The sequence below is a fragment of the Patagioenas fasciata genome, chromosome Z (genome assembly GCF_037038585.1).
Source record: "Patagioenas fasciata isolate bPatFas1 chromosome Z, bPatFas1.hap1, whole genome shotgun sequence".
Lineage (NCBI taxonomy): Eukaryota > Metazoa > Chordata > Aves > Columbiformes > Columbidae > Patagioenas > Patagioenas fasciata.
This window is the reverse complement of record NC_092560.1, coordinates 67,506,982-67,651,160: the sequence shown is the minus strand read 5'-3', so window position 1 is coordinate 67,651,160 and position 144,179 is coordinate 67,506,982. Positions and strand designations below refer to the sequence as shown.

Sequence of the window (144,179 nt, the reverse complement as noted above, 5' to 3'; positions counted from 1 at the left end):
TTAAGAAAGTGGGAAAATAATTTCCTCCTGAGAAATTGTACACAACTTAACTTGTAAATCCCCTCTGAGTCACTTCCCTCATGAGCAGATTTCTTTTACCATTTTTTGATGTCAGATAAAATCTAAATTATATTTACATGTGTCCTAGGCTTCTGCTATGCAAAGGATTTCCAACATATTGAAGCAAAGCCTGATAACTGCTTAGGACTAAGCAGTATTTAGTGTCTCAAGAATAGTAATCATACATTACTCTGCAGTAAAGCCATTATATAATGACCATCTGTGGAAGAAAAATTCCCATGAACCTAGTGACAAAGAGACGACCCATTTTAGCTGCATATCACTTCCACATGAAGCAGAAGAGCATGGCTATATTGCCCAAAACTGCCTCTTCAGGAGGGCTGGTGAGGAGAAGCTTGTGGATGGATACTGGTCTGTTTGAAAAATGTTTAGTATGGAAAGGCTGCGTCATTATAACTATCTGGATCTGTTTAGATTTACGTCTGTGGTCACTGAGGGATAGCAGAAGCATATAGTGTCATGTGCAATTAGAGACTCCATCCCTCTCCATAAGGGAGGAGACAGAACAGCTTCCATTAAACTGTTTTATCCCAAGCAAAGAACTGTACACAACTGATCAATAAAATGTGAAGTAAAATATATCTTTTATTCAAATTAATAAAAACTCAAACTGAAGTATAAGCACAAAGGGTCAGACTGTGATGTCCTTGTGGGCAGAGTACATCACTAGCTGTGGTTTGGTGGAAGCAAATAGCAAACGCAAGGGGGCTAAGGTGTCAGCCAGTGTCAGAGAAGCACCACAATCAGACAAAAACAAGAGAAAAAGAAAGAGAGAGAGAATGACAAGTGAAGAGGAGAAGTCTGCTCTAGTACTGCCAAGGTTGTGTGGATCTGGGTGGGTTTTCCTCTGCAGACATGTGTGAGAAATGTTTCCTGGTATTCAGTGCCTTGGTAAACTGATCCCACTCTCTCAACAGATTTTCACAAAGATGTCACATGTCAGATGAACCCATCTGAAGTTATACGACATGTTGCTATGTATGTTTGTTGTATGCACGCCTGTTATATGCAGCTAGAAGGCATATTCTAAAAACTGTATAACAAACGTTATTTACTTCACAGTGACCAAAATAACCTCTGGAAACACAGCAGAGATCCTTTAGGACTCCCAATGATCTGGGAAAGCTGATAAAATGTAAGAAATTTCTTCCTGCCCTTGTAGCACATAGAGAAAGGATGCAACTTCTCAGGACTGAAGTGGCTCTGCAACTTCTTTGCTACTGTCTGGGTTCTATGAGCAGGTCGATTCACCTCCGACTTGTGCCTCTTGTAAGACAGCCATTGGTGATGATGTAAGGAGCTGAGCTGTGAGGTGTTCTTTGAGTTGGATCTACTTGCAGGTGATCACAAGATTTTGCTTTGTTTGTTTAGGGGTGGTATTTTTTTGGTTTGCAATTTCCCTTTTTTGGCTTGTAGGTAGGATTTACAGCTTGTTTTGCTTTTATGGAAGAGCAATTATTCATTTCCTATCTGCATGAAAACTTTCATCTGCTCATTTGTGGCTGCTTTCCTCTTCAGGATTGCAGTTTCAGATTCAAGAGGCCCTAGAAATAATTGTTAAAATTGTCAATTGCTGATCAGCAGTTAAAAGACACAGGACACTAGGGTGAGATGCAAGCTGCAGTGCTGATGGGAGAAAACAGCTGAATAAACAATGCCAATGGTTCTGTACTTGCTGCTATGTGAGCCAGATACACACACGGGGGCAGGGAGGACTGCCTGGTGCATCACTCCCTGGATGTGTATCTTCCCATGGACAAGGCCTTAGAGTGAGTATTTGCAGGACTCGACAAGCCTTCATCTGTTTGAGGACTTATTCTCTTTAACCAAGATAAGATAATAAGGCAGGCCCTCAGTATATAGACAATAAATGATGCTAATCCCCCTCCCCGTGCTTATTTTACCTCGAACTGAATGCCTTCGTTTTGCATGTCAAAGACAGACACGCTCCTTTCCTGCCCAGCGCCATGTGCACTGCCAGCGACTGTCCTGAAGCTGACTGATTCACTGGGAAGTCTTCTGAAACTGAGTCTCACAAGCTTTCTCCTTTACCACAAAGCATAAACTCTGATTTATCTTCATGACCACACACAACTGCAAATATAATTACCTGTGACAGAAATAAACTCTTGCCACCCAGCTCCATATTTCCAGATCTGCTGCTGAAAGGTGGGGTTCAAAGTTCAGTGTATCCTTCTTGGTTACAGCATACACAACCCAAAAGAACTGCCCATTTTCACCCTTTCCTGAGACAAAGTCCCCAGGCAAAAAGAACCAACAAGAGGCCTAAAAAGATCAACCTGGGACATGTAGTTGAAGTTGAGTTTGTCTCTAATAGCTCCAGAAGCATGCCCCACTCTTGTAAGACTATGGAAAACATTTATGGAAACAAAGAGTTCGGGGTGATAGACTTGAGGACTTGGCAAACATGGGTGATTAGTGGTAAGGTACTAGCAGTTGTACAGAATGAATCTTCACATTCATGCAATGCAGCTCCTTGTTATGCTGCTTACAATACACTTTGCAAGACTTGCATCTGCAGTTACTCTCTACGCGAGCAGGAATTCTCTTGTTTCCATGGATGAGGAAACTGCATCACAGAGGGGTCAAATAACTCTGCCTCAGTCACGCAAAGTCAGATACAAACTGCAGGAACATCTGATTCATCTTCTGGCTCGAACAATCAGATGGTAGTTCCTTGGGATGAAGAAAACAGGCACTTTTTCGCGATAGCAGATTGAAATTGCTCTACCACGGGGAAGATTGTAAGGACATTGTTCCTGGTGTTTGTAACTATTAAGAACACCATTTGAAGAGGTTAATAAGATGTGAACCACCATTATGAAATGATTTTTCCAGTCTATGTTCCTCTTGGTGCTGGCATTATCATTGTGATCCTCTGTGCCTTTCTGACACCATGCCGTTTTTCTCCTCTTTTTTACTCTAAGGACTTCTCTCATAGGCTCTGTAGGTAGATTTACTGTTTCAGATAAAAGCTGTTCATGAGGGGTCTTAGAGAACAAACGAAGTGGTCAAATCTTCCTCCCTATATATGTGTTTCCAGAACCTGCCGTAAGTCAGATCAATAGTGTGCCAACTCCTGACAAATACCAAAATTTGACTAACCAAGTTCTTTCATAAACTTTGAGAAGGGCTGCACAGAATATGAAACACATAATCATCTTTCTTTCCCTAAGTTCTAAATTTGAGTCAGATTTAAAACAAAGAATGTTTGGAGAAGTAAAGAAAACAATCCCAAATCCATGACCTAAATGAGAAAATAAAGAGAAATTAGTAGAGAAACAGGAAGTTTTTAATAATGCAAGGATACAGTTCTTCAAGTAGAAACAGGTTTAGTAAATTTTAGAATATTTAAGCTTGGAAATCTGCTATAGGAAATATTTCAGATAGTTCATTCAATCAAAAAAAATAATTACCAGAGATGTGTGTCTGATGGAAAGCTGGAATGATTCAAAATCCTGAAGGGGAAGGATTCATAGTAGGCTCTTCATTATTTTCTGGGCCAATGCTTCCTACAATCTCCTGGATCCAACTTTTTTCTAATTTCATTGCCAGCTGCCATGTAAGCATTAGGGGTAAGCATGCTGGGTCAAAGTGGCTAAGGAGGTGACAGAGGCAGTTTGGCCTTCAGGGAGATATTGGCATATGGGACAGTACCAGGGAACCGGAGCACTTTCTGGAGAGAGAGAGAGGAGATGGGGAATACTTCAGGGACATGGGTGTTTTCCTTGGACGAGCTGGGCAGAACTAGGCTAATGTCTTTGTATCTGGGTCATGATAGATACCTGCCTGATTTTCACAGCAAAGAAAGGTAGCTTTGGGCTCTGTAAGCGGGCCATTTGCCTTTTATTTAGTCTTTGAGGTTTCTCTTTCTTTCCCATTCTTGCTTATCTTCCTCTTTTCTGTTATTTCTGAGAAAGAGAGGGTTTCAGGTCTTTGAAATTCATAGGATCTCCCTAGGCCTCCTAGAGAAAAAAATTAGGACAGTTATCTTGTACTCGGTGGGAGCAGATCATGGACCCACACTACAATCTGGGGAGCTGCAAGCAGCTCTTTCTGGTTCTATGCAAAAAACTGTGCCTGATCGCTCCCTGGGTACTGTGCAAATCTGTCTACACACTTATCTATTCAGATCAAAAGCAGGCAAGGAACGAGAAGATGACAAAAGCATCACTGTCTCCCCTCCTTCCACCATAAAGAGGTGATGTTCATTTCCAGGGTGTATAAGCTCCCCAGAGGTTAGATCCACCGTGCAGAAGAGGCCATAATAAGAGCCATCACAGCTGATCTGGCTGTGAGAGGCTGTAGTCTGAGGATCCACTGGCACGTGAATTAACAGCAACGTCTTTTCAGTTTCTGGGGCACACTCTCCTCTTCATGTTTTGCTTTCATTTCTCGTTGAGTGTGCTAAGGAGGAAAATACTTGGACATGACTTGATTGCAAATAATGCCTTTTATTCACACGTGTACATGTGAGCCCCGGTGATTTCTGTGGTCTAAAAGAAAAAGACTTAGCCAAGGTCCCAAGCTAGTAAAAAGAATGCAATACTGTATCTTTGTACTATGGGAATAATTGGTGGAAAATAACTCCAAGAAAATAAAACATTTCTGATGGAAGGGTTTTCTTCCCTCTTACTACTTCTGCTTACTACTAGGTTCTTCCATGGAAAGTCTGGGGACTATAAGGGAAAAGATTTTTAAGGAAGCACAAAATAAATAATTTATCTGTCAAATGTCATTTGTCTTGTAATCACTGTATTCAGGAGCCTCTTCTTCTAGCTCAAATTTTCTGCTAGCTTCAGTTATTTTGCAGGATGAAGTCATCTACATTAGGCATACACAAAATGATTAAGTCATCTACGTTTCCCTGAACCTTTTGCTTCGCCACACTGTGGCACATCCACTGCATAGTGAGACAGCGAAGAAGTGGAATGAAAGTCTCTTGTAGGCTGCCCTAGGATTGTTTCTGTTTGCCTGCTTCCAGATGCTGGGTGTTAAATGCATTTGGGGTTGCCATTAGAAGCGAAGCACTCAGCGCTCACAGCTCTTCTGCTCAATCTAATGCTCAGCTAATGCCCAGTCTTTAGCTCAGGCAAAACAGCCTGGAGGAACCAGACACCCTGCTGAATAGTAATCTATTGGATGCTGCAGGAGCAAACTCCTTTGATGTAGAGGCACACCATGAGGTTGTTTGCTCTTATACAGGGTTTGTTACTGAGGTATTTTTTGTTCAATTTCATCTTTGCTCAGAGTTCACTCCCTTCCCATTATTTTGGTGCTAATCAGAACTAATCTCTTTCAAAAGTTTCTTCTCCAGCCACACAAAGAATTTCTGAACTAAGATGGGTATCAAATCTCCTGAGAAAACACAGATATTTTCTAGACTATATGTAGATGCTAATCTGTAAGTGTTACCAAACATGTTGCAACATCTTGAATTAGTCTCAGGGGCTTGCCTGGTGGTCAAAAGATTGAAAAGAAAATATTTATCTGTTTACTTCATAATCCCGTTACTCAGAAGTGCTTTGGAGCCAAGCATAATATGTAGGATCAGTCAGATCCAAAAAGTGTTCCCAGTACATGACAAGCTCTGGTTTAGGAGAACCAGCGAGACACTCCTCATGGCAGTGTTGACAGTCTCTGTCAGTAATAGTGCTCATAGGTATTTTCCGTCAGCTATGGCTGGAATGGGTTTGACTTACATGTGGTGACTCTGATTTCTCTCAGCACTTCCCTGATGCCTGGCTCTGTTAATGTGCTGAAATCTGGAAGAAGGGGAAACATATCCTCTCATGTGCTTTTGGTATGGTTGCTCCCACATGGAAAGTGCTTCTGCAGTGCCAGGGATGCCTGACACATGTCTGGAAGTCCCTGACATTGTGCAAACCTGATTTCTGGAGAGACTGGGAAGCACTGAGGGCTGACAAGTGGATGTAGAGATTGGGACAGTCTGGGGTGTGGGAAGGAATTTAGCTGCTGCAAAGGCAGAACTGAGACATCTCCCTGCTGCTGACACATCCATTTGGGGATGTGGGGAACATTTGGAGGATGTCTGAATCTAATGATGTTTTCCATGCCTTCTGTTTTATTTTCCTTTTTCATGTTTAAACCTGTTTTTTTGTCGTTTTTTTTTTTTTTTCTTCTGCAGGAATGATTTTGGGACAGCTTGTACTCCAGTGATAGCAGTTCTTGTTGGTACTTAGCTGTAATTCCTTATCAGCTTTTAGGTGCTCCAGGGTGGAGACAACATTCCAGCAGGGTACACTTCAGCTGTGAAGCAATGAAGGGGTTTATGGTAGGCTGGAGATGGAAGAAGAGGCTAACAGAGAGAAAAGAGCTGTAACTCTGTTGAGTTTCAAGGTACGAAGGGAATAGTGCTGTATCATAAAATGAATTCACAGCCCTTTATTTATTGTCCCTGTAGTATAAAATGTCCTAAAAGTCTCTGAGTTTCTCTTCTTATTGGAAAGTATATAAGAAGAGCAAATGATTAAAGGAGCCCTCGTGCACTAAATAAATGAAATACACAAACACACATGCACACAAAAAAGAAAAAAATCTAACCTGCTAGAATTGTTTTGTGATAAACCGAATTAATTCTTTAATGTGACGCACTGATGCGTGAGGTTCTTAGCTTACCTGCTTTGAGGAGATTTTATGCTGTCTGCCCCAATATTATGAATACTAAACTTTCCTTGACACCCAAAGAAAGACTGGATACTTACTTGTTCAAGCAGTTAGAGAACAACAAGCTTTTGGGTTGGGCTGTATACTTAAGGTGCTTCGGTCTTCTCATTCTTAGGCTGAAAAGGGTCATACATAGACCCTGAGAGTACAATGAAGTTCAATGAAGAAACGAAGGGCAGGGACGCATACACACATCATTTGGATCTTACTTAGCTTTGAGAGTATTCAAACGGAAATGCTAAACGAGCACACTGATTGTAGTTCCCTCAAAAACACAGACTTTAATGCAACTTTCACAAAAAAAGCGGCCTTCACAGTAATGCCCCTTGTCCTGCTATTCCTGTGCTTTTGGAGCAGAGGCTGTAGTCAGCTGTGGTAATGGAATAATTCATAGCTCATCTCTATTCGGCCTGATCAAGACTTTAGCATATATACTGAAGTCTCCAAAACACAAGTCCTTCCTTCAATTTGGCCCACGTATAGTCCTTTCCCACATCATCAGAAAGATAAGTTTGGTTCTGCTTTAGGAGACTTGCCTTTGGGTTGTTCATCCTGTGTCCTCTCTCCCTGCAACAGCACTGTGCTTCCAGCAATGCAGGTGAGTTACAGGTTGTATATCTTAGTGACCCAATGCAACCAGTGCCAAATACCTTCCTCACTTACCAGTATTTTCCAATAAGGTTATGCTGCTGTTGCCTTGTGAACAATAAAAGTTTGTTTGATATCATAAATTTCAGACAGACATCATTTAAAACGAAGTAATTGAAATGTAATAATTCCACCATAAATTTCCACTCAGAAACAGTGGTGTCCTTAGGAGACTTATGGACCCTAATTAGGATACTTGATAGCAAAGAAGAAAACCCAGACAACCTCTCTGATAGCAAAGAGGGTGACTGATCTCAGCATTCAGTGGAAAGGTGGAGTGTTATCAGGCTGAGCAATTCAAAGGTGAAATCTGATCGGAGATCGGAGATCAGAGAATTGCCCTGCTATTACAACGCCTCACTACTTTCAAGAGAAGGAACAGTTTGACCAGCAGTTTCCAAGAAAAAATAAATTCACAGGAAAATCTTGTCTCTGCAGGACTATAGGTGGCTCAGAAGACAGGTGGGGTTTAGTATGCACTGGGGAGATGGAAAGATGGCTCTTTGGCACTGGTTTCGACAGAGAAGTCTGAGCAGTGCTGTGTGGAGGAACATAGTAGTACAGGTAAAAGAGCTAGTGAAGAAGTGGTCTGCAGGCTGGTTTAGGCATGGTGTTCAGAAGAGCAACTCTAAATTAATATGCAGGCAGGAGAGGCAGTATCTGGAAGGAAATCTCAGGTTCAGGAGGAGCACAGAAAGCGCTGGAGGAAGAGGTGGCAAACACATGTCTCCCTCAGCGCTGGCACCGCAAGCAGTGAGCAAACGGGGAGAAGCTCTGCAACAAGCTCCAGATAAGAGACCACCTTCGGCTCTGTCGCTGGCCTGTGTGTGTGACGACAGCCAGATCATTTTACCTTTCCTGCACTTTTTTCTCCTTCCCACTATGGAATTATCTCTTGCTCCAAGTTTGCATGGTTCTAGCACAGGAGGGACTCAGGTTTTCTGGGGCCTTCAGGCACCATGGCAACAAAATATCACCTAATGATAACAGAAATAATAGCAAGGAGGCCAGGTCTAAGTACAGGCCTGGAAACTGAAGGTAATAACAAAGAGGGAAGACACACAATGTCTATAACATTTACTAGGAAGGAGGAGTCTTCATCAGCTTTGAAATCTTTGGGTTTCCTTTCCTTTGTCCATCCCTTTCCCTGTTGTCATTTGTCTTGTACTGTGCCTTCATTTTTGTAGCTATTGGTTGACATCCAGCAGCTAAAATCTACGTGTGTCATTCCCGACCATAGCTTGCATATTGCTACAAATGGCCTCTCCGCTCTGTTTCCATGGAAATGGAAGCTAGCAGCATGGCAATAAAATGGGAGAAAATCATCAAAAGAGAGCAGTCTAATACTTTTATCTTACCTCTGCTTAGTAGTAGCAATAAGGCAAATACTGTCTATCTAGAGCAGTTTCAAGTAGTGGATCTCAAAATGCTTTCCAAACACAACTGTAGTTATCCTCAAAACATCCTCAAGGAAAATAGTGCTCCCACTTCATACTGGAAAGATATACTTTTTAGATTTGAAGCTCCATTGCCAGGTATGTAGAGTCTTTGTTTCAGGCTGGGCCTTTTAGGCACTGCATAGCCATGTCACATGGCATGTGACATGAGACCACCATGCTGGTGTGTTCAGGAGTAGACCCCAGGGCTGCCTATTATGTCACTTTCACCCAAGAACAGTCTTCTTCTAGGGGCAAAAGCAAGGAAAATGGCATTTCCTGACTTTCTGGGATTACAGACCCAAATTAAATACCACCAAAGATAACAAAAAGTGTCTAGCATTAATTCTCACTTCCATTCTCAGAAAAAATGAGGTCAGGGAATAGCAAAGCCTTTCAAGCACCTTGAAAACAATTGCCTCTATCATATGTCTGACCCTCTCACTCCCATTTCCATGGAAACAGAGTAGAAAAAAAATTGGAGTAGAATGGGACAGGGGACAGTTACAAAAGTGTATGTAATAGTTCTCACTAATAGACTCCACTTTCAGGTTGGGTGCATTTTAAGCAGGGAAATTTAAAATCTGACAGATGCCTGATGGTGGATCTCTCACCACTATGAATCTTCACCAACTAGTCAGATGTCTTCTCTCCTAGCGTTCATACCATGATGAACTATATTGCATTGCTTGATACTTCTCTTCAGCCTGGTTGTCAGTTGCACCCAGCTTTGCCTTGTGGCCCTATGGAAGAAATGTACTAGAACAGGTACATATGAACACCACAGTCTTAAAACAGGTCTCAGACACATTGAAAATAAGTCTCTTTGTCTATTTGTTTATCCATCCACCCTTGCATCACCTGTGCACTTCTGTCCACTGGGCCAAGCATGCAACACTGATTTCGTATGCCAGATGCCATATGGTTCTCTTTGTTTTCTGGGGTGATACAAGCACTGCAAAGAATGATACTATTGATTCTGAACAGTACTACCACTTAATAGGAATACAACAATGTTTTTTCCTGTAGGTATTTGTTTTATTTGTCTTAAATGAAAACTTATATGTGCATCAACAAATCTATGGGAGGCAGTAAGCTTGAGCTCCTCCTATGACACAAAATTGGAAGGAGCTGCTGACACTCTCGAGGGCAGAGAGGCCCTGCAGAGGGATCTGGACAAATTGGAGAGCTGGGCAATCACCAACCTGGAGAGTAGCTCTGTGGAGAGGGATCTGGGTGTTTTGGTTGACAGCAAGTTGACCATGAGCCAACAGTGTGTCCTGGCAGCCAAGAGGGCAACTGTGTCCTGGGTGCATCCAGCACAGCATTGCCAGCCGGGCAGGGAGGTGATTGTCCTGCTCTGCTCTGCACTGGTGCGGCCTCACCTGGAGCACTGTGTGCAGGTCTGGGTGCCACAGGATGAAAAGGATACAAAGCCACTGGAGAGTGTCCAGAAGAGGGCTATGAAGTTGGTGATGAGTTTGCAGGGGAAGCCGTATGAGGAGCGGCTAAAGTCACTGGATTTGTTCAGCCTGGAGAAGAGGAGACTGAGAGGAGGCTACAGCTTCCTCACAAGGAGAGGAAAAAGGGCAGGTGGATAGATGATGGTAAAACGGTGGATCTGGTCTCTCTTGATTTCAGTAAGGCACTTGACACAGTCTCCTACAGCATCCTCACATCTAAACTGAGGAAGTGTGGTCTGGATGATCGGGTAGTGAGGTGGACTGTGAACTGGCTGAAGGAAAGAAGCCAGAGAGTTGTGGTCAATGGGGCAGAGTCTAGTTGGAGGCCTGTATCTACTGGAGTGCCTCAAGCATCAGTACTGAGACGAGTAGTATTCAATATATTCATCAGTGACTTGGATGAGGGAATAGAGTGCACTGTCAGGAATTTTGCTGATGACACCAAGCTGGGAGGAGTGGCTGACACGCCAGAAGGCTGTGCTGCCATCCAGAGACCTGGACAGGCTGGAAAGTTGGGCAGGGAAAAATTTAATGAATTGTAACAAGGGGAAGTATAGAGTCTTGCATCTGGGCAGGAACAACCCCAGGTTCCAGTATGAGTTGGGGAACGACCTGTTAGAGAGCAGTGTAGGGGACAGGGACCTGAGGGTCCTGGTGCACAGCAGGGTGACCATGAGCCAGCACTGTGCCCTTGTGGCCAGGAAGGCCAATGGCATCCTGGAGTGTATTAGAAGCGGGGTGGTTAGTAGGTCCAGAGAGGTTCTCCTTCCCCTCTACTCTGCCCTGGTGAGAACACACCTGGAATATTGTGTCCAGGTCTGGGCCCCTCAGTTCAAGAAGGACAGGGAACCACTTGAGAGAGTCCAGCACAGGGTAACGAAGATGATGAAGGGAGTGGAGCATCTCCCTTATGAGGAAAGGCTGAGAGAGCTGGGTCTCTCTAGCCTGGAGAAGAGGAGACTGAAGGGTGACCTCGTTAATGCTAAACAAATACATAACAGGTGAGTGTCATGACAACCAATGATAGGACAAGGGGCAATGGGTACAAACTGGAACACAGGAGGTTCCACTTAAATATGAGAAGAAAATTCTTCTCAGTGAGGGTGACAGACACTGGAACAGGCTGCCCAGGGGGGTTGTGGAGTCTCCTTCTCTGCAGACATTCAAAACCCTCCTGGACACATTCCTGTGTAACCTCATCTGGGTGTTCCTGCTCTGGCAGGGGGATTGGACTGGATGATCTTTTGAGGTCCCTTCCAATCTCTAACATTCTGTGATTCTGTGAACTTCTCCTTTCTTTGGCAGAGTGACGAGACAAAATGGCGGTGATGGGTTCACACACATTTGTTTATTTTGTATTACTGACAGAAGTGATGACAGAAAATTCTAGAGCATTCTCTAACATACAGCTGGAATACTTCAAATGGATGAAACTGACATTTGGAAAAAAGTAAGGAAAAGGTTTCCAGAGATTTTTGCTGTCATCCTAGCATGGAAGTCATTCTACATGTGCATGAGGAGACACTTCTGCATGGATTGACTGTTGCAGAAGTTTGTCTGGGCTCAGAAGTTTGCCTGTGGGCATAATTTTACAGGATAAATCAGTCAGAAAACTTCTGGTGACATCCTCCTAAATGAAGTGTATCCTCCAGGAAGCCATCTGGTCTTATAGAGAAGGAAGAGAGAGACACAGACTGTCAGGACTTTACCCAGTAAAACAGAGCTTGCTCTCAGGAAAGACTCTGAGAAAGAAGCCTGTGTGGCCTTAAACAAACATTTTATAAGATGCTGTAATTCTTCATTACAGCTGCTTCAGAGATACTTCAAACTCTCTTCTGCCCTCACTATGGACCATTCAGTCAGCAAACAGGGAAAAAAAATGCTCTGAGACCAGTGGCAGCCACATACTGAAGGACATTAGAAAAGGAGATGAGATTTCAACATGGAAAGAGGAGTTGCTGAGGACAAAGGATGAGGAGAGGCTCTTGGGGAAAAAGGAGCAATTTAAAAAAGTCCTGCTGACAGGAGGAGGAGGGATAGAGGTCATAGAGTATAATCAGTCTTGGAACAATTGGCAAATGCAAATAAAGAGTAAATGAGGGAGAATTCGGGTCTGCTTGTGGATATTCTGGAAGCAGACAAGCTAACTTAATTGGATAAGTTTTAAATGTGAATTCTTTATTCCACCTGGATGATTAGCAAGTCTCTATATTCTTGTAACCCATTTTGGATTTCTTCAGAGGTTTCTCAGGTAAATGCAGAACTGGTTACTTAGGTAAAGCATTTTGATAAAGGAACAAGGTAAACTAGTTAACTTGCTTACAATGGCTTCCTGCCCAAGGGCACTTGTCACAGATTAAATTACACAAAGAAATAATTCAGATGTGACTCGGAAACAACGCATGACTCGCACTGAACTTTTACTAGAAACCTTGTTAATTGTTTACATGTGCAATTAAAACATCTGTGCTTCATTTTGGCGTGAATAGAGACGGTTCAGTTCTTCTTGAACTTCATTTGGAAAAGTCGGAGTTTAGACCAGGTAAAGCAGATGTACCTTTATCCATAGAGTTAAGATGTTTTGGCAAAGTTGATCTGAACTGTAGAGAGCTTTTGAATGGTGGTGTCTTTCTGCTTCAGCAAAGGAAAGCAGGAATTGTGTTACACACTGGTTAATGTATATTATTTATCTTAAGATACAGAAAAAAAGAAAGTGCAGCATTAAAATTCAGCTTCTCTTTGAACTGTTTGGGAAAGCACTTTTCAGCAAAGTGAGATCACAGCAAGCCTGACAGACTTTTTTACATGTAAGCCAAGGCACCCAGAGCAGTTTGCTTCCTCTTAGAGAGGGAGAACAAAGCTCTGCTCTTGGTCTCATTGCCATGATCATCTGCTCTGGGCCTGCTAGACCTCTCTGTACTTCTGTGAGGACACAACTCACCCAGAAACACCTCTTAACATCTGGATTGTCCTTCAGGATCTCTGCATGTCCTTGCAACCTGTGTAGGTCATATTAGTCCTCTCTCCATCACCACAGCTCTGCTGCAGATGTGTTTCCTTTGTTCCTGTAGCCCACAGAGAATGGCTCTTTCACTATGTAGGTCCCATCATCAACAGTGACAGGATTTTCAGTTTGCTTATCAGAATATTTTGGATTTGGTACCAAAGATTATTTGCATATGAGAGATGAGGATAGGTGACTAATGACAGCCCCTTGCTTCCTAGCCTCCCCACTCCTTGTTCTGTGCTCAGCTTCCTGTTAAATCTTTATTTCATAGACAAGCAGTTCTTTCCAGGTCACTTGTCCCTTAGCTGCCTTAGGAGAAAGATGCAGGGTTCCAGACAATGCAGGGAGGAAGGCTGATGTCCACCCTTAGGAGTTCGCTTCCGCCTTCGTCTTACTTAATGTACAGACGCGATGCTTACCTTCAGATCAGTAACTGCTTGCTGTTTTAGGGTAATGTGAACTTCTTTGCTGTGCACAGCTCGGAGCCAGTCGTTCAGGCAAGGGGTGTCTTACAGTGGGTCCTGTGCCTCAGAGTGAGTCTGCTCTTGGCCCACCAGGTCACCCTGCATTCACGCCTTATGCATGGCTTTGGGAGCTAAGGACAAGTTCCTTTCTTTAGAGGATTCTCAAATCTCAGCACTGATTCTCAAACCGACAGCCACAACCTTCTTGCTTTGTCTTTCCTGCCTGTGAGGTTGGGAATGTAACCTTGGAAATGCACTTCAGTTTTTCAAATATTACCTTTTACTTCCAAACATTCTTCAGGAATCTTATCAGCAATGCTGAATAGCTTTTGCATTAAGCTGAATTTCCAAAATAGCTATTTAGTTGGGTTGTGACTCAAAAGGTCTGGCATCTGTTCAATGCTCTGCTACCGAGTTCATCTGCAGCCATAAGCAGATCCCTTCTTCTAGCTGTAATGCAGAGGGGTCAATGAACAGTGAAGTGGGGGGATTTAACCAGCTGATGTTTTGCTTGTTCAGATGCAGAAATTATCATGGCCCCATAACATGTTAAAAATGAAGACAGTGGGTGAAAAACACCAGTATGGTCTGTATTGCTTCAACATAGCATCCGAGAACAGAGAAAAGGAATAACCAAGCTTCTAGGAAGTTCAAGCCAGTCCTGCAGCTACCCAGAAACTCTGGAAATGTTTTAACATTTATCAGGTCAGAACATTTATCAGGCTAATCTTTGCGTTTATACAAAAAACCCAAGCACGTGTATGTATTTATATGTACATAGCTGTACAGTTATATACTTGTAATTATAAATATAGGTTACATTTGCATAGCTAGTTTAAAGTTATACAATTTTTATATATAACTCTACACATACTTAACTAGAAAATCACACACATGTACATCCATATGTATTTTTTATGGTTTAAAGAAAGAGTGAAGATCACTCTCAGTATAACAAAGGTCTCTCCTGAAAAAAACACAAACACAAAATCAGCTGAAGTCTATCTCTCTGCCCTTCTTAAATGTGGTGGAAACCAACCAATCTAGTCAAAAGATACTGGAGAGACAGCAGATCAATAACATCGTCTTTGTTACCTTAGAAAACCAGTCCAAAAATCAAGCTTAGCACTTGGTAATATTTCTAGTCCTCACACTCTACCACTTGAATAAGCAGAAATAATTGTTTTCAAAAGTCTTCACAGAAAAACTGTTTCATCAATTGGTTTATCTTTTTATACTCCAATTTCACTGGATTATTTTCTGTGTCTTTCAGACTTGCCTCCCATTTTCTGCCCCTTTCCTTTTTCCTGTTGAAAACAACTTATAAAAGACCAGGTGTGGAAAGCCTGGCGACAAAGGACACAGCTTTAAATGAACAACTCCTCAGTGGTCCTTCAGCCACTACACACAAAGGCCCCTGGTCCTTTCCTTCCATTGCCCCAAAGGTACACCAAAGAGTACTACAGAGCTTGGACACACAGAGAGACATCAAGAGAGATTTGGAAACCATGAAGAAAGTGAGAAAAGGGCAAAACCACCAACTACTTACATGATCCACTGTTTAGTTTTGATGCAGTGTTTATTCCTTCTCATTAACTGCAGTAACAGAATGATTTGGCATTATCATCTACATGAGGTATGAAGCTTGCTTGTTCTGAAGAACGGGAACACATTGCTTGTCACAGAGGAAGCTTCTCCAAAGGCATTAGAGTTGTTCACTCAGCTCTCCAACCCAGACTGCTAGCAAATCCTGTCCAAGTATTTTTAGCAGTGGTTACAGGGATGAGAGCATTTTCTGGGAACATTCTCACTAAAGGGAGTTCCAGTGGTGTTAGTTCTCCACTCTGTAGAAGATTTTATGGGCAGGACTCCCAGATGTGGCCAAAGATGCAGGACTGAGCTCCCACACACTGACTGCTTGTCACCTTCAGGTACTCCTGAGGTTTATCCTGCCAGGCACTCCAGACTGACTCCAGTGATATTACAGAAAATTGAAGGGATTCAGCACCATGTATGTAGGGTTTGGCCCAAATAAAGTTTTCATTGTCATTAGGTGGAGCATTTAATTTTCAGTGCTTTCAGGGCATGAAAGATGCCCTCAAAACAGACTCTTACAGATGATACAACAGCTATTAGACTAACCAAGATGGCTGAAAAACATTATGCTCAGAAGAACTTTATTATTTCAAATAGCCTCTTGAAAGTTTACCTATTCATCAAACCGTATTCTTTCTCCAAATCCATTAGTTTTGTATAACATTTTTGGGGTCATCAGGGGTTGAGAGTACTTATGGCCATTTTTGACAGGCTCCCAGTTCTTGTGGCATCTGAACTGAGGGAACTACTGCAAAGGGTTACTGTAAGTCCCACCCAGACATGAATTCCCCTCCTTTCCTCTCTCTATTCCGCTTCTGTGACCTCCATTATCAAACACAGTTTAATCTCGCAGGGTTTCTTGCTCAGCAGCCAAATTTCCAGGAACAAAAGCCTTTGCAGTCTCCTAACGTGATCGTTTACTAAACCTCGTATGCTGGCAGTTCTTATATTCTGAGAGTCTGCTTACATGCTGTACAGACACTGGCTTTTGGTCACACCTATATCCCATTGTAGCAGCTTTTTGCTCCTTGCCCTGCCTGCTTCTCTGCTCTCCTATTCCTCCACTAGCCTGTCTCAGCTCCAGTGGACACTGCCTAATGACACAAAACAAAGCAGTTACAAATATTTACATAAGAGTACAATCTACTGTGGAACAGCATAGCCACTGGAAAGCCCAAGAACTTTACTTATTATTCCTGTATAATTTTTCTTTAGTTCTTTCCACTTTTAAATTGCTTTTGAAAGCTTATAGGGACCAAGATGACTTTTTCCTTCTGGTTTTGCATCTTGTTGATCATGGTCGACTGTGCAAGAATAACATAACAAGTTAAAACAAGATGGCAATAGTTTGGGAGGTAGTAGGTCACAAGGAAGTTAAACTGTGCCAGCCTGGAATCGCCAACATGGTTTTTGAAGTTTACTGGTAGTCTCTTATCCAAGTCATCAATTGATCAGAGCTAACAAAATAAATGAATTATCAGATTTTGTGCACCTTGTAGTTCTTCAGTAGATGTCCTCTCAACTGCAGAAAAGAAACCTTTGCCTGAAGCTATTCAGTTGTATAAATAACCTATTAACCCATCAGCATGCAAGGCAAAACATCCACGTGGCACCTCATTTTTGAGCATATGCTTTTCTCCCATTCTTCTTGGCTGTACTGTTACAAGGGAAAAAGAAGAAAATTATATTTTTGCATCTCTTCCATGCAATGCTGTGAATTACTTTGTTACTTTCCTGTTTCTCCTTTGTACAAGAAAACAGCTCCTCTGATTCTAGCCAAACTATTCTATGATTCTGATTGAGAGCATACACGAAGTTAGGAAAAACCCCATTGATCTCCAGATTCAGTTTCTGTGGGGGAAAATTAACCACAATCTCTCTTTTTTTATTTTTTTTTTAAATTCTGTGTGCTATTACATGAATTTAGGTCCACAATGTTCCATGAAATCAATGGTATCAGATTATATTGATAGAGAATGGGAAAGGGGAATTAGGCATGGTTTAACTTAGTAAAATACCTTGAAGGGTCTCAGTCACTGAGTAGAATAACACTCAATAGCCTCAGTGTGTTGTTGAAGGTTATTTTTTTGCAGCGCAACCTTAGCCTAAATATGCCCTCCCTGTTACTATAATCTGTATTGGTTGCCCACAGACTCTTCAAAGAAGCTGAAACACTGTTCTCTCCTGAATTTCACATTTATTAAAAGATTTCATATTCTCCTGTGTAATGTTTGCATCACAACACAAATCATCAGCTTGCTTTGACCCTGACACCATTTTATAGCCTTAATAATAATAAATCTATGTCCTGAAATAGTTTCTGCAGATTACAGCAATCAATCAAAATTCAGGGAGCCTTAAACCATTAATGTCATCGGCAATGATCCAGCACCCTGGGAATCCATCTAAATCACCAATTATTACTGAAAATGCTCCTTAAGAGCCTTAAGATAAAGGTAGTGTTTGGGAGCATAAATTGCAGTTCTATTTTTATCAGTCATTGAGGGATGATTTTTGTAGTGATTTTTTTGTATCTGTTTTGAAGAAGACAAAGCCAGAACAATTCTTTCTTTTGCCTCATGCAGCTGTTTTGGTTATTGTAATAGAAAAATAGAAGCTAATACATAGCAGATTGCTTTACTAGAGTGAAATGAAAGTATTTGTTACATAAAGGAGTCTCCGTGTCTTTTTTGAAGGAAAAAGGAAGAGGTGCTATCACAAGTCCTTAGTGCACTTTGCGTTGAAACAATTCTAGTTCAAAGCAGTGTTTCTAAGAGAAGCTGTGCCCACTTTATTAGACTACAGGTATCTATAGGTTTAGTATTTTCACACTCTGGAGTTTTGTGATGTGGATAAATAATGTGAGAGTTCAGGACAAAGCAATTCCTTCACTGAGAGATACATCTACAACTCTTTGTCTCGGGATTCTTGGTAGCCATCCATTTACAGAGTACCTGAAAGCCTATCAGGTAAAATCGATGGCAATAGTGAAATACTGCAGAACTCCTTTTTTTTTTTTTTTTTTGTGAAAAGCTATGTTTACTTTCTGGTTTGTGTGTAAATTTTTGAAAAATGACCTCTTTTGCCTGTTTTAATTGCATTTGCATGTGATCTTTTAATTTTTTTGCTTAGCTGGTTGGGTTGAAGTATGCTAGAGAAACGTAAGGGCCATATGCTTTGGGTTAGTGTCTCTTGAAAGTATCCATACTATGTCCTGCTGATTATCCTGCCTAATGTGCCCTGACAGCTTGTTCCCACTGAGCTGAGCACTCACAACGCATCTCGAACACATCAACACAGGCTCTGTGATCAGCATTGTCCTGGGAACAGCCATGGTGTTAAAAAGATCAGAGCTCCATCGTGGTGCGAATGAATCCAAGATGCCGCCGAAGACTAGGTCTGGCCCCAGAGATTTGCTAGAAGGCAGCCGATCCCCCAGCAGCCAAACCTAATGGACAGTGCTGAGGCAGTCCAGCAGTCCCCATCTTCAACAATTAGTATCTAAGCAGAGATCCAGACAGCTATAAAACATGCCAGCAAACTCAAAATAAGAGGAAAAATGTTTAAGTCATGTTGCTACAGATAGGAATGTAAATCAGCTAATCAGACTGTTCCTGTCACAAAGCCTGTCTGAAAAGGGAACAACCTTTTTTTTTTTTTTTTTTTCTTTTCCAGAGGCCTGAATTATCCACAGGTACAGCTACTGTTCTGTTGCTCATTTCCTGTTTTTTCCCCAAAGCAGACTAACCATATACTGCATGGATGATTTTGAATTCTCATACCTAAAAAAGAAAAGTATACGGACAAAGACTTGTCTCAGAAAGCATATTGTGTGATACTCACTGTAAAGCAGCTTAAATTTTGATCTAATTCAAAGGAAATATATCTACAGACAGGTTTTCAGCCTCCCATTTCACACTGAGAAGAGGAATACAAAAGAGAATAATTTTCTGGTTCCCTATTTGTGAGAAGCACTCTAGTCTCACTTGGTGGTTTTCTGTTTTTGCAGCTGCTATATTTCCCTGATAGGAGATTAGCTGTTGTTCTGCACTTGAAATATGACATTGGCATTGTTGTCTGATAGTGGTTCAAACCAAGCCTCAGGAGTCTAGGGAAAAAGATTTCCACAGCTGACTCATTCCTGGTGAGAAATCTCTAAACTTTGCTCCCATCACCACAGAGGTCTGTAAAATCCCGGTCCCACCAGAAGCATGCCAAGTTCCTTTACTTGAAGCTGGATTATAGCCTGTGGAGTCTATGCAGTAGAGAGAGACAGGTGTAAGGGGAAAACAAACAGGTATTGTTCTTTCTCATCTGTTCTGTGAGTTAATGGAAGAATAATCTCTGAAAGTCATAAGCCAGGGAACATGCAGCTAAATCACCTCCTCTTGTTCTTCCCTTAACCTTGTATTTCCTAAAATGTTACACTTGACCTTCTACGTCTTTTTAATTTGATAGCAGTATCTTTCAAAAACAGACAGGCAATTGTGACCTCGACAATGTCAAATAATTCTATCTACCCTTAGATGCCAGTCCTCATTTAACTGATTTGCATTTGGTACTGCAGTTCTCCCTGAGCTAGGTGGCTGTTAATGGGGCCTGCTGCTGTGGTTGGTGATGCAATGAGCTATAAATGCAACCTTTTATTTTAGCTTTTACTATTCAAGTAAAACCAGTTACTGTAAAAGCTGTTTGGGAAAATGAGTGACAAAGCCCATCAATTGAATAATGTAGCCCATTCTGCGTCTGAAACTTTGCCACAGAAATTGCAGTTAAAGACTGAGGATGGGGATTAAAAAAGCCCCAAGGCCAAAATTTGAAGTTGGATGACTACTACTCTAATGAAACAGAAGAACAAGGAATGAAGTTTTTATTAGACTATTTCTGAGGAAATTTTCCCAAATGTACTGAACAAAGCACTTGACAGAAGAGGAAAAGCACATGAGAGGGATCCATATAATTCTTGGGGCTCATGAAATTCCCCAGTGTCATGATTTTGAGGCTCATCTTGGCTTACTCTCCTGGCTGCTACCCACTTGGTAGGTACGACAAGTTCAGATTTCTCTGGGTTCTTCCTTTTTTGCACCTCTGTGTGTCACATCTACCAGGCTGCCTGGAATTGCTTCAGGCTCTGCTCTACAGCTCTAGCAAACAGTGGTGACACCAGTGTAAAGTGGTATTATGGTGCGGGAATGAGCCGTAGCAGAACACACAATGATGAAACCCATGAACCTAGGCAGTAGCAGAGCTCAGGATGAGCCAGATAATGACCCAGTCCTCAGTTGAGGATAAAACCAGCTTTTTGAGTTGCATCTTATCTCCAGCAGAACAAGCAAAGGTTAATGAAATACCTATATTCTACGAACAGGTTTGGAAAGATTTAAATCTCTGGAAGCTCTTAGGAAGAACATTGGGACTTCGAACAGCGAACTCTTGACATAGTATCCTTGCTCTCAAAGGAGTGTTATCTTATCTGAGAGAAGTGCTAATTTGCACAGAGTTATATTTCTATGCAATTTAAACAGGAAGAGAGTATTTCAGAACTGGGTTGTCTGGTGTGTGTGGACTCCCTGTGTTTATGAACATTCAACCTTTTGCTTAACTTTTGACCTTCCAGTTTTGACTGTCTGGTTCTGAAAATCTGAGGATTTTGATCTGTAGACTCTCATCTTTAACCTAAACTGCAAACTGGGACATTGATGTCAGCACAGCACAGCAGGATAACCTGCATGCACAGTATGTTACATGGCATAGACAGTCCTTCCAGCAGCTAACTTTATCACAGAGATTTCTAAGTTTCTCTTGGTTCTTTTAAGGAGACACCCAGATTCTATTGTGTTGCACTCTGGTGAAAGTACCTAAAGGAGGTTTGTCCTAACAGTGACAGTGCATGTAGTACAGTACACAAATTAGATCATAAGGTTACAAATCTGCATCTGATTTTTACAAATACTTACATGTATTCAATAGAGAATTCATTGCACTTAGTTATCCATTTGCATAAAACGTCTCTAAGAGCCAAACTTTAATTATTGAATGTATTTTGTCCTGTTCTACATTCTCTTGGATTTATACTAACAAGAAGAAATCAGTGAAAAGCTCACAATAGCCTGACCTTCCTGGAGATTAATGAAGCCTGATTAGTATAGAGAGACCTGGCTTAAAAGTATATATGTCTTGCTGAGTAAATCAAACGTGACCTGACTTTGGATTAGTTTAATCTTAGCAGATTTCAGTCTCCTAATCTCCAAGTTCCACACTCAGAAGGTTCAAAATCATTCTGGTGGTCCAAGCTGCTCTAGGGTCCCCTTTCTGCTGGTCCCAGCACTATTAAGAAGCTATTTCATAAGACATCCCTTCTCTCCAAGTGCACACCACAGCTGTGTGTCTAGTGAGGGTTAAGGAGCTCCTCAGTAACATCAAGTACAGGGACCAGGCCTTTCAGATCTGCTACAGCTGCAAGATAAAGCAATCCAACCCACAAACCGTCTGTTGAAGGAAAACATTGGAAAGCAGGTGAAAAGGTAAACATAGTCATACAAAAATGTACACAGAAAAATTCTTCAAAATTTCTGGAGGCTTTTCTGCTCCTAATCTGAAAATCTAAATCTCTTTGTCAGTGAGCTGATTCTCCCAATATCAATCAATATTCAATCCTGAGTATTTCCTCACTGGATGAGGGCCAAAGAAAAAAAGCAGTAGGTGAAGGCAGGCTGGTGACTTGGGAGAGAGCCGTACTTACGGTGTTGGCTTTATTGGGAGGATAACTGAAAGACCTAATGCTTACTGCCTGTTCTGCTGAATGTCTGAGATGGGCATTTAACAATCTCCAAACTGAGGAAGTGGTGGTTATCCCTGGATTTTCAGGAGATTAGGCATGCTATCTGGTGTCTGCTGCTCCATAGATCAAGGGGCAGTGGAAATTAAGTGCAGTAATGAACAGCAGGATTACAGATTTTTTTCCATAACTAAATAAATAATTGAAAAATTGTTAAAAGTATCTCTTAGTCTTCAATTTCTGTGTAGACATGCTCTCCTTCTCATGGAGTTGAGGCAGAGACTGGATAGAAGAAGAGAAAGCAGAGAGTACAAAACAGTGTTGTCTGCACAGTTCTAGAGTAGTGGTCCATAGTTAGAAAATATTTTAAGCATTTAAACTTGGTGGTGTGATGAGGATCATATACCCAAGGCCGAATGAGGGCTACAGAACAGATTGGCCATAATAGAGAAGCAACTTTCATCATGCCTGTTCTTACCCACATTGCTCTAGACAAAGTGGAAAACAACCTCAAGGAGTTACAGCTCTGAAGTGTCTAATACAATTTCTTAGTCACAGAATTTGAAATGTGAAGTTTTTTCACCTTCGCAATAACTTGTGAACTGGAAGCACTGTCTTTATTATTGATTATGAATTCTGAGTCCAAGCGAGGGAGCAGAGAGCTGACAACTCTACAGTGAAGAGTTTCTGAAAACTAGCTGTGGTTTTGAGTCATTAATTGTACAACAAACCTGTGCTTGGCCTGACATTATGCACAGCTATTAGCAGAGACATAACAGAGAAATATATCTGATTTAGTGTTTCCTGTTTCAGTGCTTGCCAAATGTTGTGTAATTCCCAGTGGTGATGAACATTTTTTAATCCCAAGAAGTCAGAGGAACAGTAGGTGCTCAGCACCTCCTCCTGTGAGGACTGAGCCAACAGGCTCATTGCAAATCATGTCCCAGAACAGTGCAGTCAGGGAAGTGCATACCTGCTGGTGGACGGAGTTTGAAAGTCTGTAATCCCCAATCAACATCAGCCCAGACAGGCTCAGATGCAGTCTTGGGATAGTGCAGCAGTTTGGCTTTGTGTAACAGAGAGGTGGACTTGGCTGGACAAGGCCTGCCTAATTGAAGTCCTGTCCATCCATGGTAGTCCTACGCATGTCAGCTACAAATCAGTAGTTTTCCTTGCTTCCCTGCACTGTAGCACTATAAAGTCTGTTGTGCTTCACTGGCTGTGTAAGGATATGGTTGAGTTTGGGACTAGAAACCCCACTGGGGAGAGTGAAGAGCAAGCAGCTTCTGCACCACATCTATACCACAGCTATGACAACATTCACAACCATTCAAGATTGTGCCTGATCATTTTGCTGGGCAGAAAAAGTAATCCTCAGGATAAGGTTATCCTTTTATTCTGAACTCTGTTCCTGCTTCAGAGATCCTGTTTCAGTAGGCTAAAAAGTGTCATTTTTCACTCCTGTTAGCTCAAGCAATGCAACTGATGCAGCTCGAAAATTATGTTAGGCTGCAGACTGCTGTGCTCAAAAACTTGTCAGCTGCTGATATTTGGTCTGGGGTACAGTCTAGGCTGCAATGCATAGAGTACTACACTTTCAAACTTTGCTTTATGGTTAACATAATATAAAAATAATTAATATAATATAAATATAATTAATATAATATAAAGGAAACCGTATAATTGGACTCCAAAGAGGCACATCCATCACAGAATGTGTGCAGACAGACACAGATAGCTTCATTATCTAACTTCTCTAGCAGGTTTCCAGTGGCATTCACAGTACTGAAATGAAAGCCCATGCAAAAGCTACTGGATATTAGAGAGACAGTAACATTTTTGCAGATTGCAGCTATGTACTGCATTGAGCTTTTCAATCACCTTAAGTTATCTTAGTCACACCTTTTCAACTCATAAAGAAGGATCAAAGACACATGATCAAGGATATCTTTTCTGACTTGGGGTGAATGAGACTTAGCCTACTGAATAGTCAGGCTAAATCAGTGTAATAGTTCTGGTTTACTTGAGTAAGTTTGTACAGGAAATACATTCTCCCATTGTTCCTAATGCACATGGCAGCTTGATGTGAGTGAATCCATACAAGGGTTTGCTTCCTGGCTTCTGATTTCAAAGTCAGAATGAGAACCAAGCCTCAGCTTTTCCAAGCACTTAGATTCAGTTCAAGAAAGAGATGAGGGTATTGTGGATCCCTATCAATTCAGACTCAGGGTGTCTAAATTCACAGGTGAACCAGTGTTTTGTTACTGCTGCAAGCCCATCCCAAGCATACAGCATGATATCAATTTTCTGCCTCCCAAAGTCTTCCGGCAGATGATAATGTTTGCTTGTGTTGTTGCTTCATTTCTGTTTGAGGTAAAGAGCAATCATAGAACATCATTAAAACTAATAAAAATATTATTCCACACTGGAATAACACCCAATGTCTGTAGGGCAGTTCCTAAACCATGGCACGCCAAGCACGCTCTCCCATGAGACAGACTCTTCTGCACCAGCCCTTTGGGGTCTGTTACCTCTGACCATCTCCAAAAACTTGCGCTCTCATGACTTCCTCCTCCGCACAGCCTCCACCATTGGAAAATCTTCTTGAATGCTTTCTTTGAAAATCCAAACAAAAAAAAAAATATCCAGAGCACTCTTCCAGTCTTTCCTATTACTCATAGCTTTAAAATACCTAAGCAGTTTATTTTAAGCCACTCCTTCATCTGATTCCATGTCTCTAATCAAATTATTCTGCTGTTAGCTGTTCTCTCAGTAATCATCAGAAAATTGTTTCTCAGTTAAGCTGATTTGCAACAAAGTCTCCTTCACAAGCTCAGTTCTGAGGCCAGAGCTCTGGGTCTCTCCACCCTGACCCTGAACTTTGAAAGTCTTGAATGTTTCCTCTTGGGGTTGTTTTGGGTGGATGTAGACGAGACAAGGTGATGCCAGACTGCTGAGCAGCTCCGCACGCAGAGCCTGCTTCAGGTGACCTCACAGTCCAATTGCAAGAGTCCTTGGCTTCCTTCTGTACTCCACAAATCACTGAGACGGTATCAACTGAGCCAAGGCAACCCACCAGCTGGGATGCAGGGTTTTTTTGCCATATCAGTGGCAGGCAACAGCTTCCTTCTTTCACAAAAGTAAATGAAATAGAAATAAAATTATGGTTGGTTGGTGGGAGAAAACCCAAGAGGAAGGGAGACCAGTCTTCTGTTCACTAAAATGGCTAATTGCTAATGAGCTTCTGCTTCTGAGACAGTTTAAGAATAAAAAAAGCATATTTTTTTTTTTTTTCATGATATAGTGGAGCACTTTTACCATGATGCTAATAGGTACTTGGAAGAAGATTTTTTTCAAGTGAGATCTCTTGTTGGTGCTATTAAAGTAGATGAATAGTGTCTATTAGGGTATATAAATGATTAAATGGATGCTGGAGTAGGATTTTGAACCTTGTTCTCCTACATCCCCCGGTGGGAGATACAGCCACTGGGCCATCTTACCCCTTCTAACTACCTGTGCTTGCTCTGGGCCTGTGACTGATTAATTATTTCTATAGAGAAGAATAACACCCACAAAAGAGACTGGTATTGATGGAGTCTGGTAGGGATATTGGTTTGTTGAACTCAGTGCATGGTTACAGTACCACAAAACTCTTCCAGAAGTGCAGTGTCCTTGTTTATTTCTCCCAGACACCAGTTGACACTTGCAGATTAGAGAGCCTGTGAAAATTGCTTCTTTTACCTTTCAGAGGTTTTTATTTTGTGTGTGTGTGTGCGCCTAATTTTTCACTTTTAATTTTGTATGGATTGAGTGTTCTCTCACGTCTTTCTTTCCCACCTCAAAGAATATCATGGCAGAAAGCTAAGAGATAAGGCTTTGCTGAAACAGAAAAAGATGAAATGTGATGAATTGTAATGACAAGCTTGTACTGGGTAATTTAGTGCACACTCAAATGAATTTCTGTTTGCCTAATACACTATATTAGTCAGTGTAGTAGTCAGATGGCTGCAATAGAACACAAAATAAAAGGAAAATAATCTGAGGAGACAAGAATCCAGCCATATTCCCAGGGAGGGATTAATACCTTTTCAATACACAGATATTTTAGGTGAATCGTATCCACTTCCCCCCAGAGCCATCTAGATCGAGGAGGCAAGCTGATGAGAGTCATCAGCCTGTCCTATTCTTTGATTCCTCAGTTTTACTCAGTTTATCAGACCCATGTTATATAGTCTCTCCCATGACAGAGCTTCATGTAGTGACTTGAATTAATTCCACATGTTTCTTCATGTACCACTGAATAGGATGCACTGGGATGTTTGCCTTGAAAATTATTCAGAATTATATAGTTTCGTACAAGTGTGACTCTCCATCTAAAAAGCTAGGAATTAATTTGTCACTGTCTTCATCTGTGAGAGATTTTTTTGGTTTATTTTTTGTATTTGCAGTGTCTGGAAATAGAAGGACATTCAATTTTATTAGTACTTGTTCAAGTAATGGAGAATGACAAAATAGGCAAATGGCAGGAGGGAATTCAAATTTAGAAATTCACCCAATGGAAATGCAATGACTGACATAATAGAGAGGTGAATGGGCTGAATCTGGCCTGATCCTAGGGTTTTTGTTTTCCCTCCTTCCCCTCCATGATGAAACTTCCCCTTATGGCTAAACACTGGGTAATAATGAAAAAAAAAATTCCCAACTTATGCTTTTTGGGGAGAGTTTTCCAGAATGAAAGGAGGAGGAAGCCCTATTTGAATAACTGGAAATTAGAAGAACTAAATGATCAAGAAAATGTTTCTAACAAAGTAAATGTTACTTTCATGCAATCTGAGCTCTGAATATATCGGCAGGCAATTACCCAGTCTATTACAGGCCACTGCATATTGGATGGCAGCTACCGAGCTCTTGGATTCAACATGTTTGTCTAGAGCAGTACCTTAATTCTTCTTCCCATTTCTGTTAATGGGAGGAACAGCAGCTGGGAGAACATTTGCTGTGGGCAGAGTGTAGATTGCATTAAGGATCAAACATTGAAGGAGAACATTTCAACAGGGATGCAGAACCCATTTAGATTTCAGCTGTGAACATGTTCAATCTTGTTTAAAACTGAGCCCCTTAGAATGCCTCTGCAAAAGCTGGGAAATACTAGAAATTAAGCTTGCATTTACATTTGAAGCAAATGGTCATAAGAATGCAGTAAGAATATCCCCTTATTTGTTTATGTTGGTGTAATATTGGTGTAATATTAGTACATGAAGCTGTGGTACTGCACAGCAGAGAGTGTGAAAGTGAGTCTCACGTCCTGTTGTGGACATGGAATTCTGACAGACTTTTCCAAAACTTTTAATAGATCAGTCATGAGCTCCTGGAGACTTAAAAAAAAGTTACATTAATGAAACACAAGTTTGAATCAAAATTCTGGAAAAATAAGGCAACACAGAACAACAGCCCACCTTTTTGAAGGTAGAAGTTTAAATAACTATGTGGAGCTGAACATTGCAGCTGGAGTTACAATGAGCCTGACCACAAAATACTTAACAAGTTTGGAATCCAGGTCTGAATTACCTCGATAAATGTTTTTCCAGATACTTGATTAGCCTCCATGTAGTAGCTTCCTTGGTTTATCATTGCTTCATTTCTACCTGCAGTATAAGGATTCTACTGCCCAAGAGTTGTGGCAGCCTTTTTTGTGTACTAGTCCTGATGGATTTGACTGCCATGAATTTGTCTAATCTTTGTTCGATATTCACAGTTTCCCAAGCCAAAGAATTTAATAGTTCACCTATTTATTATTTGTATTAATTTGTTTTAAATCAGCTACCTGTTAAGTTTGTCTGAAGCCCTTGGACCTTATGTTCTGAGGAGCAGTAACTAAATCTTCTCTCTTTCAGAAGTGGTTGTAGCTATCACACCTCCTCACCAGCATCTTTTCCAAAATAAGGCACCCTACCTTAGCCAGATCTCCTCTCAGTGAAGCTTCTTCACACTTTCAGCAATCTTTTTTGTCCTACCTGGTACTTTTGCTAGTTTTTTATCTGCTTTTTCAGACGAAGGCTAAGATTTCTACTATCTTTGAAGCAGCTGAGTTGCTCACCTATTTATGAACTGATCTTTTTTGGATTGGGTACTGTATAAGGGCTTTCTCACAGATTCAGGTTTGATAAGGCAATAGGCTGAGGTGTGATTTTCCACTGCCAAGCCGAGAAAAAAAAAAGGTAGGTATGGGATTTGTGACTGATTGTGCTTATCTGGTGCTGCACCAGTGACAATTACTGACTGACTTGTCCCACGTGTCTGTCTGCACACACAAACACCCCTGAGACACTTTATACATTGCACTTTTAGAAGAGGAAATGTACACCTCCCTTTGCTCTTACCACTAACGAAAAAACCACTTCCTCCTCGCCCCCGCCCACACCTCTGCCCCACACCCTGCTATCTGCACAGAGAAACAAAGACAGAAAAGGTTGAATCTTCCTGGTCCAGGTGACCACCACAAGAGCACCTTTTCACCAGTCATTGTGAATTTGCCCTCATATCAACTGTTTGTCCCATCCTGAAAGTCACAGCTGATGACCAGGTGAGCCAAGCATCTGATCAGATGGCCAATTTGCCCGCTCTTCCTACCCAAAGCTTCTTCCTTAGGCAGGAATGTGAACATGCAGAAGAACATTTTAAAAAGACATTCCTTCTGTGGGAATGTTTGAACAAAGTTTGTGGTTCAGATTCAACAGAAAAAGAGCCCAAGAAACTCAGGCATCTGTAAGAATAGTTAAGCTCTCTACCTGGGAAATACAAGTTCTGTTTTCCATTGCAAATATCGTTCAGGTACACCAGGTCCATGCAGTCACGCACACAAGGGGAATACATTTCTCTGATGCTAATACAAAAGCACTCAATGGGAGCTTGTGGCAGCAAAATTAAATGAGACTGTCAATTTACACTTTTTCACTTACCGATGAAGTACCACTGAAGATAAATGATTGAAAAAGTTGTCAAATTAATTGTCTAGTGGATATGATCACCATTTTGCTGTTTGAACAGCGTTTGAGCAGGTGTTCCTCCAATACCCTCCAAAAGGGATTATTTGAGCGAAGTTTTAGTATGACTCTTCTTCTGCTGAACCTTCTTTAATGAATACCTTGGGTGTAATCCTATCACCCACTCAGGACATTTGCACTTCGATGCTGCTCCACGCAAATGAGAGGAGAAAATATCTTTTGCCAGACCATGCATGTCTTAAAGGCCAGGAAGCCTGACCAGTGATTTCTGTTCAGTCACGTCTTAAAATGTTGCTAAGGAAAGCAGGAACTATTTTAAAATACTTTGGCTTAGCAAGTAGGCAGGGCTACTGATTTTAACTTAACAGTAAAAATAGTAACTGAAATGGCAGCCAAATCTATCTATAGGGAATGAAGGTAATTCTGGGGAGATTCTTGTGCTGGGATTACATGGAGTCAATGAACGTAAGAGATTTTTGGCACACACAGCGCTGTCATGTATATTTGTCCATTTCTAGTTCACAGAAATTTGTTCTGGGATTGGAGTAGTGTGGAGAGAAGTGGTTGAAATGAAGACCCGAGGGTCTTTTCTGACTTGGAACTTCCAATCGGTTAACAGTTAAGTTACCCCGTAGTACATTTTTAAAGCCTTAAAAGCTTCTAACACGTTCATTGGCCTTTTTATAACTGCTGTGTTCAAATGTTCATGTTTCTGATCCAAAAGACCAGGCAATATTGAGTTTTTCAGTAAAAACGGAGAAACCAAAACTGAGGATCTAAAATATCTTTGATTTCTGTGTGGATAAAGTACAGTTATGAAACCACCAGTCCAGTTTTGTTTCTGTGTCACACTCAGATCTGGCTGGGTTTGGTTTCCTGTTCTGTTTTTAAGTTCTATACATTCAAAGCAGAAGGTTTGTGATTTCTGCAACTGCATGAGATCGTTTCTCATGGTGGAAAAACCTCCCAGACTTTTATCCTTTAGAATGCAATGCCAGACTCACATCACAGACCAATTAGGCCTTGAAATGTGTTGATCTAAAAGCAGTTCTGGTCTAGATGTCACTTCTTGAGCTGTAATATTCAGTAAAAAGCCAAGAAATCAAACTGCTAAGAGAAAGACACCACCATCTTTATAGCTGTACAGTTACCTGTCTCAGAGTTTACAAGAAGCTGGAGGCTTCATCTTGTACACGTGTAGGAACCATTGATGCAGGGGTGTGAATTCGGTCTTCCCTTGGCCGCGGTGAGTGCCGTAATGACTCAACACTGTGATGGGTTTTCTTTATCCCAGGTATTATTTTTATTTATATGGACTGAAACCACCAGTGGGTTGAAGCTAACTCTTTAGTCTGGTGGGAAAACCATTCACTTGGGATGCATTTTCTCCAACTTCAGCCACTGCTTACCTGAGACTCACCTAGCTCTCACATCTACTAAGTGACTACTAGCACGGTCAGTGTTGGCTAATGGGCTATCTTTTAATTTTGATCATTGAAAAAGTTCTTCTGAATCCGTAACCCTTGTGAGGGTTTCATATCAAACAAGTTAAGTTTTTTTCAGTGAGGATTGTCCTTGCAGAAGTATTCTGGATCAACTCTAGTATGTGCATGATGAACTTTATATTCCTAGTCTCTCTCAAGGTCCGTGACTAGATTGATTTCTAAGAAAGGATGGAGAATGATGACATCTTGTTGCTGAGTGGGCCATTTATCTGTACACAGGAACGTAGCCTGGGATCACCAAATGCATCAGCACTAACAAATACATCAGCAACTTTAAATTGATAAAGATGCTGGGCTGGAAAATTTTTCCCTTTATGATCTGCACAGCAAAATGCAATAGTTAAGTAAATCCAAGGTTTTAGAAGACTATGTGAATAGAAAAGCTAGTCATTAACAATCTTGTCATATTTCTCTGCCTTGAACCTTCCCCTGGCATTTAAAGAGATCTCTCAGGAAACTGATCCACTGAAAATGGGTAGGTCGGGAAAATATTGGAAGAAAAGCTTTCTTCCAGGTCTTATGCTCCCTCTGTCTCTGTGGGAGTCAGTTCTCAAAGCTTCAGAGCCAGATTTGCTTCAAAATGTGCAGAGGTGAAAGTGTAAAGAGACTGATACCCACAGATAAACATTATTTTTCTCATGGGGAGCTTACAGTCAGCTATTTCAGCTTCGAGACTGTACAGAGTAGAGCTGACACTAAAAAAATAAAAAGGAATCAGAAGAAACCAGCTGCCTAACTTGTGCTGATGCTTTTTATGAGCTAAAAAGCTTTGAAGATGACAGCTCAAAGAAGACACAGGGCATGGACATGCATAAGTCAAGGCCTACACGTGTTACCAGATACGGGAGCACTTTCTTGGAGTTTCTGAGATCAGACCTGTTCCTCAGGCGCACCCTGATTTCATACCAGGACATGAGCTAGCCACCACCTTCCCTTGCAGCCCCATGGCCACATAAAACCACCCTGGTGTGTGTGTGGGAGCAGCTTCCGCCCGCTTCAGCTGTTTGCCCTGTCAGTGGCTAGAATATTAAGATTTGAGGGCAATCAAAAGACCACAGGCTTTGTTTTTTGGACTGGAGACTAAGCCAGCAAATCTGATCTGGAGATCTCAGATAGGTATAACAAGTATGGGATGCGGTGACGGAGCTGTAGTAGATTCACTTTCCAAGCTGCAGACCACGTTTTCTGGAAAACTGCAGCAGTCTACTTCACTCATATAGTGCGGTTACTTTACCGAGGCATTGACGTCAATTTCTCAGGCTTCTCAAGACATTTTTCACTGAATTTATACCATTTTCAATGAACAAATTAATTTTGAAAATGGCTGGAGTGTGGCATTTCCAAATTAGCGCTATTCATTGGCACAACCTGGCTAAGAAGCTGAATACATTCCAAATTAGTCAGCTTGTCTTCAGACCTGAGTCCACGTTATTGGTTGTATCCAGCTAAGAAATGTCCAGGTGTGCCTGCAGGTATTGTAGTCACAGCGTCTGCAGCACGGACATGCTGAGAGAGTGTGTGCATTTACATTGCTATAGACGTTCTGAAAATAAGGGAGGGGGGGAACCTGTTCATTTAACTGCCACAGCTAGCAATATTCGCCAGTAAAAGGCATTTTCTTGAACCATCTTAATAGAGGATGTGGTCTTCTGCATGTGATGATACCAAAAGAGAGATTCTGTCACACACAGCTGGCCAGAAGAGAGAGTGGCTTGTGCTAAGGGAATACAACTTGGGTCCAGCCTCTGGCCGCACCCCGTTGGAAGCCCATGTGGCCCAGACAGATAAGAGACATTTTCTCCACTGGAGAACTGTGGACACGTCCTTGCCCATCTGTGCCTACCAAGATTAGAACGGGAAATGGACATACCATGACAAGATTTCAGTTTTAGTAACACTGTTATTGGTAACGAAGATCAAGACATTTTGAAACATCAACATCATTTAATTACATGTGTTTGTACATGAGTTGGTTGTTTTTTTTTTTTTTTAATCAGTTTGTCCACTTGTCTCACCCTGAAATACTCACAGCCCTGAAAGAGAGTAGTTGCACACATTTATTCGCCTGCTAGGTCAGTCTGTCTTCACCTAGGAGCACTGTTATTTTGTCTGGAAAACTCAAGTGCCTACTGTTAAAGAGGTGCAATGCCATGAACCCATGGTGAGGATCTTATTCACATATCCTGGGGACTCCTGGTGCTTATGAACTGTTTGACAGTCCATGGCTTTCTTGTTTACATTGCATGTTATCAGCAGAGCAACAGCTGTCTGTGTAACAGCTTCTCCTCTTTCATCTCAAGTCTCCCGAAGCTTCTCTGCAAAATTTTGTTCCTGCCTTAGACCCGTCACTGCATCTGCTCTAGCCACGGTGCTACGCAAGGCCAGGTCTCCCATTTCACTGGACAGAGAAGCTCCCCAGATCCTGCTCAGCACAGCATTCTCCATTGAAAGGTCTGGTTTACCTAGGGTAGGTAGGCATATACTCCTGCACTTAAAAAATATCACAGGGCCTGCCACCTCCTTGGATTTTCTATGTAGTAGATGCATGGGGAACTTCAGACAGCTCTGCTACCCTGAGGCAGAGCTCAGCATGACTGGGAGGTATTTTGACTGAAGTCCTTCCCGTCTTAGTTTTATTGTCACAATATGCTGCCCTGTGTTCTTGGCTATGGATCAACTGGAAGGAAAATCAAGCTCCCTAAGTTTCCCTGGTTAAGAGGGGAAACACAGGTGTGGTGACTAACAAACTGATCTCACTGGGAAAAACCAGCAGCACCTTCTTCATCCATGTCTTTTCATCTGACCACATGTCTGAGACCAAATTGTTGGTGTGGCATGGCAAGAGACCAAATTGTTCCCCAAAAGACAGGTCTGTGAGACAGGTCGTCGGAAGGCACCAATAATCCAGACCTGAGGCAGGGTTTTGCCCTGGAGCAGACAGAGATTTTGGTGGTACCCTGGCATTACTGCTTATCTGCACTCCTCTGTGTGGCACCCAGCATTGCAGCTCCAAGCAGAACACGGCCCAGCACCTTTTTGAATCTGTCTGCCACCTCCACAATTATTACAGAAAACCCAACATCTATAAACCGACTGAACTTCCTGCCACAAATTAACTGTCCCTTACCATTATGCCTAAGAGCAGGAGATATTGCAGCTGGTTCTGGAAAGTTTAAAGCTGGACTATCTATCAGCAAGGAAGATATTGAGTTTGTCTAGCCTCAGCCACCTTAAAGCTGCACATCTAGTGTGAGCCATTTTCCTGTGCTCCCCCTCCAGCTGATGGAGGGACTCCAGAGCGTGATTCACTGCATCCTAAGAATAGTGCTCGAGGTAGGTGGGGTGAATCACACTGGGGAATTGCCTGGCTTCGATGACAAGCCTTTTGTTTAGGTGCTTAAAATTAGATGAGATGAATCCCACTTCAAAACATGCAGCCTCACTGTCTTCCTGAAACAGAGAAGAGCTGCACGTCGCATGTGCCTGCAAACAGCCGTTGTTTTTAAGTGTCAGTCTTTACCCAGCAGAATAATAATTCTGCATGGGTTTCACAGGGAAGGTGGAAAGTGCGTGCGGCCCCAGCAGGGTGTGATCTGCATCCTTGCCTAGAGGATGCAGTGAGAGGTGTGAGGCTGTTCCCTTTGTATGGGCTGAGGGCACACAAAAGAGCATCAGTACAAAGCGCTGCCACGGGTACTGGACAGGCAGGTGCCATGTACCACGCTGTCACACAACCCAGACTTGCAGTTCCCTGAAGAAAGGTCACCAAATGTTGACTTTTGGTATGTCTGCTTCACCTAACACCCCGTGGACAAATCTGTTGAAGTAGTTGGGTGGTTGCAGCATTAAAAAACAAGGATCCAGCAGCCTTCACAGAATGTTTGTTCAACACCAAGCACAACATTTGTAGAAAAATAAACCATGCAGGACATAAGTGTTTATAGAGGAAGAAATGCTCTTAAGTATGAATTCATTATCTTTCTTCTCAGGTTACAGTCTTCTAGCACGTGAGGAATACCTGGCACATGACAGTGAAATAATCATCTGAATTAACTATATTCATGTCTAGTTTTGTCAACAGCATTTGTGCAAAGACCTGACGGCAGGTTTCAGATCCTTTTGTGTGCTACCTGCTAAATTTTTCTCCTGTCAATATTTGCACGTTTAAATCAGTAGCCTAAACTCCTTCTTTTTTAGTATGCAAACGGTAATTTCTTCGTAAGGGCAGTGCAACGAGAGATGTCCTTGCAATGCCAGTCTGCCAGGAAACGTGGCCTGGCACAGCCATAGATAAAAACCTGATTTTTCAAAGAATTATCAGGACGTTTCTGCTTGTCTGATTGCCTTTCAGAGGTTAAAGTGCCGGTCCTTGCAAAGATTATCCAAAATTTGCACAGTGCCTGATCAACTGATACCTGTTTGCCCAGAAGGTCCCAATGGAGTTTCTATTTTTGGCAGTCTATTTATTTGAGGACATAGGTCCTCAGACGGATTTTAAATAAAAGAACCGTGTCCTCAGCAGTGCTCCCACAGTTCATGTTTTCTGTTATTCCAGAGGTGACAGGGAAGGCCTAGCGCCTTTTGTACAGCCCACGTCTGACGGGAAGCGTGTCTGACTCCGCACCCCCACAAGCCATCTTGCAAGGAAATATAAACTCCTTAATTTTACCCTTCTTTCCAGCCAGGGGCCCTGTCAGGAAAGTTTGCCATTTCGTCAGTTTCCACCCTCTAAACCAGGACCCCTGTGGGGTGTCAGGCCCCTGGGGTAAGTGTTGGGTGTATCCTAAACACAAGAATCCCCAAAGGGTCCCTCTGTGAACAAGAGGGCTGCTGCCCATGGTGTAAGGGAGGGTGGCAGCGAAATCTGATAGGCTGCAGATTTCTGCAGTTCGTGGTCAGCCGGTCATAACTTCTCCCAATAGCTGATGATGGACAATGCATTACTCGTGACCTGGCTGACCTTATTTTCAGATGTTGAGCTCTATGGCAGCAGCAGAGTTTGTGTTGCTTAACACTGGCTCAGGGGGCAGGAACGAGATAAACTCAGTGTCTGTTTTAGAAGAACCAGTTTCCTTAGAAAAATAGCAGCAGGTACATTCACCAGAGACCTAGCCTCACTTTCTACTAAGCGGGCTAAAAGCGTAATAGCCTTTAATCTGTGCTTCTTATAACATCTAAGGGGCAGTGAAAATGGTGTGAATATTTATAATTATTCCAAGCCTGTCCTGAGTACCTCAGTCAAGAGTTATTATGTGACTGAGCAAAATGTGGGCAGATTTTGCAATGGGAACGTTTAACAGAATGTGAATAGGAAAGTGTGTCTGCTTCCAGAGCGGCTGTCTGACTTCCCCAGAGGACCTCGCCTGGGGCAAGATATGGATAGGCCTGAAGAAGTCAGATACCACACACCAAGGGGAAGGAACCAGTGCTTCGAATTGCTCTTACCTCAGTCTGACCCAACCCCGCTTCCTCCCTCTTCTTGATTCTCTCATGGTTTTTCAGAATCAGATGCACCCATGAAACTGGTAAACGAGTTCTAGCTACAAAGGCGGACAGGCTGGCTTCATGGAAATCAGTGACAAAATTCCCACTGACTTCAGAACCAGAACTTCACCTGCAGTGTGAAAGGCATATCACAGATCATGAATACTGTACTGCTTTTGCAAGCGTATGAGATGACCAGAACTGTCATTTTGGCTATGTTTGACATGAGACTGTTTTGGAGCTACTCAACTACTCCATCCAGTTCAATAGACAGAATGGCTGTGAGTCTGCTGAAATTATTTGGTCCCTAGTTCCCTCTAATAATACGAGCACCTGGGTCTTGTTTCAAAGTAGGCCACATACAGACAGAAAGAGCCAGTCAAGAATTCTGGCAGACAGACATCTCAGTCCTTACTGAAGCCTCAACAACCAAAATGCAGTTTCAAAACAACCTTTATTCTGCTTGAAGACTTATTACAATTTTTAAAGCAACTTAAAAACAAGACACAGCTCCATCAACTCTATAGCTTGAACAAAATTTCAAGGAGGCATGATTCCATTGTTGCCTTGTAAAGGCAATCTACAAACCACTTTACCCTCCACCTCCTCAAAGACCATTTTTAAACAAACTAATCTTAATGTTTTAAAGACATTTAACAGAACAGAGCTTTATTTTTAAAAACAAGAATAAAAAAAATAGCAGCATCTTGGGCAGCTAATGCAGTCTCATTAGGACAAGTGCAATGTAACATTACCAACTCCCACAGTCCAGTTTAGTCTTCAACTGCAGTAAATACAACATAATTCTATGTAAAATGTTGCATTCTGTAACCTTGTCCCACGGGAGGCATTGTGCTTTGAGCTGCCCATTTCTAAAAGTGACCCTGGAAAAAAATAATATCAGGATTCACTTTCCCAACTTAATACCATGCATAGCAAAAGCACTGTGTGAAAATCAGCAGAAGTTATCCCCATTAGAAGCATCTGAATGTTTTTCCAAGCATTATTATTTCATTGCCAATTACAAGACAAAGCCATTTCTTCACTACAGAACAGTTGACATCAAATAGAAAATCTGAAGATTTGGTTTTAGATTGCTTGACAAGATTTCTTAGATAACTGAACCATACAGACAAGTTTTTTTTAGTTTTTTTTTTTTTTTAAAAAAAAAAAGAAAGAAAATATCCAACAACACAGAAACTCAGTTTTCTAACTGTATTTGGAAACATGCTGCACCCACAAAGGTCTAGTGTGCACGTGTATGTGTTTTTAAACAAAGTTAATGATACTGCTTACTGAATTAAGCAAAATGATCATATTGGGAGAAAACGCAGCTATACTGGGATCTATTCATACATAAACACACAAGTGTCCACACATATGCACAGATACACATCCCCAAACCTGAAAATTTAAATTTCAGCTTAAGGAAATCAGAAACTCCTAATTTTGCTTGTGGGTTCTGTGTTATGTCTCATGCCTTTCAAGGGCCTTGCGAAAGTGCTGCTGCAGTGCAGCATAACCCAGGGATTTAAAATACAAGAAAAATTTCACAAAAGCAAAGAACATAACAGAACAAATCCCACCCTTCAGTCATTTTAGATGGAAAAACTACGTATTGAAAGAAATACAGAAAAGCACTGTGTTTCTTCAGTTATATCCATGTGCTTTTTTTCTATGTATATGAGCCTGCTCGAGATCAAATCAAAACTGGAGTGAACAATATGGTACATTAAGGACAAACAACTCTGCAGTGAATAGGGCCTTGTCCTAGGGCTCTGTGCATTAAGGAGGGAGGGAAATGCAGGGGCCACACAATATGTAAGTACCAAAGAACACCCACTGGAGCCAATTTGAGGGCGTAAGTGACCCTTGCAAATTGCACACACCCTGTGCAGGCAGAATGTCCCCTCAGGAAGCCCTAAGCACTCATCCTCACAACATAGCGCTTACTCCTCATCGTTGCTTGTGCAAGAAAAGCAAGTGCCAAATTTGCACACACACTACTTCTTTTTCTCTGCTACAACTACAGACGAAGACAAGATGTACAACACGACAGGGACAAATGATGTCCCATACTGGGCTGGGCATGCCAAGAACAAGGCCCACTGACAGAGCAGAGCTCTTCTTAACACGAGGAAAATTAGATCCATATCCAAACTATGATAAAATTTCTTAACAAATGCTATGTGTAACAACAATTCAGATTACATATATTTTGCTTATAGAAAAAAAAATACAATTTTACTCTTAAAATATTTAACATTTAAAAATGAATATATGTCCAAAGAATATCTTGGATTGCTACAAGTGTTAAATTGTTGTATACTGAACTGATTTGTAACTTCAAGCCTGGTAATGTAACTGGCAAGCTAGGGTAATTGTTGGTGCTTTTCATAGCAAAGGCCAGCTATTAGTAAACCAAATTTACATGGTCCTACAGGCCTGAAAAACAGTGTGGAATGAGGAAGGGAAAGCAATGATGACTAAACTTCTATTCAGAGAAAATATTCAGAATAATTTTGTAAGTGGTGACTATCCCAAAATATTAATGTTGGTTGAATCCTGTTTCCTGATATAAATTCTAGTAAGAAAATACATCTACAGGAAATCACAGACAACCCATCAAATATACGAGCACAAAATCAAAATAAAATCAAAAGCCTTACAGCCGCAGAAATGAATGAATAATGTAAAAATTAAAAGATAATATAAAAACTATGGGAGATTGGCAAATTTATTATTATTTCCAATAGCTTAGTAAGCACTGCATACTTTGAATTAAAACACGTGTGGCTCTACAACAGAGCTATTATGATAGAACTCCATGGGTCTTACTCTTTTGATTGTGTCTGCAACACTCTTTAATACTAAAGGGTCTTGCCTTTGCATGTTGGGTAAGAATTAATTCATATTAATTCACTTAAGTCAAAACTTTTCCAAGATTTCTCTGAACTTCATGACTTTATCATTTTGCAACGTGTGAATTTCCTCAGTGGTCAGGACAATAAATAACCATTGCAAATCACCCACAGTGAATTGTCCCAGAATTACTAATAAGTTTGCTCTAGTGGGATCCATGTATCTGTTTCCTTTAACAAAACAGAGCTCCGTAAGACTCTGGTGCCTGAAATTACTGAAGTGTTCACTTTGATATTGCCTCAGCCTACAAACTTACGAAAATAAATCCAAAACGTTAAATATGATAAACTACTCATTTTCAAAACAGACATTTTCCAGCCTTAATTAACTCTATGTTGTATCCAAACATTCTCAGTAAAGGTGACAGGTTTTTTTTTTCACAATACTAATACAGAAAACAGACTTAGGCAACAGATTAGAGAAACTTCCTTCATATGAAATGAAAATACCTTTACATGCTCACAAGAATTCTGCCACAGTAGGTCAAGAAGAAATTTATTTACTATGAAGAATGGAGTCATTCTGAAATCCAAACTATCTATATCCCCATAGACAAATTTGTTTTGAAATAACTATCAGAGAAAGATACACAAGTTTTTGTCTTCCAGATACAAAGACAATCATGACAGAAGTTCAAAATGCTTCACGAAGCAAACGTAGCGTGGTACCGTATTCTAAAGATATTCTAAAGATATCTCTGAAACAATATTGTTGGACTCAGTGATATTTTGTAATGTTCATACATTTCTTATTGAATAAAGCAGCTTTGAAGCTTATCAGGCACTGCCCAACAAAATATTTAGTCAAAAAAAATTACGAACTTTTAAAACTTCGAGCTAGTAGCTCGATACTCTATACAAAGAAAACTGTAAAATCTTTCATAGTTTTAATTCTGAAGCCAACTCTTGCGGGCTTCCTGTACAATAAAAAAAAAACAACAAACAAAAAACAACAACAACAAAACAACCAACAACCAAACAACAAAATGAATAACAAAGAATAATCGTCAGGAAAAATATTTTCGGGCAAAAAAAGAAAGAAATAATAAAGAAGACAAGGAAATATGAAAGAAAAACAAGCTTAACCTGTAGATATGCTTGAGAGAAGACTACGGCCTAAAGAAAATTCAGCATTGCATAGCACAGTCTAAGAGTTCAGCTTTCAGCAAACAGAAAAGGGAAAAGAGAAGCAGTTTGGTATTGGTAATTTCCATCAATGATAGTTAAGTCATCCAATACTATGTACATTATTATATACTGTATGCCATTGAAAGTCCTGTTTTCTTCAGTCTTAAATATATTCTCAAAACAGGATTTTTAAACGTCTAAACAAAACATTTCCTGGCACTTTGCTATCACAATTACTCTGACCAACATACTGTCACTGAAGTCCTTTTAAAGTGTCCCTTAGAAATGAAAGTGCCATTCTGCTACATATCATTCACCAGAAACCAAAAAATCCACAATGCTGTGTGTCTGGATCCACTGAGTGCAGCAACACCAAATCCAAGCCAGGTTGTGACCACAAAATTCCAATAACCAAATGACAAAGACCTCTTACACCTTGTGTCCGGAGAATCCAAAGTTCTAGCTGGTAAAGCTTCAAAAGTGGTCGTAAACAAGCACCATGGTTAAAGGCCTCTATGTCCCTGCAGGGAGATCAGGTTAGGATTTCTCTCTCTTGTGTTTTTCTTTTCTTAAAGAAAAAAAGCACTTCAGATTAGAAACATGTTCACAGCTTCATACTATGATCTCTCCCACTGCAGTTGTGAAGGAAAACTCTAGTCCCATCTGAAGACAGATAGCTTTGATACTGCAGCTCAAATTCTTGAGTAAGGCTGAAAGGAGCCTTCTCTCTCCAGAGGCCTCAATGTTGTCAAATCTTTTCTTTAGAAAAAAAACAAACAGCCCAGAGTATTAAGATCTTCATCGCCTCTGCTGTGCATATACTGGGTAGGCTAGTGTGACATTGAGAGAGTCATTGTGCTGCACGAGTGATGTGTGTTGATAATGTAGCACCAGTTCTTTGAGTGAGTTGTACAAGTTATATGGCTCTGCAAATCCATACCCAGTGGGTGTTTTGTTTATCACACAGTGCTTTACTTCTCCGTCCACCCTAAAGAGGAAGAAAAAAAATGCAACCATTTTTTAGTTGTTCAGTACAGTAAAGTTAAGCTAGAAAATACAGTATTGGCAATAAATCTTAAGATGCTAGTCACTACATAGAATTCACCCTTCTGTGGTGGGATAATGCTAAAAGCCTAGGTTTAACCCAAATTCCCAGAAGTTGTGTTAGCTTAGGGAGGCAGTAAATAGGCAGGACTTAGCAGTTGCACATAAAGGAGTGGATCCATGCTTTGGTTTCCCTTCTGCGTAAGGCTCATCTGTGGGAATCGTACAGGTTTGAACTGTGCAGGAAACAGAGCAGCGATAAGGATGGCCTCAGGACTTGCTGGTCTGCTTCTAAGCACAAAGTTCCAATGGGATCCACACATATCCAAGTGTCTTATCTGCCCAGCTCAAGGTAGGTGCCTCGAATGTCGTTTACATCATTCACTAATAATGGTACGTACACAACAGAGCAGGCATAGCAGCCTTGTTTGCTGCTCTCCCGAACAAGGAATGTCCCATCTCGCTTTCCCCGCAACAGATTTTCAGCTTGGCTTCTATTGATATTTCCCACATTCCATGTTCTCTCATCATGATGGGGCAAGTCCTCATCATCTTCTACCATCGAGTATTGGCTGTTGAGACAGGACAAAATGTGTGTTTGTGAAACAAACAGCAGAGCAAAATCCATGAATTTCGTAGTCCTGATTTCATATTACTTGGGAAAAAAGTAAGTCAGTAGTTAGTAGGATGTGTCCCTGGTAAAACTAGGGCTGTCAACCATGTAATATTGCATCGTTTAAACCTCCTAATAAAAACGTAAGTTCTGGTTCTTGTTTCTTTTAAAAACACTCAGGTAAACCTGAAAAAGGATATAAAAGGATACTGCATTATCTTTCAGAATCTGCTGCAAAGTACTTGAGTACTTCTACCATTGCTCACTGTTTTGGTAAATAGCAAACCCAACAAAATCAATATCTTCTGAGTCAGCTTCATTTCCAAAGATCAGAACCCTTGGTCAGCAGTGAAAAATCATGCAATGTATCAAGTACAGCTGCTGCTTGGGAAAGCTATGAGCTGTTGTATAGGTAGACAGATTATTTATAGGGCAGATGGGTTTGTGGAAAGGGTGGAATAGTAGAGCATTCTCTCTCCTTATGAGCACAGTATCATAACAACCTAAAACATAGGGCCTTCTCTACCAAAACAGCCACCGCCTGATTCAGTTATATAGAACCCTCTGAGATAAAGCCCACCATGAAAGAAGATGTTTCTGGTTCAGCTATGTGGACACCACTTTGATATTCTGCAGTTCCAGAGCCCTCCACCCCACCCAGTAGCCTGTACTGGCGGGCACTGCCTCTCCTGCTCAGCTTGCAGGCAGTTTGTGTTTGGCTAATGTATTTATTCTCTCTGTAACAACTTTTTAATTAGTTTTCCCTGGTATAAGAAAATATCATTTCCCACTCATCCACAGTTCTGCCTTTCTGAAGGCTCTCAAAGTAGTCTACAAAAATTAGCACTCTCACATGGATTTCGATTTTTCAGAAAGAAGAAGGGTTCTTTTGTTTCAGACAATACCTCTCTAGGTCCCTTACACCATCATGCTTCATCTTGTATGATATTCAAATGCATTCAGCAATGGCTCTATTTTCAACTAGCACCTAGAGAAAGTGATTCCTGTTTTTCCTGCTGCTCTTTATATTGATTTTTTCCACATTACAACCATTTTTTTCTAAAGTCATATTCTGAAAGTCTAATGTTTCAGCAGAAACCTGAGCACTTATCAGACTCACTGGCATGGAGAGCCACAGAGTGAGAGAAAAGAAAGATTTTCTTTAAACAGTTTCACTTATTACTTTGATGCTACATTAAAACTACAGCCTGGCATTATTCTTTGTCTGATGTTTAAGTGATGGGAGTATCACTGGAGACAGGTGCCTATGTATTCTCTATGATACCACCTTTGAGCTGTGCGTTAAAACATGGATGCCATTTTTACCCCCTGCTTCTACCAGTGCAGCCACAGCAGAGGTGCACAATTCGCAGCACAACAGTAGGAGACTCAGTAAACCAAGTGAAATTAAAATAGATGTGGACAAGGCTAGAATGTAAATCCACAAAACGGTTATTGTCAGTCTGCTGCTTTTGCTATATGTTCAGCCAGACAGTGCAAAAGGCATGCAAAGGAAACTACACAGGCAGAAAATGTTGATATAAATATCGCTCAGACAACTTTGTTTCTCTATTTGTCCATTCTTCACTGTTACTACACTTTTGGTATTATTTTGTGGCTTGCTTTTGTTTTAATTTGGTCTACATTCACACCATCCAGGTGCTTTTCATTTTTTTTTCCTAGGAATGAAGTGGAATGTATACATTAACCAAGCCCCTGTCAGAAACAATAGTAAGCTGAATTACAGAAATGACAGAATACTATCCTGCCACTTCCCACAAAAATTAACCACACCACAAAACCAGAGAAGGACCACTCTTCAGCATATACAATTTTATCATTTCCAATAATAGCAAAGTGATACACTGATGTGGGTACCACCACACTAGATAGCACCATAATACCAATGCTTGAAATTTGGAAAAATCCTGCCCATGCCTAAAAGACCTTCTGAACACTTTATCTATCTATATGGCATCTCTATCAGATATTAACACCTTACGATCTTCATTTTGCTGGTAAGAATAGAGATGCCGGTTAAATTCCAGCGCTTTGCTAGAGTAACTTGATTTTGCACTTCCCTGAATAATGCTGAGCAGAAGGTGAGACAGAGTCCTTTCTAATACTTGCATGATGTAGGCTGCCACGTGTTAACAGTGCACATTGTTACAAAGAGCTAGGCTTGAGATTTCCTCTGTGTGGTACAGGAATTAAATATCCTTTATCTCACTTTTGCGTAAGACGATTTGAAATACCCGATATATTTAAATCTTTTAATACTCACTCTTCTGTATTTTCATTTCCAAGCCACTCATTTAGCTTCTTTTGTCGAACACCTTTTTGAGTCAGCCACCTGGACAATAATTGCAAATAAAATGAATTGTTAGTCACAGAAGTTGAATACCAATTAAAAAAAAAACCCAAACAAACTCATATAAAAAATTGTTAATTCATAATGATACTCACATCAAGTACTGGTCTCTTGTCTTCCTCAGCTGTATGAGGTCTGGCTTAATGCTGTTCATACGCTTGTCTATCTCTCTGTATTCAGCTGCTTGCTTCTTCAAATCTTCTTCTAATCTACGCCTGCTGTCCACAATTTCACTTATTCGGGACTTCAGTTTTTCATAGTTGTGCATAATTCTGAATGGAATAACACAGTAGGTTACGCTCTGTTGATGTCTTATTCATCATTTTATAATCTGCTATTTACTGGTGTAGACACTTAAGACAACAGATTATTTTTCTAGATGCATTTTGCCAGTTCATATCTACCCCATTTAAGGCTTGCTTTGCTTACAACAGAACAACTTTAAACTTGCATCATGCTTTAGTTTTAGGCAGATCTATACTTGGCATAGTTTCTTTCTTCAAAATCATACAATTTGAAACATAAATACAAATACTGACCTTTGTATTTCTTTTTCATTTCCTTCTCGTTTGAATTTTTCAATGTATTCCTTACTATATCTTTCTTGTGTCTGGCACTGCTCTTCAAATATTTTTATTGTTTCATTAAATGCTTCAATAGCTGTTCTTTTCATTTGAATTTCCTGAAAACAAAATAATTGTTATTACAGTTGTTATCAGACAGAGGGGATGATTTATTGCCTTGTGTCACAAAACCACTTCAGTATATTTTAACAGAACTCTGCAATATCCCTTTACCAGAACACATTCTGTTTGCAGAGCCTTACAACAGAGAACAGACTGGTGCTAAAGGCTGCTGTGATGAGGCTTTCCATGATGAGGTTTTCCAAGAAAGATAAACTGCTAGACAAAAAGCTACCTACAATCTTTCTTTTGTATAAATAAGTTCTACTTATGATTATTAGAGCCTTATGGCAATGCCCTTCGGCCATCGTAACAACTAATGTCCTTAGAGGCACATCTGTCTTTCTGAAATAGAAGTGTAAGATATTGGCCGGGACAGATCTCGAGTGGTCAGTCATCTATCTGGTCCATCCTCCTGCCCCTATATTGCTAGTCAACAGGTAAGTGTTTTAAGTTATTAGTTCAAGTTGCCTGCATGTTTCCACCTGTCTTCGATTATTTTTAGGCATATTTATTGCACATTTTAAGAGGCAGTTTTTATTTTAAGTCCGTAAAACACCACTAATTTGCTGGCACTTCAAGACTTGGCTACTAATTAATTCCTGCACTGTATCTACACACGTCAACTCTCTACCCTGCACGTATTAAATCAGACCCTTCAAAAACTAGTAAGAAAATACAACACTTCCCTGCAAACACATTTTGAAAACTGCAACTCAGACTGATGAGGTCTGTGTGCAGAAGTGTTGGTAAATCAAGGTATTTCTGTGTTTGCTTTGGAAGCAGGTCAGACTTGGGCACAGGGTGGGTTTGGTTACAGGTGATGACTGCTCAAACATGAGTAAGGGATTCTACCATCCTGAATAAGCACATCAGATATGTTTCCTCTTTTGGGCAATGGTGGTGGTGGAGGAAGGGAAGGGGAGGAGGATGAAGATGGCAACATGAATTTACAATAATATTCTTCTAAATCTACAGAAGCCTCCCCCTCTCTGGTTTCAAATCTAGCTCACCTGAGATGTTCTTGTGTAGTCTTCATAAAGCCTGTCATACTCTCGGCTTTTTTCTTGGAACTGGGTATTATATTCATGTAATTTCTTTCCCACTGCTTCAATACTATCCTCTTTTACAACTTGATCCTGGAATGATGAGCAGAAGGAAAGATATTCCGTGAAGAAGCAACTACATTGCACAGATTCTCAGCATAAAACTGCTTAAAAATGCCTAGATTATTACATGGTAAATGTGACAGTTCTTTCACCAATATGGAGAGATAATACACTATATGCATAATATGCAAATGAGATATTAATGACAAAAAGCAAATTTTGCAAACCGTTCAGCTTTATATTGAAAATGTTCTATTTCATAAATAATAAGTGGTATGTCTATTAATGTAAGTTTATTTCTTAATAATGTATCTGCAGTATTTAAAGTTTTAATTATTTATATGCAAACTGTGGAGCTGTTGTTAAACAAAAACATCCATTTTTATACCCACTTTGTTTTTTCAAATATTAACAGAGTTGAAATTCTTCATGATACATGACTCCCCAGTCAGCAGAAATTTCTCTGTATTTAAGTGAAACACAAAGAATATAGACCAAATTACCTGCTGGTACTTAGATACTGGATACAGCAATTTTACATCCAATTTAGGATTATACTGGGCTAGAGATTCATTCCGGTAGTGGTTTATTAGCTCGACCACAGAGTTGAAAGTTAATGGGTCAGAAAAGCCATATTTTCCATCACGATGAAATATTTTGATTAATTTGTTATTTCCTCCTTTCCTGAAAATAAAGTTTGTTGAAAAGTTAGGCATACCTCAAGTACTATTTCCTAAAGAACACTGTACTTTAAATGCAGTATTGCATTTACTGTCAAGTATTACGAGACCTAGCACAACTAATCTCACCTTAATGTAAGTGTGTAATCCCCATGCATTTTGGTTGAAGCATCTCGTACCAAAAATGTACCATCAGCAGTGTCTCGAAGCTTCTCATTTACTTCTTCTCTAAAATGAAAGCAAAAGTAACCAATCATTTCAGCTAATTCTCACTCATTTATTCTCTCACTGTGCTCTAAATTCTTCCATTTTCAAGTAAGGTTTTTTTTATAAGCCTTCTTGATGTCTATATTAATAAGTTATTTAATAGCTTATTTAACATTGCTGGAGAACAACTGTGAAATAAAAATGGTATACCTTATGTCCTCTCACTGTTGGACAAAATTATATTAATGCAAAGGTCTTTCTGCTTGTTCATACAAGCCTGCACAATTGGAGCAGCCAGTGCTTGTCTACTGTACCTATATATAGTACAGTTAAAAATGTTGCTAATATATGGCACTTGTCTGGCTTGTTAACTATTGTGCCAACAGTTGAGGTTCTGGATGAAAGATAAGAAGAAAATACTTATTTCTTGGTATTGTCCTTTCATGATAGCATTTCCTATAGCTGTCTTAAAGCAACAGAACAATAATTTCACGTACTATGTTTTAACTGACTGCCAGTAACTTTTTAGTCACGTTTGGAATAAAACCAACTGCAATATGTTTGTGGTGGAAAATATCCTAAAAATGGCTCTTAGAACCATAATTTTTCTATACTTAAGCATAATACGTGTACACAGAACAGCACAGCAAGAACACAAAGCCAGACATTAGAAATAGATGTTTTGAGTTGATTTACCTTGAGATATCTCCCCAGTACCATTCAGCATCTTGTAATGACATGTTGTTATTCATGCCGTTGTTAGTTACAGTATTAGGTTTCGGTGGCTTAGGAGGCAGTGCTGCAGATGAAAGGGAAAAAAAAAAGTTGATTGTAACTCAATGAAAACCTGACCATATATTCCTTGAAATTACACATTACTACACGAATAAGGAAAAAAAAAGAGAATAGTTACAAAATAGAGTTTTTCATCACTAACAGTCTTAAAAGACATTGAAGGAATCAAGATATTTTACTGAAAACAATGTAATTCAACAAGATGTACTGTTTCAAAAAAGTATGTTACTTTTGCAATAATATATTTTAAGCAAAATATAAGACCATGCTCATCTCCTCCCTCTCTGAAGAAAGGATTTCAGGAAAAAAAAATAAAAATTGAAGTTTTGCTTTTACCTTCTTTCACTATCTTTAGGTGAATATAAATAATAAAACATGTAATTTTTTTTCCTCCTGTGTAACGATCTTAGAGGAATGTTGCTGCTTCCTCACCTAGAAGCTGAGTAATAAAAGCTGCAAATCCACAGCAATAGACTATATTTTAAGAAGAAGAAAAATTGGGTTTTTGTGATCCTCAGCATTCTGTGTGATGATTTGCCAAAAGAACACTTTAAGAAACCCATCTGTGACCCAAATATGCCTTGTGTTAATCTTAGTATTCTACAGAATAAATTGTGTTCCAAATGCCAGGACTGATTAAAAACCACATCCCCCTTTTCTCAATGTCAAAGCTGCATATGTACACCAGTGGGTGCCGGAGAAGATACTGCAGCACTCCTGACTTAGTAGCAAGGGGGACTACATTGGAATCAGGATTAAAAATCAACCCAGCTCTTTTAGCTCTCCAGTAAGTACATCATTCCTCATGAACATCCCTGTCCTGTATATTATGTCTGGCTAGAAAAGATGTTTAAAGTTGCAATGGATATCAAGATAGCATAATATTTTTAGATTGTATGAAAAAATGATGCAATATCAGGTATTCAGTTAGTTTGCTAGATTTTAAAATCTGCTTTTCCTTACACAATCCAAAACAATTATATGTAATCACTGCTTCGGGCAATAAAAGTGTTACTACAGCATCTCCCTTTAGTCACAGTGTGGAACAGAGACAGCAAAAATAACAACAAAAGAAATACAAAAAATTTCATGATATAACATCAGAAATAGAACTACATCTGACAGAATAAAATCAAAACAGAACCAGGTCAATTCAGTGAAAATTCGATTAAGTAAGCAGACAGGTATTTCTACAAGTTATGATTCTAATTACTATAATCATGCACTAAATCACAATTGAATTCTAATTTATGAAAAAAAGGAAAAAGAAAACTATTTGTATCAATGACAAAGTAAAGAAATGATACATATCCACTAAGAATTTTTCAGCAGCTATTGTAAAGACCAAAATGAATTAAGTCTTCCATAATAAGACTGCAGTTTTACCTGGTGGATCCATTTCTATGTAAAACATCAAGTCTGTGCCACAATTTATATCTGTCTTAGGATATTCTATATCCAGTTCTTCCATATTCCAAACAGTATTGTACATTTGTATGAGTTTCACTGAGTAAGCTCAGATACAAGAAAAGAGTCAGGCTCTCTTTGTAATGGTGTCTTGGAATTCATTTTAAAACCTATAAGGGGCTGCACTGTAACCTATTACATCATAATCCTCAGCCAATCATGTCAAAATAATGTCACCAGACCACTCCTGTTTCATCATTTTGTTCTACATTAATCTTAAAAAAAAAAAAAAAAAATCAGTTTCGGAAAGCATCTGCATTTAGCAGAACTGCAATATAAAGCTGGTACTGCAAACAAAAGGGGGGAGCGGGCTGCGCTCACCCACCTGCCCGGCTGGTTCTCCTGACCGAGCAGCGTGGTACAGTCCAGCCTGGCAGGATGACAAAAGGCTGATGTGCTGCAGCACGTAGCTCCTGCACACAGGCGCACACAACACACAGGGCAGCTCCCTCTGGAACGAGGTCGGTCGCATCTCAGTTGCACGCTCCTGTGCGGGTGCCTCAAGTTTACCATGCAAAAAGCTTCAAAAGGCTTCTGGACCTACTGTACAGACTAAAGATGCAAAAGGGAAAAGAGCAAGACTCTGTGTGCGTTTATTTATGTCTGTGTGTGTATCCTTTACGCACCCACATTACACATGCATACATACATGTCTCCACATAAAGAAATATGGATTATGTTTTTAAACTGTACAGATTCATATTGTTTTAATGGACACACAGGTCTGACACACTTGACTTTATTATACAAATGGTGCTTAATGCAGAGATGTCTTCCCCCCAAAAAAATAATTTTGTGATAATCTAGGTCAATTGGAACTGTATTTTAAATCATATAAAATAAAATAAAATAAAATAAAATAAAATAAAATAAAATAAAATAAAATAAAATAAAATAAAATAAAATAAATTACATTCAGCAGACTTGCCCAAACAATGGGAGAAAGTTAAAGCTGAACATCTTGAAATGTGATTTCGCTGAACATAAAAGGCCAGTCTGTCAGGATACAATGAGATTTAATCTGCCTTTTCACTACCCTGTTCTCATTGAGATATTTATCAAGTTAACTGTTTTTAAAAGCAACGGACCCTTGCCAGTGTCTCCTTCCTCACTTTATGTCATCAGTATCCTTCTACCATTTAGAAATATTCCTTCTTAACTCCCCCCCATTTCTCACTGTAACTCTCTCAGACCTCTTAGAAGAAACATGGACAGAACAGACAATTAATTCCAGAGTAGAATGCTCTGTAAAGCAATGTGAATGCTTTATGTTCGCTATAATCTATGGAGGCAGAAAACCAGATACCAAAACTAACCACAACAAAGAGTAGCTGTAGCAACTATCTGTGCCTACATCATAAGAAATCCTGGTGTGGCTGAAATGTGCTCTATCTCACAAATACTCATTAAAAAAAATTAATACCATTTATATCCTTCCCAAGTATTTCACACATATCTACCCCTGCTCTGTGCCCCTCAGCAGCTTACCCCTTTTAGAAAAGCATTAACATACAAGAACATGTCTGAAGTACTAACAGCTACCAAAAAAAAAAAGCATGCTAGTTTGCTTTATACATTAACAAGCTTAAATTCAATCTGAAGTAGACTCTCCCCTCCCTGTTTAGGTAAACATACTCCAAAGATTCCTTCCATTTCCAAAATGAAATAGGATACTTAAAATCATCCCAGACACAAGTCCAAACACTGAACTTGGTGGTTTAGCCCACCTGCTACCCAAACAGTTGAGTTGCCAAGGTAATTATTTAAATTAGGTTATAAAGATTTCCTATAAAGACTACATTGCTGCATTGAAGTCTCACGTGGGATCAGTAAGATCTTTTTATTCAATTGAATAAGGGCTGTCAGGAAAAATTACTTCTCCAGGGTTTCACTGGTGGCCAAATTCTGGACTGCACACACGTGTATAATCAGGATAGCGCTCAGCTCAGACTAGCCTAGCTTGCAGGCAAGAAAAGACAGACGGCAGATGGGCGATTCCTCATTCCCAATATGACCCAGAGAGGTGCTGAGGCACCCGACTTTCACTGACGACCATTGAAAGCTCTACCTGGTAATCAGTTACAGTAATGTACTTCCACAAGGTGAGAAGAAAACACACAGAAATTCAAAATCACTTACTTTGTAAATTATGCATCGCAGATACTCGCCCTTGTAATACAGCCTGAAAATACAATCCAAGAACTTGGAAAAAAAAATGGTTTCCTCTTATAGAAATTTTGCTTAAAAAAAATCCCCCAAAAACTCCTCTTACTAGGAAGTTTCTCTGAAGCAATGAAGAAAAAAAAATTCTGAAAAAGAGATTGCTCTGCTTTCCAACCAATGTTTCATAAAAATCCCTAAAAAAAGCTGTAACATACAGTGAGAAAATCTAAGCCTTCTCTCTCTTCATAACTGCTTAAAGCTCTGTGCTGTGCAGGAGGTATCCACTTACTCTGGTTCATCATTAAAATGTGAACCTGACTTTAGTACAGTTAAAAAAAAAAAAAAAGAAACCACCACCCTCAGTAGCTTGCACGTCTCTCTCAGATAAAGATCTCAGTTTCATGATTAACTTGAGCAGGTTCAAATATTTGCTGAGCCAAGGATTTCAGGTGGGGGAGGGGGAGCCAGATTCAAAGTAAAAGTTGTCATCAGCTAGCAAGTGGCCAATGCAGGGCTAACTTTCTCATTTTAGCTAAGTAAATGAGAAGACCATTGTAAGGGGCCTTAAAATAGTCTCTGTCACTGGCTGCTGAGTGCAGTATAAAGTTGAGAAAACTCCATGAACAGCCAAATACAGAAAGTGGCGAACTAACTTACTGCAGAAAAAAACAGCATCAAAATCCTTGAGAAGAGATGCATCTCTCAGAGCAGCCCTGTGCAAGCAAACAGTCTGCTTGCAAACACAGCATCACCTCCTACACACTCACGCTGGATCACAAATACAGGTGCTGCCTGAGGACCCTCAGCATGATGCTACGAGGCATTTTATCCATTTCCTATAAACTGAAAATAGCAGGAAATAATACTTGACCATATCCATGGTATTTTCCAGCACATCAGGATTGTTCGCCTCTTGGGCAGGCAGGCAGGAAAGGGGACTGTACAGAGAGGGAGCAGCTTAGGTCAAATATATTTTCCTTAGTGTTTGGTGGAGATCTGACTTGCTAAAGCAACAGAGCAGCAACTGAAGAGCCTGCTCCCCTGCTTTGCCTACAGAGGTTAACTTCTTTGCCAGCTTAGTTCTACAAGGAAATAAATTCAAAGTGAAAGGAGAAGCAGACCACAAGATTAAATTCAGAGAAAAATGAGAAGGGGCTTAATATTTTCCTCCCACTTGTTGGAAACAGCAAGAACTTCTAGTAGCTGTGTTCCTTGAGATCAGCTTGTGCTCCTTATGGCAGTCAAATGGCACTGAAAAGTTTTCAGAAACCAAACACTCTACCTACCAAAATCCTCCTATGCTACAAAATACCAAGCTCACATGTACCTCACAAAAAAAACCATGTATCTGCCGCACATTTTTGATGTTTTACAGTTGATTGATTAGCTTTATCTATAACAGCCCCTCGCTTTTCTAGTTTTAGCTTTTGCCTACATGAACAATTGCCAGTTTTATATTTAATTTAAAGCAGCACAGACATAAAGGTACAGCCTAATTCAAACAGCGACAGCAACCTGCATTTCTGAACTAATCCAGCTTCTGACGGTAACTGATACGCCCCCTTATTTATTCATAAAATTACAGAAGGGGTTGATAACAATTCTATAGGGGCACCATACAGAAACATATTCACAAAGGAGAAAAGACAACCCAAACCTAGTTCGCTGAATTGTTTATAGTTTTAAAAAAGCACAGGTAGCCACACAGAGATAAAAGATAAGGCTTTGTTTCTAAGTTTTGTTTGTTTGTTTGTTGTTTTTGTTTTTGGATTCCAGTGTCTTGTGCAAAAATGAGTTCCTAATCATCCTGCAGAGGGGAATCAAGCATCTTGTCCAAAAGCAATACTGGAATACACACACATCTGCATTTTCACATAATTGCCCTATCTTGACTTTTTAAATTTAAAATAAAATTTAAAAACCTTGAGTCATGACCATTGAATTTATAGATTTGTATTTCCAGAAAGTCAGCAGCCTACTATTTTCAGCAGTCATGCTCAAAGTGTTCTTCTACCTATACAGCATTTTTTTCCTAAAAATTTATGTACGAAGCAGGAAGAGAACTGATCAGGTCTGACAGGCTCACGTCTGTGTTACAGATACTTACATACACACACACACACACATTAATCTTTAAAAAGTCTAATAAGGTCATACATATTGTTCCAGTTTTGCCAAATACTTTAAATCAGGTATTGGGAAACAAAGCATACGCTGCTGGCAAAACCTAAAACAGGAACACAGCATTTCTAGGTATGGTGATTAACAAACATTCTGCTCTCCGTTAAACTGGGCAGAAAGCCTGATTTTTATTACCTTAGAAGGGGAGCCCTCTGCCGGGTGAGGCACGGATGCGCAAGGCCGTCTCCCCGGACGGACCGCAGGACGGACCGCAGGACGGACCGCAGGACGGACCGCAGGACGGACCGCACCGTCTCCCGGGACCGACTGCCCTCTGCTCTCTCCAAACAGGGCTCGGCATTGCCGACAGTCCAGCCCAGGCCGTGATACGATGCAGAAAAGTCCTGACAAGGGGCAGCGTTCCTACATCTGTTAGTGTCCCCAAGACATGACTGACCGGGCAGCGGGGCGAGCCTGAGCACCGCAGCAGTGCAGGGGAGCTCTGCGTCTGACCCCAAGGGGAACAGAATCAGCCCAGACACTCCCCTGATCTGGCAGTTATGCTACCATGTTCGCTAACATTTTGCGCAGCTAAAAGCAAAAGGTCTGCATCTTGGCAATACTGTCAGAACTGTCACACCATCCCAGTCACATGTAAGGCAGTTCTCATTACCTCAGTCATTCTTACCTATGGCCTTGTGAGGCGTAAAACCTACCTCTTCATGCATAAAACTGCAATATTTTACAGGTTGAGCCATTATTTTCAGTGTTATTTACAGGAATAAACAGCCTAGAGAAGCAGCTCGGCCTGAGTTAGAGCAGAGGCCCTTGGGGGCTTCAGTCAGCCCCGCAGGACAGCAGCTCCATATCGCTGCTCTGCCCACCTCACCGCACCCTGCCGGCACATACCCCCTTCCCCTTCGCCTTCCTGGGGTAGGACACACCTTAATTTCACACACCCAAAGCCACTGCATGATCCTTATCACCTCCCTGTCTCCACGAGTTCCGCTTGAAAATCCTTTCCCAGCTCTCCCATTGCCCATTGTCCTGTGCACAACCTGCATCCCAGTCGCCATATCCAAACTCACTGTGCTGCCCCCAGCACACAACGGGCCCCACGGATGCCTCTGGGACCTGCATCCAGGGCAGGCCTCCACCAGACAGGAAAGCCAGGTGCCTTCACTATCCCCAAGAATTAACTGAAAAAAATCCAGTCTTCTATACCTACAAACATAGCCTGTTTTTTGCATATTTACCTCTAAATGCACACACACCTTCACAACTCTGTATGATGTGTGAGACATATACAGCACTGCTAGCTATAATCTGTTACAACTAAGATTTTTTTGTCAGACTGCTTTGAATAGCATATTTAGAGACATGCTTTTGTTTCTCACTGTAAAATCAGCATTACTCTTCAAATTACAGCCTGTGTGACTGATCATCAGGTTAGGTGTTAAAGTGTTAAATCACCTAGTTTACTCACTAACATCACCTTTTGGCTCTCCTGCTGATAAAGAATGACATGGGAATCATAAAACGGATCTGATTACCACTTCTTCAAAACACCAACCGCTTCTCCAATCTTACTTCTGCAACATTACTTTGTCTTCACCTACTACACACAGAGGCACAACAGGTATTTTAACTTCAATACTTTAAATTTTGTGGAGGGCTAAGCACTACTCTAATTCACAAACTAAAATGCAGTTTTCTGTTGAATACTGTGACAGAGAGAAAAAAAAAATAATAAAATCAGTCCACATTGCCTAGGACTAACTCCCGGTTTTGTATTATGGTGCACAATGCATCACTCTAGCTACAAGATGTCCAATTAAAGATACCTAATTTAAGATACTAATTTTAAGGCATGTTAAGATATAAGGTCCAATTCCATACTTTCTATTGCTTCGAGTCAAGAAGGATCATTAGTGGGTGATGTGATAAGAAAAAACTTCACGGTTGTGCAAAGATCTCCTCCCTATTCACATCAGTTATCTCCAATACCACATGCAATGTATCTGTGTACTGTGTAAGAAACCACTAAAATATTATGCACAGCTTTGTTTTAGGCATAATGTTTTCACCCAGGCTTAAGAATAACTAAAAGAAAAAAGAAAGGAGGAAGCTATCACTGCAGCCTGTGAAGAAGAAACCTGGCAGCATTGAATTCCCCATTATGGCTTAGTTGTCATGACATTATTTTCAACAAGTAAGATTCCTTCTGTTTAAAACCTCTTAATTTCTGCACTTTTAAAATTTTATTATAGATTGTCATTCTCAGAACAATTATATGACAAATAAGTTATCTTTTGTAAGAATCTTCCTTTTATTACAATGTCTCTAAAAAATTTTTATGGAAACTCAAGGCACTACAAGCAATAATGCTGAAGATGATAATTCTGAAAAATACATCTTAGAGACTTCTATGAGAACTATAAAAACAGAGCACTTCAGATTATCAGGTCAGTGAATGATTTTGGTGTGGAAAACAGACTTGCGTCCTAATCTTTTAAACTTACATAACATTATTCAAGCACTTCCCAGGCCTAAGAGCAGAGGCTAGCTAACCATTGACTACGAAGCTTGACAATTTTTATTTGAAGTTTTTTTCAGCATATTAATAGATGTACAAATGTTCAACTAAAAAACATTTCACTGCCCAGGATGGACATCAAAGTGCACAGGGAAGGAATTCTATTTTTGTAACAATAAACTATTGCATTACAAAACATTAATTAACACAGAAGCCATATTGAAAACCAGCAGATCTCAGATCACAATTATCAATGTAGTGTCAAACCCTATAAATCTCATGGATCCAGCAACATTTCTTCAAGCACCCTAATGACAGTCTCAAGATGACTACACTTGTCCTCATTAGTAGTTTTAGCATCAACACCTTTCACTTTTAGACTTTCCTCATATGAAGCAACTCAGGATGATACGCAATCAAGTGATCTCCTAAGCGCAACTTAAGAAACTATCACTTTGAAACTTAAGAAACTCTCACTGTTGACCCTACTTTTGTGACTATCCAATTAGTGCCTCGAGCCATATAAATTTACATACTCTAAAGCATTTGAAAGCATATAATTTTTTAAAAAATGCTACTAGCAAACTCTTTAGAATATTAGAGGATTCAATAAGACATTTTGCTTTTTAAGGCTTATAACAGGTGGCAAAGGAAAGACTCCCCTCCCTGGTTGTTATGAAGCATTAGTAAGAGAAATACGCAGTGGTTTTGGAGATGCCTGCTTAATTATTTTGACAAAATTGAACAAAACCAAATAGGTATAAATCAGCTGAAAACAGAAGTACACTAAATGTTAGGGAAAGTTTCCTAAGTAATAAAGCCTGCAAGGTTGAAAAAGCATTCCAGTCACGGCAACAGGAACAAAAAAACCTTAGCTATTGTAAATTAATCCTCATTAGTTGAAGCGGATTATACAAAGTGTCCACCTGAAATACGAGAAAGAGTGCTTTTCTGCTGCTGCTTTTCTACTTCTGTGTTCTAGCTCTTCAAACCTTAAGGAGCCCTACAAATCCTACTGCCATGAGCTCTACTTTGTACTCTGAATAAAGAGGTGGAAGAGCTGCAGCCTGCCCAGTGTTATGTTCACCACTGCCCCATCCTTTGTTCAGATATTCTCTATTTATAAGCTGTAATCTGAATTACTTTAAACTAACATCTAAAGTCCTCCTGCATTAATAATTTCTTTTGCACATATCATTAGCAACTCTGCCTTGCACCTTTCAAATACCTGATTTTAAAACCGAGGACTTTTGTATAAACCGGAGTTGGGTTTTATTGTTTGTTAACCAAATTAGATGCTAACTCACAGAATCAGAAGCGTAATCTAATTTTCTTGAATGGGGTTTTAATATTTTCTGCATTGTTCACTAATATTGATAAATAAAAATTTTGAGTCTCTGGAGTAAAAAAACCCATATGTGTAAATAAAGGGGGAAATGTTAATTTCTTCCAACAATCTCTATGGGGTCTTGCAGTTCTAACAAGATTTGCCAGGGAGTAGAGTGAGAGTCAAATAAAATCTTCCAGAATTCACCACACCACCATTGTATATACATTCTATTGGTTTACAGGTCATAAAAATGCCCAAATTCCTATTCGCTGTTTACTGAAAAAGAAAAGAAAGTCCTAAAGTTGCATAACTGCGGGTACTAAAATGATTTTAATGAAGAAGACAATTTCTTACAAAACAAATGTTGCACACCACTATAGAACACATGAACAACTTATATTTAGTTCTGTAGTTACGCACTTTTGCATTGAGTTTGATTAAAAAAGAAAACCAACAAGCATTTGCTGTCCTTAAGTTGAATTTTTAAATTGAAAAGAAAAAATGGTATATAACTTTTAAAATCAAAAGTAGTTTTTACCTGGTACAGGCTGTCTCTCATTCCACTCACTTGTGATTAAAACCTCTAGGATTTTTATGTGCTGTTCAGTATTATCAGAACTGCAAGAGATGGATCAGACAGTAAGAACTAGGAAAAATGCAGAAGTTTATGTTAGAATTAGTAAAAAAAAAAAAAGTAAAAACATACAACAATGCCCTCATCATTAGAAGATCAGAAAATTAATTCATTAAACTTACTTTTGTATATAATTAACTCATAGTTACAGTACAAAATATAATAAAGATGACCCACGTACCTTGCTATCTGGAATTTGAAAAGCAGAGGGCTGAAAATTTCAGCCAGAGACCTTGTGTTCAGGAGATTTTTGCTGGAGGCTTGACAAACTCTGAGGAAATGTTTGAGCAAATACTGGAGTGTGAGCCAATACTGGGGAGGTATATTTGGAGATCTGATGAGTTTCTTCAGCAACTGAGCATATTCCTCTGAGCTCTGCACTTCTGCAAGCAAACAGATAAAAGGCTCTTGATATCAGCAAAGAAATATTGAACAAGTAAAATATAACTCCTTTGGAAGCATCAATTTTACAGAAAAAAAAAAAAATCTGTCCTGCATTAGTGCCGTAAGACTTCTTCCTTCTTTTGCAAAAAGTAAAATGCTCAGGGAAGAGTAAAGAACAAGTATTTAAAAGTCAAGTGGAAACAGATATGCATTTTGGTAAAAACCACAATATGTTCAGAGTGTGCTGGTAGAAGTCTGTCTTGTGTTTAGAGTCACATATGATTGGGTAATTCTGAGATGCACTAGATAAGTCTCACAGGTGCTGTTCTAACTTTGAAGGTTACCAGCAACAATATCCTGTCCTGAGATATATAACAGAATACTTGGCCCACATGCTGAAAGCCCATAAGCTATATTTGTTTGAAATTACCACTGTAGATGATGAATCTTACATGCATGTACTTCTCACTTCATAATCTGCAACTTCCAACGTACTGCAGAACACCATGACCTCTACTACATTTACTTTGTCAGCACTGATAAAAAGTTAAAAATTAGCTTTCTCCATACAGATAAGTCCTTGATTTTTCTCCCCAGTTTTTCTGTAGTTATTCTACTTACTAAAATGAGAACTGTGTTATCCTTTGTATTTTCCATTATGTTTACCTAAATAGATAGGTAAATAACGCAGGTCTAGATCTGAATTGAAACAGCTGTCATCAAAAGTGGTAAAGGTGTATTTGTTTTCTGAGATGCTGCCAAGTTGTGCAGAACCTTCCCTGTTCTGTGGGTGACAGCTGGATCACTGGATATTCAGAATGCTAATAAAAACTTTTTTGCTTGACATTTGAAATAATGTGATAGTTATACCTTGAGCTACAGAAATCATGTCACTGTAAACAGCTGCTGGAATGATGGGATTTGGCAGGTCCAGGAGATACCTCTTGAGAGCATCTGATAAAGTGTGCACATCAAATGTCTCTAAATCCAATGAAGAGGCATCTAAAGGGAAAGAGCAACATACTTGTTAGGCATCAGAAACTGGAAAAATATAAAGGCTCATGATTTAAGGGCTTTCTATCAATTCAAAACTGCTAACTTAGATCTGGTTTAAAGAGAACAACTCTTTAAGAAAGACTGTAAGACACCACGAAGTATCTCTGAGATGAAGACCACATAGTGCTCAACACCATGCCCAGGCCTTTGGCACCTGATGAACTAAACGGCTTCCACAGGTGTGTGTGGCCTTCTGTGATACACAGTGCAGGGCTGAACTCAGAATAACAGCAGTTATGTGCTGCATATTGGCAACGTTACAGAACATCAGAATATTTTTAACAGGTCTCTCTTTTACCTGTAAGTATTTTGTGTGAGAAATAAGTACTAATCAAGGGTTTGGGAAAATGCAGGTTCTCTACTTGTAGCTACTTCTATTATGACTGGAAGTTTCATTAGCAACTTCGGGTTCCAAGCCTGTAAATATTTAAGTGAGTAAATTGAAACAAATACACACGTGCAGAACCAGGTGCTTGGTGTTTTCTACAGCTGTTAGAATTTATCCTGTAAAACCTGACATCCTTCCAGGATAGTTATGACTTGGTCTAGTGTTTGGGAATGTCACATCAAAGGCTACTTGTTACCCTTGAAGCAAGGAGTATCAGCAGCAAAAATAAAAATAGGAAAATACAGAAAGGCCTACTTAGTGCAAGCAAGATTAGGATTCATCTTAAAATTTGAAGCTCTGGCTCAGTGAAGTCCTAAATATTTACAAAGGTGCATAGAACTTAGAGGTACAAGAATTTAAGAGGTATTAATGCTGACCAACCTTCTAGGCTAGCCAAGACCCCTGTAAAATAACTCCTAAACCTAGTAGGCCAGTTTCAACCAAATTCATCTGGGAGGCAGTGGAATCAGATTTGTGGTATGTCTACACCTACTGTGAAAAAAGGCCGTCAAGAGCTGGTAGTGAGAAACTTACTGCTCCTCTGCCTCCCTTCTCTTTTCCCCAAAGGAAAGCTTGCAGTATGAGCTCAATTCTTATTAGACACCAAAGAATTTACCTGGTGAAAAAGACACTGTGAACGGCTCAGAAGATAAAAAAACTTATAGTGTGGATACGAATTCTCCAAGAGCAATTATGTGTCAAAGAATCCAACCACAAATCCATAAGAAAGTTTTCATTAGTTTTGCTGCTCACAGCATGGTTTTTTATTTCATAAGCCAAGTCAAATCCTGGTTCTTTCAGTGTTGAGCCATTCTCTGAAGTATATCCCAAATTATTGTAATGAATACATGAGTAACAAACTTGCAGTACTCTGCCACATTTTGGGTGTAATGTCATAAACAGACATGAACTCTTCCATCTGCTGAGCTGGCCAGATGCAACTCATCTCTGATTTTGGAGCGAGATAGCACTGTGTTGAAGCTAGCAGGCAGTTAAGCTATTAATGAGAGCATTTTAACCATAAGCAGAACAGCACACTAATGCACTTCACAACAACTTTGAGACCAAAGCCAACTTTGCTTTCTGAATTAGCACTCTGCTAATTCAAAGAGAGTAGGTGGAGCAGATGAGATCTGTCTGCATCCATGTATGTGGACACCCACTACACCGGCTCTGTCCTGGAAGATTCTGATCCTATCACAAAGAGAACTCAGAAAGATATACTGAAGGGTAAAGTGCTGTTTTCTTTTGTCAAACCTAATTACATTTTAAATAAAAATACCAGTAAACCACAGTTTCTTGATCTGAGGAGACAGATGAAATTTAGAAGTTTAGAGACTTAAAAAGGGATTCAGATAAATTAAGAGATACATTCACATTGTTGCCATAGAAAATCTGGATTTATCTAGACTGAAAAATATCATTACAATACTAAAATTACAGCTTAGGCGGCTAGCACCACATGCATATCTCCTCTTCCTGTTTGCTGCACTCATATACTACTTCACTGCCACCATAATCAGAAGACAGGATGCCCTTTTGATTTGAAGGAACAGACAACTCACGGTATCATCTCTTGTTCATTTTGTTAATATTTCCAATTACTAAAACTAAAGAGAGATAATTCACAGTTTGAGTTTGCCTCCTTTGTCCCTTTGGCAACATGGCATGTAACCAGTTTCATTTTCTAGCCCTTGTATTTTTGTGCTCTTTTATGCAAGTGGGAGTTCACACCCTACACTGCACAGCTTGCGATGCTGTGGCCAAGCACTCTTCCTACAACAGCTCCTGATCAATCATACTGCAACTGAGTGTTGCCATGGCAGTATATTCTGTCCTGAAGCAGAAATGAAGAGTATCTAGAAGAGACAGAAATATATTTCAGCAAATGTGAACGGGTATGTGGTGTTACTGGTGTAGTTGCATTTTACTGTCCAAAACCTGAGAACCCAGCCTGCTGGAGCAACATTAATTCAGTTATCTTTCCCTTCCAGCATCATCTCTGTAGCAAGCAGTGATTGTGCAGGTATTGCTTCTTGTCCTACTGGACCAAAAAAATGCACACACAGAACTGTATGTAAACAAATGACCATTGGTTTACAAAATAATATGCTGCAGCCTTACAGGAATAGTGTCTCTATCCTGCTTCTGAACAGAACACCTTGTTTTTCTCTGTACAGCTAGACTGTCAGTCTTTGAACAAGCAAGTGACCAAGAAATTATTAAAATGATTACTCTTGGGAAAAAACACGCAGTGAAGCCATGAAAAGAAGAGCAGTCTGACCACAAAATCTGCCTAGTGCTTTCAGGAAGGGAACTATACTTACCACCTTCAAGAATTTGTCTTAGTTCCGCTGAGCTGCTTGAGCCTTGTGTTCCATACAAAGCTGAGGAGTCCAGACCTTCAAAACAAAATTGATGGGATACATTAATATTCCAGTTACTGTTGCCATGACACAACATACTTCTGTTTTCTTCAAATAAGTACTTACAGTATAAATTAGCACCATTCTCCCACCACCATCCACCTACCACACTATGGAATGTCATTGTATTTAAGGCTGTGAGACTGCTCTTTGCACAGGCAAACTGCTGGGTCTGCAGAATGAGCTGGCCAAGGAAGACCAGAGGGGCCAGCAGTCCCATATATTCTGTACAACTCTCCACAGGCTGGCTGTAGAAGGCCAGGACTCAGAAACTGATTAACACACACCAGGGAAGAAAACAGCTTGCAGGAGCATCATAGGAGCCAGATTTTCTTTTACACTCTACATGCCAGCTGGAAACACCAGGTCTTTAAGGCGGATAAGAAGTGTGCAATCTAAGTTAGGCCACCCTACAGGAATCGGACAGCGATGTGACAGAAGTTCTGGCTCACGTCCTAATTAGATTTAAATATTTAACTGAGACTTCTAAGTTACAAGTGTACCTAACCTTTGGCACCCTATGCAGTCAACAGAGACAGAGAGCCCCTTCCACGGGACAGGTAACCCTTAGATCACACCTGACTCTCCATAGAGCCCATAACCTCACAGTGTATGCAGGGTGAGTGTCACAACACTGGTGTGAGAGAAAATGCCTGTGTACTTCACATGGTATGTCTGATAATCACCTGAGTAAGAGGCACCAATACAGTGTTTTCATGTGAAAGATACTGTTTACAACTTAGCTACTTCAGAGGAAATAGAGAAGACATAAGGAAAGAGACTATACCCAGAGATGCAGAGCACTGATGATTTAATAGTATCAGTGGCATTTTCTGGACACAGTATGCAAACTCTTGCTAAATACTGGTCCTTCTCTTTGATACTGGCAAGTTCCCACTCATTTAGGAAAGGCTTATGCTCTCTGAAAATGTCAGAACAGCATGCGAGAACCTGTGTCCCCAAGGACAGGAGCCTGAGTCTGATCAGAATACCTCTTTTCCTCTCACTCCCTGGCTACAAGGCCACTGAATGAGGTGAACCCACTGAGCTGCTTCTTACCGCATGAGGACCGTGAAGGTGACATCAGGGCAAGAGCCAGGAGGAGAGAAATAGGGCAAAAGAGGCAAGATGTAGGAGAAGAAAGGAGAAAGCCTCCACAGCATGGAGAGACATCAACACAGGAAAGCAAGACAGCGAAAAACCATAAAAATAACATTGGTTTGCTCAGCATAGAGCAGCAATAAAGAACTGGGTGCTGAAGTATTAAAAGAGTTCTTGTAACTTTTTCATATTTTATTTTTCCTGCTTTGGTGCAAAACATTACTTGTTTGGCTGCATATATCCAATGAAATGTTTAGATGGCATTTCCATAACCACCTTAAGGCACTTATCAGTAAAAAAAAACCAAAGCAATACCAAACCAATCTCCCTTACTTTTCTATAATACTTATAGTAGTTATTAAATGTCATTTGAGGTAAACTTTGGTTTTGCTCCTACAGTCCAAATAGCCTCTACATAGCAGAAACCAATGCATCAAACCTTTAATGAGATTATTTCATATCTGTTGAGTAATGTGATGCATTAGCAGCTCTAGAAAGGGGAGATGCCAGCTTTGGATCTGATTCTGCAATCTGGTTCACATAACTAACAAAAAAAGTGGCAGATCATTCTTCATCCTACCTTTCTTTTCAATGGTCTCCACTATCTTGATAAGAATCGGTGGAGCAACATCAGGAGGTGCGAACTGCTCGGTAAGATCTGGAAGTGAAAAAGCTGTAAAAGAAGAAGAAAAAAAAAATAAGCCAAGCTACGGTTGAATGCAAATTCTGTTTATCACAGTCAAGACACATAATGCAACCATTTAATTTTTAAGTATGGAACAAATATCCCACTTGTCAGGCATAAATGAGAACACGCCACAAATAATCAGGAAGCTGAATAAAAATGATGACAGTTGCATTTTTATAGCACTTTGTTTTAGGGACCTCAGGCAATCCTAGAATCACTCCCCATATTCCTAGGAAAGGAAAAGACAATATAAGTTCGCAGTCTATGGAGAGGCAGAAATACAGTGCAAGGAAGAAAAAATCTTTTGGTCTGAAACATTTAGATCCAGCATGTACCAGATGAGGGAGCTAAACACATCACCACCTGGGAGCTGCTGATCCTCTGGATAAAACAGACTTTCAAAGGCCTGAAATAGCAGTACAAATAAGTATTTCACACTCATTCAATAACTTATGTTTGCTTTTGATTTTTAAGCATAATACTACTAAGAGTACTGGTTTTTTGATGCAAGAATTTTCTTTTTTTACAATGAATGGTTAAGAATAAATAATTGTATAATCAGAAAGAGACATTTTGCAGCTTCAAACCAGCCTGTATATGGATTTTCTACAAAGTCAATTTTCACACAATCCAGTTGCTCCACAAAGGAAACACACTGTATAAAGGAATGTTCTGGCTCTGTAATATGAGGGATGATCTATCTGTAAACACACTATCTTTTGCCAAAAGAATAATTTGAAAGTTTTAGAGAGGTCCTGTTTAACTCTTGGAAAGCAAGAACATGTACATAAAGATACTATTAAACTACTGCCAGAAACATCTGGCACAGTTTAATGGTTTATGATTGATAAACAAATCTTAAACACTGAAGTAAAAGCTGCCAGTTGCCTAAGAGATGGTGATCTCTGTGCGATTAACCTCACCACAGACAAATATAGAGCAATTCTTAAACACACATGCACGTATGTGCCTGCATGCATATGTATACATACGTGCACAAGTATACATACATGCACATCCAGTATTTCTGGAAGACTGAAGCTGAACAGAAGTATGAAGATAAATAAGTAGAAGAAGAAAAAGACAATAACAACAACAACAACAACAAAAAAAGGCCAAACCCAACAGCAAAATATGAATAGAGAGTTTAAAAAAAAAACCTTTGAGATACCACAAAAATTAAATGTACTACAACTAAGAAAGAGGAAGCAGACAATTTTAGCTGAAAATTCATCCTATTTTGGAAGCAACAATTAGATTTTTTTTTTAAATGCTAACCATTTAGAAGTAGTAAGACAGCAAGGAAGGTACAGAGGAAGTTTGGAAGCACAGAAAACTGAAGAGAAAATAAAAATCAATAAATAACAATAGTTCACAAACTAGTAATGGAAGTGGAGCATATTGTGACACTGAGACAAGGCCCTTGCAAAAATAAGCAGAATGATGGTATGATAATGATGGAATACTTTCCAGTCCATTCTTAACTGAGAAGAACATTAGAAAAACATCTGTTAGTCATAACAGTTTAACTTAAGAGGCCCAGAAAATGAGCATCCAGGAGTCCCAAAAGAGTTGCCTAAGCAGATCTCTGGCCTGTTGATGTTACTTTTTAACGACTAGTGGAAAATCAGAGCAATTCTTGAGTATCAAAAGAGTTCTAAAGCCTGAACCACACCCTGAGAGGATGACTACACGCTAGTTACATTATCAGTACTGGGCAAAATAAACGAAAACCTGATTCTAGACTCATATAATAAAGCAATAATAGTCAGCACTGTAACTAAGGATTGTCTCCACAGCTCTTCAGAGGGTAGCTTCTGTTAAAAACCACACTACTTCCTTCCTTGGTGGCAACATAATTAGTTTAAAAATGCAAGTAAGTAGATACATAAACTCAAAGTTTTGTCAGATGGTTGACTTGTTACGACACTGTAATTAGAAGCAAAATTCAAAGAAAGCACATGGTATATAAGTGTAGCTAATGAGCAGCTCTCCAACTATAGTTATTAATGCATAACAAGCTACTCAGGGAAGGAATGGACTTTTCACCTCTCTAAATCTTCAAATCACTTTCAGGTTCCATGTGGAGCAACTCTTTTAGCTTAACATCGTACCTGCTTTATCAAACACAAGTTGGGCTCAAATGGAAGATACTGCACTCCAAGCAGGCTTTGCTGAGGCATTGTGAAATACAGACCATTTGATTTTAATATTCAGATCAAATAGTTCCTTTCAACCCCAAACTATGAATCTATCTTTTGATGAGAGCAAATCTATTGAAAGAAGAAATGAAAGATCAAATCAGAATCACATCACATGCTATGAAAATACTCAAATTATGAGATACCAATAGACTCACAGAATGCTAAGGGCATAAAATGAATCCCGTACATGGTAGCAGAGGAAGAACAGGTTTTAAGAACAGAGTTTATATATTTTTACTTATGAACATAACTTTCTGCTGCCTTAGGTAGGGAGGTAGTTACATTAAGTACCCTTCTCCCTCTTGCATAACAGCAATGAAATTGCATCATCTCTGAAAAAAGATGCTCATCTCACAATTCCAGCTGGAGGCAGCACGCAGCAACCGTCAACAGCCTAAACTAAATCTGAGGAAGGAAAGGAGATGAAGAAGTAGAGATAGAGACAGAGGGCAGAAGTCAAACCTGACAAGACACTTGGAACATTTCAGGTGACACCTGGGCAGCTCAGGGATGGTCCATCCAGGCTACTGAGCAGCAGACAGAACTATACTTTTTCGCATTGACCAAACTGTGCCTTAAAATCATGGCAAGAGAAACATTCCAAATACCTATAAGCAAGGTGTATTTAGAAAAAAAAAAAAAAAAAAAAAATTCCCACTAGATTTAGATTTTCTACATGAGGGATGGAGTCCAAGCAAAACAAAAAGGAAAACACAATGTCAGGGGGAAGACTTCAGTTCATGGGAAGAAGCCCTTGCAGGGTGAAGAATGACACTACAGAAAACTGATCGTCTCCATGGAACATAAGGAATGGGATGGATGAAGACCCTACCAAGACCCTTCCTGCAACCTACCTGACTCTCCATGCTTTGCATCTACACTTTAAGCAGGATCTTAGCTTATAAACTCTGTTTGTATCCTAATCTGTTACCGAATCTCTTTGTTGTACTGTATTCTTGGATCAATAATATTCTTAGTGAAAGTAAAATACTTTTGGAAGCTATGCATTTATACAAAACACGTAACAGTTCTACAGAACATAAGTAAGTAAAGCAAATGCCACACTGGTTAAAAGGAAAGACATTTCCAACACTTCTCTGCTACATTAAAATACGCAGTTGGAAAAATATTACAGTTTTAGGAGTTCAGAGGATTTCTGTTGTCTCTTCCTACCTATATCCCATTCCTGTTCTCCAAAACTGAAAATTTCTATCCACCAGAGACACTACTGATTTTTTAGGTATGAAGAGAGCCTTCCAAATAATGACACCAATCCCATAAACACATAAACTGTAAAATAATTGTGTATCTGACTGAAAACTCAGGATATTCACCTCTCTTCTAATAGTATGTACACGCTCATTACTAGAAGCTCTACAGCAAAAAGAAAAACACATACACATACACAATAGCAGGTGTAAAACCTATAGTTACCTTCAACTCAGCAATGACACAAGAATACATCCAAGTCACAAAGTTACAGTACTCAGCAACACTGAAAAAAGCACTCACTTCATCAGCATATTGGAGATAGCATTAACAAATTAAAATCACTTAGCCTCCCACCTGTTCCAGGATTTCCTATTCATTGTGCCATCTCCAATATAATTAACTCATAGCACCATACTGACTTGTACTTTAGACTTTCCAACTTTTGCACAAAATAGAAAATTACGTTCATTTAAAGGCAAAAGGCCCCCTGAAACAGACATTTGCCAGGAAAAAAAAAAAAATAATTAGCAGTACTTATAGAACTGAAGGCAGTTTATAACATTTACAGAGAAGACAGACAAATTTGGGAATAATGCCCTCCAGTTTCAAAATGCTGAAAGGAAATGGCCGAGGCTAAACCAAATTAAATTACAGTTACTTTTAGAAAAAACCAATTTGACTCCCAGAGCCAGAATACAAGATACCTTAAAGAAGTCTTGATTCTAGATTACATGGTCCAGAAGAAAATTCAGCATGCATATTAAGATCTACAGAGTAAAAGAGAAGAAAAAAGCCCACACGTAATCTGCATTTAGTACCTGATTTCAAAAGTATCTTTTGCTTTGAGGCATGCTGTACCACTGCACAAAGGTTTGGAGAACCAAATCCACTCTTAAGAATCTGAGCAACTTTGTAGATTCCTTTGCTACAATCCAGTATCAGTTTCTCACTTAAAGCAATCATTCTTCCCCCCTAAGATTCCTGTGATTTTTTTGAAATTCCACGGTCTCCAAAATATTGTTTGGGAAAAGCTGTCATACAGTTTTTGTGTCTTCTTTCTAGCCACAAGTCTGGTAGTGGGTCTCCAGATAGTAAAGACGCCTCTGATGACAGACGATAAAAGCTGGATTTTCCACTAGCTCTATTTTTACCTTGCCGCAGTGAGAACCAATGAGATGAACCACAAGCCAGGGTATGCTGCAATCTGTGAACTCTTCCCCCTCCTTGATAGAGACAGGCATGAACAGCTCTAAAGCAATGGCAATGTGTGGGAGATGAGAGCATACCTTACGTTCAAGGGTTGGCAACACCGCTACGAAGTGCAAGATGAAACCAGCACACAGCTGCACCTTTTGGAAAGGTTCTCAGTAAAAAGAGATACTTTAGAGTTAGTACCTGGCAACGACAAGTGGAAATTTAAAGCTGGAATTTGGCTCCAGAAGTTTCTGAGCCAAATCTTTCATTACTGCTAGAAGAAGAATGAAAATGAATATATATATATATAAAGAATATAACTTAAAATGTAATAATGCAAACCATAGTAAGTAGTTTAATTTCTAAATATTTTACAGGAACTATATACTAATCATTACTTGAATTTAGCCTTGAGTCAAGATTACTCCATGCATGTTCTTTTTTCAGAAATGACATTTAAGTTTGTGTATACATATTACATTTGAAGATAATACAGCTCTACATAAAAGTCTGGTATTCGAGAGCTCAGGCCTTAAGATGATCATAACCGGCCTACGTGCATGCAGATATAATCTTTATGCACTGTATCCACTAACACACTGAATTACGCATGCACAGATTTACACATATCCTTGTTTGAAAGTCATACAATATGTCTAAATGTGAATAGTTTGACTAGCACTGAAATTAACTATAATAAACATAAGCTTATTAATTAACACAGAAGAATAAATGCAAAAGTAAGGGTCATGGTCAAGCAAGTTGTGATAATGCCTCCAACAAAATTAGCTAGCAAAGCGAAGAAACAACGGCTGATTGAGCACCTAATACACTCGTGTGAGCGGCATCATCAGTGATGTAATGCATGACAAGTTGTGGACAGTGGAGGGTTTTCTGCAATGCTTTCCACAATGTTTGGTATTGAAAATTCTAGGAAACATGGGAGCTTGCTTTCTTGACAGAAATGCTGCTATATACTTGACTAGGCATGGGATTAAAAAATGTTCCCCTATTATCACCTATTTTCCTTCAAATCAAATCTGATTTCGATAAGGATCCACATAGCTGAACAGAGTCACTCGTCAGTATACGATGTGAAATCCAAGAGGAAGCACATTGGAAACGGGCAGTTTGGCATTCCCGCACAGCCTTTAGGGCAGGCGTCTGAACCGAAGCAGCCCCACGCACTCCCATGTGCCGACCGCTGGCAACCCCTAGACCACAGACAGCAGTGCTTTGGGAAACTCCAAAAGACAGGCCCACGGAGACACAGGTCCAGATCCTGCAGCACTGGAAGGCACCAGGAGGTGCCCCTGCAGGGGTGACAGCAGAGCCTGATGCTCCTAGGGCCCTGCGGTGGCAGCTGCTCCAGGCGCTGAGTCCCAGTGCCACGGCCCCCTCAGCACCCACACCCATCAGCTGCAGACCAAAGGCCTTACATCCCGTCAGAGAGCAAAACAACTATTACTGACACAAAGCTCCTAACTTCTAGTGAGAGGCCATTTCAGGGTCCGTTACATGTTTTTTTATAGTCTTAAGAAGCAGCAAGCTCCTGCAGAAACTTTCAGCAGACCAGTGTGAAAGATTAAAAACACCCCAGAACCTAGGGAGACAGTTTCCACAGAGCCCTGTGTTTTGCATTCAGTGCCAGATCAAGACAGGAAAAGACAAGTTGGATATTCCAAATAAATACCAGAGAGAAATTCAGTTTGAGATTTCAGGATCATAACTTTGCCTTGGCATTTGTAATTTCAGAGAGCCTAATGACATCTACCAAAAGAACAGGCAGACAGAGTGTTCAGAACTGCCTAAATGCTATCAGCAAAAGGCTCTCACTGGGCAAGGATGAAAGAAAGACAAGAAGGTGACAGCGAAGACAAAGAAGTTGATGTCACTGTGTGTCTCAGATAAATCAAGGACTGTGATAGTAAATTCAGCTGCAACTGCTGGAAGAGAAATATACCTCTCCTTAGACCTCACTGACCTGAAGTGATTTAGTTTGGCTACAGGTAAATTCCCCTAGAGTCTGAAAGTATCACTAAAAAGAGCAGGAAGAAGAAGCTGTTCAGGGCTTACCCACCTTGAGTACTGGTTTAATGACAATGATTCTAAAAGACAACACTATTCATGGAAAAATATGAAAGGATTTAAGCTTCAGTGAACTTGACACATCATTACAAATGGCTTAACAAGTATACTATAACTTGTCTTTTATTTTTATCAGATGTCGTCGTCAAACAGGCAGACTGCAGACTCAGAATACCGCAGAAGCCTTGACAGCCAAAGGAGACTAGATCCAGGAGAAATTAAGAGGTGAAGATTATCCCAGCACTAGAAAAAGGAATGGTCTGGCCCACCAACACAATCAGCCTTCAGGTTCACAAGAAGCCCATATTTATGAAGGCAGAAAAGTGTCTGTGAGTCATGTACTGCGATGTGAGTGACCCCAGAGCTATGGAAAGGAACTGGGAAATGATGCCTGTTGGCGACCTTACATGACAGGAGTACAACTGGGAAGCTGGATGGAAATACTGCCAATTCCAAAATCCTTCAATACTATGTGACAAGCACAGTCTACTTCTTCAATTATTCAGTAGGTGTTGGGTATGAACTAGAGGATGAAATGACAACTTCATTCAGATGTTCTCCGTCAATAGGATGCTGAAGATTTTAGCCACAAGAGGAAATACAGAACTGTACTGAAAAAATGGTTTTTCAAAACAGCTGTCATTCCTCTTTTTCCTTCATCTTCAGTGGAGAAACAACCAAATAAAGCAGAATACACTTCCTAGGGCATCTCAATGACTCTCACGGATAAAAGGTCCTCTGTTAATATGCTTCTGGACTTCAAATTGCTTTTTAAAGCATTCCTATTTCTGGTGTCATCCTACATCAGTAATACAGAGTGACAAGAACTTTCCCAAGGGACTTATTCCAAAGGATGAAAACTGCAGGAGTTCTCACCAGCATAACTTTCTGAACTCCAGCCAGTCCCAGTCTACCGTCCAAAACACATAGCCAGCATTTCCAGAATCCTCTGTGTGAGGCAGGTACTGACAACATCGCCTATAACCCTGAAAAGGGCATTTCAAACTGATTTTTGTAAAAAAATGTATACAACTTGTTATATGTGGCACTCAACAAAACAAAGCCAGGTAGTCATTTCTGCAGGAGGACAAATACATGTATATTACGATTGGGCCATTTTAAGTCCAACCTACTGAATCTAGGGGATTCAGAATAAAAACTGAATGCTACTTCATTCTATCCTGGCTATACTTAATATTGCAAAAAAGCAAAGAGTCACCTGTATAAACCAATAGATTAACTGAGACAAACTAAATAGTTTGCCTAGATGTTTTAAGGGCTATCAGTAATATATGCAAGCAATGAACTGATTAATAAAATACCATGTGCATGGTGGTTAAGTAGGAAGTTTAAGAGGCCAGGAGAAGTAATTCCTCTCTTCATCTCCATTTATAAGGTTGCATCAGCTGCACTCTCGGGGCTAAGGAGCATAAGGTGCAAGTATGGGAACAGAAGTGAAACAAGTCCTGGCAAATACAGAGTAATGCAGGAAAATCTATAAAAAATTGATGGCAGAACTAGACAGAATAAAGCTTTTATTTTATACAGAAAGTCATACTTTATAACATACCAGTTCTCCCAAATGAAATCTGGGGTCTCTTTACTCTTCTCTAGCACAAAACTGAATGCTTGTCACAGAGCTGCTGCCCTAATCAACAAAGAATTTTTCTAAAATGAAGAAAAATGGAAGAGTGGAGAGAAAGTAAAAGAAGACAGTGTCTGACTTGAGGGAAGTTTAGCTGCTTAAATAAGTGGGAAAACAAAACCACCAAGCAATGTAGTGTAGAGTACTATATTCCTTTATAATAGTTTAATACTTTCCATAGTGGCTGCTAATCATATTTCACACTTATTAATTTAATGTTTCATAAAGCCCTATTTCTGTCATCTGTTGAAAGGGAAGTGATACTGTCTGTACTGGGAAGGAATTCTGTACATAATATTCTATCAGATTAAACCTCAGTAACTTTATGAATTATGAGCTGTCAGGCACTTTTCTCATCTGCTACAGAATATACTTCTTAGAAACGGGAGCTATAAATAAGACAACAGATGTTCTTCATTGGCTTCAACTGAAGCACAGACGATTTTTAAAAAGCAGCTTGTAGTTAAGGCTGTTGTAAAGACAGTATTCTGCTTCCCTCTATGGTTGAGTTTTTGCAATACACCTTTTCAAACGAACTGAATCCAGGATTCGAAATGGATGCAAATGTTTACAATTAGTATTAACGTAATCAGAGAAATGAGAAGCCCTGTTCTGAGTAAAAATTGCAAGGCTTCTGAAAAAAAAAATTTAAGCGCAATATTCTGGCATGTGGTACTCTGCATTATAATACCATACATAACACTTAAACTGTTTCACAAAAGAAACCCGTCCAAAAACCCTAGGATGAGATGGAAAAACCACCTGCTTATTCAGCTGTTCTTCCACAGAGCTGTGAGACAAGCAGAAAGAGTAAAATAAGAAATAAGCAAGAACATAGTAAAACGTGCCTTTCTGCTTCTAAGTAGAGGAGGCTACTCAGTAAGCTGAGAAGCACAGAGGGGACCCCGGACAGACATCACTGGAGCTGAACCCCAAGCAGGCTGTCACCAAGGCTTCGTTCCTGCTGGTCTCCAGGAGAGCTGTGTGTTGCTGCTTTCCCACAGTCTGGAGCACAGGGCATGCCTAGAGGCTGCCCACGCTGCTCTCGGGGTGGCAGGCTGACATGTAATTCCCTCCTACCACTCAGTCTCAGGGATCCCCTCAAGACATGTGTGACATGCAGGAACACAGCAGGTACTGGTGTTTTCAGTGTCCCAGTCAGTAAATGGGAGAGCAGGTTAATGTCTCCAAACAGAACGAGCCAGCACCCCTCAGAGCTTGCTTCTGAGGACAGAGAAACAAAATATTTTAATAAGCCAGCATATATTTTTCATGTCTTGTTTATGCCTGCAGATTCCCTGCCAGCAGTTTTCAGTCAGAAAGACATTAGCAGATGCAAGGTAAATTGTGGTGTAGGTACCAAGTTACTGTATTTCCAAGGAGCAGGGTGGTTATGACAAGCAGTGACAGTCAGGGAGGGACAGGACAGGGTCAACCAAGAAGCTGGACCCAGCAAAATGCAAAACACTGACTTTTTCGTCGAGTGAGGCTTGTTATTTTCCCCTGTCCTTCTTCAGGATTGCTGCTCCAGGGATAGAAAAGAGCTGAGCTCTGCAAGAATTTGAGCAATTCTGCCCAGTTCTCCTCCGACACAATGAAAAACTTACAGTTCTACCTTCTGCATTGGTTTGACATAAAACCATACATGATACCAGGAAGGGAAAACAGATGACACTGAATATTCAAGTGTAGTGTGGATAGTGCAGATGTAGGGACAAACAGCACGTTCCACTGGCAGCTGCATCTTGTGGCCTACTTATCAGGTTCCCAGCGCAAACTTCAGCTTACTGTTGTCATTAAATGTCCAGATTGCAGTAGTATTACCTAGAAGCCCATATCAGAATCAGAGCAAACTTATGACATTTCTCTACAAACAAAACCTCCCTTGATGGTCTTATGATTAACTAAGCGATTTCTTAGAACTGATGTCTGCTGCATTTCCATAAAGTCTACCTCATCTTTCAAAGGATAGTAAAACCATGATACTCTACTAACTTGCACTCTAGACTTCTTTCTTTTTAAAGGAACAGTGAAACCCGAGCAGAAGCATTATTTATTTTAAAGAGACTATATGTAAATTCATGCATTTATATGGTAATTTACCGCAATCACTCTACCAGAAATCAGCAGCAAAGCTCCCTCTGTCTGATGCCTGCTATACTACACAGACATATAAACAAAACTACATTAAAAGAGCACCAAGGCCACAAGGTCACGCACTCAGAACTTAAAACAAGAACGAACTAAGTCTGCATGTGCAATTTCAGTTCTTCCTTTCCTCTCTTTCCACATGATGGCACAGCATTTTCCCCATGAAATTATCCTGCCCATTTTTAGCATGCAAAGCCTAGCGCTCTAAAGCAACAGAACCCAGCTGAAGAGTTGAGGCATTTATTACCTGCAACATTGTCCAGATTGTACAAGGACGCGTGGTTGCCCAGTAGGTTCATATTTGCCTGTTTACCCTCCTCTTCCAACCTGAATTTTCTATTATTTCATCTCAACCCAGCTTGCCATGCAAGAGAACTTTCTCAACAACTTGGTCTCGAGTTCTTCCTAGCAAGTGAGGAAGGAAATATGTACTCCATTGTACCCAGAAACCTTCATCAAATGAGAGACAGCTGCCTATCTTTTAAGAGGAGGAATGCTGACGTTCATCTTAAGAGGCACTTGAAAGTTTTGTTTCTGGCCAGCCAGCGGAGAGCCATGGTGAGAGGATTTCAATGACCTCCATCAAGAAACACTCCATAGGTTGAGCGAGTTCATGTGCTAGACCTGTTTTACCTAAACAGCAGTGACATGTATTTTCTTTGGAATAGTTTGGCACTAACTAACCTCAGTTCCCTTCCCACATAACCATGGTGATGGTTAGTAATGGTGCTCCAGCAGCATCTGCTCTTCATAACTGAGACAGGACTGCTGGATGGACGTTCACTGTCAGATACTGGGGATGCTTGAGTTCCCTCCAGAATGACCTCTGCCACCTATAAAGAAGGATCTTGCTCTATACTGCTGTTGCTTCTTTTTTTTTCAGTACCAACCATAAGTTATTTCTTATGTAAGGCCATGAGTAGTCTGTGATAATCACAGAATCAGAGAATCTTAGGGATTGGAAGGGACCCTGAAAGCTCATCCAGTCCAATCACTTCGCCAGAGCAGGAACACCCAGATGAGGTTACACAGGAAGGCGTCCAGGCAGGTTTTGAATGTCTCCAGAGGAGACTCCACAATCCCCCTGGGCAGCCTGTTCCAGTGTCTGTCACCCTCACTGTGAAGAAGTTTCTTCTCATATTTAAGTGGAACCTCCTGTGTTCCAGTTTGTATCCACTGCCCCTTGTCCTACCATTGGGTGTCACTGAGAAGAGCTTGGCTCCATCCTTGTGACACTCACCCTTCATATATTTATAAACATTAATAAGGTCACCCCTCAGTTTCCTCCAAGCTGAAGAGCTCCAGCTCCCTCAGCCTTTCGTCATACGGGAGATGCTCCACTCCCTTAATTATCTTCGTTGCCCTGCTCTGGACTCTCTCCAGCAGTTCCCTGTCCTTCTTGAACTGAGGGGCCCAGAACTGGACAAAATATTCCAGATGTGGTCTCACCAGGGTAGAGTACAGGGGGAGGAGAACCTCTCTCAACCTACTAACCACCCCGCTTCTAATACACCCCAGGATGCCATTGGCCTTCCTGGCCACAAGGGCACAGTGCTGGCTCATGGTCATCCTGCTGTCCACCAGGACCCCCAGGTCCCTGTCCCCTACACTGCTCTCTAACAGGTCATTCCCCAACTTATACTGGAATCTGGGGTTGCTCCTGCCCAGATGCAAGACTCTACACTTGCTCTTGTTATATTTCATTAATTTTTTCCCTGCCCAACTTTCCAGCCTTTCCAGGTCTCTGGATGGCAGCACAGCCTCTGGCGTGTCAGCCACTCCTCCCAGCTTGGTGTCATCAGCAAACTTGCTGACAGTGCACTCTGTTCCCTCATCCAAGTAACTGATGAATATACTGAATAGTACTGGTCCCAGTACTGACCCTTGAAGGACTCCACCAGATACAGGCCTGCAACTAGATTCTACTTGAGAAGACTGTTTTAAAACACTCTCTTTTTATTCAATAATAATAATACATAAAAATTCAGGACAGTACGCAGTTTTGCTCAGAAAGAATACTTCGTTTTACTTCCTTTTTGCTGTGGAGAAACTAATGGGGGAAAAATGCCAACAAATCACTCTTAAACTATCCAGAGGGAAAGAATAAGCCCTTCACTACTGCAAGAAAAAGATAGTGTGTATTACTGTGCTTGAGAAGTCAAGTTGTTTAGATCTGGAAGATTTACATGAAAGCACTGGCAGAAACTGCTGACAGATAAAAGCCAAAACAGCTCCTTCATCTTTTGGGGATTATGGGAAACATTTATAAGTACACAGAAAGTTAAAAATAGTGAGTGCATAGTGATACCCAGAAAAAAAATGCAAACAGCAATCCAACATCAGTACAACTTTTATATTCTGGAAACTAGTGTATTTCAAATCAAGCTTTTTTCTTCCTCTTGGAAAAAAAAAAAACAAACAAAAAGGAAGAAAAAGCTTAGGGTCCTAGCTGTAGCAGCAGAAATACAGCAATGCTGAAAGGCAATCTTATAAGAAAGTAAAACTAGGTTAATCTTGATGGCCTATAAACCATGGGCTGATGTGACAAAGATACAAAACCAACATGAGTAAGTTCCTGAGCTGCATCTACAGAGAGTTAATCCCACCATTGTCTTTAATTTCAGGACAAGAAGAAAACTCTGAGCCTGTATATAATAAGATTTTTTGAACTGTATCATACACCCATTAAGTTTTCTCTGCATAGCAATGTCAGTGTTGATTTCTCATTCCAAATTATTTCACACTATCAAGCTACTATACAAAAAGGATGTAATGGAATATAAAGTACATGTTCTCAATGAATCAACCTAAATACGTCTTTTCTATAAACCACTGTTTGTTCTCACTCCATTGCTAAAGTAATTTTAATTTAGACCTCCACAGTTAAAGCGGTGAATGAATTTCATGGACCCTTACAAAGCAGTCAGGGTCTCAACTGGCTGGCTAGCTGGAACTGGACAAAGACCTTAATTTGTGTACTGTTTAGCACACTGTGTTGCAGAAATTCATATAGCACGAAATCTGTTTAAAAGAAGTGTAAAAAAAAGAACTGAAAATAACAAAGACGGTGCTAATGAAAGGCTAGCGTGAAAAACTGGCTATGTTTTTACATTACCATGTGCAAGCCAAAGATTAACTGAAGTCAGGATAAGAAGGTATGGAACAGGATTTCAGTCAGCACTGAGAGTATTCATTTGCAAAGAGACTAAAAGTTAAGCCTCTCCTTAAGAAAACCCAAGCATAATTCCAAGCACTTCAACACAGAAAAATCCTTTTGCAACCTCCATGCAGCCCTACAGTGTTAAAGAGTTTCTTGGGGTCTAAAACAAAGAAAAATGTGTCCCTCTTGAAAAGGGGCACTGTGTTGTGAAAGAGGCCAAGCAGAAGAGGCTGAAATAACTGCAGAACTGTTTTGCAAGTGGTCTTGGAAAGTCTAAACTGTAGAGAGGCTGTGCAAACTGAAAAAAAACAAACATATCTGGTTAAGAACTGACAACATGTTCTCTGTGATTTTTGACTTGGGTGCATCAAATGAAGGCTGCTCTTCCAGGGAAGAAGCTGGGGAGGCAGAAGCTTTTCTTATCTCTTCCACAAAGACTCAAGAGGTAAGCAAGAAACCTTCTCACCTGTTGCTTCCCTTCCTTACCTCTGCCTCCACACAGCTGCCCTACACCAGCCTATTCCAGCACAGGTGAAAGTTCTGTGGAAGTTCCCCAGCTTCCCTGGAGAAGATTCATGGGGAGCAGTATCAATGCTCAAGCTGACTGCCTCTGAACTTATGAGAATACCGAGTGTACAAATATGCACACCAAGAAATATTAATGTGTTGAATATTTAAGTGCTGCAAGTATACAGAGCTTCTACAGGTCAGACACATAAAAAAACCCAAACAGTTTTTCCACCATCTTGCTTCTGCCATGAAAGTTAGCTAGTTTTCTAGCTAACCCATCCACATCTGAAAATATAAGTGTCTTATCTACCTACACACCTATCTCTATTTCCACATAAGTACAAACAGAACTTAAACCTACAATCATTCAGTTGTTTCAGGATGTTGACTATAGGATGCAATAAAGGAGTAAAAATACATCCCTGACTTGCACAAGATGTGATCTAACATGTGAAAAGATCTTCCAGCTATGACTCACTAAGAAATGGGTGGACATTTGTGAGGCTGAAAGGCTGCTGGCTTCTTCCACACTGGCCAGCAAGGACTGGGAGTTGGCAGCTTTTCTGTCAAAAGGCCAGGTATATCCTGCTTGTTTTCCTGCTATCTTACTGGGGTAAAAAGAGGAGAATGGGGGGGAGGGAGCAGAAAAGAAAGGAGTTACCTTCATTTGACCTTACCAGAAGAGAACATCTCTTTCTCATTTAATTTTATCTTTTTAAAAGAATTTATACATTTATTCATACAAGGATCATGCCAAGTAGAGAAAGGATTTCTCACTTGACTCCCATATGGAGAATCCTTCCAGAAAATCAGTTCCCTGTTGAGAACAGAAGGAGGAGCAATGCATTAATTTTAAACTGACCTGATTTTTCTAACAGGCTTATGACTCCTGGTTTTTAAGTGCAGTTCACATAAACTGCCTGCTACAGCAGAAAAAGCATCCTTCTCCACCTATCTCTCCTTCTAATTTTACCCTTCCAAACTTGTGCATGAAGTTGGAAAAACTTGTATCCTAATTAACTGAGCCGTGGCATTTTCAGAGAACTTTACTGAGGCTTTTGCAAGGTAAAGCTCCTCAGAAATGGTAGATGCAGCAGACAGCTGGTGTAACTCATGTAAATTCTTTGATGCTACCAGGTATGCAATTCTCGCACAACTCAGAACTGCTAAACTGGAGCCTGCCACCTCCAAAGGGTTCTAGTATTTTGCAGTAAATATGCCGCTAGTAGCCTCTTTTAGAGAGATTAGTATGAGCAGTCATCTAAATCTAGGTCCTGTTTTAAGGGAAACGCTTTCTGTCTGTGTTTATTTGTTCTTGTGTGGGTTTTTTTCTTTTTCTTTTTAATTTTTTTAATAGCATATTTCTTGATCTCTCAGGGGAGCCAGCACTCCTGCTTCTCTTTTTCTTGTGTTTCACTACAACAGTCAAGCTTTCCACCAGTCAGCTTCCCACATTTCAAACGTTGCTCTCAAACTGAGAAGTCTTAGGAGACAGAGCAAGGCAGCAGGTTATTTTAATGGCATTCAGCTAGGAATAAATAATGCAAAGGACCAAGTGAATATTCTAATTGCTGCAAACGTGTGCTGCCTGAGGTTGCGAAGGGTACAACCTCGAGTGAGAAAGTGTGAGGTCACAGGTATAGACTTCTTTAGACACACACACTCAACTTGTTTGGCTGCTGCTTGTAAAACCTTGCAGGATAGTTAGTTCTAACTTACTATGTATAAAGACTGTGTTCGGGCTTTTTTTTTTTGTTTCCCCCACCCCAAACAGCTACAAATTACATAACACCAAATTACGTACAGAAGTTTAACAAATACTGGGAGTCAACACTGTAGTCTTGTGTCAAGCTAATAAAGACTAGAACCAAAGTTTCAAAGTCCACTTATGCTACGGTCTGACAGTGCTATGTAAAGCTTCAAAACAAGTTGCCTTTTTTTTCTTAATTTCACTCAGGGAAATAAGCATTAATTCAAGATTTCTGACAGGCTGCGAACAGGTGACCAAATCATACTTAACCTGACAGAAAACTTTATGTTTTCCAAAACATTAAACTCATATTGCAGTGCTTTAACTTGCACACAGCTATCAACCTGAGCTCAACAGAACAAATTGGAACCACATTTAAGTCTACTTTTTCCTGCTGGCTTTATAGCTTCACCATGCTTTCTGCGCATTACATGTTCTGTCTCTTTCTCTCTCAGCATTTGGTCTCTTTCTCTTTCTGGTATTTTGTAATCCTGCCAGCCAAGTGAGTATATCTGCCAACTTAAACACCAGTCTCCTAAGGCAATCAAATAATGAAACACACATGTATGTACTTGCATGTGATCTGTCAAATGCCTCTCTAGCACACTACAAACGATTTTTGCAACTTGGGGTTTTCATAGGAGCATGCATTCATATACTCGGTTTTCAAAGATCAAATGCCACGGTTCTTCAGAGTCCTGTGTCTTGTATGTACATACCAACCAATGACCCTGCAATTTCCACATCAGTATCAAGAAGACACAAAATACGAAAAACCTAAAAACACAAAGGCTATGCAGACAACTTTGTATGGCATAAACACATCCTTCAGTTTCGTCAACTTGGTGTAGAGGTCTGGTGTGAGACAGCGCAGATTCTTGCACGGCAGAACACTCTTCCCATATTTCTAGTGTGTCTGGAAAGTTAATGAATAACTACTCCATGTGTCAAGAGTATATTTCATACCTCCCCTATTACTCATCTATCAATCACACTGAAGCCACCTTGATTTCCAGTTTCTAGACTAGCATTTGCCAAAAGAGAAAGCTGATGTATGATGCCAGAAATAGAGTAAACCAGAAAAATGTTGTCTGGGATGAAGTGGCACTGACACACCTCTTGATTAAATAAGGTTGCAGTTTACAACATGGCAGAGTACAGATGGTAGCAAAAGCACTTTCAAGTAAGCAAGTTACTGATAGGTATTAGAAAATTAAAATCAGGTTTCAAGGACTATAATTTACTATATAATGTCATCATTTGCAAAAATTCCTCCACTGTGAATCACAAACGTGATACAGGGAAAAAAACAAAAGTACTAGAGATGCACCATTAAAATGTAAAGCAAAAGGTATTTAAAATCTGCATGTCCCTGAAATGCATATTTCTGTTGCCAGACATGCTTTACATGTACAGTGAAGTACTGAGAACCTGCAGCTTTGAATTCTCAGAATCAGGAAACGAGACAACACTAAATTATGTCACCAAATCTGCTGAATCTGTGCACTCACATTCTAATAATTCTTTTGCTTTTGATGCTCGCATTTGGATTCCAGCTGGTAAAGCTGGATGATGCAGGCAGAGGTATGCCAGGAAGATTTGTTCTGCAAGGAATCATCTTGGACACCCAGTACCCAGCAATTGAAGCCAGCCATGGAGTGAGCAGATGGTGCACACTCCTTGTGACGCATAAAGCCTTAAGCTGTCAAACCTAATGCAGCTCTGGTTCCTGGCTTTAGTTAACTGTTAGAGTGAAGAGTGCTTTAAGTAAAAAGTTCCATCCCCAAATTCAGCTTTTTGAAGTGTTTTTTTCCACATGACCTCCCTATTGCAAAGAGATTAAGTTTAAACTATGTTTAAAAAGTGATTTTTGTAATTGTCTTTCTGGTCTACTTCATTCATCACAGGAATCATGATACCACCTTTGCTCACAACAGTGTCCTGAAGGTGAAGCTCTACGAAGCTGCTATCATCCACATCAGTGGAAAGAGCAGAATTGGCAATGAAGAAACCTGTTTCCAAAGAGGAGCCTGAAGGCTCTGAAGAAAAGGTGGCTTATGATCACAAACTAAACCACCAGAAAGAAGAAAATCTCATTCAGTCAAGACCTCAACAATGAACAAAGCAAGGGTAAGTGGGAAAAGGAGTTAGGCAACTATGTAATTAAAAACATATCAGATGGCATACACTGCAAGAAGGTGCAATTACCTGTACAAGCACAAGTTTCAGATACATAGTTTTGCAATCTTAATAATGTTCTACTATAGTGTATAATTCACTGTATATATGTACATGCATCAATGTAATAAAACCCTGTATTATAAATGTAACAATTTGTTACAGTAATAGGATATACAGTTAAAACTGTCATCAGGTAATTCCCTCAATTTTAAGAAATATTCACTATAGTCACACTGGTTACCCAAACAGGCAGCCCTACGGAAAAAAAAAAAAAAAATAAAAAGAGCTTTGCCAAAGTATCTACCAGCATGGAGAAAATTTTTCATATACACTAGTGAAAAAGACTGAATACAATGGAAGAAAATAACTTTGTGAAAATAATCTCTATACTGTCATCATCAAATACAATTAAATGTGTGTGTGTCCTCCAAATGAAGACATTTCTACTACTACATTTGCAATTCTAACTATGTAATGGACACACAAAAGGCTAAAAAGTTAAGTCATCTACACTAAGTATATACTAAAGGGAGCAGTTTGGACTAATTAGGAACACAATTTACATCTACCTAGAAGTTACAAACTTGATACAGGAATGACTGAATGAAATGCCATGCCCTGCATTAACCCAGGACCTCAGAAGAGATGATCATAACAGCATTTCCCTTCCATGTCTTCAAAAATTGATGAAAGAACAGTCAGACACTGTTCTTTATGTCAGCATTCATCACGTAGTATTTCATGCACATTTGTATTATATGCAGTCTGGTGTACTGGAATCTCTTCAAAACTGAGCTAGCATTTGTGCTCCAAGCCCTAAAGGCAACAGAAATTTTTCCTGAAAGAAGTGAGAGTAAGAACCGTGGGATTTGTCCCAGTGCTGCTAAATCTTGACTATAGGTCTGATCCTGTTCCTTCTGAAGTAAAAATGGGTTTTGCCACCAATTTAAGGAAGAGTAGGAGCCTGCTACTTCTTGTATGAACAAGTCTTCTAACTAAACAAAACCCCAACCATACACAATATTTTTAAGAACATCAGTACTTTAAAATAATTTAATTTTTATCTTAGTTTGCATCCAAAGGGTTTTTGAATAAAGCATTTTAATACTCTGTTTATAAGAGAGCAGCTCACATTAACAAGCATGGGCATGTTCCATCTAAACTACCAGACAATTTACCACAGTATTCGATTAACTGGCTATTTAGATCAAATAGACAATGAAAATTTAAAAAAAAACACCCCAAACACAACCATTCTCATCTTACTGGTGTGTTCCCTCTGTGTCATAATAAAACCCTAGATATTTGTCTTAGAGGAAACATCTGGAGAAAAACGTATAACAGTCAGTAACTGTCTTCCCTTTTTTTGCTAAACTGTACATGCAATTCAGAGTCCTGCATCTTAAATCACTGGGGAAGGCACGCACAGCCCACTATCCTTTTCAGTGCAAGTTCTAAGATAAAATATAGAAGAGACTTTTAACTATCTCTATGAGATTCATCTGAAGCAATGATTAGTGTTACACACAACAGATGACCAGCAAATGCTCCTCTAGCAGACAATCAGAATTCTCCCTGAAAGCCAGAAGGCAGCTCAAAAGAAGTAAGACTTCATGCTAGTCACTATGTAGTAAACATCGTTAAATCAGTGATTTAATACAAGCCCGCCCCAAAAGCATCCTCAATAACAACCGGATTGTGAAAATCATTTCATGTACGGAGCTCTAGCTTGCACAGACTATCGGAAGGGTTTTGGAATTGTCAGCACTAAGTCTGACCCAAAAGGAAGTTACAAAAACATGAAAGCAGTGGGAAATGCATGCTAATCTTTCAAACAACGGTAATAAATTATAAATACAACAGAGCAAAGAGAATTCAAACATTCATCCCTCTGTGCTCTTGAGGACCCCTCACTGAATAAACAGAGGTCATTTATTTCCAGATATTTGAGACAAAGCTTTTGCTACTTGCTGTTTTTCAATATGCATTCCTTAGCACTTTCTCTATTGACCAAATCAGATTCTGAGGACCACTAAAAAATCCCTTTATTCCAAGAACTGGCTTGCACTGGAACAAAAGGCCTCCCTAAATTTTTCTCTCCATTAGAAAATTGCTTAGGTAGGCTAATGACCAGCTATGCTGCCCTGGTTTCAGAACGATGGAGTAGATTTGGACTTGAAAGAATATATTCTAAATTATACTCAAACATCTGTACAGATTAAACTCCAAAGTCCCCACTATAACTTGCTTCAAAACGTCAAAGGATGGGATTTTCTGATCTTTTTCTCAAGGAAATTGCTACTTTGCAAACACTGCAATAAATATCAAGGGAAGAATGAAAGACTGTACAACAGTAAGAGGCACAAAGCCTGGTCAGCCAAGATGGTCCTGTTCTAGAGGAGCTCTCAAAGGGTGCCAACTCCTCAGAGAAGACTCACACATCAGCAGAGGTGGGAAGACCATGGGAGTGGATCACACCTCACTTCACAACACAGTTCCCCAGAGCCTCACATCTCTTTGCAGACCCCAGCAGGGCAGAGGCCCCTCAAGCGTGCACCAGTCAACTCGGAGGGAAGAGGGAAATGATGGAAGGCTGTGCTGTGGCCTCTGTCGGTCCTCACCTGTGCCAAGCAGCTGTGTCTTGGTGAGGAGACAATTAAAAGTTAAGTTCACAAACACAGCAGGCGTTTTCTCATCTCCATCCAAGTTCAGCACGTAAAAAAGTCGCAAATTAGCAGTAGAGGACTGGAAAGTGTGGTCACAGGGCTGAATACCACGTGCAAACAGGAAAAAGACTGCAAATCTTTCCTCTTAACTTCTTATTTCTGGAATGTTCCTGGATAGAAAGATAACAAAACCAGACACAGTTGTGCAGCCTTATCTACCACTGTGCATAATTAGTGGTTTCTTTCATTAATTCCCTAATTTAAGTGCTTTGGTCTATCTCCAACCAACAAAAGCTTAGGAAGAGGTCTTGGAAATTAAAAGGCAACGTCCCAAACCAAAAACCTTCCTTTTGACACAGGCTGCTGGAGATGCTGTAACATGCTTTGAAACATGGGTCTGCAGTGTCTGATACCATTGAGAAGTTTCTTTGCCAAGAATAATCCTCCATGTTTGTCTGCCACCTACCAATGGGCAGATCTAGGAAGAAGTTGGTGACAGCACTGAAGTTTTCTCTCCCAACCCCAACAAATATGTTACACTGCCATATGCCTAAACAAGACATACAAAACTGGTGCAGCCATGCCTCCTGCAAAGAGCATTCCCTACTCAGACTACAGATCTCGGGTTGCACTACTCTCCCTTTCTTCTTTTCCAGCTGGTGAGCAGGAGGCTACGGCCCAGGACTGCTCAGTCATGCTGCATCCAACAAAGCCGATTCCACGGGGAACAAAGAGCAAGGAAGACACCCCTTGAGTTACATCACTCAGATCCGCTTAAGAGAATAGTTTGGCTTTTGGCCAGTATCTTTATATTTTTTAGTGTGCAAGTTAATTAGGGGGAAGCATCAAAATTTTAAAGGAAAGCAGAGTTAACTTTGTCTAGTTTTCTAACATATAGAAATTCAATTAAAAAAAAGGCAAAGAAACCACAGAGGAAAAAGAAAAAGAAAAAATCAGCGCTGTTTACACCTTGCCTATTTACTGAAAAATAAAATAGCTGTTCAAGAGCTTTTGGAAGCTGAGTTGACCAGGAGTAACTGCCCTTCCTGCGGCAGGTCTGCTGAGTGCAGCAGCATCTTCCCACGCTGGAACCACCAGGCATCTGCCAGCACGGATGGAGAATGGCACGTTCAGACCTGCCAAGGGTAGATCTCAATTTCTTCACTGGAGATTGTGAATGTCCAGCGCAAGAAGTATCTCAGACATTAACCTCTGGGAAAGGCTCTAACACAGCAAATGATGCCAAGCAGATACAAACAGATCCAGTGGATTATACAAGCAAATTGTCTGACAGCTAACTGAACTGTTAAAGATGAACTTTTTCATCATTCATGGCATAGCTTACATAACAGTTTTTAAGTACAAGATAGTCTTAAAAGATATTTTTAGAGTCTAGCAACCACATACATCTTTCCCTAACTGAGGGTAGTAGTGTGGTTTTGAAACTCTGCCCTGAAGATTTTCATTATAGATCCTTATTACCTGAAAAGCTGTCAGCTTAAATATTATTTTTAAACGCCATCCTCCATGTAAAAAGTGGATCAATATGTGAAAGAAAATAAGAGTTTGAACACTACTCTTGTAGACAAAGAGCAGCCAAGTTAGTACAAAAAGCTACACCTGCTAACACCACACAAAAAGACTTCAAGCAATGCTCAGGGATGCAGGCATTTCTATAACAAAGTGTAAAAAAGCAAATAACAGAAGAAGAAAAAAAAATAAATTGTGCTAGTAAAACCACAAAATAGGGTTGTATTTTAAACATATATTTTGCTGAAAGCATGAATGGACATTAGCAAGTATTAACCACAGTTAATACTTTTTTTTTTAAGCCAAAAATTCTCTTTACATTCTCATAACTACCTAAATTCTCACCAAAATATTCTCAGGACTGAAAATCCTTCTCCAGTTAAAATAAATATTTCTTTAAAATCCTGTAATTCCCCTTGCCGTTCTTAGCTATGAAAATAAAGCAGTTCTTTGTATTCTACCCTTCAGATTGATTTCATGGATGTTCATCACGGAAAGCAGCTTTGAAGTAAGACGCAGATGTGAAAGAGTGCACAGCCAGCTGCAGTTACAACACCTGTGTTATTTCACACAAGAAAATCTGGATGCGTATATGGCATCGCACAACTATTTCAGTGGGCATGGTTATTTGCTCAGGGTGCAGAATGATCCATTCTTGGTAAATACTTAGCACCATGTGTTGCTGAAACTCAAACTGATGTTACCATATACAAGCCTAAGTAAGAACTATTTGCTAACCAGTGCTTCATTTTGTTTTGTGGGTTTTTTTTGTTTTTGTTTGTTTGTTTGTTTTTTGTTTCGTTTTGTTTTGTGGTTTTTTGTTTTTGTTTTGGTTTTGGTTTTTTTTTTTTTTTTTTTTTAATGTTCCTGGATCACAGCTACAGGAACAGATCAAGTTGATTCCAAGGGAGAGAAGCAGACTACTTCACCTTTGCCTCATTTTAAATCTGCCCCAGGAGCATTCATGTCAGCAGAACGTATTAACAGACTGAATCAGTACTACAGAAGGCTAAAGAAACGTAAGAAAAGTCACTCAACATAATGTCCCTGTTGTAAATACAGAAAGGCATATTATTGGTGTGATACAAACCAAATAATTCTTATAGCGTCAAAACAGAAGTGTCTTATTCTTTCAGTTTCTTAAAGCAAAATGTGTAACAAAATGCAGTATTTTTTAAAATTAACTGATATAACTGGGGGGAAAAAAAAAGATTCATTTCATCCTTTCAGGTCTGAGGTCACCTTGGAGGATCAAAAGAGGGTTCTGTGTACCACAAGTAATGTTTTTTTCCCAGAAATATCAATTGCTCAATAAAAATATTCTTTTCAAAGCCCTCTCTCACTTCTACTCTTATCCCCTGATGATTAAAACAACATGGAAGATGCTGGTTTTGAAGCTATAGTGCTTCCTCCTCTACCAGCAGATGGGGCCATGCGCCAACTGTGAACTTGCCCAGCTCCACAGCTACTGCACAATTTGTACTCGTACTTCCAAGCACGTCCCCGCACGCTCCGTGGTCCTTACAAAGACTTTTTTTAGTTACTGTCATCCCGATTTTATCACTGTGAAAACAGTGTTCTGCCCAACTTCAAAGGAGCTTGCAAAATCTTTGTTTTCATTAGCGATAAAGCAGGTGGCAAAAACTTTGTTTTCAGATGCATGCATTTATGTGGCAGCTAGAAATATGCCTTGTACACCAAGAAATGTGACCAGAAGTAGCTGGTGAGGTTCTCTGGCAGGAACTTGCCCCACTTCTCAGTGCAAGTCAAAAGCAACCAACTTTTGAAGTTCATGACTGCAGGGCAGTTCTGACAACTGCAGCAGGACAAGAACTTACACTCAAACTAGGTTTTTTAGAATGAATCCAACGGCTCTGGTTTCAACACCAAGTACATTTAACAAATGAGATAGTGACTCATCACTTCGCCCCACAGTTTCCTTTTTCCATTTGCCTAAATCAGGAGAGATGATGACCGTTTTCTTCCCAATGGAGGCTCCGGGCTCACTGCATTCCACTCACTGTTATGTCCCCTAGTCTACAAATGTAAATAATTTTCAAAACCACAATCATTCTACTGGCTTTATAGCAAAATTAAGAAACAAATCCTACAGCATATTCAGTTTAAGCATGCACAAATGGTTTTATGCTCTCTGTCAGTTTGGGTCTTCGTCAGACATTGCATAACCTGCTCTCCAAAAGGAGTTTCCAAATATTTTCTGTCATTATCTTTAATTTGCTCATCTGTATCAGTTCTTAGAGTAAAGTGTAAAGAAAAGAAAAAAAAATCTATTTTATAGTTTCATCACAAGAAGGAAGAGCTTCAGATTATTTTTAGGCTCTAAACCAGCTGAAATGGTATGAAGTGTCAGCATGCAGGAAGTTGCAGGAAGCTCTAAAACATCAAAACAGATAAACATTAATATAAAGTTCTGGTTTGCCCTTCTGCAATCTGATGTTCATTTCAAAGCAGGAATTCAGCATTCCAAGACAAATGTGAAATAATATCTGTCAAACAATCAAAGCTGTATGCTCCAAAGTCTGATGAAGATCAGCCTCCACAAACCAGGTAGAGAAACAATACATGTATGAACCAACTCAAAACATATACAGCTGTATCAGATGAGCTGAATCAAAGTTCTCAAAACTCAGCTGGCCTCAGTACAGCCTATGCGCTTTTCATTTTCAGAGTTTGGTGAGATGAGGCTAAGTGGGAAGAACCAGCCCTATGCAGCTCCAATTTAAAAAAGAAATTATTTCTTGAAAAAAAAAAAATCAAATCTTTACTGTTTCACATAAACTTCAGATGGTGGAGCACATAAAAATGACCCTATGCTGGGTCTCCACTGTTGCAAGTGCCTTGATTCCCCCACAAGTAGCCAGTCCCACCAGACAGTGGGAGAAGAAACCTGGGGGAAAGGCAGGTTGTGCCAGCGAGAGCCTCACACCAGCAACAGGAACTAAATCTGCCTTGTCATAGCTCTGACCTGCACCAGGCCTGGAACTGAAAGCTGTAGGGACTTTCTGGGGCTCCTGTGTCCCTTTATGTTCATATATTTTCAGATGCAACTAAAAAAAAAAATCCCCACAAACTCAAACTAAATCTACTTCTTTACCAACAAATGTAAGGAGAAGACAGGCAACAGTCCTGTAACTCCAGTCAAGGAGCCCCTGTTCTGGTCTTGACCAATGGTTCCAGAGATTTAAATGGATTACGGATAAAAGAAAAACCTTGCATAAAATAAAAACCTGGGAAAGATTAGACCTAAGTGTTGTAATAAATAAATGCATGTTTTAATAGAATTTGAGATAACCAGCAGCTTTATTTTTCTTCACATTGGTTTTTAATTTTTAAAGAGCTCCCTATTTATAAGTAAGACTGATTGCAAAGACACTGGCCTGATGAGCAACTCTGCCTGTGTTATGAGCCTCACTGACTGCGAAGTTTGTTCATGTCCTGGTTTTGTTAAAAACAAGACCAATTTCTCTCTTATTGAATTTTCGTTTCAGCTAAGTTCTTCTAAGTAACCATACTTTTCTGAATTTGGCTGCTTGTTCTTGTAGACAGCATCTGTTAACATAGCAATGGTATGCAAAATATTGATAAAAATGCACGTCTTATAAGTGAGGGGGCGTATTTGCAAGGAGGGGCAAACAGAACACGTGACTAAAATTGATCAACTAAGTATTCCATCCCATCCACATCATAAACCCTATAAAAGTGGGAGATCACGAGGGTCTCGCTCTCTTCGACCACGGCCAGCATCTGAAGAGGACCCCGCCTGTCATCCCTGAGATTCAAGGCCGGGTTCCAGACCCTGCATCCCTGAATCTAGCTCCGGTTTGCTGCAGAGTCGAGCCCAGGACTTCCAGGTGCCTGCCCTGCAGCTGCTGGAGCAGCAGGTTCTGACACTGAGCTGTGCTGGGAAAATTCAATATTGGTTTTGTATGTTTTGTATTATTTTCTCTATCTTATTAGTAGCATTAGTAAAGCATCTTTAAGTTTTTTTCCAACTTGAAAATCTGTCTCTCTTTTCATCCTATTCCCTTTCCTTAGTTGGGAGGGAGGGAAGGGGAAGGGGGTTAACAGAGAGCATCTGCCATGGTTTATTGTAGCCCATCATTAAATGGCAACAGTTAAGATGTCTTTGATTAATTTGTGTATGAATACTACTGCATTATGAATACATTGGGCCTAAATACTGCAAATTTGATCTAATAAAAAACAATCTGTATGTTGATAAGGAAGTGATCAAGCTTAACAAAGCCAGAGGGGAAAAAAACCCCCATATTCAGAATAAATATGTATTAAAATGCTTAAAAATAGTTTTTAAAAAAATCTACATATGTGGTAAAATTAAAAGAACTCATATGAGTATATGTATTCTTTAAAAGCTCCAATTAAGATTCTGATATTCTCATTCAACATACACACAACAGAGGTACATACAGAATTGACTCTTCACAGATTACAAATAACTGAGGTACATTTAAGAGTCTGCTTCCAGTTCCCTATTAATTTGTCATTTTGATCCACAGCAGTTTCAAATAATGAAGTACTGAAAATGTAAACTTGACTGTATTTGGTCAAGCAAGTTTCAAACTACACATTAATTTATTTGAAACCCACTCTAGGGACGTAGAGAGAAGTATCATCCTGGGAAGAATCTTCTGGCTCACTGCCCATTATATTGGCTGCTGGACAATATTAACTGTGCTATCCCTACACCAAATCTTATACACAAAGATGATGAAGACATCTGAAAGTCAACTGTGTATTACTACATTACTCTTTATCTGAACTGTATTTCAGCCTGCACTTCTAGTTTCACCATAGATATCATTTTTGTATCATGCTGCTCCCTTAAAAAATTCACCTTCATTTCTGTTTCTTTTGGTACAATATTTCCCAAATTTGTTCCTAAGACTTGAAGAGCTCTCTCCCTTGGTTCTTTACAGTAAAAAGATCTGGAAAGAGATGGTTTCTTATTATTTTTCCAAGTTTAAGTAAACATATATTATTTTTAAAGTAATTAAACATTAACTCTTGACCTATTTGGAGGTTAAATTTCAGTGTTTCCCACAATTCTGTACAGGGGGTCTAATCCCTGACCCTAGGGCACTCCCGAAGGTGCCGAGCCTTTTACATAAAGCTTAAAATCTTTAATCCAAAAGGAGGTACGGGAACTTAACATTCTGGGTTTTTAATTAGAAAAATACAAGGCTGGACCACAAGCTGATTCTTAAACATTTTAGAGCATGGCAGGATCATGTGTGCAGACTTTGAGATTAAAACTCCTAGTAAAACAGCACAATCTCTTCTTTCAAAACCATACAGTCCCAAGCTATTAAAAATAAACACATTGTATGTAAATAGTACTCTGTCTAGAGGCAATAAATGTCAGTTTAGGAGACCTCATCACTAAGGCCTGGGGCATTGTCTCCTCCCAAGGAAGCAGAAAAACCTACATTTAAGCAGACCCCCAAATCTGCAGCAGAATTTCCCAGAGTAAGCCTCAGCAGCTGAAACTCCCATAAATGTCTGTTACAGACAGAGTCCTGGGGCTGGCCTGGAAACTGCGAGATTAACACCAGGACTTGCCAGCACAGCGCTGTGGCCAGCTCACAGCGTGGAGCTGTGAACTCAAGCATCAAGCACACACAAGCACAGAGACCAAGCAAACTACAAAGCATTGCTTCAAGTTTCAAGCAATAAATGCATTAAAGCCTGGGATGCTGTTCTCTTCACCACAGTATCCACACAAAGAATGAGATTTCTTTCCACCCTCTGCCTTTCAAAATAACCTGTCAGTGTTGAGGTGTCTACCCAAAGGGTCATGTTTATTCTGCAGTTACACATGACGGAGACAACCATCTCCATGAGTGGGTTAAGAAAAAAGTCGATGTTACCTGACCAGCACATATTAATACCCAATACAAGTAATGACCAAAGAAGTAATAGTGTTTTCTTTCAAAATCCTCGTTTTCAGAGTTAATCTAACGAGAAACCATGAGACTCTAATGAGGTTGAGAGTTTGAGGACTTCAGAAACAGTGACGCATAACTTAAAATGCCACATCCCCATCTGCCCTCACCTTCATTCTAACAACGATGTACACCTAGGCATTATACACTTGCAAGCAGTTCTTGAGTATTCAGTGATATTGTTATATAAAACAGTTCAGATTTTACTCTTTATTAAGTCCCCACCAACCTAGAAATGCTTCTGCCAGGTTTCCACTTGGTTACCACATACAATTTCCTAGATTTCCATTCTTACCTTTGTTGATTATCAGCACAGCTGTATATAAACTCATAATAGACACACTAATCAACTGATACCACAACTTTGTAAGTGATGCTGCAACATTTCTATGGAGGCAGAGGGTGATGATATTATTCACAACTATCGTTTCGCTGTGAGAATAAGGATCATATACTACAACTTGTATTTCCTACTTCCTAAGAAGTACTAGATGTTGAAGCAGTGTAAGCCATTCTAGGCTTTTGAGAAGTGAAAGAACAATGTAAAATCTATCCTAAGATGGACTTGGCTTCTTAATATGTCAAACCCAAATATCTGAATGTCAGCAGGTAAAAGAGACAAATCACTTGTAGGAAGGTTGGTCGTTTTTTTAGTCTAAAGTTTTTCTAATTAAAAAAGAGAACTCTTTCCTCTTTAAAACGGAAGAGTTCTGATCAAATTCTGACTTCTGCCCAACATACTGTTGCAAATGTAGGTTAGAAAGCAACTTCTGTTTAGACAAAGGAAATATTTTCCTTTGTTTACATAAATGCTATTTTTCTACTTCATGCCCTATGCCCAAAACAAAGGCTAAATCTTAATTTTTCGTAATTCAATTGTTCATTTTTAAATAGCTGCTCTTATCTTTAACGCCACAGGTAAACCTCCAAGAAAAAGTACTTATTTTTTGCTGTTAGCAAGAAATTTATGATAGGAACACACTGTCTACTTGAAATTTGTACTGTCATATTCACCAAGAAGTTTCTCAATAGCGAGTTTGATGAACTGCAGAGGGAAACACTTCCACCAGCTTCTTAGAAACCAAAAATAAATGCTACCCTGCTCGTTCTCCATTTAAGTCTTTACAGTTGTGAATTACAAGCATACTTTCCAACCTGTGAGATGTCCCTCACAGCAAGTTATTGGTCTCCGTGGTGCCTGAGACAAAGCACATGAATTACAAAGTGTGTGAGCTAAATATTATGAAGCAGAAACAATTTTTAATTGACTTGAAACAAGCCATGCACTAAAAAAGCTGACCAGCAGGTGCAATATGCATAAATGTACAGTCAGACAAGTCTGTGACACAAAAATACCTGAAAAATATGGGACACACACACATTCCGATAACAGTACTGACCTTGTTGCTCACTTTCTGCTTCAGCTTTTGCAGGACTTGGTGCTACAGGAAGGGGTCGAGGAGGACGAGGCTTCGGAGTTGGGGGAGATATTTTTTTTCTTCCAATGTACTCTACATAAGTTCCTGGGAAATCCCCCCTCTCCCCTGTGGTTTCATTAAAGCCATTTAACCAACCAATTTCATCAGGCTTTGCTTCTTCCCCTTCACTGAATCCAAGTGCTAGCAAGGTACCTTTATTCACAGTTAAGATATCCCCTAAGTGCAAGTCAATGTCTTCTTCTCGCTCTTTCTTGTAGTCATATAAAGCTCTGTACTGATATCCTTCGGCACTCATCTTGGCAAACGGTTTAACATTCAAAAGTGTTATTAAACAGTATCAAAATGCAATTGCCCAGTTATACTTCTATGTACAAAGAGATTCAAAATGTATTAAATGGGATAATAAAAATGTCAATAGCAATGCCTAAGTAATAAAATCCAACAGAGAATCAAAAAGCACCAGGATCTGTCATTTCACTGTCGATGTTTTACTGATGTATTTATTCTGATTGTTGCAGAAGTATGTGTTCCGTTTCTTCTATGTCTAGCAATATTCTCCCAATTAGTTCCTTTTCTGGCCTTGCTGGCACTTCTGAGTCTCAATCCTCAGGTTCATCTGATTCTTGTAGCTGCTCACACCTTCTTCAGATGTACTTGCCACAGATCGCCCACGTACCTTAAATATTCTGCCACTGAACTCTGCATGCATGCTCTTCCTAGAAAGAGAAGAGAAGACTGGTGAAATAGTTTCAAATTCTCTTAAGAGTTGTGAACTTGGGCTTCCACTTAGCACTTAAGCTTTCTGCAACGCAAATGAGCCCTAAATAACACTAAGAGGACCTTACATAAAATCTGTCAGCAAATGCTTGGTTTTTTATAAAGGATATATGTCTAATTACTTGAACCAAATCTGCCCTGCAGTACGAGGCATGTTCCTTTCTCTGTGGCTTATGGCTACAGAAGTCTCTGAGAGGGTTAAGCCCCGGAGCTATCCCTGCAGTGCAATATCTAACCCAGCAGCAAGGTTTTTACATGTTAGGTCCCTGAAGATGCACAGCCACAACCCTTCCCCAGTGGTCTGCCAGGACAGAGGAGGAGCTCATGCTAATTAGCGCTGAAGCTCACCACTGGGGCGTTCAATCTCATGCTGTTCATGCAGAGGGTGAGGAGTGGCAATAATACCCAGCTCAAAGCATATATTCCAAAAACCTATTACAGGGAGGGGTCTTTTTGTAATATGCAGGAGAATAAAAAAATACAAAATGCCATTACTTGGTGAGTACCATAGTTCTGTTTTCTTATAAAGCAAGGGGCTTCCCTGCTTCCCCATCTTCCAGCAGATTTTTTTTTAATGTGTTTATGGTATAATAGTAGAAAAACAATCAGCAACTGAAACAGGCACACCTAGACCACCTAAGCAGCACTAGCAGGAGGAAAGTATCAGGGTGTATGCTTAAGTTACGCTAAAGGCCAGAGAATACTACAGGCCTGAACATCTGACTCAAGGTTGCCCAACCATTTAAAAAAAAAAAAAATCCATTTAGAAAACAGTAGCTTAAAGACATACAGAACTGTTAAGGTTTTCTAAACATTATTTCAACTGTAAGTCATTTTCATCTACTTAAAAAGACAAGCCCAATCATAATTTGAAATTCTACACTGAGAACCAGAAAGGGCCAACTACTCCCAGTGTCATTGACGCTTCTAAATTACAGTTGAATAAAAGACCTGAGGGGCTATGTAATACCACCAGGTAAGACATTGACTGCGTACTACTTACTTCAGAGTACAGAAAGCTGATTTTCTTGAGAAACACTGCCTTTTGCATCATAAAGAGGCATCAATAGACAGGGTCAGAACACAGAACCTCTGTCAGCTCTTTTCCACACCATATTCTCTAATATCTCAATCAAGTCCCTGGAAAATGACTGACAAGCTACAAAGTTTATAAGAATGTATACGGGCTTCCTTTGCCAGTGAATGACCCTGATCCCTCATTTCTGTGTTGCTCCTTTTCAGTATATCAGATCTAAATATAATTCCCTGCAGCCTACTGCACAACACCTATTGCAACAGAACACAGAAGAAAATCTTGTTAAGTTTTCTAAGAACTTCCTTATCATGCCTTGCAATGAGTTTTTGCTGTAGGAAAGAATTACCGGAGCCCGAATTACACTTCTTATTTCAAAAAGTCTATGCACAAGTATTTGTTTTAATAACCTGCAAATCTATCCACATGGATTAGGCATCCAGCTCCCACCAAATTTTTAACGAGAAATTTCTGCAACCGCTTCTTAAAAACCAACCTATGCTGCTTAGCTCACATTACCAAACATCATAGACTTTGCAAATAATGTTGAGAGAGTTTCACTGATATTTCATTTTGCTGCTTCTACCAGAGGAAAGCATACAGACAAGGATGAGAGGGAAAAAAAGACACCACAAAAATCTAAAGCACATGTATCAATTAAATTGTACAGAAGCCTTTTCAAAAGCATGAGTTCCTCCCATGTCAGATAGCAAGGGAACAAAACGCACTTACACACCTTACATCTAAGTGTTGGAGACAATCTAAATGCTTCCAGTCAAAACCAACTACACACAGCAAAACCTGCTAGAAAATTACCACGTCAACTGTATTAACTATTCCGAAATACTTATTTTCTTTTTAAGAAACAAGTGCTCTGCTACAGCTACTCACTTCACTCCTATTGCTTACGGGCATTTTGGCAGTCAACGAAGTCAGTCTTATAAACACTGCATAATTTAACTGACTTGACCTACTCCTCTGATCTTTTATTATCAAATGTATCATAGCAACTTTATGGTCAGATATTTAAAATGAGTACTTGTGTCTCTTATGCTTGGTCTGACAATACAGAACTGGAAATGTCATAATAGCATAAAAACTGCTCATGACAGTTTTTAAAGCATATTTTAAAAACTCTAAACCTTAATCAGATAGGCCAAAACATCTGATGCACTTGAATGTTAAAACAACTCAACGCAGTTATGGTAGGAGAGATTCCCCAAATCCAGTTTCCCTGGGGCTCAGAGCCACGATATTTGTTCATACTCACTCCTCAGCATTGCCCTTGGTACAGGATCCCCAGCACCCTGCCTCCCCACTGATCTATTGTCTGTGCACCTGGAGACACTTCCATGAGTGAGCCATGCTGCATTTCTTGGATTTACGCCTTTTTCTGTTCTCACTATCTGTCAGGTCTGGGGACAGAGGAAGACTTAGACTCCAAGAACCTTCCAGACAGCCCTAACACTGGCACAATGACCGATTCTCCACACTAGCCCAGTAACACTGCAACATCTCCAAAGAGCCTGCTTCGACCTTTCTTTACTTACAACTCTGTTAAGATCCCGTATAAACAAATCCCCTTTATTCCTAGTGAAGTTAAATGGTCTGTACACTCAGACATTTTGACTCAAACTGACTTACACTACTTGGTCTTGTAGCTATTTATTTTAAGACTATCTTAAGTAGAGGAGAAAAAACCAAACCAAACACTTTAGGCAAGAAGCATTGTTATATTTGAGATGATGTATTACTGGATTTCCATTTGGCTGGTGGAATGGAAAAGGAGTAAGAAGAATTGTAAGAGAATCAAACACTCATTTGTTTTTTATTTACTGTCTAAGAGCTTGATCCCAATGAAAGATTCCTGAGTTGAGGCAGAATTCTGGTGTCTCAGCAGAATGGTTTATGTTGGGCATTTCAACAGTTATAAAATTTAAAATTCAACAGAAAGATACAAGAGATTCTTGTAAATTTAAGTGGAAAAGGAAGGGGACATGAAAGCTTCCCCTCCACTCCCCCGTGCTCCCCTTATTAAAAATGATGTCTGGTTCCCACTCCACTGGTACCCAAGCATTTCCTCCCACACTAGCTAGCATTCCTTTGGTGACTGAGTATAAAAACTTCAGCTCTGAGAATCCATGCTACTACCAGCCCACCAAGAGGGGTGCGTATGTGTTACTGATACAGCACCCCTACACAAGGTAAGCAAAGATCTTCTTCATCTTTATATTAACACATTAAAAAAAATGTGTCTCCTCATACAGCCATCTCCCTCATCCCAAAATCTCTAGGGAAACACTGCCTAACATGAACTTCCCTTCCACTGCAATTATGAGCTTCATCAACAGAAGAGCAGGCTAACATACTTAGGGAGGCACTGAAATAACACAAATCAAAGTGTAAGCGGGGAATGTGCTTGAAGACGGACTCTTCTCCCCACCAGGTGTCTATACACCTGTAACTCAAGCCACAGTTACCTCTGACATACGGTGCTGTCACTCTCCAAACAGAGATGACCAAGTAACACATCAGATAATTATTTTCTGCAAGAAAGCGAGGTCCATGATATATTGTGAAGGAGATGTATATTATAACACCTTTATACCACTTCCAGTCTTTGAGAAAGTAATTTTGACCCTGTGGAGATGCTACCGCCGAAACAGTTCAAATACCACACAGAAGAAATACATTAACTTCACTGCAGACACCATAAAGCACGTCCTATTCCGAAACATCTCCGAGACTTTACACAGGCTGCAAAGCTACGGAAGAAGGAGGGGAGCATAAGGACGGCTTCAGAAAAAAGCAATAAACTAACTAAAAAAACCTGGGAAGGCAATATAGACCGAGCTTCCATTCTGCCAGGACGCCGGCAAACTCACGCCGGCGGCGGCTCCCGGTGCGGAGCAGCCGCTCTCCAGAGGCCGGAGCTTGGTCCCCGCACTCCGGGCTCGCTCGGGGGTCGCCGCCCCTCTACCGCCTGGGGAGGGCTGCGCGGGGACGGCGCTCGCCGGCCCAGAGACGATCGCGGAGGCGCCGGGACCGTCCTCGGCGGAGACCCGGGGACTGGCAGGCTCGGCGTCGCGCCGCCCGCTCCCCCCCGCTACGGCCGCCTCAGCGGTTCCTACGGTCACCTCTCTCGCCGCCCCGGGAACGCCAGCCGGGCGGGGGCACCAGCCCGGCTCCGCACGGCACACGGCAGGGACGGGGCTCCCGGGCAGCCCTGCGGTCGCCGGGTGTCGCCCCCGGCACGGCGCGCCGCCCGCCCTGCACGACCAGGAAGCGCCCCGGCCGCGGGGGGAGAAGCTTCACCGCCCCTAGGGCTCGGCGCCGGCCGCAGCGGGCGCCCGCCCGGGCCTGCCGCGCCGGAGGGCTCGGCGGCGCCACAGCCAGCCCCGAACGGGGGAAAAAGTTTCACGAGGCGGCGGCGGCGCTCCCGCTCGGCCTGTCACGCCACGGAGGCGGCCGGTGTCCGGGTCCCAGGCACCGCACGGCCCGGCCCCGTCCCGCACGGGCTTCCCTGCCCCGGTAACCGCTCGCGGGCAGCGCCAGATGAGGCGACCGCGGCGGCACTCGTTTACCTCAGCAGCGGCGGCGATGCCTACACTGTCGCTCTCCCGCCGCCGGGCAGCCGTTGCCCCGCTCTCTGCCGTGCGCCCGTCCCGCCGTACGCCCGGCCCCACTTCCCCAGCCGCGCTCTCCGCACCAGTACCGGAGCGGCGCCGTGCCCGCCGCCGGCGCTGCCTCCGCCCCGCCCCCGGCGCGCCCGCCAACCTGTGCCGTCCTCCGCCCCGCCCGCCCCGCTGACTGACGGCTGCCGAGGGGCGGTGCCCGCCGTCCCCGAGCCCCGGCCCCGGGCTCACCCCGGGCCGGCGCGCGGGACCGGCAGCCGGAGGCGGTGTTGGGCTGTCCGGGGCTCCCGCCCGCGGCGAAGAGTCTCTGGCGCCGCCTCCCCCCGGCGCGAGGCCTCGGCTGCGGAAGGCGAGGCCCGGCCAGGCCGGGGAGCGGCGGTGCGCGGAGCACGTGCTTCTGCCGAGTTCCTCTTTGGGGATTTTTCTCCTCTTTTTTCCTTCCCTCCACCTCAAATTGACGTAATATGTTACATCGGTGGAGTGTGCACAGAGCGGAACTGTCGGCTCCGGTCCCCAATGCCCGGGCCGTGGCCAGCCGTGCGCCGCCGGCAGCCCCGCTCCAGCGCCCCCGGCCCCGGCCCGGCCCGGCCAGAGCTCCAGGGCAGCGGGTGCGGTGGAGCGGGGGGAAGACGGCAGCTGTCTCTGCAGCTGCAGAGATCTTCGGTTGGTACCATTAATTACCACCGCACGGCGCGTAGGTTTGCTAGGCTCTGTGCAGGGCAGAATAAAATAACATATTCCCTGCCCCAAGGAGCACACAATCTCCAGTGGATCTGACAACATGAGGGTGTGACACGTCAACACGAGGTTGCAGCAAGAGAGTTGTGCTGCTGAGGTATGTGTTCCATGTTTGAACAGGTCTCAGTTTTAGATACTAAATATGCATACATACGTTACCATGCACCTTGCAGGTGTCACTGTAAAAGAGAAGAAAGTGGTTTAAGCGAAAGTGTAACACATCCAGGCTGGCAGGGACCGAAGGCAAGGGCAGCCATGCTAGAAATAAGCTAAAGGTCTGTTGATATCCATGCTGCGATAACAAGTGCCAGGGCTTGACCTGTTTAGACGCAGCCAAATGAGAGAGATGGAGAACAGCAAAAGCAATAACAACGCGTTTGTTAGGACAGCATGCAAGGATTAGGCCTTGAAATACCCTGTGAGAAACTGTAGGACTGGTAAAGATAGCCTGAAGTCTTAGGATTGAAAGAAGAATACATGTTGGCTGGGGGGAAGGGGAGAGTTCATGTTACTTTAATTTGGCAGCTGAGCATCCTGAAACAGTGAATTAGCTTATGGGCTGATCACAAACAACTGAGAGAGGTGGAACAGTTTTACTACAAGATGTAACTAGTTTTTGCCAACCGCAATAGGTCAGAGCGTGGTTTTGGAATTCTTAGACCTTTGGAGGTATTTTTCCTGAAAAATGTTCTGAAACAAGCAACTTGGTTGTACTGAGTATGAGGAAAAGGTGGGAAATCCCTTATAATCTATGATTTCTTTAAAAGATGCCCTTTCATGGCCTCTTATGCTTTGGAGAGGATTTTACTTTTCTCCCTGTTGAAACTTTGCAGGCTTTCAAGAGACACTAGAAGGATGTTTCCTGACACCCATTAATCATTTCCGTATTGATTCATTAGGACTCTGTTCACTTGAGGACCGTAGATGAGAGAAGATGACAGCTCCCAAGGCCTCTTGAGGTAGCAGTGTGGATCTGACCCCACAGGGGCGTGACAGAGCACTGCAAGGCTGCGGTCTTTGAATCACAGCATCCAGTCCCCAGAAAATGGTAGAAATGCCCTCATTAGCCTATCTGGCAATCTAAACACCCAGAGTGACTTTTAAGCTAGAAACTCCTTTTGGAACAGAGGGTGGTGTTTGTACATAAGCAAAAGCCTTGCTGTGATGTAAATACCAAATAGTAGAATTGTTGAGGGAAATGCCAGCCCTTGTCTCATGCATTTTTTTTGTGGTATTGAAAATGCAGGCAGAAGCACAGTTAAGAAAGAATGTTCCATTTCTTCTGTCCAGACTGCTGTCTCTGGCATTTGCTAAGGGCAAAAACAGCATGGGTTTTGAAGGGGATTAGACAGACTGGCTGATTGGAATGCCAGTCCTGGGCACTGTCCTGACAATGGGTATTTAAGGGAACTAAAAAACACTCGAGTAATGGTTCCCAACTGGTGAGACTAGACTTGTCCCACAGGTGAGGTACAGGGCTAGTGCTCGTTCCCTGCTGGCATGGTGTCCCTCACTGGAGGAGCACGTCTCCAGGGCAGGGTTGAGGACCTCCTCCTTGCCTCCCCTCTGTAGTAGATGAGCAGCTCAGTCTCTGCTTTCTTCACCAGTTTTCCATCCTGAACTTGACTTTTGAATTTGCCAAAAGCACCTCACTTGCTGCTTTCTCTGTCGATCAAGGAGAGAAAGAGACCCAAAGAGAGAGGAGAGGCAATAGTAGCAGGTTGCTTTGTTGCACTGCTTGCTGGCTTTACTGGCAGACTTGTTGTGACTTCTGGCTCAAAATCACTCCAGTACTCTCACATTCCTTCCCCCACCAACCACAGCATTATCCTAGTGTCTGCAGGAATAATTTGCTATGTCTAGTCTTTGTAGGTAAAGGCTGTGCAATGAAGTTTGCTCCAGGAACACTGCAAAACAGTACTCTGGTGTGAAGTGTGATAAGGAGGAGGATGCACGAGTTGAAGACCTGGGCTCCTTCAATCAGCTGCTTTTCAGGAGGTCTTAAGGAATGCATAAAGCTTTTGCTTATAAAGATTACGGTGGGTGTTATGCATGTAGATGTGTTTGATTAGGTCTAGGTTTGTTGAGAAGGATATTCTTTACCAACTGAAAGGTCAAAACTCATTGAGGCAACATGTAAACAGGAGGGATTGTCAAGGCAACAGTCAGTGGGAAGAAGAAAAGAGAGAAGGGTGATATGTGGGTAGAGGGCAGGATAATCAAGGTACAAGCCATTCACAGTTGTTCTTGCTGAGTAAGACAACTGTAGTCTCCATCTGTCAGGAGATCTCTTGAGCCGTTCTGCCAGAGGCTGCTTAGGGGAATGCAGTAAAAAAGTGGGCAGCTCTTTTGTTCAGTACTAGCAGCAGTCAGGTGATTTGAGCCTTTGCATCTTACCACTGGATAAGCTTTCTGTGGTAAAGGTCACGAAGCCCTGGAGGGAATCTACCCTGGAAGTTCCCTTTTGTCTGGCAAAAAAAGTTCAGCTTGATTTCAGAAAGGAAATTTTAAAGTATGGAAACTGAGAGCAAAATGCATTCATCAGAGGATCTGTGAGGAAAGCAGAGTTCCCAGAGCATTAGATCTCTTCCATTACGACTGGCACACTCCATTTTTCTTCTTTAGCACATTTTGAGCAGGGAGATTTCCTTCTGCTACTTCTAAGATATCAAGGCAAATCCATTTGTAAAGTTAAGATACCTAGATTAGTGGATTTTATCAGTGCTGAATCTGATCTTCTGCGATAGCATGGGCAAAAGCTGAAGAGACTATGCAGGGGAGTTTTATTGGGATATACCTTAGATGTTATGAATACTAATGACATATATAATTTACTAAGTTCAGAACAGAATCTTGTGATTCATGACAACATATTGTACCATCCTGCAACAGTGAGGTTTCAGCCAGCTGATTTGAAGGCTGAAGTTGAAAGAGAATCAACTCTTACATCCCTTCTTATTCCCAAAGATGAAAATTAATTCATAGAGTGTAACTATGCTGTTCTACTAGCACACTTTGCTAAGTGACTCATGTATAATTCCCAAAGGAGTGACCATAGTGGGGAGCCAGGGAAACAACAGGAAAAACTGTCCATAGGTATTTGTGGTGGATAGACTTGATGCGCGCTCCCCGCCATCCCCCCGCAAATTACACCCCTGCAACAGTACTGTAGACATGAATTAAATACAAAATAAGTAAAATGGATCATGTGAAGAACAAGCATCAGACTGTGAATGGTGATGTGCTCCTGTCATAGGCAGGACGAAGAAAAAATTGCTGCCCAAAAATTTAGTTTTAAATGTGTTTCTGAAGTCAAAGCAGTGGCATGAAAAGCTAGTTTCTTCACTCCTTAAAAACGTTTTAGCATATAGAAAACAAAGAAGTGAGCTAAAAATAAGATAGAGGAATCGAGGAAAGAAAGAAGCAAAGCTTGCTATCGTATTGAGAATAAGAGAAGTAGTAAGCCTGACAACCTTTATGTTAAAACTACATGGAAGCTGATTAGCAGTGTGCCCGTTATGCTGGGCATCACAGCGTGATGTGATTTGAATTTATTTCGGTTCTGTGGAAAGGATGGAATGGCTTCTATCCAGCCAAAAACCTGACATCAGCAATGAATGTCAGTATCTCAGCTAATCAGACAAATCTCCCTTTATAGACACTTTCAGTGTATGATTAATTTCATGCTATGGTGGACATCCAAGGCTTTTTTCCACTCTTCAAGATACAGGGTGACTGAGGAGATGGTGGAATCTCCATCACTGGAGGTTTTTAGGAATGGTAGTCAAGCAGCTGCCTGGCAGAGATACTGGTTGTCCTGCCCCATTCAGAGAGGTGCAGTAGGTGACCACTGGAGGCCTTTTGTGGTTCTGTAAGTACATGTATATATGAATTATCAGAAAAAGACACAAACCCTGAGAAATCATACTTTCTCTTGATTAAGTTTTCCCACCAGAAGCAAACTGACCCAAAAATCACTCCCTTGCTCCCACCCAATACCTGAAAACCAGAAGACTGTAGTTGTAAAAGAAGAGGGCTTTCCCTCTGCAATATGATCTGTTAACAAGGAGTTTCTCCAATTTGCTTTGAAGCACATTTCTTAAACACAAAACTAGTGGAAAACAAGATTTCTGTGTGCAAATCACATCCAGAAAATACTTCGTGTTCATGAAAAGTCTTGAAATTATTTTTCTTAAAAAAGCCAACTATTTTTAGTCATCTGAAAGTTGACTTTTTATGTAATCTTTTTCTCTAGTCTCATAATTTTGACTAGCTAAATGTATAAAAATTTACATTTTGTCAAAAAACCTTTTAAAATCTGTAAAAATCTGTTTTTTGGATCTACAGGCTATTAAGACAAATAAATAGACAATTTTTTCCATCTCTGAAGCACAGCATAATTGATAAAATATTGTTATAAATATCATATCTGCAAATGCAACATCTGTGTTTATCTTTCGACCATGTAAAATTACATAAACATAGATTCTGCTTTTTATGAAATCTGTGAGTAATTCCTCCTCTGCTCTTTCAGTGCTTGTACACTAAGTGATAGAAAAGTCTAGGCTTGACAGCTGTGCAAGGCTCATGTCTTCTGTGTAAACAAGTGGTGCAACATGAACAGAAATCTTGGAAGTTTTCATGTGCACTGTATCATTTGTGCATCTGACACCTATCAGCGCCATCTGAATAGGACCACTGAGAGCAGTAAGACCCCTGTGAGTAATATATAATATATCCAAATTTCCATTGCCATCTGTAGATGAGTTTTCTGCTGAGCCTGTTTCCCTAAAGGTGCCATTTGTAGGTTTTGATATTGACAGCTGATCACAGGCAAATTTGCATCCTGCAGTAGTGAGCTTGGTCTGGGAAGTATAATAGACGCAGCTTAATGTAGGTTGAGACTATTTAGTCGTTTCCTATTGGTTTGTGTAGAGCAAGAGTTGTCTGGTTTCTTCCAATAACACTGAGGTGGAAGCGGTCACATCGTGTTACCAGTTGTCTGAGCCATCCTAGCCCCTAAATCAATTATTCATAGAAGTCACTCATCACAGTAAGTGTCGGTATGGGTACTTGATAGATGGTACCTTCTCTTGCAAAGTGCATAAGATGCAAGACCAAGCCTTCGAAAGCTTGCCAATTTAGATGTGGTTTTGTGGAGCCTGTGAAATTCACTGCAATATGGGCATGAATAATCCAAATTCTGCCAGGCAGGAACATGTGCTGTTGCTCCTACATAAAATACATCTTGAATGACATCTATAACAATTACAGTGTTAGGAAGCAAACACGAAATTAGGGCTCATCCTGTGAAGGTAGTAGGAACTCAGGGTCAGAAGAAAAGTGTATTTTTTTTGCTGCCTGGTCTAGGAAAGTAAGGGCTTATTTTTCAGGAATAAAAGAATTAATCTATGCTGTTTAATCTGATTGTCCAGCGCTATTATTTTTTGAACTCTGAGACAGCTTTCCAACATGATTAATTGGCTGTATCATGGTATTCTGTTGCTAACTACTGATGCAGCAACATGGCTTCCACCTGTTTTTTGCGAATATTATCACACGACATGAAAGCTGTCATTCTAACAAGCTCAAAATGATAATAGCTGTGCTGCTTCTTAAAAAATCAGGCTTCCTTAAATCTCAGTTAGCCAGGAAGGCCGAAAATATTTGCGTCTCACTTTTTCAAGGGAAATGCATGGCAGCAAGTTGTCTTTGTTATTCCTTGGTAGCAACAGCAAGTGGAACCAACAGTGTCAGTTCCACCTTGCAGCTACAGGACAGCATGATTCATCATGGGTCTCCTCATCACACATGTATACCAGCACATACACATGCAATTGATTGCTAACTGTGTCTGTTGTCTGAGTGTGTCATTTCAAGGCAACAGCGTAGTTGCTGTACCACAAGAAATTGTTTCATTGTAAAAGTGTTACAGAACTATTAAATGAATGTCAGTGTAAAACAAGAAATTATATGAGCAGTTACTGTTTGGAACCCTTTCTTGTTTTCATGATCTAACTTTGAATCTAGCCCTGGTAGGAGCAAACTGGAGAGGCTGGACTAGGTGGCTGTCAGAGGTCCTTTCCACCCTAAATAATTCTGCGGGTCTGTGATTCTATGAAATCGAGTGGCTTTTATTTTAATCTGGGATGTAATAGAGTCCATATATAACATATGACATTTCTATGAAAATACTTATTTGGTATGTGCTACTAGGGCAACTTTTTAAATTGGATTGAGATTAGGATTTGATACATGTATGCAAACTAGTATATTTCTGTATAAACTGGATAGTTGTTTAGAAGTTTTCTTTGCAAACCTAAAAAAATAGGGAAAAGAAAAATGCTATTTGGGGGAAAAAAATGGAGGTAAAAACTTGAAGAGCTCGTATCAAGACAATTGCAACAGGAATTTGCTAAACTGAAAAACCCAACCAAAGAAGCCCTCTGTTACAAGCAGAATGAGAAAGTGCTATCCTTCATGTTCAGTTGTCATCTTCGTACTATCAGTGAGCCTCAGAATAACAGAATAATTTAATGTTTTTACATGCAGCAAAAGCGGTGAAACCTCCTCCCATTCTGACTTTATCTGTTAAACCACAAAGAAAAGGAGAAGGGGGGCAGAAAACCACAATTTTAAAGTAAGGTTTTGGGGTCTAAGGAGAAGAATGGAAGTTTAAAGATAAGGATGGTGGTATCTGCCTGTTACTCACCAATTTGTACATTGTTGTTGCATGTTTCATGTAAGAATGAGCATTTCACTTCTGTCTGACTTTGGAAACAAAATGCATTTTGGAAAAGGAGTGCCTCCAAATAACTTTTATAGAAGAAAGAAATGGACCTAGAACAGAGCCATGTTGTCTCTGACGTTGTTACTGCTATAGGGGGCTGGCCATTTTTGGGGATAGGCATAGGTTTGGGTGGCCAACAAAAATCAGTAGCTGGTGTAAAGTCACCACAATCCTCTTCAGATCACGATTTAAGTGAGCTGCCTCATCAGGCCCTTGTTTGAGCATGCCAGCTGATGGAAGCAGAAGCTGTGTTGTTCAGTGCAATTTATCCGTGCAACTTGCTGGTGAAAGACATCCCTTGATGTGATGCAACTGTGGCTTATGGCAGGGTCACCAGATTTTTAAGAAACAGGTCTGCCCTCTGGCCTGTTTCCTGAAGCATCACCCTTTAAAGTAAAGGAATTTGGGGAACTTGTAGTTCATCAGCTGTGTCATATCATAAGTCAGATCTCAGAGGGATCTTGTGACAGCTTTGAAGATGTAAAAGATAGCTAAACTCAGTACAGAAATGGATCAAGACAGTAGCCAACATAAAAAAATCTTGAATGTGACGCATGAAAGAAATGTTTTGACTTTCGTGAGTCCTTCTATAGAGAAAGTCTTAAAAGAAGCAGAAGATACTGATGGCTTGAGTATAAGGGAAAAATCGCAAAATGTACAGAGTGTGGGAACACAGTTATATGGTCAGATGCACAGTAAGAAACATCATGGTTAAGTGCAGGACAGAAGAGTTGCTGGTACAGCAAACATTTTCTTGGAAGCTGATGAGAGGAAGTGCTATTAAAGCAGTGTGACGTGTTCTGAAACTGTGGCTGTTCTTGTACATGGCTGAGCTCAAGACTGCCAACGGGCTTGACTGTAGGGAGGAAATACTCTGTCTCTGATTGCCCCACAGCACCTGAGGACTACAATCTCATTTTTCTGGAAGGCCAGAGTGCATAAAATGATGGTCCAGGGAGGGCCAGTGTCACTGCAAGGCTGATTTCTCAGTGCTTGTACAGCACCCATCACAGAGGCCTTTAGATATTTAGGTAATTAATTTAGTTATTCATGACCAAAGTGTCACCCAGGGAAACTCCAAGTTGGATGAGCCTATGATGTGCCCTTTCCAACTGACATGCCTTAGTCTAGCCACAGCTTACCCTCAGTTGCTTGTTGTAACAACAAAATGGAAGAAGCTGGAGAGCAAAAATGAGACTAATATAAGCCACATGGAAAATGAGTTATAGGGACAGGTGTGGTAGGTTCACCTGTGACAAAAAGTGTAAGCTGTTGTCCTTGGAGACCATGGACACTAGAGAGAGGCAGAGTGAGGTCTGGGTGATCAGTGTGTGTTGTGTTGTACATGCTACCCCATGGTGCTACACTCAGGAGAGCTGGACTGGGGACAGGGCCCATGGAATTCACAGCCCAGTATCTCACTTTTAAATCGCTGAAAGTTTCCACTATGTATTTTGTTGTTGTTGTTCTTCCTGTTATTGCTAATGGTCTACAAAATATCACAGAGAATGCTTAGTATAGCATTTCAGCAATGGAGTAGTGAACTGATAGAGACCTTATTCAAAAGAAAGGTGAAGGAGCTTGTAGTCTACAGGTATTCTTCACTCGGGGCTGGGAGTCCTACCTTAGTTTGAGTTGGAGACCATCAGGTATTCTGGATTTTTAATGCAGTGCTAAAATTCTCTGTAAGGACTGTGATCATATAATATAAACTTTTCTTCCACCACTTATAGTGGGAACAGGGATAAGCTGGATGGATGCCTGATCTATGTATCTGTGTCCCATACAGTAATGTAAGAGCTAAGATGGGAATTAAGTAAGTCCAGAAAGCCTGGTAAGCTTGTTTCCTGCACGGTGCTGTATTTCATATCATATCATATCATATCATATCATATCAGTCATCATATCAATCATATCAGCGTTGCATGGAATCTCAGTGAGCCTTGACAAGAAAAAGCTGAAAGGAGACAATTTTTGGAGGTGGCCTGAAAGAGATCTCACTTCCGATGCCAGTATTAGTTCTGAAGCCTCAGTGTTTCTTGAAGAGTCCTCTTTCCTTCCCTTTCTCCCTCCCTCCATCCACAAAGACAACAGGTTATTCAGTGTGTTGCCCTGTCTGTCTCAGTCAAAGAAGACCTCCTTGAGATAGCTTATGCTGGGTGATGAGGGCAGGGTGATTACAGAAAAAGGAGGAAACTTGTGTTACCATTTCCAAGTAAAAAGACAGATCTTACCAGTAGTCTCGCAGCAGGGATGTCTTCACAGCAACAGATGTGATCCAAAGCTCCCAATTTTCATTCGCTTATGCCGTATGGATTTATGCATTAATGGGATCTGAACCCCAGCTATGCCTGTCTTTGTCGCAGGCACTAAACAGAGAGGTCCATCCTGGAGACCTGTGTGGTGAGAGGCAGGTGAAAGGCTTAGGCCAACCAGTGCCTCCCTCTGTGCTCAGTGCAGAAACTGCCCCTGCCTGTGCCCAGGACTGGGAACTGTTGCAGTGCTGTTTCTGCTGGAGGCTTCCTTCTCCCTGAAAACCGCTGTTGGGGTTGATTTGCACATATGACCTTGATTCAATGGTGCGGTGTGGTAGAACAGGGAAGTGTAGTAGCCCTCAGTGTTGCTGTCAGGAATGGGCAGCCAGGCTTAGGATCAAGGTGAGGAGTTCCAGAATGAAGAGCCTGAGTCTCGGTGTGCTTTCCGTGCAGCTAGACTCTGGATAGTGGCAGTGACATGTGTTCCATAATGCGTCAAGCAACACACAGATCTGCTGGAGGAAAGCAGTGCAAAACTGAGAGACCTGCTAGGAGCCCATGTAGCCTCCTCTGTGGCAGGTGAACTCACACTTTCCGCATTGGCTTTATCCTGCACATGCTCTAAAGCAGCAGAATAAATATGCAGCTTCCATTTTCCCATTTGTGCCCACAGAACGTAAGCCTGGGGTGGTGGGTCTATGTCTTTGCCAGTTCAATAGTCCTGGCTTCTCACCAGCCTTTGTTCTGTAGCCTGAGGAGAAAGTATGAAGTTCTGTGCTTGCAGTCTGTTGTGTCCAACTCTCCTGGCCAGAGCATCTATGCTGGAGCCTTCTCATTTTCAGAAGAGCTGGAGAAGATCCTGGTAGGACATTGTGATGGATCACCAACTTAGGCCAATGAGAGCTTCATTCATGAGTAAGAAAGAAAAAGGGATGGCTCTAATGTTTGAATGCAATTTTTAATTCATAGAACTGAAGCTTGAAGAGGCAGGTACAGCCCTCTGTTCTCCAGAAAATCGCTGACTGATATATTATTTACATATGTCCACTACCTTGCATGATGCATTCCATTGAACATTCCTTATAATTTCAGGACCTACTTTACCTGTGTGAAAAGATATTTTACTCCTTAGAAAATCATGGTCATGTCCAGTCCCGCAAAAGAACCAAACCACATAGTCTCATGTCCTTGCCTTGAGCCCTGTTGAAGCCTGCTTGTCAATCCTCACCTGAGGTGAACCAGCATGTATTTATTTATGCCACTGGCTGATTGATGTATCTGAGTTCATTGCTAGTAAAAGGGTGTGATGGAGACAGATCTGTTTAAAGGATTCCCTTTCTGGAATGTTATGAACTTAAAGTGTTAAATATTCTTGTCATAATTATTCATCCTGTCAATAGCTAATACTTTACTGGATTTTATCATTAGGTTACCACATAGGTTTCTTAAATAGTCACAAGTGCATGTAAATGTATTCCTGTGTCTACCAATAAAAGTACTTTGCTCTGTAGCAGGGAACAAAATACAATCTTAGTTATAACACAGAAATAGTATCCTAAATACCTTGATCCATTTTTATACTACCATGTACGAAAATGAAGTCTTCAGCAAATCTTTGTTTTATATTAAGAGTTATTCCTAGGAAGAATTATTCCCCAGATCTCCTTGGTAAGTGCTAATATTTTTCCTGGGAGAATCCCCTTTATATACTTCAGTGCTAACATTTATGGTACATTGTTTTTAATCCATGCTCAAATTAGCAATTAACTAAAATAGTTGCTTTTGTAAATGCATTATAAGAATAGTTAATAATTTATATTTTTCTGATTCCAGAGTCCAACAGTGTAAAAATTAATGACTAATTTGTTGTTGATATGGGAAGGAATTTTCATCTTTTATGAGAACATCTTGGCTGTGGGTATGCTTATCTCTGAGAAAGAGAACTGGAATTCTTCAGTGGGCAATGTATGAATGTTATCTGAGGCAGCGTTGAAAGTAAAAATAATTGAGCAAGGAACTAGTAACAATTTCCTCTTCTGTGTCTAAGATTTTTATCAGCCGCTTTCCAAGCAAATTGTTAGCTCATATGGAATCGAGTATTATTTCAGAAACATAACCATTCATTTATTAATTGAGCATTTATCTGCTTCTGTTATAGGATTCAAAAGTCTGTTGTTACAACTAAGCTGAGAGAAATTTGGCTCATTTTTAAATTTGTTCCTAAAAATGGGTTTTCATGATCGATAGAAGCATCACTGCTGCTTCAGTTGGGATTTCAGAGGAGCCGATTCTCTTGTTGCATTCTGGGGCCATTTCCCTTTGTCCTGCAGTTAAGATCATGCTTCCATTTAAAGCTCAACAGCATGACTGTAAGTGCAGACCTGATGACTGCAGGGGCAGATCAATGAATGCCCTGTCCTCACCACTAGCACTCCCTGGTGCAATGCCCTGAGGATATTTTGATGTAGCCTCCCTTTCCTTGGGTGTAGTTGGTAGGCGTAAAAGAAAAATGAAGCCCTAGTCAGCTCCAGCAGTCTCAGCTCTCTGTTTGCCAGCTGTGCTGCGCAGAACCACTCTCCCACATGTGTATTTTCAATGAATAAGTAAAGCCTCTGGATACACGGCGTACAGAGGCTAGTTAATTTGAAGTACTGTCCCTTACAGAGTTTTGGTACTACTGTGGCTGATACAGTGATCAGTGAAGAAATTCAAGGAACAGTGAATAAACCTTCCTAGCAACCCCCAAGAAAGATGACCTGAACTCCCGCTCACACACAGGCATGCACAGCCACCCTGTGTGCATCACTTTCACACTCTGCCATTTTCACAATCACATTCTCCCCATGTACGAGCCACTCTTGCCCAGACGCAGATGTGAAGTGACAAGATGTGCTGCTAAGCCCATGAACAGTATCAGCTCTCTAAGTGAAGTGCTCATCGTCTTAGGCAGAAATGGTGACTAGAGACCTGTTTCTCAGCCACCTTCTTTGGTGTACGCTCTAGCTGCTGCCTCCCTGTTCTCTTTCACCTCACTGGTTGCCACATCCTCAAGACACTCATTTTAACTTACAATTCCTGCCCCAAGGAGAGGATATTTTTTTTTGTCCTTACATAGTGTGAACAATTACAAAACCTTGGTCCATACAAACCTTCTGAATGATACTGATAAATAAAAAATGACTGCTACCTTAGCTAGCCACTGGACTAGTAATAGCAGTCCAGTAGCTAGGGCAGATTTCTGTTATTTTCCTATTTTACGTTCCTGGTATAGTGACAAAATCCAGACTTTGCAGATCCCCAGGTGTGGTTGTTCATGAAAAGTCATTCCTTGGTCCTTCTCATTACAGTCATCTACTTTTGTCTGGGTGGGGCAGGGACAGAAATGGAGATGAGTGTGTTGGGAGCAAGGAAAGTGAAGGCAGGGTGAAGGAAAGGGAAAACAGGTTTAATATCTTTGTATGACTCTAAGCTGCCTTGTGAGTAACTTGTCCAGGGGTCTTGGGTAATGCTTACCCTAGTTTTGGACTTCTCATTTGATTTGAGGTAACATGATCTTGTCGGTTTTCTATGACTGACTTATTTGTTTTCTCTTTGGGAAACACTACACCTGGAAATTAAAACTGGTTTAGAGAGAAAACTGACAAATGTTAATGTTGGCTATGACATAGTTTTTTATTCTTTTTTTGCTCGCTTTTTGGAGGAAAATCTGTTCTTCCTTTCTTCTTACAGTCTAACATCACTTCTTCCATAATTGCTTGGGTTTAGATTTAGTGCTTCTCTTAGCTGATTTCATACCATTTCACTTCTCTTAACAGAAATATATTATAGAAAAACATTCTGTACCTTTTACCAGTTTTTCTAACAGTTCATTTCCAATTATGTTAGATTGTGGAGGAAGTGGAGATGGAAAGGACCCATTATACTTCTAGTTCATGCTCTTCATACCAAAATTGTTCCATATAACCTATTCTCAAGTGCCTTGAGCAATAGCACTGTAAGTGTTTCTTCCACTCTTCTATTTGGTGTAGCATTTCATGTTCCCATAGGCATGACTACTGAAAACTTTCCCTGTTATGTTACCCAAATTTAGCTCTACTTCAGACAAGTCACATGCCTTTGTGCCTACAATAGGCACCTTGCTCTCTCTTTTTGTTTTCGGGAGACTTACTCCAATAACTTTCTGGAGTGAACAATCCAGTGCCAAATAATATGCATGAAGATCTACCAGTTCAAGAAATATAGAGTCCTAAGCAGATTCAGACTCAGAATTCAGATACCAGAAACTTGTGAGCGTAACAGTTTCAACTGTGCTGGAATTACTAGGTGTTTGTGATCTTTCACCAGAAGTATAGGAGGAAAAGTGGTGTGCACCACTCTTCTATGGGACAAATATTCTTCTATTTACTTGTAACAATTTCTGGTTTTGGTTTTAATTTCTGTCTCTTTTGTGTATAATGACTCCAGAATTGGAGGGTGACACTGATATGAGGAGAGAAAAGTAGGGTGCCAAAGAGTCCAGTTCTTCAGCAAACAGGCTGTCTTTCCTCCTTTGTTGCTTCGTACATATACCACACTGACATCATGCTACTTCAGGTTGCTGAAAAGAATTTCCCTAGCATCTGTGGAGAGGAATTATTCAGCCTCATTTTCTTTCATTTCCCTCCAATAGTTTGGTGAGTGATTGGAAGAAAAAGCCCTAACTGTACAGTTGGGCTTTTTGTTTTTTCTTGTTTTCTTTCTTTTTGCACACACCAGAAAAATGGGATCAGAGCATGTAGAGTATACAAGCTTTTTGTGCTTGTATAGTAACATACACATACAAGTACATATACGAACATTTCTGCTGCCCTGTTCGTTTTATGCTGGAGAGTTGATGCTATTGTTGGCTACAGACTCAAATGTCATCTGGGTTTGGAGTCTTCCAGCTTATGATTTCATCTTTGCAAATGCTGATTTTTCAGAAGTCTGTTTATATGTACTGTAAACTGAAATGTTCGGTCTGAAAGTTTCAGACATTAAACTCTAATCAAAATGTTTTATGGTTGAATTGCGCCTTCTTCCACTGTTATAAAAATTCTGCTAGTGAAATCACGTAGTAGTATTTTAGATTAGGTTCCTAACACTTGCCTATTCATGTGCTTCCTTCACCCAGACAAGCCACCATGTTCAGGGAGCAGGACTTAGGACTCTAAAAGACACATATTATTTCTGGAACAAATCAAACAGAATAACACCATTAATATTACCATTTCAATGAGAGGCTTAACATTAGGGAATTTGTTAGTTTAAGTCAGTTGCCACCTTTAATTTGGTAGCTACCTTTGAAGATCATGCAATTATTTTAAATTCCAGGATAAATGCCATTATACAATGTTACAGGATGGGGATCAGTGATCTTTCGAATGTCTCAGCGGGCAAAATAGGTGATGTGAAACAGTTCTGCTCATTTAAAGATTCATCCAAGTCTTGCTATAGGGACTGGAAAGACACTCATTGGCTTCACTGGGAACTGGATGGGGCTCTAAACATCAATGAAATCAAAGAAGTCTCACAGTGAATCGGCCTATCTGGCAAACACCAAAAAAAAGGATTGTGAATTTTGAAAATGAGTCTTCTTGCAGCGCAGGCCAATTGGTCAGCTGCAAACTTGGCACAGCTGTGAAGCATGTGTCCTGGGCAGTCCACAGGAACATGATGTTCTTTTTCGCTTCTGAGAGCTTTAGAGACTGAAAAAAAAGGACGCAACCCAAAGCCGAAGACTAAATACTGAAATAATGGAGCTAAATACAGAAATCAACTAATGCTTTGCAAAGGTGACTCTTCTTTTGGAAGAAAATAAATCAACAATTCCTCCAAAAGTCAAAACATTTTAGGCCAGTGTACTGCTTCATTGTGTGTCCTGGAAAAAAAAAAAAAGCACAGAATTCAGAGAATTCTCTGGCTGGAGCTGTTGGAATTTGACCTTTATATCAATGCACTGTAGAAATTAGGCAGAATTCCTGAAAAAAAGAATACTAAGCATGTAGTTTTCATCCTTTAACTGTCTGTGGGGGGAGTGAAACTCATCCAAAGAGAGGAGAAGCTACTGGGCGTCCAGACTGCTGTGCAGAAATGCTGTTGCACTGTCTTCACGTACAAGTGTGATTTTGCAGCACAGACCCGTAGTTGCTGCTTTTAAAGCCTTTGTGCAGCAGGTACAAACTCCAAAAAGAATATGCAGACTTTTAACTGCATATAAAGACACAAGAGCAAGAATGGCAGTTGAATATTGTGGTTGATGTAATGTGCAAATAGAGTACAACACATGCACACTTAGGCTTGAAAGCAGCCACTGCAAAACTGGTTTTCATTGCCCTGATTTCCCACAAAGGAAGCTTCTCATGCTTAGAAAGCCGGAGTAATGCCATTAATGGCAATGGAGCTTCACCACAATAAAAGAAATGTGAGGTTCAGTATCTGTACCATGTTGCTAAACCATAATCTCAAGAGACCTCAAGTCTAGCATTCTTACAGCTCAGCATTCTGCAATTACATAGCAAAAAAAAAAAACCCTTTGGAATTCCTTCTTTCATGTCTTTGGGAGTAGACTGCACTGGTAAAACAACATATCACAGTATATATGATTAGCAAGTAAATATCCCTATGACCTAGATAGCTGCTTCTCTCCTGTAATTGTACCTTTCCAAGGAAAGTGAATTCCTGAAGAATATAGTTGCAGTTGTTAAAGGGACTTGAGAATTTGGTTTTCAAACAAAGATATTAAAAAGCCATTGTTTAAAAAAACAAGTCTATGCAATTTTTAATTAGCATTTTAATTTTGGGGCTTTAGAACGCCGAAGTGTCATCTGCCTTTTGTTTTGCTTTATATTTCCAGCTATTGCATGTGATCTGGAGTTCTCATCCTCCTCCTCTGCTTCCCTGCTGGCTCCAAGTGCTTTTGTCGTTGTGTTCCACAGAGACCCAGCCTCGCAAGTGCAGAAGAATACATTACAAATTTTTTTAAAGGGTCATTTTATAACTCCCATTTTCACTAATTCAGGCTCCTTTTTCAGTGATAGAAATTGACCACTAGAAGCTTAAATTGACTCATGGCTGATAATGGTTCATTTCCACCTCTGTTTCTATGGAAATGGATGTCAGCCTGGGGAAGGGAGAATGATTTTAAACATATACTTCATAAAAGCTGCCACCTACCTGATGTCACTTTTTCACTAAAACTTGACTTAGAAAGGTTTCTGGTAGCAAAAACAAAGCACTGCTGGCTGGTTTCAGCTGCTGGTTGAGGGCTGGGCACCTAAATGCGTTTTTCAAACATATACAAAAGAAAATCTCAAGTCCACTGGCTTCTAGATCCTGAATTGTCATTGTCTTGCATTCTGTGCAACAATTCACCGTATCAGAAAGCGTGTATAAAACACTATGAAAGTAGGATGGGAGAATAAAGCATTACCAAAGTGGGATAAAACTGATTCGTTCCTGCATTCAGTGTTTTAAACAGCAAGGCAAGATGTGAAGGAAAAGGAGAAAAAAATGGCGAATTGTAAATATCTCCTCCTAAAGGGAGCACGGACATTGTTGGGCACCTTGACTCTCCAAAGAGGTTTTGCAAGTGAAGTCCACCGCAATGTTTCTTTCTAAAAGGTATTGGCTTGCAGCAGCATTTCATTAGGAAGAGGTTTGTTGCAGTTGTTTTGTTTTTTTGTTGTTACTTTTGGTTTTTATTTGTTTGTTTTACTTCATATATAAAATTCTGCTTGGTTCAACAGATACTCATATAACTGAGAGAAAAAATTGTCCTAAATGTATAGACAAAATATAAAAGTCCTTTTTTTTTTTCTCTCCAAGCTGAGAATTAAAAGAATATGAAACTGATTATGATTCACTGCAAAAATCCCATTCACATCTCGGATCTGTAAATATGTGTGCACACATGATCTTAGTCTCATATAAAATACTGAGGAAGGATAACATGGAATGAGTATTTACACAGATTAATACAACAAATAGAAGTCACTCTTCCCCTTGTCTAATTAACTTCTCTAGCACTGTGTGCAGAGGCAGAGGGCACCTGTCCTGGCATGTGTGCTGTTTCAGCAGATTTTGGAAAATTGCCACTCTTGTTTCCATGCACTTTGATGGATTCTCCCATGGGCCATCACCTGTGTTTAGGTTATTTGAGTCAGATATAGTCTAACATGTAGCATCCGTATTTAGTATCTGGCACACTGCAGTCTCAACAGTGTAGCCCTTGACAGCTTTAGCATACTGAGCATTTTGCACAATGCATGACCCATGGATTTCATACATGGTTCTCATCATCTGAGGTCCTGCCCTTCATGCCTCTCTCATTGCATACTTTGTCCATCCACTCCATTGATCAAGTGACAACATACTTCATTGAAAACGGAGCTCTGACCAGTTTATACTTGGTTTGAACAGCTGACTTTACATTGATCTTAATGCAAATAAATACTTTTGACAACATGTCACAATAGTTCTCTCTGAAAAAGACCTTTGTCCTGCAACAGTTCCCACCTGGAAGAAGGATGTGCCGTTGTGTGGCAAATTTGGATTTTCAGATTCACTGGAATGGACTGGAGAGAAAATTCTTTCCTTGTTGGATTTTTTTGATGCTTTTGGGAGTGGGATAAGAAAAAGAACCTTGATACTTTTCCCCAAAAATGCTGTGGTGTTATCTGAGGTAATGTTTCTTTTCATAAGCCACAGTCCCTCAAGAGATCACACTTCTCTTGCTGAGCTGCTAGGATGTGTCACAAGAATCCCTGATCGTAGTAGCACAGAGAAAACCGAAGTCTGGGGTTATGAACATGCTTAGCATCTATCAGATCAATCAAATTTGGCAATGGTGAGAAAAGGAAGGATTCAGCTGAAAACCAATAGCATATTTAACATTTTGTAGAAAAATTGTATTAGTTAAAATAACAATTTTATGTTGAAATTAAGTTTGGACAAAAAAAAACCCTACAACATTCTCAACCAGTCATATCTGAAAGGCTAACACTCTGCTGATGGCAAAGTATTTGGTTGCTACTTTTGTACAGATGGCTGCATAACATTCACAGAAGGAATGATTCTAGGAGCCAGTTTTTAAAATGTCATCTTCTACATATGTAAGTGCAAATGGGTCCCTGCATATCACTTGTGCATGCAAATGATAGACCTAGCGTTTGCACGTCAAACACGGATCAGCTTTGGGCATTATCCTACAGATGGACAGATAGGGTGTGAACTACATTTATTCAAAGAAAAGCAAGCTACAAATCCCTTTAAAAAGGTGGTCTCTGTTTTTGTCTGCTCCCAGCAACAAAGAGCTGCTGAGGCGATGGTACTCCTACATATTTTTGTGAAGATAATTTTTTCGTCTTCTTGGTATGCTCTTATTACTCTGTTTTTCAAAGATCTCATACTGTTTGGTGAGTCTTTGCATTGCAGAAGCCAGGGATGGTTTATAATTTAGTATTGGCATGGGCTGTCAATAATTACCCACTTACCTCTGCATGAAAATTGGCAGGAAGTTACTTTATTTGTGCTTCTGACTAAATATAGTCACTGTGTGACGTAAGGTTTGGTGCCTTTTTTTATTTTTTCCCTCCCAGTCTACTTATTGCTGAGAATAGATTTCTTCCCAGAATAGCTAAGACTAAGAGATTCTGGGCCAGGGGCTCAGTAGGTCTGAACTGGTTCCATTTACTTCTATATCAATTATTTAGTCATAGACTGAAAATAAACAGCTTAACTGGGACTCATAGTATTTTGAAATAGTATTAAACTACTCATAGGCTGCTATATATAGATGTGCAACTGCAAATGTGTTAGTTGGACATGCATCAAATATCACATTGAAAGTTCAGTCACTGCTTCACTGAGTAGCAGAGAAGTAGTGAGGTTTCACTCTTACTGGGGGTTGCAACAGTTCTTCAAATAGTATCACTTTAAATGCAAACGTGCAATAAATTTCCTCTCGCCTCACTGATACTACTAAGTATTTATATTTCAATCAAAAATGTCAGAAACCTTTTCTCTGTCTAAACACAATTCTTTCCATGCCTTTTTTCTGAATTTGATAAGAAAGGAGGGGCAGACATAAAATTTTTAGTTTTTATAGGTATTTATTGTTAGCCTCACTTCACTATTCTTGGTATTTTTTAAGTACTCAGTGAATTGTGACTTATTAGTTCATTTGCTGGCTATTTGATACCAATAATGTTAACACAGGTGAGATAAATGTCATGGAAATTATGGTATTTCCAGAAAACAGGCAGCTTAGCGAGTCTGGACATATGACAATGGGGACAATGTGTGACTTATCGTTACACACTTGGTCTTCTAATTAGAGGTAAACCTTATAGTAAGAGGTGAGCTATACAGCTGCTATAGTACTGCATTTTGGCTAGTGAGCTATAAACATGTTTGTTGGTATTCAGATGTGTAAACAATTAAGAACATATATAATCACCCATGAATAAAAAAGAATTGAGTGTGACTTTTGTTTGGATTCTGTGGGAGCACACCTTGGGTGAGTATTGCCTTTTTGCTTAAAGGCAACACAATTATTTTTTACTGTTTTTAGTGTTTGTGTGTCCATAGCCAACTTAAAAAAGCTCAGGACAGAGAGAGGAGTTTCAGAAGGGTTGGTGCAATTTTAATTTTCTTTAATATATTGGTGAAATTGTAGTGCTTAAACCATTTAGGATGTGGAAGACTCTGAAGGAAACCTACTTCTTCTGAGCCCAGGGAGAAGGACAAGATCTGGAACAGGAGACAGTGAGTATATTTTTCTCAGAGGTAGTAACATGCCAACCAACAATGCATGCTGCTATCAAGGTGGACGTATCAATAGCTAACACAGCTGCTTGTCTTAAATGAAAGAGATGAAATGAAGAAAATGTGTATTTCCTTCCTGTCCTTCTCCCCACTATAGATTCAGAAAAAAAGGACCTTGGGACTTTCATCTTGTTCTTTGAACTCGAATCTTCAAGGCCATTTTTTTCTGTCTTTCAATTTCTGTAGTGAATACACATAATCTTTGCTCAGAAAACCACGAAGAAGTGGAAAAAACAGGCCTCATCTCTAGTAATGAATGATTGTGAACGAGAAAGAAATGGACCAAAGAAGCACTGCAAGACAGTGTTGAGAAATGAGGTTCGTGTTTCACTACATAGTCATGTCCGAATAGTGGAATTTGTAGTGAAGTGCATCCTGTAATTCAGTTCTTAGACAGCATTGGAGAAGAGCGTTTCTTTCTGCAATTCTCCCTAAAGTCTTATCCCATCGTGCATTTTACTGAATATGGAAGACAAACATGGGACAGGAAAAACTAAAGCCTGTTTCTCTGGCTTTGAAGCAAAGTATTGGACTAGATAATCTCTTGAGGTCCCTTTCCTATCTCATTTTCATTGATTGTGTTGTTGTAGGCAACTTCCTACTAATCATACAATTTTCTATGAATGATGGAAAAGTGAAATTATGATTAATTAAAATTAAAGTCCTATCTGATATTCATTCAGAAATTCACTAGTCGGAAAGTAAAATGCATTTGGAAAGGAAATTATTCCTGTCTCTGTTTGGATCAGTATCACTCTGTTGCTACCAAATTAATTCCTTGATGTGGAGATGCAGTTTATTCTTTCTCCAGTGCAAACCACAGTTCAGGTCTCTTTTGCTCTCCCATGCCAGTGACAGGTGATGGATGAACTGTTACTTGATACATTTCCAGCGAAGTAAATTCAAGACCAGTTCATCCTATGACATGGAACTGTGCAGATCTGAATTCTGTTCTGGACATATAATTTCCAATAAAAGAGACTAATTTCAGTTTGTTTGGTCTACATTTTGCTTATGGAATAAAGGCATCTCCTTGTGAAGCATCTACAAAAGATGGAACTGTATCCAGGAACTGGCAAGTGTTCAGAAGGGACACCAAACTAACGTGAATTCACCTTGAAGTCACAAAATGCCAAGACAAGTTATTGTAAATCCCACCAGATTTAATGGATGCTTAATACATGTGGTAGACACAAACCAGGCAGCACTCTGCAGGCAGACTTGCCTCCTCTTCCCAGTGCCATTGCTCCATATAGCGGCTATAGGAAGACGGAAGTCTCAGTGGCGTTTCAATGTGCACAGCCTTTCTACATACTGCTGAGCAACAGGTTTCTTGTGGACAGCTCTCAAAATGGCAGGTGTCCTAAATCAATAGCTGCCATCCAGGTTTCTGGAATTTGAGTTCTTTGGCTCACAGGTGGCTATTACAGGCTTCAGGACAATTTCAAGGTAAAACATTTGTAGTAAGGTGTGGAAGAATGATGTTCTGAGATAAATGTGACGTAGCTCCCAAAGAAAGATGTAGGTATGAGTCTGCAGATTGTGCTTGCAAACAGCAGTTACAACATTCTTGTCACCACTCTACAAATATGAAAAAGAAAATAACGCTGTAACCTGAAACTCTGAGCTGAACAAAATGATCAGCAGTTATTTTTTCGTCATTAGGTAAGAAATACTACTGTTCCACTCCTTGGACTCTATATTGAGAAGTAAATGCAGGTATGGAAATTTTACGTTTGGCTCAGAGAGCAACTCAGGTGTGGAATTGTTGCAGAGACTGTAGACAATTCTTTCTTTCTTCTATATTTCCCGTACGTCTTGAATGTACAAGAAAAACATGACGTTTGGTCCTGAATTGTTAGGTATATTTCAGCACTGAGGTGAGAGTGGCAACAGCCAGAAGATTTAGGTTCTTACTGGGATCAGTATCACTCCATAATAAGAGTGACTGCAGATTCCATTTCCTAACTTTTTAGCATGCATTTTTGATACCTGACTTCTGCAAGTTTTATCTCCTGTATTCAGACCCCAGTTTTAATGGCTGCATAGGCCTTCACCTCTCTCTCATATACATTTTGCTGCATTGTGCCTCTAATTGCAAAATGAACAGCTCTCTCCTGTACCTGTACCTGTACCTGTACCTGTACCTGTACCTGTACCTGTACCTGTACCTGACACTGTTTCCTCTTTCTGTGGATATCATCCCTCATTCAGTGGCACGACCTTATAGCCTCTGTAGTCAGTCCCAAAGCAGCAGACCCCTTTATCTTTTTCTGTGTTCCTGGAGCTCTTTGGAACTTGTTCCTGGGAGTGGAATGCAGACTAATAAAACTCCAGAGTATGTGAGGTTTATAAATAAATTAAAATAGTCTCATCTGAAATACTCAGAAGGGTATTTGCCAACACTAACTGTAGGCAGAAATATATACTCCTTGCCTTCTCTGTTTGGCTTCTTTAAACTTTTAAAAGAAAACAGAAATAAATTCACCTATCCAATCCCAACTAACCGTCTCCACTTAAACCTATGCAGATCTTCCAACAGTGGAACAGGAGTCGTCATTTGGGAACTGCTATATTCCTCATTTCCTAATTGCTGTCCCACAACTGCTTCAGTATCATAAGCTGGTTTATGGCTTTGGAAATGGAGAAAAAGAGGTCAAACTGCAGATACAATAATCACTGATGATAAGCAGATTTTTTTAATGCATTGGAAAAAGAGAAAGCATCTCTTTTTTTTTTTTTTTTTTTTCTGATAGAAGTTTTTTGTCCTAAATATGTGCCAAGGCTGGCTTTTTTGTTAGATTTTTTTCTTTTTGTCTGTTTGTTTTAATTTAAGTCAGCTGTTTTAAATCAGAAATACCAAATGACCAGTTTACTCAATTTGGTTTGCCTTTTTAAACATGATTATAGACTCTACTGTATCAGGTCTTCGTGATCCTGTTTTGGGGCACAGATAAGGCAGAACGGAGCCTGTGGATCTGGGAGGGTGGTGAGCTGTGCATGTGCCCCACGGCGCAGGTTGCGTGCCAGGCAGGTTTCTGGGTGTACAGAAAGATGTAAATCCCCTGCTTGTTCACTCAGGCTTCGTGCACAGTGGAATGGATTTTTATTAGAAGCAGACATTTGCTCTAATCTGAATTGTTCAACACACCTTATTGCACCTTCAAAGAACGTGGGTCCTTCCTTATATTTCTGCAGCAATGGAACATGGAATCTCATTTCCCACTGCAGGGCACTGTACAGCTCAGTGTCCTGCTGGCTGTATTTCTGCCTCTGATTTGCTGCTGTTTCTTGAGTAGATACTTCTCTGTTTAGATTTTTTTCCTCTGGCTTTCATCCCATCACTGGGAGTTTCCATTTTCAGTCTGTAGCAGAAGGCTGCCACAAAATATCTTCAGCTTTCAGGACATGTAGAATGTGTGAATCCATTAAGCTTGTCAGGTGGAAGAATGGGGCTTCGATAGGTTTAAAGAGATGCTATAAATACTGTTCGTAAAAAAGGCTGATCCTATTTTAAAAGTTTGCTTGAAAAATGTCTGTGCTTGCTGGCACTAAAAAATAAAATCAATGTAAAATTAAAATTTCAAAGCAAAGTGGAATATTGCCTGTTCCATTCTGCAACAGGGCAACTGTAGGTTTATGGAGTTTTATCCACTAAAAAACGATGACAAGACAAGAGGTACTAACCAACAAACTAGAAGATGGCTTTTTATGTGTTGAATCCCTAATTGAGTTTGGAAACATCCCCAGTAAAAACTATGACAGCCAGTGGCCAGTAGCACAGCTCATCAGCTCATCAGACTGTAGAATGAAATAAGACATAACACATAAAATTTCTCACGAACTCTTAAACCGCAAAGGGTTGCTTTTATCACTCTACTAATTTCAGTGCTATCACAATGCTTCATTGTAATTTTGTTTTTTTTTTTTTCATAAATAGAAAATAGGATTCTTAACATGAAACCTACTTGTTACAGCAGAAAACTGCAGAAACCCAATGGACTCCAAATGAATAGTTTCATTTAATTGTCAGGTTTTGACAGATCATAAATCAGTGAGGAAGTTTCACATCTTCTGTAACAGCCACTATGCTAATGGTAATTTTTGTCTTATGTGCCCTAAAAGCCAGAAGGCACGAAAATGGCCTCCTGTTTAACATCTCCTTTTTTTCCTGGATCAGACTACTTGCAAGTATTTGCATCAGTGAATAGCAAGCTCCAAAAGCAGAACTTCTTTCACTTCATTTTGTAAATTGATTTCTCCCTTAGCTGGAGTAAGTATTGAAAGTCAATCTGTCTAGGCTTTTAAAAGCTGTTGCATCACTGAGCTATTACTGATATCACTAACACAATAGCAAATTGATGCAGAAGGTGAGAAGTGCCCTGAGCAATACCAAGACCTGGGCCTCCCAGCTGCAGTGATTTTTGTGGCAGTGTAGCTGCCCTGTGTTATCACCAGCTATCAGAAGCAATTGCCTCCGGAATGGTTAAGCTGTTTTACAACAAACATGTTTCAGTAGTTCTGGATGTTTCCGATGCTTCAAGCCCATTTGTAAAGGCAAGACAACTGCCAGGCATGATACGTTTATCTTCCCCTTGCAAATTAATTGTAATGGTGGATAGAAAGTGTATAATATCCATTACTTGGAAAATGAGTAGTTAATGACAATCCGAACAGGTAGAGCTCATAAATGCAACTGCAGAAATTGGAGCTGGAGAATGGAGATTCAGGGTCCAGTCCCCACCCACTGAAGTAATTGGCAAGTATCCCATTGCTGTTGGAGAGACTACAACTCAACACCATCTAGCACACTTTGTATCGTGTCTAAGTTTCCCAGCTGAATGACTAACAATGAATGGCTGGAGTCCCTGGCTTAGTCAGTTCTGAGGTAATATACGAAATTAGCTTGCTCTTCCTGCTTGTCCACAGACAATTGAAGAACAGCTACATCAAATTCAGTCGCCATGAACAACTCCTTGGGAACTGAATCTACAGGACCTATGTGGCTACAAGGATGAATGTGGCTACACATCTTGTGCAGAAATCCTGAATTGCAGATACTTATATAAATTGCCATCACCTCTTGGTCATTGTGAAGTACTTACAGCTCTGGGCATTGGGGCCCAAGTCATCTGAACTGGGAGCTGCAGCAAACTCCACATATGTAACTAAGGCACAAAGCCTACACCAAGTAGGTTATTTAAACTTCCATCCTTAGTACAGCTGACTTTACTGTTTGCACAGCTTTTTTCCCCTGATCAGTATCAAGAGACACGCTTTGTAACCTGCATGGAGAAAACTGAATCTGTCTAGCAGCATGACTTAGAAGTTACTTTGTTGACACAGGGCAAATCAACTTCTTTGTCCTTGGACAGAGGCAATGCCAGTTAAGCATCACAGTACCTTTGAGATGCAGGTATAAGGTCCTTAGCTATTTTCCTTTTAATCAGTGCCTTTACCCCAGTGTAGACATTAGCCTTTCTTCATGCTTGGGTGTTTCCATGCTGTAACTGTAAGTGGCTTGAGTTGAAGGTTTTTGGTTGGTTGGTTGATTTTGGTTAGTTGGTTGTTTTGTTGCTGTTATTTCGGTTTCGTTTTTTTGTTGCTTGCTTGGTGGTTTTCTTAATACTGAAAGCCAAAGTACTTTGAAATACTTCTAGCTATTCCATTAGAACTGTCAACCAAAGTGGCTCGTTGCCTAAACAAGAACAAAATCTTAAGTTTTCAAAGCCCAAAGATAGAATGACCAAGATGTTGTGGTTGAGATGGACAAATGACATAGACCAAGTTCTTCCAGGATCAAAGTAATAGATGCCATTTATTGCCACAAGCGCATTTTTGTACAGTTTTACCAGTTCATGTGTCTCTTCGCTATTGGTTACGAGTTACAGCAGTAACATTTCATTGGCTAATTTTACTGTCATCAATGTTACTCTTCTACTCCCTTCTCTCTCACGGGTACACCTTAATATCTCCGGATACTCCTTTACTCCCATCTTTCTCACGGGTAGGCCTTAATATCTTCAAGGCTAACTTCTGTTCCCATGCCCTCCGTCAGGGAATCCACGGACCCACTTTAGTTCCCCACACCAATTTAGTGTTTAAAGTTTCCTATTCATACTGGTTTCACCTACTTTTCTCACTATCTTTTATTAGAAAGATATTCTGGAAAATGTAATTTACCCAACTTCTTTGCAAGAAACTTTCAAAAGCTAGCTAATAGAAATGAAATTTTCAAATACTTTATTTTTCATACTGTGGCATTTTAAATTGATCTTCAATTATAAAATAAGGCCACCAACAAAACACAATTTACTTATCATACTTCTAAGTCAACACAGCTTTTTCTAGTCCTACTTCCAAATGTTTCACTCTTTTTTTTTTTTTTTTTTTTAATGTTGAAGAAGATAATAAACGTTTAGTAACCCAGTACTGTCAGTTTCTCACCATTCCTTGTCTGCTCCATGTAGTTCTTAATGCAGAACTGGAGAAACAACATGAATGATGCATCACATTAGCCAGTCATAGCGTTATAATTTCTTGGTGACTTATTAATATAATTCACCAGGAACATACATTCGTTAGCTATGCTTTCTTTGTAGTAGCAGTAGTTAAAAGGCATTTGGGGTGTTATCTTGGTGAAAGCCATTGGGATTTTTTCTGGGAAATAAATACGACATCACTTCTTGATGTAAGTAAAAACGGGATTTCAAAAATGCTCTAAACAATGCAATGAAGTTTATTTGCCCTAAGAAATGCTTAGCGCTTGTTTTAGCAGAGAGCAGGATGATGATATAAGAATTGTTCAGGGAGAAACTGATGGAGCACAAAGTGTTCTTCCTTACCTCATGTCACACATAAATTATTAATATTCCTAGAAATTTCTTTTTCCCTCAGTCATCTCCCGTTGATGCATGAAGACTCATGTTTTTGCTAATGCTTTCCTTTTATGCAGTCCACAGAAAGGGACTGAACAGTCAAAAAGGAGGGATTGTGCCAGCAGTTAATTGCAACTACAGTGAATTTCTTTGCTTAGAAGAATGACCCAAGTTCTCCAATACATTCTATGTTGCATAATGTTGATTCCACTGTCCAACTCAGTACGCAATTTGGGAAATAAAAACTGTGCCCTAATACTGAACTTTCAGCTAAATTATAGACTACCCTTTCCTGCTCCCTTCCCCTTCTTTACATCCCTCACCCACCCCCCCAAGAAAACAAATAAACAAACAAAGAACAACCAAAAACACCAACAAAACAAAAAAGGAGAAAGGTATATTGCGATTTCTCTACCATCAGCAGGCACTTGTGATAAACACTGGTAGAGTATGCATTATTACTCCTTGTCATCCTGTTGCAAAGCAGAGTGTAAAAAACATTTTATATTGCACAGTCAGTGCTTCTGCCCTGAAGTAGCAGCTGTCTTCCATGCTCAGATCAGTGATTTTGTTTAGTTCAGCACCGTACTTTACCTGGAGTTTTCCTTACTGCTATTGAGCTGATAATGCTAATTACATGCAGTATAGTGAAGCAGACAACTTGAGAGGGAACTTAAAAAAGCAGGAATTGGTCTCCAAGTAATTCAAGAACATGAATTACAGTAAATTCCTTCATCAGGTACTTGGACATGTAGGATGAAAACCTCTGCAGAGAGCTGGAACTTGCCTCAGGTGTATCCCCCAAACCTAAAGCAATTCTGGATTTAAACATTCCTCCTGAACTCCAGTTTGATACTTGACAGCATACTGCACAGGTCCTAAAGCAAAAACCTCCTCCCTGAGATGTTTTGATGTTCTGCTGTGATCATGGTTCACACCACACTGCTGCTCAGCACAGAAGGGAGCTCCCTGTGTGCCAGCCGTGATGGTATCTGAGCAGCAACACTTCTCATTTTGTGGGTTTCCTATCAACAGCCAGCAGCTGCCCACTGGCCTCAGAACACACCTCACCAGTACCCAGCCAGTCTCCACGTGAGTACTGCTGCTTATCTCAGCTGGCAGCAACAGCAGCTGGCTCCCAACCCAGCTGCATTCAAACAGGTCGTTGATCGGGTATTATAATCACAAATAAGGCAGTTAATGGTTGATAGACAGATGCTGCTACTTTTTACCTCCTTTGGTAGCTGTGCTGTAGGGAAAGGTGACTTTTTTTTTTGCCCAAAACACCATGAACCCCTCCATACAGTTCCATGCTGCTTTCTGTGTTTCCTACTGCTTCCTCAGGCATCCACTTGCCCTCTGGATCATCCTTCTTCCCCTGATTACCTTTGCTCTTGTTCCACACCAATAAGAGTTATTCCTTTGTCCTTTTCCACAGCTGTTCTTGTTCCTTGAAAGTTTCCTGTAGGACTGAATAAGTTTCTTTCAGCCTGTCCTACAAGGGGGACTAAAATTAGTTCACCAAACAATCTTATCTTTAAATAAGAAGCCCTAATGTCTTTGAAGTCAGACACAGAGATCAGGTTTTCTCACCTGACTAAAAGTTGTCTGTCATTTTTGGTTTCACATAAATTGTATGAGTCTTTCTGTACTACCCTTCTGTCTAGGATCATAGTATGTGATCAGACACCTATACTGCCTCTGCCACAGTCTGAGGGCTGGCAGCAGGGCCTCAGACCATTCATGGTTCTTCCTAATATCTGAGCAAGATAATAAAAACTTTTGGTTGTTACTTTTCATCTTTCATCTACATTCCCCAGCTTGCTGTGTAGGTAGGCTTTGATCTTTTCTCATGTGTCTCCAGAAGCACTTGCTGATGACTTGAGGTGGCCACTGAAGATTTGCTGGTCTTTGTTCAGCAACAGCAAATTTAAAGCCAGAAAAAACAACCTAGGTTCCAAAGTGGGTGAGTAAGAAGTATCTATATTTGTGGAAGACAGTGCAAGATGTTTTGTCTTTCATAAAGAGGTTGCACACTAGATCTGCTGTAATTATTACAGGCAGAACTGTAATAAAGTCAGAGTCCCAGCAATATTTAGTGCGTTTTACAGGAATGGTTGCAGATAGTTTCTACAGCTGCATCTACACCGACACAGCTGGGAACAACTCCCATTTCATGCCTCTTGGTTCTGTTTTAATACCGTATCAAGGCAAGACACAGACTTTGATAGAGACACCTCCTTTCCATTCCTCCCCTCTTCCAGCTCTTACAACATACCTCAGGCAGAAGTTATGCTGTGCTCCTGGTAGATGCCAGCCTCTGGCGTTTATCAAAGTAAGTGTTCCCTTGTAATTTACTTGATGGCATGACATGCTTTTCCTCCAGCCGGGTACAAACTTATCTGAAACAGACTGTGCAACACTGGATGTGATACAACCGTCGTGCTGAGGACCTAATCAGGCTCCTGCTTGCAACGATAGCATGATATGGCTTGCTACAGACCTGTGCTACACACTAGCTAAAAGCAAGTTGCTGCTAGTCAAGTTCTTTCAGGGAATTACAATCTCTGATATTTGTTTGCCTTACCTATGGCTCAGGTAGAATGTAGGTTCCTTCATCCGGTCTTAGGAAATATCTTCATCCATTCTCCTCTCAAGAAATCAGCCTGCACACCAAATCTAGTTACAGTCCATTTGCACCTTCAGTCTTTGGGGAGAATGGACAGTCTGCTTCTCTGAAGAGCCACAGAGTCTCCTCTGTAATCAACTAGTCTCAAAGATAGGATTGCTATATGCTACCTCCCTTATCTGTTTGACCATAACTATATTTGTGTTCTGTTCCATCCAATTTAGAAAGAGTAACATTGCAGAGTAATGATCAAAAACCTGTAACATCCCATATATTTTCCTATCCATATGGAAAAACAGTTCTCTGTGTTCTTTGCCACTGAGTTCTTAGAAAGCCACAGCAAGAATGCTGTTTAAACAAACTTTACATCTAGGAATAGCATAAAACAAACAAGTCTGTGGAAACCCTTGGTTACAATGTAAGATCAAACCCTACCCACTGAATTTCATGAGGAACTGCTGTCCCTTTTCTCTCCTTTTCTGCCCCTGCTTCCTAGGAGGCTGATGAGCTGCAGGTGACTGTGGCCTTTGCCTCTCCAGCCTGCAGCCCTAGGACCTTTCACCGTGGTCATGCCCTGGCATCAGACCTTGCCACATGCAGTTAACTCATCAGCCCTCTAGCGTATTTGAAATCCTATTAGATAACAGCATTAAAGCCAGCACCAACAGTGAATTCTTTCAGCAAATGAAGTATAGATTCACTTTTAATTAATATCTGTGCTCTTAAAAGCAAGAGTTTGATTATTCACGGAGTGAGAACATGCAAGGGTTGCAAATGCTGCTGAGAAATTAGTTAATGAGTTGTAAAAATACATTGGTGGGAAAGGTTCCTGTTGCTTGTGCTGCATTAGACGTCGTGAAATATCATAATATACTTCCTATACCACATATGGTCACCATAATGTGCTGTAAAAGAGCTGTATCTATTTTGGTCATCCTTTGTGCTTGACAGCTCTCAAAGTGACACCAAATTATTCTTCTGATCTTATGGATTCCTGTGGAGCTGCTTCTCAAATGTTGATCTAAGACATGTGAGAAAGGTTTCTCTTGAAGTAATATTGTCAGACAGCATATGTAAGTCAGACTAAATGGAGCTCAGCTTTACCCTATGGAATCAGATTCATTAAGGGATTATCTAAATACCTTAAGTATCTGAGTTGCAGGTGTTTGAGCTCTGATGCATACATGCTATGAATACATATGGCCAGCCAGCTCCCTTCACAGAGTGAAGGCTGACACATTTCTTGAGTGAAAGTACGATCTCTAGAATAACACACAATCTTGAAAACATCTCCAGTTAATAATTTTGGAAAACAGAAGGTGGTGTATGTGGTGCACCCTCTGAGGAAGCATATGTTTGAGCAAATCTTGCTGCCTTTCTGAGGTCATCCATGACAAATGATAGAAGGTGTACACATCTGGCCTTAAGCGTATTTCAGAGTAGAAAGGAGTTTCAACAAAAATGAAGTAAAATTTTCAGCTCAAAATATGGATCACATGAAAAACTGTGTATCTGACAGCAATCTGTGTTTGGTGTTTCACTTACATTCGGTATGAGGTGTGTTGGGAGGCAGTTAGGAAATTTGACTCAAATGTGCTGAGATTGCTGATACAAGGTGAGGTTTACTAGAAAAGCTGCATTAATATGGAAAGACAGAACACACCGTCATCAGTCACTGACAACCTGTTGATAAGACGTAGTTTATCAGGACTCCGAGGAGTCCTTGGCCTTTTAGTAATGCTAGTCGGTTCAGAGCATAGTCCTGCGTAGCACAGTGTACAGCTGGGTCAGCTGAGAGCTACATCTTCCCTGAATATTTTTCAACATTGCTTGAACAAGATATGCATAAAACTAGCTGATGTAACATACAGCTGTGGGTGAATGTTCCTTTCCTAGAGAATATCAAAAACTTCTTCACAACAGGAAGGGAGGTTAGTACTCTAAGCAGCAAAATTAGTTGGAAGATTAGCAAGGTAAATAACATTGGTTGGTAAAGACCAAGCGAATGAATGTGATAGGAAGATCCCAACTCGGGACTGAAGCTCAATAGGAGCTGTGAGCTAAGGGAGAGGTAGCAGGATCTGATAGGTTGTCTACAATGAAAATGAATTCACCTGAAAGAAAATCAAGAGAATCTGAGATAAAAAGAAATGGAAACAATGTCTTGTTTTGTGTAATCAATTTAACTAGAACTGCTCTAGAAACTTCCAAACTGATGTTCTTTTTATATTAAAAATGTGAAGTAAATAGCATGAAATCATCTCACAGGATAGTGCTGATCTGGGAATCTGGGCACAGACTGGGAACTTTTCCTACAAGGAGAGCTGCAAAATTTGCCTGCCAGACAGACTTCTATCAGAAGTTTGCCAGTTTGCCCAACTGGATGCTTGGCCACCCACCTATAATGCAGCCTCAGGTTTATGAGCCAAGTTTTGATAGATAGGCACCCCTGGAAGTTCCCATCCTGTGTGCTGCTCTAGAGATGCACATGCCAGGGGTTTTCACATTTGCTAAGTGCAGCTAAGTGGCACCTCAGAGCTAGGTTTGCTTCTGTTGTTGGTAGAAGTTTGATTTTAAATACTTGAAATGAAATGCTTGTCATTATTTCAAAATGAAATGTGGTGGGAATCTCCTTTTCCAAAGAGGCTTTGAAATTTCTGAAGACATTTCTCTTCCAATTTTGTAATACCTCATGGAAAGGAAATTCTGACTGTCATCAGCTCTAGCGGTTTTATAACAGAATGGCCAACACTCCCCTGCTCACTTTAGCAACAAGTGGAGTTCTACCAGAAGGTAAACTTGGCAGGATTAGCAATACAGGCCATGCTTGACTTCACATAGCTTGCCTTATGGTATTTTATTTCCACTTTTCACTTTGTTTTTTTTTTCCTTAATATGCATTAGTCAAGTCAGATTAAAAACCTTCTTTCTGAAAAGTGAGTGTATAGCCATTGGCAAGCAATTAGCAAGCACAAGAAAAGACAAAGGCACCAGAGTGGCGAAAAGGAGAGTTATTCAGGGTAAATGTAGACCAGGAAAAGAAATTGCTTTTGAAAGGATGCTGTGATAGTTTATCATACTTAAACTTTCTATCCATTACTAGCTAGTACATTTTAAAAGTTCTAAGCACAACTTCCTTTCCTGGATTTGCTTAGGCAAACTTAGAGAGCTAAAGGTAAGGGGATAATGCACCACTGAACTGTTCTGGATGGGAAGAGAAAAGGGGTAAATATTTTTACCAAATTAGTTCTTTTTAAAAACCCCAACAAAACACGGGGGAGTTTCACGGATCTAAATACTGAATCTTTAAGTAAAGAAACAAAGCAAGTAAAATGCTAAGTAAATATAATTACAGCTTTAAGCCCCACCCCAAAATGTGCCATGTAATCAGTCACATTATCCTATTTTGGCTAGGGTAGCAGAAACCTTTGAAAACTGTTGTAGTTCTCAGTGATTAAATCATACAATCCATATCATATCATATCATATCATATCATATCATATCATATCATATCATATCATATCATGCCGTAAGCTGATTACTCATGAATGCATCAAGGTTCATGCGACATTAACACAAGGTTGTTTTCCTGTTTGTATGTCCACTCAGAATCTGGGAAAGTCCCCAACTTCTGACTTGAGATGTCTGATATAATTATTACTTAGTGATATAAGAGAATGCCAATGAAGATAACTTCTTTGCTTCTGGGTCGCGATCTTAAGCAATTGATGTTCTGCAAGCAGCAATGTGTTTCACTGCTGTACAAAATGTAGATCACAGCTGCAATGTCTTTTCTTCCTCTCTGCCTGTAAGTAGTCTTAGAAGGACAATCTGAAGGTCATAGGTCAAAAATAAATCATTTTTTTTTCAAAGCAAAAAGAAATCATAGGTCAACAATGAAATCAAGTACCATTCGAGGTCAGCCTATCTCATGTCCTTCCTGTTTGCCAGACAGTACCTTGTTATGTTCATGAGGGAGGGAGTAATTTCTATAACTAACGTTCAGGCTTTGTCAAACAGATTGTAAGCAATGAAGTTAAACTTATGGTTGAAAGAGAAAGCAAGGATATATGCTTCTGCTATCTCTGATCCATTCAAGGGTCTTTCTTAAAAGCTGTGAGAGTTTGTCCAAGCAAGGTGACAGTTCTTTCACAGTAAGAGGGTAATTCAGATGCTCATCTTTTTTATGTCATCACTGGTAAAATTTAGAATTAAGGTATGAAGTTGCCAGCAATACAAATGTTTGCAATCTTGTTCTTTTCATGAAGCTAAAAGAACATTAGTTTCACTGTCTAGGAAAACAAGTTTGCAATAATTTGTATGTTCTGTGTCAGTTATGATGCTGGAAACAAAGGCCTATGTTGCCCAGCTTTTTGATGGAGAATTGTATCAGTATTCTGTGATTCTGGACTCTCAGCTGACAGTAAAAGAAAAAGGCTAGAGCTGTTACCATTTCTAATCTTCTGTTGTTTTCAGCTTCAGGGAAGACAAATCCAGTGTCGGTGCACACAGATGAAATAAGATTCACAGGCTAATAAATTCTTTTTGTGGTTGCAGTCAGTCACCGAGCACTCCTGTAGGACAGTGCAAATATAGGCTCTGTGTCATATTATTGGCTTTCAAGGCACGAGTATAGGATTCCTTATAGTGTTAAAGACTTTCACAGTAAATGTCTGCACTATAAATTTTGATGTGCTTCCCAGCTGAATGGATGCTTTGAGTGGAGACAGACTGGCTGGAGCTAAAGTAGTTAGCTTTGATTTGCCTCATCTCTATTATTCAGTTCTATTGAGAATTTGGAGTAGTGATATCAAGGCATGTTGATTGGCTTGAGTTTATAGATTGAAATAAAATGAGAGCTATTTAACCTTGGTCAATACCATGCAACCTTATAACGATATTAGTGGAATGAAGTAATGTGTAGATTTGTAAGACAGAGACAATAAAGCATGATGTTTGCAAATAAATCCATTGACAGATGAGTTTTCCCTATTAATCATTCAGTGTGTGTTTTTTGCACAAGTCCTCGAGGGGTTTCCAGAATTAGAGAAGTGCTTTTGAAGAGCCTGTTTGTATGCCATTTCTTAAGCACCATTTATATTTAGTCTGATTTGTAATGTTTGGTTTGCGTATGTTGGCCATATTCATGCAGTGCATCTCAGCTGCTGCTTTTCCTAGAGCTAAACCAGTTCCTGCCCTCCAGCATTCGCAGGCTGTTCCTCCTTGCTATGGTTTGTTAGCTGCAGATGTAGTGAGGGTGAGGTAGCTATTTCTGGGCCTAAAATGGATAATGTAAAAGAAGCGATCTATTTTCCGAGTCTTCTTGTGACACTTTAGGCTCCCACATAGATACCTGGTTGCTTCTAATATTTTTTCACAGAAGAAATTGTAGATATATATGTAGTAAGGTTATATCCTCACCAGTTCTATCTAGCTTCCTAATTAAGGAGCAAAGTATGATTTCTCTTTCCTTCTGGAATCGAAGTGATATCAGGGTTACTTTCCAATAATTATTAATGAGATTGATTAATAGTTTTTAAGTCATTAATCCTGTGCAAAGCTCCTCTGTTCTGCCACAAATCATAGGTGAATTTTAAAGGACTATCAATACCAACACTTTAAAGTACCATGCAATAAAAAGGGCAAGTACTAGTGGGAAAAAAAGACAAATGTGCAACTGTCCTGAGAAAGGTAAATGCCAGCAAGATTTCAGGGGGTGGTACATTAGCTATATGTGAATCCTTAGGGGCCTTCTGAACAGGAATGCTTGTCAACTGTGTCAGCTTTAACTTATAGTCCTCCAAGCACATATTTGGTCCTCTGCATATTTGTCATGCAGTCTGGCGGCCCAAGGTTAAACCAGAATCAGTGTATTTATATCCTGAATATTATTGTCACCAGCACACACCAGAGTTAGACACATTTAAGCTGTATTTGGCCATTGCATTAGACACCGTGCACTCGAGGGAAATTTCCAAAAAGAAGAGGGGAATGGCTGAGCTGTGTCAGCTGTTGCCATGCAGCAAAGTGACAATTAAACACTTCGTGTGTATAATTCTGGTTAATGTCTAGTATGCAGAAATCTGACTAGCTCTCACAGAGGTATCTGTTGTTACTGTGTACCATGGCATGCTGTTCTTGCTCAGGCAAAACATTCAGCAGCCGAAGGTGGAGCATGATCCTGTGCTCTCAGACCCTACTTTTGCTCGCCATGTCCTAGAAATGAACTAATGTAAACAAGGTAAGATACAGAATCATTACAGCCTTTCATTAAAATAGAAGTCTATAAATGAATCTCGGTTTATCCTTTCTTGTCTCTGTCAATATTCTTAGACCACCCTTCCCATAGACTGAGAAAAATGCTTAGCATCTGACTGCAAAGCTATATCAGGCTCCAGCTGAATTTGAAATAGTAGCAACCCTCAAGCCTCCAGGTCTTTCACACACTATGAAAATCCAAAGAGTGTGCACAAAACAGACCCCACAGAGTGAAGCTGCAGCAGGCAATTTAGTCTCTCACGTTTTCCAAAGACTAACATATTCCAATTCATACTTGGATATTTATTCCAAATACAGAAGAGCGGTATTAATTCAAGAAATCTGCAGACAACTAGAAGTTTATGGAGTAGAAGCAGATATAGCCCACTGAGCTATGAAAAGATTGTGGTTCCCATCCATTTGTTGTAATGGATGGGAATTCCCTTTTTAAAGACTAGTACTACAAGTTTTAGATGATTTGCGCTGATTGGTTGGCTCTACATTTTGGATGCTGTGTGTGATCTTGGTTAGAATATTCTTAACATGGTACCTCGAGGAAAAAAAAAAAAAAAAAGGTATAATTGTGTCTTTTCTGTAAAAGTTCACATGTGAAAAGCTCTGCAGCCAGGTTCCAGCGTGCCCCAGCCAGCTCAGGAGAGAGCTTTTGGAGAAGGTGAGAAGGAGAGAGAGTCCTCACAGATGCAGCTGCACGGATGTAAAACCAAGAGGTATGCATCTGACCACATTCTTTTAAGTGGTTTCTGAACCAAATCAGCTTGAAAGAGCCTGGGAACAGCTTTCATCATGTATCTCCCTGGTGCCCTTCCTTGATTAGTGTCAATGAGCCTGAGAGAGAGGGCTGAAAAAGGCTTGCCTGAGCGGCACTCCTTGTTCTGTCCCTCAGGCAGGATTCAGAGAAATGCAGGTAGTGAATCCTCTTTATTTTTAAGTATTTTGCATGTAAGATTAATATAACCACCTGTCCAATTGGCTATATACAACACATAAAATGTATGTGTGGTTGTGTTGCAACTGACATAATTATTGTATTGGCAAACTGCCAGTACCCAGTATAATTTGGATATCCTGGACTATCAGTGCTATGCAGTAGCTTGTCTATAAGCAGAGTAATTGTGCTGACGCTTTTAAGTAGTTCTTGCCACAATGTTAAGTTTTAAATGTAAGATGGTCCTCTTTTACACAGTAGATCTAGGTGAATGTAGCTTAGCTAACGTTTCCAGAACAAATTACAATTATTCAGGAAGGCAGTTGTTCTAATTTCTTGGTGTGCCTGTGAATCACTTGAAATACAACTCGGAATTATCAAACCGTGCTTTGTAGAAGAAAAAAATCTAAACTATCACTCCCTCTTTATGGCCTTATGTTGATACAACATGCTCAGAGATTTGCATGTGTTTTATCACTGACCAAGATAAGAAAATATATCATATTCTCTCCTTGGTCGGACTTGTCTTACGAGGGGTCTGGTTCTAAAATCCTTCCATTACTGATCAGTCATGGTTGGTTATAGTCGGTCACTTGTTACAGTTTCTCTACATTTACACTAACACTGCAGTTCAGTAGCTTTAGATACAAAAATACAGATGTCACAGGAGTAGCTTAAGTAGCTAGCTGGGAAATTACCAGTTCTGTATGTCAAAATACCCATTAATTCAAACCAAAATTGATAGTAGAACTGTTTTTAAAAAAACCTCCTGGTTCACAAATTGGTCAAAACATCCTCTGTTGTCAGAATGAAGTTAAAACAAACAAACGAACAGCAAGGTTTTGTTTAGAATTGTTTTCCATTTCAAAATTTTTGTCAAATTACAGTAAGAGGAAAGGGAGAGGGATGAAACTAGGCAAAGCTGTCAGATGAGCAGTCATAAATCTACACAAATTCAACTAAGCTAAGTGATGGAACTTCTTATATACCAAGGACATAAAAAATTTAATGCTTCATACACCGAATTAATACTTCAAATTGCTTAAAATCAGTGGGCTAACATGGCTCATGCTTCATACTGTTGACAGTCAGGAGTAGCAAAAGCACTTTCTGGTAGCTTCCACCATCAAGAAAAATTTCCTGGAGATTCTCAGGATTTTCCCTGGTGCATGTCACCCTCTCAGAGGCATCTCAACCAGCATTTAGGATCCATCTCCATGTGACAAAGGTATGTCGAGATGTGAAGAGACCTGCAGCTCAGGGAGAAATTGGAGGACTCATTTCCTTCTATAGGTAATCCAGGGTGTTCTTAGAACCTGCTACCTGGCTGTCTGGAAGCAGCCAAACTCCATTGTTTTTCTTGTGTATCCTTTCTCTGTTGCTGTAACAGTGCCATGAATTAACTTTTCTGTTAGCAAGACTCATAACACTGAACTGAGTTCCACTACTCCACTTGTTTCAGAGAATCTGCTTTCTTAAATGGGTGTGCTTTCTAATCTCTGTAAGTAATTCTTCTGTATCAGTAGCTGAGGTCATCTCTTTCAATGCCAAGTTAATTGCCCATATGCACTACGACCGTACTGTTATTAAGAGAAAAAGCCCAGGACCATATTGAGCCACTAAGTGCATCATTTTTAGTAGCCTTGCATTCCACAGCCATGTCTGTGTGCTACTTAGTGGGTGTATTTGCGTATATGTCTTTCTAATTCTGGCACCACAAGTTTCACAAACAGTTGTTACCGTAGCTTCAAAAATCTACTCTGAATGACAGGAGTCCCTCAAAGTTGCATAAAATATTCTCAAGTCAGTGATAATTACACACCATTTTGACAGTTCTCATAGTTTAAAATCTCTCTTAGGAAGCTAATGACAACATCAGAATCTCATCTTTCACTAAAAAAAATATATACATAAATGAATAACATCCCACAAGCTGACCGCTGGAGCAAAACATGAAAAAAAAGTTCAAACATCTTCAGGTAAATAAACAGGCCTCAGCATATATATATATATATATTTTTAATCCCATTGTTTTTAAACAAATATCTTCAGATTTTTGTGAACTAGAGTTTTTTTTCTTTTTCTCTTTTTTTTTTTTTTTTTTTTCCTTCCCCTTTTTTGAACACTTGAGTCTGCCAAACACACCATGCTTTTCCATGGTAAGGAATTCTAAAGACATTCAAACTCTCAAGCTTTATCACTGAAAAAATATCATCCAGCAGTAAGATTTAGATGCCCCTGTAACTTGCACATAAGCACGTTGCTAGAACTGTTAGAATTTTACTGCTGAAGAATCATTATCTTTGTTTTATATTTGATGGAGAAACAGAATCTGATGAGTACAGATGGATTTTGGTCAGCAAATATATAGGGATACATACATCTGCAACAGGAGATATCAGACGTACTTAAGAGCAATTTTAATTTTCAAGGTAAGTGTAAAAAGTTTCAATACACAAATTTCAATTTCTGTTTACAAAATTCATCTATGTTTGCAATGTTCTTGTATGCATAATGTCAGGTACTGCCATTTTTCTTGGCATGGGATTTTTAGTTTAAAGTAAGATTGTTTTGCTAAGGGCAATTCTGAAAACTAGGCAAATACTGTAGTCATTCTCCTTTGGCAAAGTGACCTCTCGGTGCTATGGTATTAAAAATATAATTGTAGAGGTTGTTCCTTGATGTGGAAGAAGCAATACACCACATTTGCTCTGCATTACATTTAAGAATTTTGCAAAACTTATAACCAAAGCAATTCTAAGCAGTTGTTTGCAAGCCTCATGTAAATAATTGAAAGTATAGGATAGGATGAAGGATCAATGGTAAAGGCAAAAAGTGGTTTTGTGAATTTACTTTAAGGATTTTACATTTAGAGAGAGAAACTTTAAGCGAATCTTCTGAAATTCCTTAAATTCATTGTTAGTTAATATTGGATATTTTTCAGAATAGCCTTCATAATTTGGGTGCTGGCTCAGGCTGTATAAAGATCCAAATGAAAAATATTTTGCAATTAGTAATACCAATGATGTGATATGCAATAGACTTTTTATTGGCACAACTGTGCATGGTAAAGCCGCAGAGCACTTTTCAGAGCACTGTAAATCAGTCCAAGCTAAACCTCATGCTATCGCAAACAGTGCAATGAAACTATTCCACATTTTTAGGAGAAAAATATTATTTTTTTTCCCAATGGAAATTCTTTGTACTGGGATTATGAAGAATTTGACCCTGTAGTGACTCATAAAAAAAAACATCAGTTGGAAAATACTTGTGAGGCATAAGAGCTTGGTATGAAGTTGAGTGAAGAACAGCTATAAACTGCCAATGTGATGCAGTCAGAAAGAAAGGCAAACGTGACATGAGTGTGTATTAGAAGTATATCCAACAGAAACGACGTACTGTTACACTGAGATTACCAGGAATGGATGAAACCTCTTTTATACAATTAAATTGGTGTCATATTTGATAAAGATTATTTCAGACTATAATGAGGGAGGAGTGGAGGGGAGAGAGGAGATTAGATGAGGCCACAAAACGTTAGAAGAGCCTAGTTTGCTTTACATTGTGAAACACAAAATGGGAAGGAATACAATAATTTTCTATAAGCAGGGAGGAGGAAGAGTTACACATAACAGCAGGTTACACTGACAGAACCACAGGTAAAACCATGGCTTGTAGCTGTTCAATTAGGGGGTCCTTTCAACCAGAACTGAGGAGCAAATCACCTACATAATCCTTAAACTGGTGATCACTACAGTGTATAAAGTGATAGAAGTCTGCACTTCAGCACTTCAGAGGTCAAATCCAGCATGTCCTGCTACGAAGACCAAACATGGAAAAAAGAGATGGTAACAATTTTTTTTTTTTAATTATTATTATTATTATTGTTTTGAATTTCAGTGAAATCTGTTTCTTGTGGGAAATTCCAATTTATCAAACAAAAAATTTTGCAGTCTAGTTTGGAATTTCTTTTTACTCTGAAGCTTCCAATTCTTTCATTCTTTTCCCCAGCTGGGGATAAGCATTTTCTTGTGAGAAAGGAAAACCGTTTTCTTCAGGCGTTTGTTAGCAACCATACTTACACGTGGGTGACTGCAGCAAGAGGTACTGATTTACACCTTTATTCCATTTGCTCTGCAAGGTCTTCATTCTGCTTCCCATTAGGTAGAGCACTGCTTTGCCTATCCTATAGCAAATACACCATTTCTACTTCATTCTGACTGTAAGCCAAAACATATGGAAGAATTGGATGATGCCAACATCTTTATGTTGTAGGAATTTGATCAGTGGTGATAAGATATTCAATGCTCGGTCTTAAGAGAATAACTAAAATCAGAAGCACAGTAGCTGACAGAGCTAAAAGGTTTAGAAACCTATATTAAAAAAAATAGTGAAAGACAACATGCATAGAGACTTTCCTACATAAGGGAAGACTGTCACTCATTCAAGAAAGATTATACTGAAAATGTTATCATTAAAAGCTATTTTTGGAGACATAAAAAGTGTGGTTTAGTTCAGCTGATCTGAGCCTTTTTCCTTTTTTCTTTTAAAAGCCATTTAAGTCCTTTTAAATCTGAAAGGTTAAAGAAGTCTGCCAACAGTGATAAATGGGGCAGTGTACAGGATGGATCCAATCCAGACTTTAGAAGTGCTGGCCATGTGCACAGTCCAAACATTTGGGCTGCCCTACAGCTGCTGACACTAGAAGCCCTGGATTGCTACATTTTCAGCTCTGAGTCAGACACTCTAGGCCCTGAAAGCCCTGGGCCGAAGGATGCTCCACAGCAGGACTGTCTGACTGCCCTGCAGCACCCATCCCTGGGCACACACTGGGTGATGGGCATGGTACTCCATCCTGTCAGCAGAAGCCCAGGTCTTCAGAATCCAACTGGTTGTGCTGGAAGGAGATTATTTGAAAAATCTGAATTATTTGAAAATCCTATCTATGAACTGTATCCAATCTATATTTCTGAGGAATCTTTTTGGGTCCCAACAAGAATGTAATTCATGAGACAGTTCTCCACTTGATTGGAGAATGAAAGGACATCAGAACTCCCTAATGTACAGCCTAATGCAATAACACATTACATAAACTACATAACTCTGTAGTTTTATTTTCTTTCCTTCCTTCCCTCTTTTCCTGTTTTCTTTTTTCCCCTCACTCCATTTCATTTTCATAGCCAGGTTCTCACTGCCTCCACAAAACCAGAATCCAAACAGACTTTCTCCTGCCCTCATCAGAACTTCAGCTTTTGCTTCAGTGTAAGAGCAAGATATTTTCTCTTGCATCACTCAGTGAAGTTTATTGGGTAGTTCTCGTCTGAACTTTGCAACCCTTTATGGGTCGTACAGATAACCTTAACATATTGAAAACATGCTTAATTGTCTGGTTGAGTTGGAGCTAAAAAACCTGAAATAACGGCACCAATAGCTCTATTAGCCATCTTTTATGCTAAAACATTGTTAGCTTTTAAACATACATTAGGACAAGCAGCAACAGTTACCTGAGCAGAAATGTCCAGAAAAATTAGGCTGGGAGATGATACACAATTAGAAGTGTCTACCCTTTTCTGTTTACAGGTTTGGGTTCATTCTTAGCTGTTTTCTGCAAACTATTTCAAACCTCTGATCCAATTTTCTGTGTTTTCGTTCACTGTCCCAGACTACTTGCCACCCTATCTCCAGTCCCACTTCAGCCTTCTCCTGTGTTTTTCATTTCCATATCTGTAGCTTGAATACAGTGGCAAAATAAGCAACAGTGGCACAGGGGTGTTCCCTGTGGCTCTTTTCTTGGCTCATCCCTCCATGTTCACCTAGCAGACTTGTTACCGTATTGTGCCTGTCTGTGTCATAGAATCATAGAATGGCTTGGGTTGGAAAGGACCTTCAAAGCTCATCTAGTCCAACCCCTGCAATGAGCAGGGACATCTTCACCAAGATCACGTTGCTCAGAGCCCTGTCCAGCCTGGCCTGGGATGTCTCCAGGGATGGGGCATCGACCACCTCTCTGGGCAACCTGTGCCAGTGTTTCAGCACCCTCAGTGTAAAAAATTTCTTCCTCATGTCTATTCTGAATCTCCCCTTCTTTAGTTTGAATCCATTACCCCTTGTCCTATCCTAACAGGGCCTGCTAAAAAGTCTGTCCCCATCTTTCTTATAGACCCCTTTTAAGTACTGAAAGACCGCAATAAGGTCTCTCCTGAGCTTTCTCTTCTCCAGGCTGAACAACGCCAACTCTCTCAGTCTGTCCTCACAGCAGAGCTGTTCCAGCCCTCTGATCATATTTTGAGGCCTCCTCCGGACCTTCTCCAACAGGTCCATGTCTTTCCTCCAGAGCTGGACAGAGGACTCCAGGTGAGGTCTCACTAGAGAGGAGTAAAGGGGCAGAATCACCTCCCTCGACCTGCTGGCCATGCTCCTTTTGATGGACCCCAAGAGACAACTGGCCTTCTGGCTGCAAGTGTCAGGTCCCAGAGACATGTGTATGATCAGGCTCCTTAAGCGGTCACAAACCTGATCCTCACTTAGACTGGGAGGGACTTTGCTCCCCCAGTCCCCTCTTGCAGTTCCTTTACCACTTGAGAGGTGTGGGAAGAGAGCTTGCCTGGGAAGACTGAGGCAAAGAAGTTGTTGGGTACCTCAGACTTCTCCTTGGCTGTTGTTACCAGTTTACCAGTCTTGTTCATCCCAGGGGCTACACTTTCTTTGATGTCCCTTTTCTGGATGACATACTCGTAGAAGCCCTTCTTGTTTTCCTTTGTGTCCCTTGCCAAGTTCAGCTCCAGCTGCGCCTTGGCCTTCCTGACCCCATCTCTGCACAAGCCGGCAGTGTCGCTGTGCTCTTCCCAGCACCCCTGTCCCTCTGCCACTGCTGTACGCCAGCCTTTCGTTTCCCCGGCTGTCGGAAGTTCTGCATGTGCAGCAGCAGGGCGGGCAGAGCGATGCTTAAAGCAGCAGCATGGCCATAAGGCTTAGGACAACTTTGAAAATAATCACCTTTTATTTACAAAATGACCAGAGGTGGCAAATGGCAGAAAAGAGGACAGGAAGAAGATATTCATAGAGCTGGTTAAAAACTTTCTAATATTTTTCATGTTGACTAGACAAAATGAAGATGCAAGGGAGAAGGGAGGTATTTCAACAAGTCTTCTGATTCAAAAACTACCCTGAATTTCCAAATTTCCTGGAAGCTATTAACACAATTCTCAAACATGAGTTTCAGTCTACCTCTTAATTTTACATTTTTCTTTAAAATTTTTAGCTTGCTCATAATAGTAAATAATCACATTAAAAAGGCCACAATCAAGATGAAAGATTTCTAGCATGCCTAAATAAAATGATACAATTCATCTTGTCCAAATTATTTTCCCCGGTGTATCACTTTATGATATTTTCCTGACCTTCAATTCTTCTTCCCATTTCAGCATGGGAAAAAAGTTGCAAAATCTCAAAAACTCTAATGGAATAGGAAGATAATTTTCCATTTAGATTTGGAAAGCAGATATAACATGAATAATGTTGTTCTTTCCTTTTCTTTTAGTTTGCCTTTTCCTTAGTTTCTCTTCAGTCATGTGAATAGGGCTACAGCTATCACAGTGTAAAGTGTCAGAGTTCACTAGCTTGGACAGAAAGCATACATCTTCCTGCTATGTGATAAGAAC

The 144,179-nt window shown here is 40.3% G+C and overlaps 1 protein-coding gene across 4 annotated transcripts; it reads right to left on the bottom strand.

Annotated features, from left to right (window-relative positions):
* Positions 1-36,609: 36,609 nt before the first annotated feature.
* On the bottom strand, positions 36,610-99,280 carry PIK3R1 (phosphoinositide-3-kinase regulatory subunit 1). Of its 4 annotated transcripts, XM_065860208.2 has the most exons (16): positions 99,128-99,280; positions 93,695-94,449; positions 63,912-64,004; positions 62,132-62,206; positions 59,231-59,362; positions 58,158-58,359; positions 57,881-57,960; positions 47,627-47,729; positions 46,853-46,951; positions 46,547-46,727; positions 45,948-46,073; positions 44,791-44,933; positions 44,347-44,523; positions 44,165-44,233; positions 41,669-41,839; positions 36,610-41,211 (listed from the first exon to the last, which is right to left on the bottom strand). In XM_065860208.2, the coding sequence occupies exons 2-16, from the start codon at positions 94,026-94,028 to the stop codon at positions 41,022-41,024; spliced, it is 2,175 nt and encodes a 724-aa protein (XP_065716280.1). In that variant the 5' UTR covers positions 94,029-94,449; positions 99,128-99,280; the 3' UTR covers positions 36,610-41,021. The 4 variants fall into 4 exon arrangements, with proteins under 4 accessions (XP_065716280.1, XP_065716281.1, XP_065716283.1 ...); XM_065860209.2 differs by lacking the exons at positions 93,695-94,449; positions 99,128-99,280 and adding an exon at positions 68,254-68,517; XM_065860211.2 differs by lacking the exons at positions 57,881-57,960; positions 58,158-58,359; positions 59,231-59,362; ... (2 more) ...; positions 93,695-94,449; positions 99,128-99,280 and adding an exon at positions 51,332-51,648.
* Between the last annotated feature and the right edge of the window lie 44,899 nt (positions 99,281-144,179).

Bases quoted from the DNA above. Each gene is read 5' to 3' on its own strand.
- PIK3R1 (XM_065860208.2), bottom strand. From the start codon at position 94,028: ATGAGTGCCGAAGGATATCAGTACAGAGCTTTATATGACTACAAGAAA. The intron at 46,952-47,626 runs GTAAATCAACTC...CTTTCATTTTAG, and splicing joins TACTGGGGAGATATCTCAAG to AGAAGAAGTAAATGAGAAGC. The intron at 44,934-45,947 runs GTGAGCTAGATT...TTTTGTTTTCAG, and splicing joins ACTACACAAGAACATCTCAG to GAAATTCAAATGAAAAGAAC.